At 36.9% G+C, this 144,179-nt stretch overlaps 1 long non-coding RNA gene and 1 pseudogene across 1 annotated transcript; one reads left to right on the forward strand and one right to left on the reverse strand.

Moving 5' to 3' along the window:
- Positions 1 to 17,420: 17,420 nt before the first annotated feature.
- On the forward strand, positions 17,421 to 34,387 carry LOC147918131 (uncharacterized). Its single transcript, XR_015553013.1, has 3 exons — positions 17,421 to 17,537; positions 17,993 to 18,174; positions 33,736 to 34,387. It is a non-coding gene; the product is annotated as an uncharacterized LOC147918131 (long non-coding RNA).
- A 15,460-nt stretch (positions 34,388 to 49,847) lies between these two features.
- On the reverse strand, positions 49,848 to 88,951 carry LOC106803109 (uncharacterized; annotated as a pseudogene).
- Between the last annotated feature and the right edge of the window lie 55,228 nt (positions 88,952 to 144,179).

Below are 144,179 nucleotides of genomic sequence, written 5' to 3' on the forward strand. Positions count from 1 at the left end.
TTCATAAAAGCATATATGGTTCCAGAGGATACTCTAGAAAGGAACACTGCAGTTAGGATCTTTACTACTGAAATTACTGCCAAACTGAAAGTTTTAGTTATTTTGTTACAGAAAGAAGCATTCTTTATTATTACTTTGTGATAAGACTTTGACATGCTCTGGGATCCCCAAATTTGATTTTAGTTATGTGATTCTTTTATGCCATTTTTAAAGTCAAATTTAATTTAAAATCAAATTTAATAATCCTATAATTTATAATCCTATAAATAGAAATTCTGTTGTTTTGTCAAGTGTATATGCGTGTAATATTTACTTACATTTACCTTATCACTTCTAACCCCCTATATCAACATCCATCACTTCTCCCATGAAGTGTACAGTAGCCCCATGATTTTTACTTGTGTTTCCAATCTGTGACAAGTGATCACTTCTGTATATGAGGCCTTTCCTAACCATTCGATTTAAATTACTTCTCCTTGTTTTACTCTTTGTAACACGCTGCACATTTCCTTATAATAACAAAGTATTCCTAATTCTTTCTTTCTGTCCCAGACATCATTACTGTTATTCATTTCACTTATACATAAACTATATCATTGAATACATTTGGTTTGTTATTATTTTGAATAAACCATTATCTGTTAGATCAATTAAGAATAAGAAAAATAAAAGTCCTTATTTTACCTTCACTTTTCTTCTCTAATGCTCTTCCTTCATGTAGATCCAACTTTCTGAACTACATCATTTTCCTTCTCGCTGAAGAACTTCTTTTAACATTTCTTGTAAGTCAGGTCTACTGGCAACAAATTCTCTCAACTTTTATTTTTCTGAGAAAGTCTTTATTTCACCTACACTTCTGAAGGATATTTTTCAGGGTACAGAGTTCTAGGCTGGTGGGTTTTTTCTCTTAACACTTTCAATATTTCACTCTTCTTTTCTTGCTTGCATAGATTCTGAGGAGAAGTTAAATGTAAGTCTTATCTTTATTCACTCCAAGAAAAGAAAGAGCCAGTGTGACTGGAACTTAGTAAGAGAAGAGGAGAGTGGTGGGGCTGGAGAGGGAGGCAGGGGTGAGGTAAAGTAGAGGTGTGTAAGCCATGGGGACCAATTTGAATTAAATTTTACTGTCGTAGATGCTATTAGAGGATTTTTAAAAGAGGAGAAAATAACCTAATGTGTGATTTTAAAAGAATACTTCAGAATCCGACCCTGGGGCCTAGTGTTTTGTTCCGTGCACTCCACTTTGGTGGCATGGGTTTGGTTCCCGGGTGTGGATCTACACCACTTGTCAGCAGCCATGCTGTGGCAGTGACCCACATAGAGGAATTATTGGCACAGAGGAAGATTGGCACAGATGTTAGCTCAGGGCAAATCTTCCTCAGCAAAAAAAAAAGGAATACTTCATGTAGCATGGACTATAGAGGGCAAAAGTAGAAATGGTGAGACCAGCTAGAGCATAAAAGATGAGGACTTAGACTAGCATGGCATTATCAAGAGTGAAGAAAGAAATAAGCCAACAGAGCTGAGATACAGTTTGTGCATTTTGCTTCTAGGTGATGCACACGAATTGGACCTGGGAGGTGAGAGCAAAAGGAAGGCTGAGTCCTAGGAAATTCACGGAGGTTGCATGGTTTAATAAAGTGGGAGAAAGTGGTTTGGTGGGTGTTGGGGAAAAGTTCTTGAAGGACACCCTTGGGGGAAACCAAGGGATCTGTTTTGAACATTTTAAATTTGAAATCTGTAGCAGACTTTGAAGTACAGCTATCAAAGTCAGTTGAACATTTGGCTCTGAACATCGGGGGAGAGGTTAGAACTTAGAGAGATGTCCATATTTTTATAGTTGGCATTTAGATGATATTTAAAGCATGGACTGGAAGAAATCATGTAGGGAGAGAGTGTGTGAGCATCACAAGGAGGAGAGGACCCAAGATGGAGCCCTGAGCCTGGCAATTCTTAGACAGAGTTTGTGTATCGTGAGTGTTCACTTCATTGTGGATATCCTGTTGACCCAGCATTATTTATTGATATAACTGCCCTTTCCCCACTGATCTGTACTGCCACCTTTATCATAAATCACATTTGTACATATATGGGACTCAGTGCCTGGACTTGCTACTTTGTTACTACTATCTGTTTTCTATTATTGTACCCTGTGTTAGTTACTGAGTTTAATAAATCATGGGATCCAATAAACTAAGCTCTCTCATACTTTTCTTCTTCTAAATTCTCTTGGTTATTCCTGCCTGTGATTTTAGAATCAGCCCATCAAGGTCCATAAAACAAAATAAAACAGAAAACAAAAGTTTTCTGGAATTTTATTTGAGATTGAATTGAATCAATGTACCAACTTGGGGGAAAATGATATATTTACAATACTGAGTATTCCAAGCACAAACATGGTATATCTCCCCATTAATTTAAGCCTTTTTAAAATTCTCTCGACATTATTTACAGTTTCATGCTTTCATGCTTAGAGATCTTGTATATCTTTTGTTAAATTATTCCTAGCTATTTGAGTTTGTGATGCTACAGTAAATGACATTATTTTAAATTTAATTTTCAATTTGTTGCAGGGTATACAAATAAGTTATATTTTTTGTATGTTGACCTTTATCTCCACAAGTTTGCTAAATTCATTTATTGTCTCATAATCCATCCAATAATTTTTTTGGATTTCTATTTATACAATCATATCATCTGTGAAAAATGACTTTTGTATTTCTTCCTTTCCAATCTTTGAATGTTTTGTCTCATTACAATGGATAGGAATCTAGAACTATAACATTTATTTTCTGCTTGCTGCAATCCCTTAAATTTTTGGAAAAAACTATGTGCAATTTTATCTTTCGCACTAAATTGACACTGAGAATTTATCATCACAAATTTAAATAGTTACCAAAGGATGTAATTCCTAGCATATGAGAATGTTCCCATTTAAAAATAAAACTGTTTCGACTCTCCTTTAAATGTATCAAATATTATCTAAATGTTATAGCACTTTTTTTTTTTTTAATTTTTTGTTTATTGCAGTAACATTGGTTTATAACATTGTAAAACTTTCAGGTGTACATCATTGTACTTCCATTTCTGCATGGACTACATCATGTTCACCACCAAAATACTAATTACAACCCATCACCACACACATGTACCGAATTATCCCTTTCACCCTCCTCCCTCCCCCTTCCCCTCTGGTAACCACCAATCCAATCTCTGTCCCTATGTGTTTGTTTATTGTTGTTATTATCTACTACTTAATGAAGGAAATCATACGGTATTTGACCTTCTCCCTCAGACTTATTTCACTTTGCATTATACCCTCAATGTCCATCCATGTTGTCACAAAGGGCTGGATTTCGTCGTTTCTTATGGCTGAGTAGTATTCCATTCTTTATCCATTCATCCCTTGATGGGCACTTAGGTTGCTTCCAAGTCTTGGCTATTGTGAATAACGCTGCAATGAACACAGGGGTGCATATACCTTTGCAAATTGGTGTTTTCAAGTTCTTTGGATAAATACCCAGCAGTGGAATAGCTGGATCATATGGTAGTTCTAGCCTTGATTTTTTGAGGAATCTCCATACTGTTTTCCATAGCGGCTGCACCAGTTTGCACTCCCACCAGCAGTGTACGAGAGTTCCCTTCTCTCCACATCCTCTCCAACACATGTTGTTTCCTGTCTTGTTAATTATAGCCATTCTAACGGGCGTGAGGTGATATCTCATTGTAGTTTTGATTTGCATTTCCCTGATAGTTAGTGATTTTGAACATCTTTTCATGTGTCTGTTGGCCATCTGTATATCTTCTTTGGAGAAATGTCTGTTCAGGTCTTTTGCCCATTTTTTAATTGGGTTGTTAGTTTTTTTGTTGTTGAGATGCATGAGTTCTTTATATATTTTGGAGATCAAGCCCTTATCAGATGTATGGTTTGCAAATATCTTCTCCCAATTTTTAGGTTGTCTTTTCGTTTTGTTGATGGTTTCCTTTGCTGTGCAGAAGCTTTTTAGTTTGATGTAGTCCCATTTGTCGATTTTTTCTATTGTTTCTCTTGCCAGGTCAGATGTGGTGTTTGAAAAGATGTTGCTAAGACCGATGTCGAAGAGCATACTGCCTATGTTTTCTTCTAGAAGTTTCATAGTTTCAGGTCTTACATTCAAGTCTTTAATCCATTTGGAGTTAATTTTTGTGTATGGTGTAAGGTAAGGATCTACTTTCATTTTTTTGCATATGGCTATCCAGTTTTCCCAACACCATTTGTTGAAGAGACTTTCTTTTCCCCATTGTATGCTCTTGGCTCCTTTGTCAAAGATTAGCTGTCCATAGATGTGTGGGTTTATTTCTGGGCTTTCGATTCTATTCCATTGATCTGTGTGTCTGTTTTTGTGCCAGTACCATGCTGTTTTGGTTACTATAGCTTTGTAGTATATTTTGAAATCAGGGAGTGTGATACCTCCAGCTTTGTTCTTTCTTCTCAGGATTCCTTTAGCATTCGGGGTCTTTTGTTGTTCCATATAAATTTTAGGATTCTTTGTTCTATTTCTGTGAAAAATGTTGTTGGAACTTTGATAGGGATTGCATTGAATCTATAGATGGCTTTAGGAAGTATGGACATCTTAACTATGTTAATTCTTCCAATCCAAGAGCACGGAATATCTTTCCATTTCTTTGTGTCTTCTTCAATTTCTTTCAGAAATGTTTTATAGTTTTCGGTGTACAGATCTTTCACCTCTTTGGTTAAGTTTATTCCTAGGTATTTTATTCTTTTTGTTGCAATTGTAAGTGGGATGGTATTCTTAATTTCTCTTTCTGCTACTTCGTTGTTAGTGTACAGAAATGCAACTGATTTTTGTATGTTGATTTTGTATCCCGCAACTTTACCATATTCGTTTATTACTTCTAAAAGTTTTCTGGTGGATTCTTTAGGGTTTTCTATATATAAAATCACGTCATCTGCAAATAATGACAGTTTCACTTCTTCCTTTCCAATTTGGATCCCTTTTATTTCTTTCTCTTGCCTGATTGCTCTGGCTAGGACTTCCAATACTATGTTAAATAGGAGTGGTGAGAGTGGGCATCCTTGTCTGGTTCCTGTTCTTAGAGGGTTAGCTTTCAGTTTTTCACCATTAAGGATGATATTAGCTGTGGGTTTCTCATATACGGTCTTTATTATGTTGAGGTACTTTCCTTCTATACCCATTTTATTCAGAGTTTTTATCATAAATGGATGCTGGATCTTGTCAAATGCTTTCTCTGCATCTATTGAGATGATCATGTGATTTTTGTTCTTCGTTTTATTAATGTGGTGTATTACGTTGATTGATTTGCGAATGTTAAACCATCCCTGCATACCTGGAATAAATCCCACTTGATCATGGTGTATAATCTTTTTAACGTATTGTTGTATGCGATTTGCTAGTATTTTGTTGAGGATTTTCACATTGATGTTCATCAGTGATATTGGCCTGTAATTTTCTTTTTTTGTGTTGTCCTTGTCTGGTTTTGGTATCAGGGTAATGTCAGATTCGTAGAATGAGTTAGGGAGCTTCTCCCCCTCCTCAATGTTTTGGAAGAATTTGAGAAGGATAGGTATTAAGTCTTCTTTGAATGTTTGGTAGAATTCACCAGGGAAGCCGTCTGGTCCTGGACTTTTATTTTTGGGGAGGTTTGTGATTACTGTTTCGATCTCCTTACTGGTGATTGGTCTATTCAAATTCTCTACTTCTTCTTGATCCAGTTTTGGAAGGTTGTATGATTCTAAGAATTTATCCATTTCTTCCAGATTGTCGAATTTGTTGGCATATAGCTTTTCATAGTATTCTCTTATAATCTTTTGTATTTCTGAGGTGTCTGTTGTAACCTCTCCTCTTTCATTTCTGATTTTACTTATTTGTGCCTTCTCTCTTTTTTCTTGGTGAGTCTAGCTAAAGGTTTGTCTATTTTGTTGATCTTTTCAAAGAACCAGCTCTTGGTTTTATTAATTTTTCTATTTTTTTGGTCTCTATTTAATTTATTTCTGCTCTGATTTTTATTATTTCCCTTCTTCTACTGATTTTGGGCTTTGTTTGTTCCTCTTTTTCCAGTTCCTTTAGGTGCATTGTTAGATTGTTTATTTGAGATTTTTCTTGGTTGTTGAGAGAGGCCTGTATTGCTATAAACTTCCCTCTTAGAACCGCTTTTGCTGTATCCCATAAATTCTGGCATGTCGTATTTTCATTTTCATTTGTCTCCAGGTATTTTTTGATTTCTTCTTTGATTTCTTCGTTAACCCAGTCATTGTTCAGTAGCATTTTGTTTAATCTCCATGTATTTGTGGCTTTTCTGATTTTCTTCCTATAGTTGATTTCTAGTTTCATACCGTTGTGGTCAGAAAAGATGCTTGGTATTATTTCAATCTTCTTAAATTTATGGAGACTTGTTTTGTGGCCTAATATGTGATCAATCCTGGAGAATGTTTCATGTGCATTTGAAAAGAACGTGTATTCTTCGGTTTTTGGATGGAATGCTCTGTATATATCTACTAGGTCCATCTGTTCTAGTGTGACGTTTAAGGCCAATGTTTTCTTATTGATCTTCTGTTTGGATGATCTATCCATTGGTGTAAGTGGAGTGTTAAAGTCCCCTACTATTATTGTGTTACTGTCTATTTCTGTTTTTATGTCTGTTAATAATTGCTTTATATATTTAGGTGCACCTACATTGGGTGCGTAGATATTTACAAGTGTTATATCCTCTTGTTGGATTGTTCCCTTGATCATTATGTAATGCCCTTCTTTGTCTCTTTTTACAGTTTTTGTTTTAAAGTCTATTTTGTCTGATATGAGTACTGCTACCCCAGCTTTCTTTTCATTGCCATTTGCGTGGAGTATCTTTTTCCATCCCTTCACTTTCAGTTTGTGAGTGTCTTTAGGTCTGAAGTGTGTCTCTTGTATGCAGCATATATATGGGTCTTGTATTTTTATCCAGTCAGCCACCCTATGCTTTTTATTTGGAGCATTTAGTCCATTGACGTTTAAAGTAGCTATTGATAAGTATGTACTTACTGCCATTTTTTAACTTTTTTTTTTTCTCAGTGTTTTAGTAGTCGTTCTCTGTTCCTTACTTCTTCTATACAGAATTGATGGTCACTTTAGTTTGACCTCTGTCTGAAAGCTGTACTCTTTAACTCCCCTCCTCCCTCCTTTTATGTTTTTGATATCATATCTAACCTCTTTTTTGTGCATTTGTATCCATTACGTTCTAATCGTGGAAATAGATAATTTTTCCTATTTGTGGTCTTCTCTTTTCCCCTTAAATCAGTCCCTTTAACATTTCTTGTAGCACTGGTTTCTTGGTGACAAACTCCTTTAATTTTTGCTTATCTGGGAAAATTTTGATCTCTCCTTCCATTTTGAATGATAACCTTGCTGGGTAGAGTATTCTTGGCTGTAAGTTTTTTCCTTTTAGCACTTTAAATATATCGTGCCATTCTCTTCTAGCCTGTAAGGTTTCTGCTGAGAAGTCAGCTGATAGCCTTATGGGGTTTCCTTTGTATGTAACTTGACATTCTCTTGCGGCTTTTAGGATTCTCTCTTTATCTTTAATTCTGGACATTTTGATTATGATGTGTCTTGGTGTGGGCCTCTTTGGGTTTGTCTTGTTTGGGGCTCTCTGTGATTCCTGTACCTGGATGTCTGTTTCCTTCCTTAGGTTAGGGAAGTTTTCATCTATTATTTCTTGAAATAGATTCTCTGCCCCCTTGTCTCGCTCTTCTCCTTCCGGGACACCTATAACATGGATGTTAGTGCGCTTGATGTTGTCCCAGAGGTCCCTTAGACTGTCCTCATTCTTTTTAATTCTTTTCTCTTTTACCTGTTCAGCTTGGGTAATTTCTTCTAGTCTTTCGTCCAGCTCACAGATCCGTTCTTCTATATCCTCTACTCTGCTTTTGAGTCCCTCTAATGAATTTTTCATTTCCAGTATTGTATTCTTCATTTCTGATTGGTTCTTTTTTATATCTTCCATTTCTTTGTTGACATTCTCACTGAGTTCATCTATTCTTCTCCCCAGATCAGTGAGCATCCTTAACACTCTTAGTTTGAACTCTCTGTCAGGTAGGTTGCTCATTTCTGTTTCACTTAGTTCCTTTTCTGGGGTTTTGTCCTGTTCCCTTACTTGGAATGTATTCTTTTGCCTCCTCATTTTGCCTCTTTCCCTGTGCTTGTGTCTACGTATTAGGTAGGTCAGCTACGTCTCCTGCTCTTGGATAGGTGACCTTATGTAAGTGATGCCTTAAGAGGCTTCCAGTGTGCTTCCCTCAGTTCTCAATGTTCCAGGGGTGGCCCCTATGTGGGCTACGTGTGTCCTTCTGTTGTGGCCTGTTAGCTCTTCCTATAGGTGCCCAGGGAGGCTGAGTTATGCTCCTGGCCAGCTGTTGTAATGCTCAGCTGCTTGTAGTTGTTGTGGGCCTTTCAGTCTCTTTATCAGGTGTGTGGAGCCCCAGCACAGTTGGCTGTAAGTTCTAATACCACACTTGTGTTGCAGTATTTCTTTTAAGTGAGTAGGCCCCCAGTGTGGCAAGTTGTTAGGCTCAGGGCCTTACAATTGCTGTAAACCTCTAGCCTATTAGGTCTCTTGTCAGTTCTCTGAGGATTGCAGCTGGGTGGGGCTGGCCTCAGGCACAGGAGCACCCAATTGTTTCAGGCTTTGGAAGGTGGGGCAAACCCCCTATGTGGGTCTTTGAGAAGCACAAGTCTTCTGCAGCTGACAAGCCCTGTTGCTCACAGGTCCACACACACAGTCAACACAGTCCTGTCCCGTGTGAGCGCCCCGACCTCCCCAAGTGGACCCAGACTCTCCACGGCGGGAGCCCCACACACTCCACCACCACCCCACACTCTCCACCCGCTCCGTGTGCACACCCTGCCCTGCTCAAGTCAGCTCATTTGCCAGGCTGCAGAGAATCCAGTCACCAATCTATGCAGGCCCACACGTTGCCTGAGGGCTTGTTGTTGGGTGGGGCCAGTCTCTAGGGTGGGCTGCCTGCCCTAGCTGAGCTGGATTAAATCTGTGCTCTAGTGGGTGGAGCAGACCCTGGGCTAGCAGGTCTCAGGGAGAACTCCAATGGCGTCTGTGTCAGCACGCTCACACCAGGCCACAACAATGGCCGCCGCCAATGTCCCAGTCCCTGGAGAGGTCTCACCCCTCACAGAGATGCACTCAGGGCCTATTAGGTGAGTCTCTTGTCACCGAAGCACTGTGCACCTTTCTTTCTGGTGATTTTAGGATGCTTTCTGGAACGGGTGAGTTTGTGCGCGGGCCCTTTAAGAGCCAGTTTTAGTTTCTTTGTGAACCGGGTTTTCTGGGGGTGCTCCCCAATGCTTTAGTAGCAGGCAAAGTCAGATATTATGCCGCTGGTGTCGATTGTGCTGGGTCCACAAAATGCCCACAGCGGGGGCGCTCCCCGGCTCAGGGCCCCGCGCCTCCAGGGAGGCTGCGCACCTGTGAGCTGCTCCCAGCGGCTGCGAAGCTGGCGGCTTGTGAAGGCGGCGTTTTTCCTCTCCGGAAGGGAGTCTCTGCCTCTTCCACCTCAGTTAGGATTGTCCGTGGTTGCAGGAGTTCCTCTTATCCAGTTTTCAGTTCTGTCTCAGGGGTAATTTTTCCAGGAGTAGTTGTAAATTGGCTGTGTCCACGGGAGGAGGTGAGTTCAGAGTCTGCCTACGCCGCCATCTTGACTCTGCCTCCAATAGCACTTTGATATCTTGCATCTTTTATTAAAAATATACTCTTAGTTATTTCACATCGTTTCGTGTTCTCCTTCAACCCATATTTCGGTTTCATTTCCTTTACAAAATTTTGTTTTCATGAAATGTATTTTTATTCTTGAAAGTCTTTTATCAGTCTTCTTATTATAGTATTCTAAAACAAAATTACACATATTAATTATTATGATCTTTAAATTTTTCTCATGCACGTAAGGCAATAGAAGTTAAAATGCTGTTCTCGATTTTTATTACATTTATTATTAGTACACAATTAATCAAACAAAATAAATATATTACAAAATTTTATGAGAGGGAAATAGTCTTAGGCCATTAGTAAGTGCTGAACCTTCAAAGGTATATTAATGACTTACCTAAAAATGTTAGGACAGAATAAAGAGTTGGAAAGAGTGAGAGAAAAGCTCAAGTATGGGGAAGATAGAAGTGCCAGTGCCAACAGCCTTTTAATAAGAACGCCAGAAAGAGAGAAAAGAATAAATGACACCAGAACAAAAAATAAAAAGCTTCAGAATGGCTAAGAATTTTCCAAAATTAAAAGTGCTACATACAAGACTTTAGATTTCAAGTTTTGTTACTAGCATTATGTGCCAAAGAAGGCACGGGTGGACATCATTAAAGCCATACAGAATAAATGTGAAATAAGGTTACTGGGAAATGTATAGGCAGAGAAGAGACAGTAGAGGACTTAGCTCCATTCTCTTCACCATCCTGGGAAAGCTATGCTTGGTGGTAAGTGGGGCTGGAGAGAGTTGCCTAAGTACACCATGGAAAGGAGTCCAGCAGAAGAACTAGGCCCTGTGATCCCACACAGATGTATAAGCATGAAGGGCTGGCTGGGGTAGCCATGCAACTAAAGCAATGGGAACTTTCTGTTCACTGTGATGGGAAAAGTGAAGCCAATGGTTCTCCAAGCTGGAAACAGCCTGTTCTTCCAATGAGTTAACCCAGACTTGTGAGTCAGTTCTTCTGGGAGCTACAAAGGGAGAAGTAAATAACCTTCCATGTCATCCAGATTCATCTCTCCTCATTATGATTATGAATATCATTGTCACTATTGCTTCCAACTTAAATGCATTTTGGCCAGACAATGTGGTCTCTATTACACCAATTCTTTGAAATTTCTTAATTGATTGGAACACAGTGAGTTTCTGTAAATGTTTTATGAGTGCAAGTTTCTCAAATGTTTTGTTCATATCTTCAACCATTCCCTTTTCCTACAGTGCTCTTCACCTCACTCTCCTCCAGCCAAATCCTATTATCCTCTAGGTCTCAAATTGAATGTGGCTTACTAAGGAGTTGTTGCCTCACTTGCCAATCAAAACTAGTCCCCTGTAGTATTCCTGTTTAGTAACCAGGACTATTATTTTTTGGCTTGGCTAAGACTTGATTAAAACTCTCTTTAAGTCAAATCATTTAACAGAATAGTGATTGGTAATTTAGTTATTTGTGTGCAAATGTGTATAAATTTATAAGCTCCATGAATGCAGTCTGTCTTGGTAAACTTTTATTCCTAATACCTTATTCTGGACTTGACTTGAGTTAGAGTTCAGTATATAAATATAAAGAATGAATGGATTATTGAGATCACAGATGGTATAAATTTGAGAGGAAGGATTAGGGATGATGAGCTCTGTTTCTACATGATAAACATGAAATGGTTCTAGAACATCCATTTGGGGGATGGCTAGTAGAGGTGAGATTTGTGAGTCTGGTCCTCAGAAGAGAGGGCTGGGCTAGAAGTATAGATTTGGAGACTCTCAGTTTCCAGTTGGCAAGTAAGACCACGGGAAACGGTGATCTCACACAAGTCTTTCTCGTAGTCTGTAGAGGGAAAGCAGCCAGGGATAGAATCTTGAGGCACAGGGATATTTGGAGAGTGAATGAGAAGCCCAGAGAAGAAATCAAGAAGTGTGTTCTCATACCCCTACCTTGAACCAAGACAGTCACATTCCTCGCACAGTCATTATTCTGTTTACCTATCTGTCTCTTCAAAGAACCATACTTTAATCATCATTGTATCTCGAGCAACTTGTACCTAACACTCATCGAATTTAATCCATTGTATGAATCAATGTTTCAATGAATATAAGCTTATCGTTTAAGTTTTGCTTTTTTTTTAATTTACATTTTCTCTTTTATTCCTAGTTAGGAAACAGAAAGATAAGATTGTTGTAAAAGAATTTATCTCCAATGTTTTGATCGCTTGAATGTGCTCTAACTTCTAATTTGCTGTGTTTCTTGTCAAATATCCTTTCTTAAGATCGACTTTTTGATAAAGTACTGATCTTAGGTGGTGAGCAACAGGAGTAGAAGAAATTTAATATATCTTTGGCTGACATGAATCAATAGGATTTTCCTGCCTTTTTTTAATGCCCTTAAAACTTTAGTCCTCAAAATTGATAGGAACAAGCCATTTAGTGAGTGAGTCACTAACAAAAATCACTTAGAGCTGCATATATCTGATTCTATAAAATGAATGCAACATTAGAAACTTATTCTTGGTAAAATCCACCTATGCTTTTAAGAAATTACTTTTTGATCCCCAAACCCAACTTTCTAAAAGTATGTGGTCAATATTAGGGTTTTCATTTGATATCAAAAAACATACTTGATTTCAAAGTTGTGGATAAAGGAGTTACCATCTGAATTAGGAAAATCAAATCTCATTTTCAGTGATTTAAAATCAAGGAAAAATAGATCACATTTTAGAAGATTGTATATTGAACTGTTTACATAAAATATATAATATCAAATATCAAATATGAATCATCCTAATGTAGTTAAGACTTCAGCTCTCACGGAACTACTAAAAAACACAGGAGTACGTATACGTAAGTGGACAAATGATACAATGTGTATAATTGTATTATACACACATTTAATAATGTTTCAGAGAAAAATATGCATTTAGATAAACAGCAATTTATAAAGTTTAAGTTTCCTTTTTTTCAGTGACACGTGAAAATGTATGGAACTTGGGGGACTGAGATGGTTGGAAGATTCTTGAAGATGCCATGGTGGTGTGTTTTGGATATGAGTCATCTCCACAAACACATGAGTACAGAAATATTTCATGAAATTTTACTGACAATCTTCTGGCCACACAATGAGAAGGCAGGTATGAGTTCATAGGATGGTAGCAGATGCAAAACTGGTAATTTTAAAAAATCACTGCAAGGCTTTGTATTTAATAATGGAAGATGAATGTTTTCATCTAAATTGTCCATTATTTCACATAGTTTTAAATCTGACTATTGCTTTACTGTGGTCCAAAACCCCCAATCCAATACTGATAATAATGTGAAATATTAACTTAAGTTCTGTAACACATTATATGTTGAGTCAAGGTCAATATCATGTCTCAGTAGAAGCCAGCTGTTAAGAAAGCACATGATGGTATTTCTTGCCGCTTTGAGTATGTAGTCAGACATGAGTAGTTTTGTACTCATCCCTAAAAATGCCATTTCCTCTCCAGACACATGTACCCAGCGATGGATCCAGGTTTAGGGGGACTGAGGTTTACACCGTTCAGGGAACATATCTTAAAACTGGTCGACAGAATTCTGAACCACATCTTAAAATTTGTAGCTATTCCGAAACTAGCTCTGGCTGCACGCATTTCCATCCTCATTCCTCCTCCATTCCCACATACTTCTAGTGCCAGAGCCTGCGGGACACATCCTCTCAGCCATGCCACCTTTGGTTCTTGGCCTGGTTTATACTCACTTACTCATCCTTGGTCCCTGGGTCTCCAACATTGCCTCAAATTTACACAGGCACTTCTGAACTTCTAGGTATTTGGATTTTAGGCTTTTGCATTTTATAATGCAGTTATGCCAGCATACTGCCTTTCATTCACTGTTACTGATTTCATGCTACTTCCTGAGGATCATGCCTGCCAGCCTCCTCCTCTGATGGAAAGAATCTGGCCTCGACCAACTGAGTGGGAATGTCTGCAGACTAGAGTTGCAGAGCATTTAGCCTAGGGAACACCTTCTTCACAATGATATTTGTGGTCTGATTTATTTATTTATTGTTCCATACAAGTACATACAGATCCCTCTTTCTCTAAACCTCATAGCTCTACTTCAGAGTCATGTCTTCACCTGGTTGGCTGCCTCCTCATCACTACATGGTATACTGGTCACAATAACACACTTGGGCCAGGAAAAAGGCAGGGCACTGAGCCATTGCTCCATCTGCTAAATTCTGGGCAAGGCTTTCCCCAGAATCTACTATAGGAGAATTGTAATGCTAAGCCTTCTCTTTTTACGCTTGGAAGCATTCTTTTAACTTCTATTTTTACAACTATTTAATAAAGACCTTTCCCCAAACCAAGAGCAACTCATTTTTTTGTTTGTTTTTTTTCTTGGTGTTTTGTTGTTGTTGTTGTTTTGATAGCAAATGTTTTTATTGTGGTATAAAACACATAACACAAAATTACCGTTTGAACCATTTTAAAGTGTAGAATTCAGTGGCATTTAGTACATTCACAATGTTGTGTAAACATCACCACTATCTAGTTCCAAAATGCTCTCATCACCCCAAAAGGAAACCTCACACCCTTTAGCAGTCACTTCCCGCTACCACTGTCCCCAGCCCCTGTCAATCACCAATCTGTTTTCTGTCTGTATGGGTTTTCTTATACTGGACAATTCTTATAAATGGAATCATATAATATGTGGCCTTTGTGTCTGGCTTCTTTCACTTAGCATAATGTTTTCAAGATTCATCCATGTAATAGCATGTGTCAGTACTTCATTCCTTTTTATGGCTAAATAATATTCCCTAGTATGGATAGACCACAATTTGTTTATCCATCTTTTGGCTATTGTAAATAGTGATGCTATGAACATTTTGGTACAAAGGTTTTGTTTCAACTCTTGTTTTCAATTCTTTTGAGTGGAAATGTTGGGTCAAATTTAAAAGAAATAAGTACATGTCATAGAATACCATAAGAGGCACTAAACTGGTAGACCAGATTAAGCAACACTTCCTCCTAGCATGTGTTTCATGAGCACAGCACTCACTAGTTATCTAAGCTTTCTGGGCCTCTGATGGCTCATTTATAAAATGAGTACATTAGCTTTGCTTCCCATCCTGTGTTGTTGTGAAGTTCAAATAAATAATGATTGTCAAAGCATGTGAAAACTCACAATGTCCTTACAACCCATAAGCATGATTCTAAACTAATAGCAATAATTATGATTATTATTAGAGTGGGTCCTGGGATACCCAACTCTGCATTTCTGTTGAAGTAGGAAATCTCTTATATACATTAAATTAATGATCCCCTGAAGAAATAGACACATGGTAAAAGTGGAACTCCAAACAGTTTCAAGGTTTCTCAACAAGTTAAACACAGAATTATCAAGAGCAACTAATTCTTAACCATCTGCTAGTACCAAAGATTGATGTATCTTTATAATGTCCAAATAGAGCATTATCGTGTTAGGCAATATCCGAAAGTGTATGTCTCAATAAAGTCAAGTATGTTCTTTAAAACGTTTTAGAAAAGCTAGAGGAACACACAAAGAAATGCTGCTTTCAATAATATTGTCATGGAGGGTTGCATAGTTTTATGGTTCCTTTTTTCTAAGAATGAGTCTATCAATAGCCTCCGCATACATCATCTCACATTATCTTCATCTCAACTCTGGGAGTCAGCAAAAGATGGTAAATCTCCCAACACCATCATTTTCTTGATGTTTCAGGAATAATATTTGAAGGCATTATTGGTGCAGTTCAACAGTTTTAGCAAAGATATACCTCTTTCAGCAGATCAGAAATTTAGCTTGAAAAAAAGGGAGGAGGTAGGGAACTGGTGTAGAAAACATTTCCCCCTTGCATTCTTCAGCTTGAAGAAAGTATCACAGAACATGGGGCTGAACGAGTCACATAGTTTTGAATTTTATGTGGTGCCCCAAACACCACAGGCTGTATACCCTTCAATCAAAATGAAAATTACAGCCTTGAGTTGCATTTCTATCAGAGAAAAGCAAATGTTGTGATTTCTGCACTGAAATCAAATTTAACTGGAATGATTCAATAAAATGATGGTATCATTATGAATGTTGCACTTTTCCTAAGGTTGATTAGTCTAGACACCTGAGTTGAGAAATGACTGTTGCTTCAAAGTACACTTGGTAACTTTGATTAAATATTTATGTTAAATGTGGATGACTTTAAATAAAAATGTGTTCCAATCAAGACACCAGCAAGCTGGAGAGACGTCCTTGTCAGCGTTAGAGTAATGGTTCAAGGTACAGCTTGAGGTTCAACCAATGTGAGTGGCGCAGCCCTCACACCTCCACCACTCTGAGGGAGGTCGTGACAGGCCTTTGTTTCATGTGGCAGCATCTAAGCAATTCACTACGTAGCAATTCCCAGGTATTGTCTACAAGAATAAAGAGCGACTGATGTACAGTTTGTTGTTTCTTTCTTCAACCTCTTCCATTTCAGCAGCCCAGGGTTTGTGGGTTCAGATTCTGGGCACAGACCTATGCACTTATCAAGCCATGCTGTGGCAGGTGTCCCACATATTAAGTAGAGGAAGATGGGCACAGATATTAGCCCAGGGCCAATCTTCTTAAGCAAAAAGAGGAGGATTGGCAATGGATGTTAGCTCAGGGCTGATCTTCCTCACCAAAAAAAAAAGAGGGGACAAAAATTCCTAATATCAGAAATGAAAGACAGGGCATCACTCCACATGGTAATACAGAATACTTTGAACAACTCTATACCCACAAATTTGATAATCTAGATGAAATGAACAGGCTTTTTAAAAGAAACAGTTTGCCAAACTCACACAAGAAGTAATAGACAATATGAATAGGCCTGTATCTATCACATAAATTGAACCAATAATAAATTATCTTCCCAAACAGAAAGCACCAGCCACAGATAAGTTCACTGGTTAATTATAACAAAAATTTAAGGAAGAAATTATACCAATTCTCTACAGTCTCTTCCAAAAGCTTGAAGCAGAAGGTATTATTTCCTAACTTATTCTGTGAGAGCCAGCATTAGTCTAACACCAAAACCAGGTAAAGATATTACAAGAAAAGAAAACTACAGACTGATATCTCTCATTGATATAGATGTAGAAATCCTTAGGAAAATATTAGAAAACTGAATCCAACAATGTATAAAATGTGTTATACAGGGCCAGCCCAGTGGCATAGTGGTTAAGTTGGTGCGCTCCACTTTGGCGGCCTGGGGTTCACGAGTTTGGATCCTGGGTGCAGACCTACACACCACTCACCATGCCATGCTGTGGCAGCATCCCACATACAAAATAGAGAAAGACTGGCACAGATCTTAGCTTAGCGACAATCTTCCTCACCAGGAAAAAAAAAAAGGTATTATACACTGCGACCAAATGGGATTTATCCCAGGTATGCAAGGCTGATTTGACATTTGCAAATCAATTAAGGTAATCTATCACCTCAACAGGCTAAAAAAGAAAAACACATGATCAAATCAATAGATACTGGAAAAGCATTTGACAAAATCCAACATATGTTTAATATAAAGCATATAAAATGCAAAGGGAGAGGGAATCTATTAAGGTCTTATCACATGATAATTGAGGTTGATGACCATGAGTTTGGTGCAAGAATGCTAGTTTGGGTTGTCTCTTGTCCTCCAGTCATTCAGCACAGAGGCTCAAGGGAGGAGTGGTCACAGACTGGATCAAGCCAGGCTGTAGTGTTGCCACATGATCATGACAAAGAATGATTATAGTGATCGACTGTGGAATGTAAGCCAAGTGAGAAGGTGAGTGGATCCATCAAAAGAGTAATGGCCAGAGGACGCTGTTGGTAGGATCAGTACCATGGAGGTTCCCATGGGTTGAAAGATTGTTGAATTCAGAGTACTAGAGGGAGTAGCTGGAAAAAATAGGAGGAGTTCATAGAGCAGGATGCACAAAATTAAAGTTAAGAAGGAGTTGCAGTGATGAAAAGAACTCAGTTAAGATCATGGAAATGATGACTGAGGTAGGGAAGAAAGCAAACTCATTTGAGGAGAGGAATATGACAAGGAACTGAGAGGCCTGAGCGTTGGGGATTGAAATCACCAAGAATTAAATAGGATTAGTGATCCAGAGAAATTATGGGGATGCCATTTGTGTTGGTGGAGAAGAGGCACAGTGAAGGGTTTCAAGTGATGTAATATAATAACATTATACTCAGTCCTGTTTCTGTTTTCTTTTGTCTCATTTTTGGAGCAAGAAGAGAAAGACGTCTGAAATGAAAGCAAGCATGAAGAAGGACACCGTCTCCATTTCCAGGCTTAGTGGCATGAAGGTTATAAGAAGGAAGAAAAAAGAGACAGCCAATATTTGAGAAGCAAAGTAGGAACTCGTCAATGTTCTATTGGATCAAGGAGGTGAATGGAACATTCAGAGAATAGGGTGAGGATATAGGAGATTTTGCTGATAATGCACCATAAATTCCATAGGAATCATTGGAACGGTCTCAGGTGCTGGGGAGAGGGGTCAGAAATGGGGACATAAGACAAATGAATGCCTTAAGGGGTTTAGACTTGAACAGATGAGAGGAAAGGAAATATGGTATTTAGTTTGATTTTGGGGGACATTTCTTTGTATAGTCTAAGTAGATGTCTTTTCTATGATTTATGTGAAGATGTTTACATATGTTTACATCATGGATGGTTTTTCCAATCTATTGATTGTCTTTTACTTTATGTATGATATCTTTTTGTTTTAGTAAGTTTAGCTACTTTTATTTTTTAAGTTTAGTTTAGTACTTCCGCCTTTGAAATTATGTTTAAGAAAAAGTTTCCTGTTCAAGTTGATAAGCCCATTGTCCTAACACGTTAACTTTTTTCTCCTTTTGCCTTTAATTCATCAGGATCTCTTATTCTGTTTAGTTGATCCACTTGCCTATATCTGTGCCAATACCACACTGTTTTTATTGCCATAACTCTTTAACATAGTTTGATATATGGTAGACCAACCGTCCTTTCCCAATATTCACACATATTTCTAATTTTTTTCCAAAACTCTTTGTTCTCAACCATTTACTATTCCATTTGAATTCTGAGTCCTAATGTAAAAAAACTAAATTGTAAAGTACTATTTCATGTAAGATATATTTTTTGAAATATAAAGATATTTCAAATGACTTTTAAGATTTTAATTAGCAGCAAAATTTTGAAAATAATTTTCTCAAGGAAAAGGCTAAGACATAAATACATAACAGTTGAAAATCTAGTATGAGCATGCAAGAAACCATAACAGAGAACTATAAATCAAATGCAACATTTATTATAAACCCAAAAGCACTTTGTATTGTATTTTATTGTATTGTATTGTGTTGTTAATGTAGAACTAAACTCACTGAATTTCAACTGTTGGTCCACCTAGCTTTTCTGGAATAAACCCGACTTGGTCATGATATGTTATCCTTTACTCATATTGCTGAATTTGACTTCTGATATTTTATATATATTTGCTTTGCTTCTATGTTCCTAATAGAGATTGAGTTGCAATTTTTCTTTCCTTTTATGTCTTTTTTAAGTTCTGGTATCAAGTTTATTCCAGCCTCATAAAATGCAGAGCTGTCCCTCATTTTCATTTCTATAACATTTTGTTATAGAATTTTTTTTTAAATGCTTGTAAGAAGTTACCAGTGAGGTCATCTGGCCTGTAGATTTCTACATTCAATGGATAGATTTTCAACTCTAGATTTAATACTTTAAAGGAAGTAGGCCTATTCATATTTTCTTTTTCTTCTGATTTCAGTTTTGTTAGATTGTATGACACTTAGATAATTAAATTTTAGCCTTCTTCAGTTTCTAATATTATATTAAAGACTATAAACTTTGTTCAAAGCAAATATTTAGTTACATTCCAAATTTTTATGTCATTGACTCATTATATGTCGTATTTTATATGTTATATGTATGTATGTACGTATATGGGCACTGGTAGAGCAATATAAGCTTTCTTTTGAATAGTTTTGTGTGATAGTTTTTCTTTAGTTTAAACTTACTTTTACTTAAACTTACATCTTTATATTAAAAGAAACAACAACAAACAATCATATAGAGACAGAGATTGGATTGTTGGTTACCAGAGGGGAAGTTGGGAGCGAGGAGGGTGAATGAGGTGATTAGGCACATGTGTGTGGTGATAGCTTGTAATTAGTCTTTGGGTGGTGAACATAATGTAATCTATACAGAAATTGAAATATAACGGTGTATACTTGAAATTTATATAGTGTTATAAACCAATGTTACGGCAATAAAAAAAAAAATGTGTCTCTTGTAAGCAACATATGGTCACTTTTTTATCCAGTATGACAGTCTTAGTCTTTTAATCAAAATATTTAGACATTTTCATTTAATAAATTTACTGATATATACATATATATATACATTTTTTCTTTCTTGCATTTATTTTCTATTCAAACCGCTTCTCTATGTTTCTTTTTTTTCTTTTTTCTTTCTTTGTTTTGGATTAATCAAAAGATTTTTTATGCAACATTTCTCTCCATTAGCTTGTAAGCTATATATTTTTTAATGTATTTTTAAAATATTTTTTCTATTTTTTGAATATACATACATAGCTTTTTAAAATGCTTCTTTGAAAACTCCAATAACTAGACTGCCTCTAAAATTGTTTCTCTGAAATTGTTTTTTGTACTTCTTTTGTATTCATTTGATCCTATGGTAATGGTTTGTAATTTTTTCACTAAATACTATACATTATTTTAGAAAAATTATAGAGATTTATAAGGTGTTTTCTTACAACAGATAGGATGGGGTTAATTACCACAATCCAAATAGAGACTGAGCTAACTCAAGATTTTATAGGACTCTATCTCCCTTAGATTTCTGTAACTTACTTCCAAAGACTAATTATGGGACACTCATCTGCAAACATTTACACACAGTATGCTTCTGGCCCTCATGTTTTAGAAAGTCTATCCCTTAAAACTGCTGTGAGATTAGCCACATTCAGAAACCTCTGGGATCTCTATCTTGCAAATTGTAGGTGGGGGTGGCGGGAGTAAGGCAGGATGAGTCCCTGAGATCTTTGTTCCTCTTTATTTGACTATTAAAATGATCTCAAAACCAAATTGGACCAGTATGTACACATACTGAATTCTTGCAATTAGTTTGATGAATGACTACTAATGAGACCCTGTATATGGCTATCTGCTGCATTTATTTTTATTTATTACTATTTTTGAAGTACAATTAAAATACAGTATCCTATTAGTTTCAGGTGCACATCATAGTGATTGGATATTTATATACACTTTGAAATTATCACCATGATAAGTCTAGTTATCATCTATCACCATACAAGTTTTTACAATATTATTGACTAAATCCCTTATGCCCATGACATTTATTTTAAGACTGGAATTTTGTACTACTTAATCCCTTTCACCTATTTTGCACACCCCCAACAGCTTCCCCCTCTGGTAGCCACCAGTTTGTTTCCTGTATCTATGAATCTGTTTCTGTTTTGTTTTTTTACTTGTTTGTTTTGTTTTTTAGATTTTGCATTTAAGTGAAATCATATAGTATTTGTCTTTCTCTGTCTAACATATTTGAAATAACATAACCCACTAGGTCCACCCATGTTGTTGCAAATGGCAAGACTCCATTCTTTTTTATGGTCAAATAATATTCCATTGTATATATGTATAACACATCTTCTTTATTAATTCATCTATTGATGGACCCTTAGGTTGCTTCCACATCTTGGCTGTTGTACATAATGCTGCAATGAACATGGGAGTGCATATATTTTTTCAAATTACTGTTTTGGGGTTTTTTTGAATAAATATCCAGAAGTAGAATTGCTGGATTGTATGGTAGTTCTATTTTTAATTTTATTATTTATGGAGGATTTAAATTTATTTATTTATGGAGGATCTTCCATACTGTTTTCCATAATGGCTGCTCCAATTTACATTCCCACCAGCAACATACGAAGGTTCCCCTTTCTCCATGTCCTTGTCAAAACTTGTTATTTTTGGTCTTTTTGATAATGGTCATTCTGACAGGTGTGAGGTAATATCACGTTGTGGTTTTGATTTGCATTTTCCTAGTTAGTGATATTGAATGTCTTTTTACGTACCTATTGGCTATCTGTATGTCTTTGGAAAAATGTCTATTCAAGTCCTCTGCCCATTTTTCAATTGGGTTGTTTGTTTTTATTTTATATCAAGTTGTGTAAGTTCTTTATATATTTGGGATATTAACCCCTTATTGGATATATCACTTGGAAATATCTTCTCCCATTTGGTAGGTTGCCTTTTTGTTTTGTTGATGGTTTCCTTCACTGTGCAAAAGCTTTTCAGTTTGATGTAAACTTATTTATTTATTTTTGCTTTTGTTGCCCTTACCTGAAGAGACTGGTCCAAAAACATATTGCTAAGACCAATGTCAAGGGGCTGACTGCCTATTTTTCCTTCTAGAATTTTTATGGTTTCAGATCTTACACTTAAGTCTTCATTCCATTTTGAAATTGTTTTTGTATATAGTGTAAGACAGTAGTCCAATTTCATTTTTTTTTTTGTATGTAGCTGTCCAGCTTTCCCAACACCACCTATTGAAGAAATTGTCTTTTCCTCATTGTATATTCTTGCCTCCTTTGTCAAAGATTAATTGACATATAAGTGTGTTTGTTTTTTCTGGACTGTCTATTTTATTCCATTGATCTATGTGTCTGTTTTTGTGCCAGTACCATACTGTTTTCATTACCATAGCTTTGTAGTATAGTTTGAAAGCAGGGAGCATGATATCTACCACTTTGTTCTTCTTTTTCAAGATTGCTTTGGCTATTCAGGGTCTTTTGTGGTTTCACACAAATTTTAGAATCCTTTGTTCTAGTTCCATGAAAAACGCTATTAGTATTTTGATGGAGATTGCATTGAATCCATAGATTGCTTTGGGTAGTATGGACATTTTAACAATATTAATTTTTCAAATTCATGATCATGGTATATCTTTCTATTTATTTGTGTCATCTTCAATTTCTTTCATCAATGTCTTTCGTTTTCAGAGTACAGGTCTTTCACTGCTTTGGTTAAATTTATTCCTAGGTATTTTATTCTTTTTTGTGTAATTGTAAATTGAATTGTTTTCTTAATTTCTCTTTCTGATAGCTCACTATTAGTATATAGAAATTCCACCCTTTTCTATACATTAATTTTGTATCCTGCAACTTTACCAAATTTATTTATTAGTTCTAATAGTTATTTTTGGTGGGATCTTTAGAGTTTTCTATATATAGTATCATGTCATCTGCAAATAGCGACAGTTTTACTTCTTTCTTTCCAATTTGGATGCCTTTTATTTCTTTTTCTTGTCTGATTGCTGTGGCTAGGACTTCTAATAATATGTTGAAAAATAGTGGAAGGAGTTGGCATCCTTGTCTTGTTTCCTATCTTAGAGGAAAAGCTGAAAGCTTTTCATCATTAAGTGTAAGGTTAGCTGTGGTTTTGTCATATGTGGCTTTTATTATGTTGAGGTACTTTCTCTCTTTACCCATGAGTTTTTACTATAAATGGATGTTAATTTTGTCAAATGCTCTTTCTATATCTTTGGAGATAATCATATGATTTTTATATTTCATTTTGTTAATGTGGTGTATCAGATTGATTGATTTGCAGGTGTTGAACTATCTTTGCATCCCTGGAATAAATCCCACTTAACCGTGGGGTATGATCTTTTGAAGGTATTGTTGAATTTGGTTTGCTAATATTTTGTTGAGGATTTTTGCATCTATGTTTATCATCAATATTGGCCTATAATTTTTGTGTGTGTATAGTGTCTTTGTCTGGTTTTGGTATCAAGGTTATGCTAGCCTCATAAACTGAGTTTGGAAGCATTCCTTCCTCTTCATTTTTTTTTGTAATAACTTGAAAAAGACAGGTAATAACTCCTCTTTAAATATGTGGTAGAATTCAGCTATGAAGCCATCTGATCCTAGACTGTTTTTTGGGAATTTTTAAATTATTGATTCAATTTCATTACTTGTAATCAGTCTATTTGGATTTTCTATTTCTCCGTGATTCAGTTTTGGAAGGTTGTGTGTTTCTAGGAATTTATCCATTTCTTCTAGGTTTTCCAATTTGTTAGCATGTAATTGTTCATAGCAGTCTCTGATGATCTTTTTTATTTCCGTGGTGTCAGTTGTAACTTCCCCTCTTTCATTTCTGATTTTATTTATTTGGGTCCTCTCTTTTTCTTGACGTGTCTGGCTACAGGTTTATCGATTTTGTTTATCTTTTCAAAGAAGCAGCTTTTAATTTCATTGATCTCTATTTTTTTTTTTTAGTCTATATTTTATTTATTTCACCTCTGGTCTTTATTATTTCCTTCCTTCTACTAACTTTGGTCTTTGTTTTTTCTTCTTTTTCTAGTTCCTTTAGGTATAAAGTTACATTGTTTATATGAGATTTTTCTTGATTTTTTAAGTACACCTGTATTGCTCTGAACTTCCCTGTGAGAACTGCTTTTGCTGAATCCAGTAGATTTTGGAAAGTTGTGTCTTCATTTTCATTTGTCTCAAGGTGTTTATTGATTTCCTCATTGATTTCTTCCTATTGGTCATTTAGTAGCATATTTAGTCTCCATGTATTTGCATTTTCCAGTTTTATTTTTGTAATTGATTTCTAGTTTCATACCATTGTGGTCAGAAAAGATGTTTGATGTGATTTCAGTCTTCTTAAATTTATTGAGACTAAAACAAGTCCAAGACCACAAAACAGTGGTCTAACGTGACCTATCCTGGAGAATGTATCGTGCACTTGAATACAATTTGTATTCTGCAGTTTTGGGATGGAATGTTCTGTATTTATCTACTAAGTTCATCTAGTCTACTGTGTCATTTAAGGCTAATGCTTCCTTATTGATTTTCTGTCTAGATGATCTATCCATTGATGTTAATGGGGTATTAAAGTCCCCACTATTATTGCATTCATGTCAATTTCTCCCTTTATGTCTGTTTATATTTGCTTTATATATTTAGGTGCTCCTATATTGAGTGCATACATATTTACAAATGTTATATCATTTTCTTGGATTGACCCCTTCATCATTATGTAATGCCCTTCTTTGTCTTGTTTTTTGCATTTTTTTGTTTTAAAGTCTATTTTGTCTGATATAAGTATTGCTACCCAAGCTTTCTTTTCTTTTCCATTTGCATGAAACATCTTTTTCTGTCTTTTCACTTTTAGTGTGTGTGTTTAGATCTGAAGTAAGTCTCCTGTAGGCAGCATATAGATGGAGCTTGTTTTCTAATCCATTCAGCCATTCTATGTCTTTTGATTGTAGCATTTAATCCATTTATATTCAAAGTAATTATTGATAGGTATGTACTTATTGCCAATTGTTAATTGTTTTCTGGTTGTTTTTGTAGTTCTTCTCTGTTCCTTTCTTCTTCTCTTGGTCTCTTCCCTTGTGGTTTGATGGTTTTCTTTAATGTTATGTTTGAGTTCCTTTCTCTTTATTTTATTTTGTATCTATTGTAGGTTTTGGTTTGTGGTTACCATGAGGTTTGTATATATCTACCTATATAATAGCAGTCTATGTTAAGCTGATAGTCACTTAAGTGGGAATGCATTCTAAAAGACTACAGTTTTATTCCCCCCCTCATGTTTTATGTTTTTGATACTATATTTTACATCTTTTTATTTTGTGTTTCCATTAACTACTTATTGTAGTTATAGTTGATTTTACTGGCTTTTGTCTTTTAATCTTCATACTAGCTTTTTAAGTTGCTGATCCACTGCTTTTACTATATATTTGCCTTTATCAGTGAGATTTTTTCTTTCTTGTATTTTCTTATTTCTAGTTATGGCTTTTTCTTTTCCACTTAAAGAAGACCCTTTCTTGTAAGGCCAATTTAGTGGTGATGAACTCCTTTAGTTTTTGCTTGTCTGAGAAAGTCTTTATCTCTCCTTTAATTCTGAATGACAACCTTGCCAGGTAGAGTAATCTAAGTTGTAAGATTTTTTATTTCAGCACTTTAAATATATCCTTGCCACTCCCTCGTGGCCTGCAAAGTTTTTGCTGAAAAATCAGCTAATTGTCTTATGAGTTTTCCTTGTATGTGACTAGTCGTTTTTCTCTCACTGCCTTTAAAGTCTCTTTTTATCTTTAACTTTTGCCATTTTAATGAGAATATGTCTTGGTGTAGATCTCTTTGTGTTCATCTTGTTTGAGACTCTCTGTCTTCCTGGACCTGGATATCTGTTTCCTTCCCCAGATTAAGGAAGTTTTCAACTGTTATTTCCTCAGATAAGTTTCTTGACCCTTTCTCCTTCTCTTCTCCTTCTGGGACCCTGATAATGTGGATGTTGGTAAGCTTGATGTTGTCCTATGGGTCACTTAAGCTAGTGTCATTTATTTTTATTCTTTTTTTTTTTTTTGCTGTTTCGATTGGGTGATATCCACTATTCTGTCTTCCAGATTGCTGACCTATTCTTCTGTATCATCTAATCTGCTGTGATTCCCTCTACTGTATCTGTTATTTTAGGTATTGTATTCTTCATCTCTGATTGGTTCTTTCTTATATTGTCTAACTCTTTGTTGAAGTTCTCACCATGTTCTTCAACTATTCCTCTGAGTTCAGTGAGCATCTTTATAATCATTACTTTGAACTCCTTATCAGGTAAATTACTTATCTTCATTTCATTAGGGGATTTTTCCTGGAATTTTACTTTGTTATTTCATTTGTAACATATTCCTCTGTCTCTTCATTTTGTTTGACTTTCTGTGTTTGTTTTTATGAATTAGGTATAATGGCTTCCTCTCCCAGTCTTGAAGGAGTGACTTTGTGTAGGAGCATCCCCTGTGTAGACTGCATGTGCTGGGTGGCTTTAGCAGTCCAGCTGGAGCTGGAGTGGGGTGCAGGCCAGGGAGGGTCCAGAGGTGTGCTGCACCAGGGCCTCCTTGGGTGGATGGCTGGAGCTGGTGTGGGCCAGGTGCCCAAGGCATGCTGGGGAGCCATGGCAGGCTGGCTAAAGCCCCTGGATCGTGCTTCCACCTGCACTATCAAGGTGGAGGGTAAATGCAAAAAATGGCACTCACCAGCTCCTCCAACCCCCGGAGAGAGTTCCAGCAGTTCTCTGCCTGTTCGGCAGATGCTTTAGGGTTAGTAAATGAATTTCCTTCACACATAGTCTAGGTGCCCTTAAACTGCTGTCTTTTCACTGTGCCCCGGGGTGGGTGACACTGTGCATATGCCCCCTCAGTGATATCCGTCCCTATTGCAGGTCACTGCACTGAGAGTGGGCTTCCTATCAATACCCTGTCTCCCATCTCTCCTACCAGTCTCTGTGTGGTCCTTCCAATATTTGTTGTGTAGAAGCTGTTCATTCAGCTCTCAGTTCTTCCTCAGGAGGAATTGCTCTATACATCGATATAGAGTCAGTGTGTCTGTGGTAGGAGGTGTGTTCACCATCTTTCTACACGATAATCTTAAACTTTTTCCCTCTATTGCATTTTAAAAACATACCTCAAAAGTTCTACTTATATTCCTGGCATTTGTGCCACTTCATTAGCAATATGTGGCCATTTGAATTAAAAGAAACAGCGAGAGAAGGATTCTCAGTGTTTATATGATCCACTGGGATGCTAGTTCACCATAGCACCTGTCACAGAAACACTAAAATGGGTTCAGCAAGAGGAACCATAGCAAAGTTAAGTAATGAAGTAGATGATAATATTGATGTATGTATTTATTCTTAAATCCTAGCTTGCCAGATTATTTGTGCTAAAAAGTGTGGTAGTATCTATGATAATTTATGTGACTAATGAAAATAGTTGAAGGATATAATGTTATATGCATTCTCTCATTTCACACACATACACACAGGGACTCAAAACAGAATTACCATACATTTATAGTAACTCAATAGTGTGAAAGCAAGGTACCAAATTCAACCATTAGATGAAACAAACAAACAAACAACAGACTTAGTACACTGACAATGTCGAATATTACTTGAGTCCCTTGCTCTTGGAAAGCAGCAAATGTTGAGAAATCTCCCCACCTTTTTGGGTTCTGAGAGATGGCTAACCTCAAAGGACCACCTTATATTCCATGATAAGACCTGCTTCCATCTTTCCTTAAGACTCACTTGTTAACCTGTCTTTATAAAACCCGAGATTCCATTCCTTCTCTCTCAGACATTCTTCATTAATGAACATTTTCCTTATTGCAATATCCTGAATAAAGTCATCTCCTTTCATCTTTAACAACAGAAAAGAGAAGACTTTAATAAAAATATAATTTGTACCTTTAAAGAGTGTTATTCTAGGGGCTGGCCCCATGGCGGAGCAGTTAAGTGCTCGAGCTCCATTGCTGGTGGTCCGGGTTTGGATCCCTGGGCATGGACTGATGCAGTGCTTGTCAGGCACTGCTGTGGCAGTGTCCCACATAAAGTGGAGGAAGATGGGCACAGATGTTAGCCCAGGGCCAGTCTTCCTCGGCAAAAAGAGGAGGATTGGCATGGATGTTAGCTCAGGGCTGATCTTCCTCACACACACACACAAAAAAGTGTTATTCTATATTACAAATGAGCATGATAGTATACAAAGAAGCAAACTAAGTTATTTAGAAAATTACAAGCAAAAGTGCCAAACGAATACAATTCAAAGGCAACATTTAGTAAAGAATTTGTGATTTGGATAACTAAGCTGAAAGACTTTCAAGAACATAGTGTAAAAAGACAGAGAGATGGAAACTGTGTGAAAAGTGAGGTAAGTGACATGGAACATTGATCATGAAGTCTCCACATCTACATAATAAGAGTTCTGTAGGAAGAACCATCAGAATGGAAAAAAGGCAAAAATCAAGGCCGCCCTGTGGCTTAGCGGTTAAGTGCGCGCACTCCGCTACTGGCGGCCTGGGGTTGGGATCCCGGGCGCTCACCGAAGCACCGCTTCTCCAGCCATGCTGAGGCCGCGTCCCACATACAGCAACTAGAAGGATGTGCAGCTATCACATATAACTATCTACTGGGGCTTTGGGGAAAAAAAGGAGGAGGATTGGCAATAGATGTTAGCTCAGAGCCGGTCTTCCTCAGCTAAAAGAGGAGGATTAGCATGGACGTTAGCTCAGAGCTGATCTTCCTCACAAAAAAAAAAAAACAAGAATTGATTGTTGAAACATTTCGAGAACTGAAGAGACATGGACTTTCAGATTGAAAGGATTACCAAGTGCCAAGGTGATATATTTTGGGAGAAAAAAAAAGGATTCTCAAGTTATCCTAGTGAAATTTCTATGCTCCAAGAGGAAATCCTAAAACCTTTCAGAATGGAAAATCTTGAAGTGGTTACTTACAAAGTAACAAGACACAGAATAGCATCAGCTATTCTAATACATAATGTCATCAAATAATAATGATAGTTAACATATTTAGCACTGGCTTTTGTCTAAGTTCTTTCTGCATGTTTCCTCTTTTTTTTTTTTTAATGGTGAATTATATTTATTAGTGTCTTCATCAGTCAGAGTACAGTTGTAGGTAATAGAAACCAATGTCATGACTTCAAGCAGTAGGTATTCAAAACCAGGAATCCAGGTCTAGTTTGGCCCTTCAGATCCTCCCAGAACAGTTGTGCAGAACTGACCCTCCAAAGCAGCTGCTGCCTTAGCCATGCCAGGAGGCAGTAGAATCAGGAAAACTGAGCCTGCTGTTGGCTCCAATATCACACCACCTCAGCAGCGGTCTTGGAATCAGAGAGCTGCCTCCACTCCTGATAACTTGAGGAAATCACTATTTCAGCTGAGATCTGGATAAGACACCATCACGTTCATAATTGTTGGTCTTGTCAGCTAACATCAAAATTATTAGTCATGTCTGTCTCTCTCCCATAGGGAATGTGTAATATGTAGAAGTTTAGCTGTTCAGTCTCTTCAGTACACGTGTGCTCACTCTAAGGAAACTGGCATACATCTTGAATGAAACAACCTACTATGTTTTCTATGTTATTCTAACAGTGAACCACACTTGCACACTCACCATTTGGATTATGATGTATTTTATTTTTGAAATAGACTGAATTATATTTTCTTATATGTAATTTTAAAAGTTTTACCTTAATACTCATAAGTTGATCTATATTTTTCCATTATTGTTGCTCTCTTTGTTTTTGTGTCATAGTTAAAATAATTGTGAAAGTATCATGTAATAGGGATGCCTTAAAGACTCCCCCTACTCTTAGATTGATGTCAATTTCTCTTTATCCTTCACTTATTTTTGCTGCTATGTTATTATAGGCACTTGTCCCTCTTTTTATATTTAACATTTTTGAGTCACATTGTTTTAGATATGTTTCTTGCATGTAATACATATTGGGCATTGCTTTTCAATGCAATCAGAGCCTTTAATGCTTTCAATAAATTAAAGTTGATATCATTTTTCCATTGAACTAACAGAATAGATCTCTCTAGTGTCTTCTTATGTAACTTTCTTCTTTTTAATGGTTTCTGTCTTTTTGCTATGTAGGTATGTATTTTTCAGGATATGCGGGGTATGTGTGTTTGTGTGTGATTTCCTTCTTATAGTTTAGAAGATCTGTGATCTCCTTATGGTTTCTCAAGTGGTTAAGTTTATTTTTTACAGTATGCTTAACTTTCTAAGTCATCTTTTTTTTTTATAATTTTTTGTTTATTGCAGTAACATTGGTTTATAACATTGTAAAAATTTCAGGTGTACATCATTGTACTTCTATTTCTGCATAGATTACATCATGTTCACCACCAAAATACTAATTACAACCCATCACCACACACATGTACCGAATTATCCCTTTCACCCTCCTCCCTCCCCCCTTCCCCTCTGGTAACCACCAATCCAATCTCTGTCCCTATGTGTTTGTTTATTGCTGTTATTATCTACTACTTAATGAAGGAAATCATATGGTATTTGACCTCCTCCCTCTGACTTATTTCACTTTGCATTATACCCTCAATGTCCATCCATGTTGTCACAAATGGCTGGATTTCATCCTTTCTTATGGCTGAGTAGTATTCCATTGTGTATATATACCACATCTTCTTTATCCATTCATCCCTTGATGGGCACTTAGGTTGCTTCCAAGTCTTGGCTATTGTGAATAACGCTGCAATGAACACAGAGGTGCAGGTACCTTTACAAATTGGTGTTTTCAAGTTCTTTGGATAAATACCCAGCAGTGGAATAGCTGGATCATATGGTAGTTCTATCCTTGATTTTTTGAGGAATCTCCATACTGTTTTCCATAGTGGCTGCACCAGTTTGCACTCCCACCAGCAGTGTATGAGACTTTCCTTCTCTCCACATCCTCTCCAACACTTGTTGTTTCCTGTCTTGTTAATTATAGCCATTCTGACGGGCGTGAGGTGATATCTCATTGTAGTTTTGATTTGCATTTCCCTGATAGTTAGTGATTTTGAACATCTTTTCATGTGTCCTCTTTGAATCTTCTTAACAACCTGATGAGGTGGGTACTTATTATTACCCCCATTTTTCAGAAAAGGTAGTTTAGACACAAAAATGTTAAATAACTTGCCTAAGGTCACACAGCTGGTAAGTGGAGGAAGGAGATTCAAATACACACAGCCTAGCTCCAGAGTCCCTGCTCTGTTCTGACGTGGGAAATACATTTATGTAGAGCAAACTATCATCCAAATGTTAGGGAAAAATAAATATTTTTAGGCAGGCCAATACTGAGCCATTTTGCTTGATGAAATCACATAGGAAGAGAATGCACACACTGAGAAGAAGTCCAAGGACTGAGCCCTGGGTGTTCTAATATTTAGAGTTTGAGCCAAGGAGACACTAAGAGAATCAAGAGTGGCGTTCCAGATAGTGAGTGAAGAAAGCGTTCCAAGAACGATGGATGAATGTCAACATCAAATGACGCTATTAGTTTGCATGTGGAGGAAGGAAGTATAAATGTCGGATTTGGTAACGTGGAGATCACTGGAGAAGCTGCTGAAGACAAAAATCTGACCGGGGTTGCTTCATGAAGAAATAGGGGAGAGGCTGTAGAGACAGGAGGGGTCAACCCACTCTGATTACAGGTCCATATGTGACCATTGGTCCGTACACGACATAGAGACTCAAGTCCAACTTGATAAAAGATTTAAACTTAAATTACAAAATTTTAAAATTCTTGATAAAAGTATGTAGAGATATATTTATAACTTATAGTGTGTCTACTTAAGCAAGGCAAGAAATTGAGAAGCTGGACTATAGAAAAAGTGAAATTACTGTAAACAAAGGTTAAAAAGCAACAACAGGCTCGTGAAAGTATTTGCCATCAATAAAACAGGGAAATGGGGCTGGCCCGGTGTCACAAGCAGTTAAGTGCATGCTCCCCTGTGGCGGCCTGGGGTTCTCCAGTTCAGATCCCGGGCACACACCAATGCACCACTTGGCAAGCCATGCTGTGGCGGCGTCCCATATAAAGTGGAGGAAGACGGACATGCATGTTAGCCCAGGGCCAGTCTTCCTCAGCAAAAAGAGGAGGATTGGCAGATGTTAGCTCAGGGCCGATCTTCCTCACACACACAAAAAAAAAAAAATCAGGGAAATGATTTTAATCTCAACAAAAGGTGAGTATAAAAACTTCTAACAATTTGAAAATACAATTTAAATTGAACATTCAATTTAAAAAAGATAAATACAATAAATAATACAAACAGAAAAAGGAAAAATTTCATACACAGGAAAGTATGGGAATGCAAATTAATCAAACTGGATACTATTTCTTGTCCATTAGTTGTGAAAAAATGAAGATAATTTTAAATATGCTAAGTTGGGGATGATGTGGGAAAAAAGACTACTCTTATATGTTGGTGGGAATGTAGATTGATACAAACTTTCTGGAACTAGTTTGGAAGTCTCTGTCAAAATTTAATTTATAATTTAAATTTTACAGTTTAGTCCTGCAAACATGGTAACTTTTGCATAAAATGAAATGTGCACAGGACTATTTGTTGCAATATTATTTGCAAAAGAAAAAAAACATATAGAAACAAATTAAATTATTTTGGTAACATGAAATGACCTCCAAAAATGTTAACTATGAAAAAGCAAGTTGTAGTATAATTTATTAATCAATTTGATAAGAGAAATACATAACTACCCTACTGATGATACATAAAAGAAAGAGTGTCTGGAAATCTACATGAAAAATGTAAACTGTGGTAAGCTCTGAGGTGTGGGTTTAGAGTGTGGAGAGAGAAGCAATAATGGATCACTATCTCATTTTACTCAAAGGCTTACTGAATCGCTTGAACTTTTTAATAAGTAATGCTTTTTTTTTGAATTTTAAAGGAAGAAAGCTTTTTTTTTACTTTAAAAGGGAGAAAAAGAAAAGAAGCATAATTATATTCTCACATTGCAACATATACCAAAACCAATTCTATATGGATAAAAGAGATAGATATAAGAGTGAAATCTAAAGGATCTAAAGGGTTTCTCAAAATTAAAAGGATCACTATAAAGCTAAAACATTGGGAAAAAATCAGTAAATAGCATATTTGCATTTTTGTTTAATATGTATGTTTGCATAAAGTATACACGCATATTTTAATATATGCATAGAAAATTAGACACATGGAAAAATGTGTTGAGTGGCTATTTTTTAAATGACAACATTTGCCACTTTTACAGATTTCTGTAAACTTTCTGGTTTTTTTTTTCTTCCAAGGAGTAGTGATTATGTTTCATAATAAAGTGGAACATTGTATCACATTTATTTTACCTGACTGCTGTATAAGGTCTAGGCGTCCAGCCTTGGACAACAGCCTGTGCGTCGGGAAGCATGTCTCGGTCAGCCTGACCAGCAGCAGAACAAAGGGGGCAGCAGAACAGAAAGAACAGATTGGCCTTGAGTCTTGCATACAAGTTTGCTTTGGCATTGTTAGATGCAATAATGAGAACTTGAACTAGGGGACTGAATATTGATTATTTGTATTCTTTGTTTTTAGCTGCTCGAGAAGGTGAACTGAGGAGTGAACTGCTTCTTGGTTATCAACTTCACACGATCATTAAGTGGATTTTTAGATTCTGAACAGTTTCCTTTGAATCCTTTGACTCTTCTGCCTTGGAACTGCATCTGTCCCATGGACTGAACCCCAGTCATGGGGAGAGGCCAGGTCATGGTGAAGCCACGTGGATCACAGACATTTTGTTTGGTGAGTCTGTGTCTGGGGACCTCCAGTCAAGCAAAAGGAAAGCTGGCTCTGAGTTTGTTGTATCCCTCTTTCCTGACCGTGACCCTGGCGTTCCATAGGAAACAAGCTAACCTTGACCCTCCTGTGGGGCAGACACTGGAGGGTGCTTCAGATTCAGCACTGAGCACCACAGCAGGGGAGGAAGTTAAAAATAACCTAACTACAGTTCTAAGAAGAGCTGCAATGCAGAAGTTTGCTCTGTTGAAGCCCTAATATCCAGAACCTCAGAATATGACTGTATTTGGACACAGGGCCTTTAAAAAGATGATTAAGTTAAAATGAGGTGGGTTTTTTTTTTAGAGTGGGCCCTAGTCCAATCTGCCTGGTGTTTTTTATAAAAGGAGGTCAATACACACAGAGAGACACCAAGGATGTGCTCGCAAAGAGAAAATGCCATGTGAGGACACAGTGAGACAGTGAGAAGGTGGCCCTCTGCGAGCCAAGAGGAAGGCCTCAGAAGAAACCAATCCTGCCAATAACCTTGAGCTTGGACTCCCAGCCTCCAGAACTGGGAGAAGATAGATTTCTATTGTCTAAGATGTCCAGTCTGTGGCATTTTGTCATAGCAGCCCTAGTAAACGAATACAAACTTTAAGGCACTCTTAGAAAGTGTAATTGGCAAGGACTGCTTTCCACAGGGAAAGTCTTTAAGCCTCAATGTGAACAATAACTAGTAAGTAATACAATCCAGGTAGAAGAAACCCTAAGAGAAGTGGGAAGAAATTTAAGGAATTTGAACAGGGCATTCATATGATCTCATTGGAATTTTTAGGAGATAAACCTAGCTACAATGTAGAAACCACTGAGCTACTCGGATCAACAAAGGAGACCAAAAATAAGTAAATGCACTGGTGTCCCAGAGCAAAACAAGAAAGATGAGCTGTTACCAAAAGCCAGAGCGTAAAGTGGTCAACAAGGTACCTTGAGGTTGAGAGGTCTGCTTAGATGTTTGAGGGGCTTGGCAACCCCAGCTGGCAGTTTCTGAAGCAAGACTGAAGTAGACATCAAATTGAAGTGGGCTGAGGAGGGCATGGGAGGTCAGGAGACAGATTCAGTATCTTCAGAGAGCTTCTTTGAGAAGTTTGGGCTGTGGAAGCCTGGAGGGAGTTTGAACGGGACCCTCTGGCCATCTGGAGAGATGCATTTGTAGATTTCTCTAACTGTGTGCAGCGGTTCTCAGTGTAAGGAAACAGCAGCACCAGCATCAGCTGGGAATTTGGAAAATGCAAATTCTCAGTCCCCCTCCCTCCAACCTACTGAGTCTGAAACTCTGGGGGCTGGGCCCAGAGAAGCACTGCTTTGGGAATGTTAGTTAACAGTTTGTGGAGACGGATTATAGGCATAGAAAGCGCTCATAATTGATGGAGTTTCTGTCTAAATTTTTAATTCTTTTAGTTCATTTATTGTTGTCCAATGAGGGGAGATATGCATGTGTACACACACACTGCTGTCCATACCAGAAATAGTAATGCGTGAACCTAAGACATATGAAATGCCTTGTCAGAATATCATGGCCAAGTTTTGTGAGGTTGCTGTCTTAACTTATATGTTCAAAGACATTTGATTGTTTGGTGTGTTTCTTCTTCTCCATCCACTCCCAATCCTTCGTGCATTGACTTAACATAACATTTACTATGTGCACTCAGTTTATTTATGGAAATTTTTTTAGTTTTGATAACCTCTCTCTCCTTTTTATATATAGTAATTTCCCTAAGTTATTGTTCAAGACTTCTCTCAAACTTTAAACTCTGAAATATTTATCTCCTTTAGATTAACATTCTTATACCCATCATCCTTTTCAAGCTCTTTATTAATTCAAACTTTTGAAAATTTTGGCATAATCATGATTTAACCATTTATAGATTTTATAACTTGTTTCTCACTTACTGGTGTTTCTCACTTACTGGTGTTTCTCCTATCTCTGAATTCAGCAGTGATGTCTTCTGTACCTTGTCATCAGTAGGGAATGTGAATGACAGTGAAGGATAAAGAGATCCTGCATGCCCCCATGTATTATGTATAGGGCTTAGCACTTAATTGGGGTCAATAAATTTTAGCTGCTATTATCATTATCAGAATAACTACAATCGCTACAAGTGCTAACACTAACACCAGCCCTATGTTCTGCACTAGGTCTTCATTATTTGATTGACACATTCACTCTTTCAAACCCTAGTCAGCTTTGTGACTGTGTGAACTTGATCTTGTTTAGCTTTATAGGTCTCATGTGCAAAAAAACTCTTTTGTTATTTTCTTTCTTAGTAAGAACTGTAAAATAACCATAATCTTTTCCTTGTGTATTCAAAATAGTCTGCCTGAAAACATACTTCAATTCTAGAAAGCTTATACTAATTTAAATTACAATGGCACCATCTTTTGTGCTTGTCATTATCTTTCCTAGGCTTTGTTACTTCCATGGCAACACATACTGTATTTTACTTTGTGTTTAAAAATTATTTATGCTGAGCAATAAACTAGTTTTCATGAATATTCAACAATGCCTTCCAAGTGCTGAAATGTTCTGAGTCTTCTCTTAAATCCTTCCTACACACAACTTCTAAATTAATCCTTTAAAGTACAGCCCTGATCATGTCTCTCCCCTGCTCAAAAACCACCAATGACCCTCACCGTTTACCAAGTAAAGCCCACACTCTTTGATCTGGCTTCTGCTTCCTTGATAATCTTATCTTGACCTGCCTTTACAGCCTTACCACCTTACCTCCAACCTCCTAACATATGTCTAAGAATGCTTTGCCTACAAACAACAGAATGATATTTTAAATGGCATAAACAACAAAGACGTTATTATATCATAAAAAAGGAAATATGAAGGTAAGGGGCAATGGTTGTTTAATTAAAAGTCTCAGTATCATCATGGAACCAGTTCACTTCTACAGTTCTAGGGTATTCCCCTAATGGTGCTGGGATGGCTGCTTCCATTCAAACTGTCACCTGCACAAAGAGACAGGAGAGAGAAAATCCCTATCTTATGTCTGTATCACGAATAAGAAAAACCTTCCCAGGGCCTTCCAGCAAACTTTTCTTTCTTTCCTTCTTTCTTCCTTCCTTCCTTCCTTCTTTTTTTGTAACATCTGCTGGGCAGAGTTTATTTCACACTTGTGTTGAAACCACACGTCTAGTCAGAGGAGGCAAACCATCAAAACTGGCCTGGGCTGATGAATGCAGCTCCTGCCTCTGGGAGGATTCCAGCTTCCAATGAAAGGCAAGACTACTCGGAGGAAGATGAAGAAAATCTGGATTCAGAAGCTGAAGAAAGGAGGAAATCGTTGTTGTATAAATGACAAGCTATGTCTTCCACATCAACTAAGCTATTCATTTTAAAATTAAGACTAACAATCAAGCATTTTTTACCATGACAATTACATTGCATGGTATGCAGTGGCACTTACCCCTGGAAAAGCCTTTATAATATATGCTGTATCCATTTCTTTCGTAAATCAGGTTCATATACTAGGCCTTGTGATATCTGAGTCCACTTATCTCCACTTGGGACTTTTGGGCCTCCCTTTGGCCAACATCAAAGGCTCTTTCATAGACTCTACCTTCTGTACCACTTTTCCAAGGTAAAAGCTTATTTATGAGCTTATTTATGACTGATGAGTCCTAGAAATGATCCTCACCTGGGTGCCTTCCAATGAGCAAAAAGCACTCATGCAGTCATGCGAGGGAACCAGGCTGGGCCATTCCTGTACTACTGGAGGCTTTGGAGTCGATGCATAACCCAAGACTCTGTAATACTTATTACTTAAGCATTCCTGGGTACACCCACCTGTGTCACTCTCCTACATTGTTGTTTATAAAATTCCCTCTCCCTGAATTGCAGCTGTTTCCATTCCCTCCCCCCTAAATCCAAGTGTGTATTTGATTTATATAGTTTGTCAAAGAATAGTTTCTTTTATCAAGTATTAATATGAAAAAAAATAACATGTAGAAGAGTTGATTTTGGGGGATCCATGTGGTTGGATTATTTAGGTCACAAATTAAATAAAAACATAGATATACAAACTTTTAGAGAATTATTTATGGTTTTCTTTGAAAAAAATTAATTACAAGTATCTTCGTAAAGGCAAGCATTTGTCTTTAGATTTCATCATTTATGTACATATGAGAGAGAGAGGTATTAATTTTATTAATGCATTAATGAGGGAAAATATACAAGTTTATACATATTGCACAAAATAACTCTTGAATTATTTTTACTGACTACATCTCTGACAGTGTTTTCTGGTTTTAATATGTAAGATCATTGGTTATGCAGCCAACATAAAGAATCAGTCACATAGAGGAAATGTGTTACTAACCAAATAAACTCCTTGCATTATTTACAGGAAGCATGAATTATTCATCCACTTGTTTAATTGATTTGAACTATTCAAAGGAATAAAACATAAGGGTCTTTTGCAATAGGTTTAGGGAATGAAGAATTTAATCTCATGGGTATTGTAACAAATGATTTTTTTCCCCCTAGTACTCTACCTCTGGTAAGCATCGCTTGGGAGACACCTGTATATTAACTCTGCCAATGTTTGTATTATTTGAAATGTCTTAAAAAAAACACATAATTAAAGCTTTTATTTTAATATATCACTGAATTATTGAAAACTAAAATGTCTATTCACAAGTCTGAGTAAGACTGAATAGAACACCTAGTTATTCTCTTTTACTGGTGCCCTTTATTTTCCAAGGTAATTATGATGTATTTTTTGTTATTTTACTTTTATTCTTTAGGTTGTGCTTAATAAGTGGTGTATTTCCTACAAACATCTTTAACTTTGAGAAAATAGGTACAATACATAACATTTTTAATGCTCTCTTTGAAAACTAATGATACTTCCAGGTAAGAAACAAAGTTTATGCATCTTATCTTGGTAAATTGTCTGTTTTAATTTGTTTCAAATATCATATTATTTGCAAATTTTGTTTTATTGAATACTCAATAATTAATATCAAGTAGTATGATTGTTTTGCAAACTTCATTTTAGTAATACAGATCTTCCTTGACTTACAATGGGGTTACGCCCTGATAAACCCATTGGTAAGTTGAAAATATCATAAGTTAAAAATGCATTTAATACACCTAACCTAACTGAACATCATAGCTTAGCCTAGCCTACCTTAAACATGCCCAGAACACTTACATTAGCTTACAGTTGGGCAAAATCATCTAACACAAAACCTATTTTGTAATACAGTCTTGAATATCTCGTGTACTTTATTGAATACTTTACTGAAAGTGAAAAACAGATGTTTGTATGGGTACAGAATGGTTGTAAGTGTATTGGTTGTTTACCCTTAGGATCATGGGGTTGACTGGATGCTGCAGCTCGCTGCCACTGCCCAGCATCGTAAGAAAAGATTGTACCACATACCACTAGCCCAGGAAAAGATCAAAATTCAAAATTCGAAGTGCAGTTTCTACTGAATCTGTATCACTTTCGCACCATTGTAAAGTTGAAAAATCATAAGTTGAACCCTCGTAAGCCAAGGATAAAATATACTTTCATCTTCCTCCCTTAGCTTGTTTTCCTAATTAATATGTCACCCATAAACACAAATGATCCAATGATCATTTCTAATGGTTTATGTTAAATTCACATATTTGAATTGGCCCAGAGAATTTATGGTCTTTGATGACTTTAATACAGGGGAACTTCTGAGAATGGATTGATTCACAAACTCCCTGCCTTTCTAGGAAGGCCCTTGCCTTAGTTTGTACTACAGGAGGGCCCCTTTAACCTCCAACTGATAGATTCCATGAACTTGCCTTGCCCTGCTTATATAATGTGACGCAGGAGTCTTCTGGGGCAAGAAACTAATTTGCTCCTCTGTGAATCTGCACAATGTTTGGAAATCACCTGTGTTGAGAGTAAAACTGCTTGACTGACAGGGTGTGCTGACTACACACATACACACGCACATGCATGCTGTATGGTAAATGAAAAAAATATCCAGTAAACAAACTAATGATCTAACTTAGTAGGAGAGGAAATCAACAACTGATAAAACTTTTAGCAGGAGCTTTTTACTTGTTAGCTTTCATTAGCTAAATTGTTTTTCAGAATGTAACCTATGACAAGGTCCACCTCCAGTGAATGTCTTCTACAAAGAGAAATGGTTGTGGCATGGTGTCCCCAAACAGCATTTTCTGTTGAGGAAGCTGGATAAGGAGGATACTCAAGTAGAATTTAAGTGAGTGTCATCGTGTGCCATTAAGGACCACTGGTCCAGACTCTATTTTAAAATTACCTTGTCGGCCATTTTTCTCTTGTCTTTTTCTTGCGGGAGGGCCTGCATAACCGACGGTGTATCTATCCCCCGGAGACACTGTAAAAGTCTTCTTCTGTTATAAATTATTTTATGGTATCATAGAGTTTTATAGTCTCAGCTGAGATTCTTCAAATTTGTGTACTTGTGGCATTTGGGGTTAGAGATATTTAGATCTATGTCATATTTAGGATCCCTCTGGAGTCTTGCCCAATATTAATGGACAAATGCTACACCTCATAAGATACCAAGAGCCCAGAAGACCATGGCAAGATCTGTGGCTGGAAATTCCAGTTACAGCTACCTCTCATTTGCCAGCCAAGTTCCAGGCTTCTTCCAGATAGTGCTGCAATGAATGTGGGATGTAGATACCTCTTCAAGACAGTGATTTCATTTCCTTTGGATATATACTCAGAAGTGGGATTGCTGCATCATATGGCAGTTATATTTTTAGTTTTTTGAGGAGCTTCCATGCTGTTTTTCATAAGGGCTCTACCAAGTTATATTCCTACCAACAGTGATGAAAGCTTCCTTTTTCTCCACATTATCGTCACACTTATCGCTTGTCTTTTTGATAATAGTCATTCTAACAGGTGTAAGGTGATGTCTTGTGCTTTTGATTTGCATTTCCCTGATTATTTGGACCTCTATCTTACGCAAAAATTAGCTCAAAATGGATTAAATACTTAAGACATGAAAGTGTAAAACTGTTAGAAGAAAACAGGGAAAAAGGTCCTTGACATTAGTCTTGGAGATAATTTTTTAAATATGACACCAAAAGCACAAGCAGCAAAATCAAAAATAAACAAGTGGGATTACATCAAACTGAAAAGCTTCTGCACAGCAAAGGAAGCCATCAACCAAATGAAAAGGCAATCTACGGAATGGGAGAAAATGTTTGCAAACCATGTGTCTGATAAGGGGTTAATACCCAAAATATGTAAAGTACTCATACAACTCAATTGAAAAAAATCAAACAATTCAATTGAAAAATGGGCAGAGGATCTGAATAGACATTTTTCCAAAGAAGACATACAAATGGCCAATAAGTACATGAAAAAGTGCTCAAGATCACTAGTCATCACGTATATATTTTTAAAAAGCCAAAACTTCCTACTATGCACTGAGCTCCCGCTCACCATCCCTGACCTGACATAGAGGCAAGTCCCTGGTGGCTGCCATTTTTCATCCTTTTAGCTGTTGTGTTTCTTCTGCTGTTTACCTCCATATTTCTAAATGACAAGCTCATCATGCTGTTTTTGATTTTTATAATTAAGACTTTCACTAAATTTTGACTACATGTATTGACTTCCTGCTGTGGAAAATGAATAGTTAGCTTTTTTGCATGCTATGTAACACCACTTCATTGGCACACATACCCACTGCACCACCTCATCTTTCCATATAGTGATGCTAATTTTTGGCTAAATTGGTTTGAATTTACCTGTGTTTACATCATTATAAATATGTGACTATGGTTGACTGGTAAGCTTACATTTCCTTCCCTTTCTAATTTTTTCCCTTGAATTAATAATTGCCCTCTTTTATCATTTGCTTAGTTTTCTCTAAAATCTCGCATAACACTGAAAATTTCCTTTCAGTGGAAAGGAAATTCAACAAATAAGGTAATCCATCTTTCTTAATTCTTTTTTCCTTAGAGGTATTCCTCCCTACTAGAACCCTCCACAATTGTGGTTCAGATCTAAACTGTTGCTCTCTAGGACTCTGGTTCAGCTGTTATCCTGGGATTTTCCTTATGGTTCTGAGAATCTCCTTTCCTTTTATGATGATTATATCCCGTGCTCCCTGGCTCTGTGTATTTCTATTTCTTGTTTATTTCCCCTTTTTAGTAGCACATCCTCTGCATTAGTTTGCCAAAAAGTAGTTCAAGGGAGGCAAATTATTTGATAACTTGCATGTCTAAACATTTCTTTATTTCTCCTTCGAAATTAAATGATACCAGATTTATAGATTCTGGATGGCAACAACATTCCCTCTGAAACGTTACATTCAATCATCTTTTAGCTTCCAGTATCGTAATAAATATGATAATATTCTTACTCTAAAAAGCTGTGACTAGGACCTTCTTTTTATTTCTGGTCTGAAATTTTACTATATTGAGTTAATATCTTATTTCTTTTTTCTTTATTGTTAATTGTACTGTGCCATTAGTAAGCCCTCTTAATTTGATAACTCAGGTCTTTCAATCCTGAGAAACTTTTCTGTAATATTTATTCAATGTGCTTTTTCCCAGGATTTTCTCAATTCCTCTTTTCCAGTACTCTGGCTATTCTGATTTGAAATATGGATTTATAAACTATATTTCTTGTATTTTTTATTTCTTTGCCTTTTCTGCTTTTGGGGGAAATTCTTCAACTGTATTTCCCCAAATTTTATTTATTTATTTATTTAAACAATCTGCTCATATTTTAAACATTGATAAGCTCAAAAGCTCTCAAAATGTTCCCTTTCCACTTTCCCTTCTCTTCCCTCTCGTCTTCCTCCTCCTCCTCCTCCTCCCCTTCTTCTTCTTCTTCTTCTTCTTCTTTTCCTCCTTTCCTACTTTTTTCTTCATATAGCACTCAATGTTTGCGGATGCAGAACCTTTTCTATTTTTTCTAAGCAGGTAATTATTGATGTTCTTGGGGTTCTGTTCTGCTTTCTGCATCCAGTTTTCAATATAAGCTATAACCCAACAGGTAGAATTATTTTAAAAAACAAACATATTATTTTTTAAAACATATTCTTTCTCAACACATTTTACTCTTCACTTATCACCATGTATCCCTGAAATTATTTCTTCATGGCCCTTACTTTTTATAAAATTATCTTGTTTGTTTTTTATTAACTTCTACTGATAGTCTCTACTCTACTTCCCCCTCAGAATAAATCCCTTGAGGGAAAAGATCTTCTCTGTCTTATTACCACTAATGTCCCAGCTTCAACAGGGCTCAACAAATATGTGTCAGCGGATCAATAGAAGACTACTAGCAAAAAATATGCTGATTTTCTCTGAGAAACCATGAAGAGAGAAATTTCCCTGGAAAGATTGCTAGACCTCTGCTATTGTCCTCTCCACTCAGTCTACTGGACCATTAACCCAGCAATTCAAAACTAATAAATGAGTCTAGCAACGCTGTTGACCTTAAACAGACAGCCAGTTATTTCTTCAGCAGAGAAATAGGTTTATTCAGGATGAGCAAAGAATTGTGATTCAGGGTGTGCAACCATGGCGAGCCACATGGAAGCCCCTCAGCAGTAAAGGAGGAGCAAATCTTTTATAGAGGGGAAGAGGAAGTTGAGAGAGCTATTATAAATCGCTTGAGGTGTGAAAGCTCTTCATTGGCTGAGTTCTGACAGTCTCTCATTGGCTGAGCTTCTTGCCAGTCAAGAAGAGGAAGTCTTTCTTCTTCCCGTTGCCCTCTCTATGGATGTAGGGCACAGGAGCTTCCCCATTTGGCCTCTGAATTCCAATTTAATGAGGTCTCTGTTTATTAATTTGACAACACTCAAGAGGAAAATGAGGAGAAATATTGGTAAGAAGAATAAAAGCAGAAGTTTTGGTTCAATCACAAGGAGCACATAGAATTCAAGTAATTCTAGTATAAAATAAAAACAAAAAACAATATAAGCCTATGAAAAGATCTTGGAGTACAATGGCAGAAGATTAGCGTAGTCAAGGGCAGAGCAGAGGCTTCTACAAGGTGGTAAGAACACAATGATCAAACCGTGGTCTCCAGCCAGGGCAAAGTCCTCGAACATAGGCACCAGGAAGGGTGGCATCCATGCACTGAAACTTTGGTCAATTTATGGGCAAAATAGAGGAACAGATTAGGAAAGAACCTAGTAAATGTGAATTCACTTCTTGAAAGGGAGAATCCTGTCGGCCGTGTAATTAAAATGAACGTGCAGCAAAACTGTACCAACTCCTCCTGGCTCAGCACAGAAGAGAGGTGCGAGAAGAATACAGACAGCTGGAAAGCAAATAAGAGAAGTATCACATTCCTTCTAGTGATCCCAAGTCATTTACTGGGAGAAGAATGCTTGAAGAGCAGGTAAAGTGGCACAGTGGGGATCATTAATGAAGAAAATGGCAGCACGTCTGCTAAAGCCATCTACCACAACAAGCACAGAAAACGCAATGTGCTGCCAAATATAATGCTCCCGGTGGCAATTTCTGTTGGTTTTAACTCTCTCCATTCTGACTGTCTGATCCAGTACACAGAGCCACGTAGGAGTGTAAACTTGCCCTTTCTCTCTTCATCTGTGAATAACTTGAACAGGCGTTTACTTCTGAGAGCACCACTCTTGATTTAGATCAGAAAATATTCCTGAAAATACTACATGAAGAAGTGATACAGCTTATTGAGAATGAAATTAAAATTAAATAATGAATTTAAAATGAGGAAAGATATGTGCTTTTTAAATTGTGACACGTAAACATATCTTTACTATTCTGATTAGCACTAAATAAATTATGTGCCACATACACTGCAGACAAATGATTAGTCTCCACAATTTTAAAAACTTGTCAGAGGTTAGTAACAAATTACCTGCCCCCTCCCAAATGAAATGGCATGCAGAATATTTGTGCTCAGTAGCAATTAAAGACATTTTAATTGAAAAGTGAAAGAGGAGCTCTACTCCCCTGACTGCTCACTTTCCCCTGCAAAACCAGCTGCCACTTGAAAGTTGGGGGCACAGCCCTGGCTAGACTGTGAGGTTACTGAGGGGATCGAATGTTGTAGAGACATTCTATAGAGATGTTTGAGAATATATATGAAAAAAACCTTAAAATTTAGCATAGGCTTGGGTGAGACAGTTCCTTTCCCGGTAATTTTCCATAATTTTGTGCACAGAATATATGTTTCAGCATTATTTACAATAGTAAAAAGAGGCTAATAATTTTATATATACAGTATATAAATAACTATATAAACAACATATATATAGAGAGAGAGACAGAGTGAAGAACATACCATTTTAAGTGTTTATCATCTCCTTTTTTTCTGTATTTCCATGAATTTTCAGTTCCAGTACAAAACAAGGTGCTCCTCCAAGGATGAGATGACGTTTAAACAGATTCAAGCCCAGGCCCTACTGTCACGTCCCATCCTGTATGCTCGCTTCATCTGGAACCCAGAACATCACACAGTGAAGTCATGAAAGTGTACATCATAGAGTAATATTTACTGATGGAGAAAATGTTCATAGCATATTGGTCATTTTAAAAACAGACACAAAACAGATTTATGTCATAATATTGTTTTTCAAAGGAATGTGCAGGTACATAGAGGGTGTACTATTTGTACATATGCAAATATGCTAACTGTGATGAGATTTAAAAATTAATCTGAAGAGACTAAAATTTAGAAATTAATTTTTTGAGTTTTTCTTATTTATGCATTGAACATACAGTGTTATGTAATATAAAAACTAAGCAAAATTCTGATCCATTTTGGTTTTATTCAAATGAAAAAAAAATGTACTTTCAGCTCGACGTTTTGTGTTTTGGCAATTGGGAGACCAAGCGTGCCACCACACCCTCCTTTCCACACTTGTTCTCTCCCAGAATTAACACTCATGAAGAAGAGAAGGGGAATACTGTAAGTCAAACTAGTCCTTTATACCTTACTTCTCATCGCTGCAGGTTTAGCACTATTTCTTTTGGAAACAATACAGTCAGGAAGGAATCAGTAATTTTCCCCATAAAGGGGATCAGGGAAGTAGTCCAGGGAAGTGACATTTCAACTGTTCTTTAAAGCTAAGCATCTTTCTGACAAGTGAAAACATAAACAAAAACACATCTTAAGCGCTAACAGCTGCATGGCAAAAAGCAAGGAGGCATAAATGTTTTTGGCATCTCTAAGGTCACAAAGTAATGATAATAGTAACAATTTGGAGAAATTACTAGGTGCCAGGCACGTGATAACTGATTTACTTTGGGTCACATTTAGTCCTCCCATCATCTCACAAGGCATGGATCTTTTTCTTCTCTCTCTTCTCTCTTTCTCTCGCCTCCTCTGTGTTGCTTCTGGAAAAAGTGAATATGCAAATTTGACAAATTCTGCAGAAAGTTTAGATGAGATGAAAACTGAGGAGAGAGTTTTGGCAGTGGCAGTCAGTTGACTGTTTTCCTTTCAGATTCTGGGAGATGTGGAATTGTGGTGAAGAACGCACAGCAGGAGAGAGGGGAAGTTGAGGAAGCTCACGTCTGCGGTCCTAATAATTTTTTTCATATTTAAATTTAAGACACATTTATTAAGTGCCATATAAGGCAAAAAGCATTTATCGAGTGTCTGCTGAGTCCAGGGAGTACAAAGAAAAACATGATCCCTACTCTTAGAGATCTCCCTATGGGGCGATTTATTGTACTTTGTTTTGTCTGCTTACATGTCTAGTTGACTGAATGAATGGATAAGTGAATACGAGGATGGGTAGTTAATAGGTTTGGCTAAAAGAAGAATGCAGACTTACTCAGTGTGCATCAAGCACCAGGGTCAAGATCAATTAGAATCTCTATTTGCTATGAAATAAGCAGATAAAATTGTTATATATTTGGCCGAAAAAATGATAAAACAATGTCTCTTCAGGTTACAAATATATTTTTAATCCTAGTTTTAGCACTGCAAGTTCCCTTTGCCTGTATCACAAATGAGTAACTGTGAGCATCTGTGCTCATGGGGAGCTCAGCAGGAGCAAGGATAAGACACTGGAGGGAATCAGGGCAGGACCGAGTGGCACTCAGTGTGTATTTGGGCCACCTAGACGCAAGAGGAAGGGACCACTGACAGAGGAAACAAGACAATAGCAAAAATGCTTGCTTTGACCTGTCAACTGAGGTGGAAACTGGCTGTATTTTAGTTTCCATTATACAAACATTTGAGGGAGAAAAATTCCTGACAAGTCATATTAAGAATTGAATGTATTTTATTAAATATTAGTATTTCATTAAAGAAAGAAATGGTAATGTCAAACATTACATGGGAAAGAAAAAAGAAAAATTGCTCATTGTAAATGAAAATATGGTCAAATGCATACAGATCAGAAACATTTTAAAATATGTTAATTAAAATTACAGGCTTCACTCCCATTTCATGATTTACTATACTGGAGTGTTGTTGACATGTAATGAAGGATATAGTATTAAGTGAAAGTGTTGAACAATAACCTCGAGTTGCATCATCAGTAGTGGTCAGGATTGAATGAGGTAGTTCTGTAGTCCTATTTTTAGTACTATTATTGAGCTCCTCCTGCCCTCCTCTTAATCAGTCCTATCAGCTCTGTCCTCCTTTTCATTGTTTTCTGAACTCTAACCAGTTCACTTCATCATGCTTCCATCTGAGTCATCAGCACAGAACAGAGTATTCCAGGTGCCGGTCAGCAGAAGATTTTAGTGTCCTAAAATGGAGCACGGTGTTCCTGTTCCATGATAGAATATCTGTATCTCACGCTGTATCTCAACATTATATTAGCTTTTCTTGTTTTAACTACAAACTACTTGTTTTAGCAGAAAAACTATATAATTTTGCCTCCAAAACATCATGAAGTTTTTTTAAAAAGTTAGAAATATACTTTAATATATTAAAATGTATAGGTCATTATTTATTGCTCCAGGCATTTAAAACCATATTGCTTAGTAAAGGAATTTATATGTATGTAAAAGCAAAAGTCTTATTGTTGCTATAGTCAAAATACTGTATGTGGTTGGCGCAATAGTGTGAGTGCACATGGATCATTTTCTTTCTCTTACACATTATAGACCTGCTTCTGAGGTGTGGCAACCCAGCAAGGGACTCCAATTCCAGGTTCTCTTGAAAATGTGTGAGAACTCGTTATTTGTTCTTATCAATGCAATGTGAGTGGAACTGATGTGTGTCCCTTCTGGACCAAGGAGCCTAACAGAAGAGGGTAACTGCTCCACTTTATTTCTTTACCCACCATCTGGATGGAAGGGCACTGAGGCTTTCAGGAAGGCAAAGGCATGTGATAGGAGAGGCCTGAGTGCCTTTCACTGTGTGAAACCAGCTGTTCACCAGGAACACACGCTATGTGAGCAAGACGCGAATTTCTATTCTCAGTGCAGATGTCTCAGAGCTTATTTGTAATGGCAATTAACATTACCCTAATAATACAGCATAGCCCTGTCAAAGAAGTACTTTATGGTGTCAACTATCATCTTCTTGAAATGGAGATTACTCTGTATCAGTCGTGGTTCTCCAGAGAAACAGAACCAATAGGACAGATATGACTTTCATATAGATGACAGATAGATAAATAGATGGATTTATTTTAAGAAATTGGATTGGCTCATGCAATTGTGGGGGCTGGTAAGTCTGAAATCAGTAAGGCAGCCTGCAGGCTGGAAACTCAGGCAGGAGCTCTATGTTACAGTCATGAGGCAGGATTCCTTTTTCTCAAAGAAATCTCAGTTTTTGCTCTCAAGGCCTTCAACTGATTGGATGAGTCCTACCCACATTATCCAGGGCAATCCCCTTTACTTAAAGTTGATTGTAAATGTTAATTACATCTACAAAATACCTTTATAGTAACATATAGAGTAGTGTTTGACCAAACAACTGGGCACCACGGCCCAGCCAAGTTGACACACATAGTTAATCAGCACAGCCCACCCCTTGTCAACTTGGCACCCATACACATTTCCTTATACCACACTTAATCTCCAAATAAAGACAATAATAAAGTAATACTTTCATTTAACATGATACACCTATCCTGCATACAACAGAAAATACACTAACCTTTTCCCCAGAATAGGATGCAAATTCCTTGGGTGACATTTACTCTTCTTCTTTATATCCTGTAACTTAAATATTATGATGTAAAGTTAACAATACTTAAATACTATGATTTAAGGTCAATATATCTTATGTTACAATGATAAGGGAATAGAGAGGGAAGAAAGCAAGGATATTATACACACACACACATATACACACACACAAGCACAAACATTTATAACAATAAGGAAGAATTATTCACAGTAATTTTAGTCTTCATTTCTGCAACTGGTCACATGGTTGTAGCCAATTTTTATAACTACCTTTTTATGTTACCCATTCTATATTCATGTTGCCTTCAGCAAGCACTTCAGCTGGTCATGGTTCTTTACCAGGTGAAATGACCCAAAGATTCATTCCTGAAGGATCTCGGCCATTAATAGTCCTGCCTGGATTGGGTTGTTGTCTTTTTCCATTGCCTTTATTCACAGGACATGGTAATACTAAAAGACACCCTAAGGGATCTCCTGTATTCCAGACATGCTCTTCCTTACCTCCACTGTGGAGTAGCAGTCCAATTTCCCCTTGGTAGTCAAGGTTAATCACTTCAGCAATAACTTGCCTGTTCGTTCAGAGATATGAGGAGCCCATTGTGGCCAGGTGGCAGTCTTCACTTACAATTCAATGGAATCCTTTTGTGTCTCCTGGTGGAAGCATTCTTCCCTTTGCAACTAAGACCTCTAGACCAGTAGACAATAAGGTCAATGGAGCAGGAATTAAAAGTTTTGCTAATGAGTAAGCAGGAATAATAGTGATTGGTGTTACTCCCACTTCTACCCCTTAAATCCTGGATGCATGAAACCTGGCTAGGGGAGAAACAGCACCACATATTGGAGGCCAATTCAGGGCATATCCAGCCTTCTGGGGAAGCTTGGCCCAGTCCTGCAACATAGTGCCATCTAGCTGGTGCTGTAACTGAGTCTTCAAAAGTTTGTTCCGGCCATTGTATCAAGCCAGCTGCTTCAGCATGGTGGGGAACATAGTAAAATCACTGACTTCCATAAGCATGGGACCATTGCTGTACTTAATTTGCTGTGAAGTGGGTTTTTGATCAGAGGTAATGCTGTGTGGAATATCATGACAGTGGATAAGCCATTCTGTAGGTCCACAGATGATAGTTTTAGCAAAAGTATTGTGCACAGAGAAGGCAAATTCATATCTAGACTGTGTCTAGTCCAGTGAGAACAAAACATTGCCCCATTGTGATGAAAGAGGTCCAATGTAGTCAAATTGCCATCAGGTGCCTCGGTGAATATCCTGGGGGATGATGTCATATGGAAAACTCAGTGTTGCTGCTGACACATTGGGCACTCAATGGTAGCTTTAGCTAGGTTGGCTTTGGTCAGTGGAAGTTTGTATTGCTGAGTCCCTCTATTCCTTCCACCGTGGCCACTTTGTTCATGAGCCCATTGGACAGTGACAGGAGAGGTTGGGGAAACATGTTGACTGGTATCCACAGAATGAGTCATCTTATCCACTTGATTATTAAATCCTGGACTGCTGAGGCCACCCTTTGGTGTGCATTCTAATGAGACACAAATATGTTCATGTTTTTCTTGCCCATGCAGAGACATTTGCCCACATACCTCTTCCTCAGAACTTCTTTTTTTTTTCTGTGAGGAAGATCAGCCCTGAGCTAACATCCATGCTAATCCTCCTCTTTTTGCTGAGGAAGACCGGCTCTGAGCTAACATCCATTGCCAATCCTCCTCCTTTTTTCCCCAAAACCCCAGGAGATAGTTGTATGTCATAGTTGCACATCCTTCTAGTTGCTGTATGTGGGACACGGCCTCATCATGGCCGGAGAAGCGGTGCGTCGGTGCATGCCCGGGATCCGAACCCGGGCCGCCAGTAGCGGAGCGCGCGCACTTAACCGCTAAGCCACCGGGCCGGCCCCCCTTAGACCTTCTTGTCTTCAATTTTCCAATCATATTGTTTCCAAGTCCCTGACCACCCAGCCAAATCATTGGCCATAGCCCATAAATCAGTATACAATCACATGTCTGACCTTTTCTCCTACCAAGCACAATGAACAGCTAGGTACATTGCTCAAAGTTCTGTCCCCCTGGAGGATTTCCCTTCACTTCTGTCCTACAGGAATGTCCCAGAAAGGAGCTGCAGTGCTGACGCTGTCCGCTTTCAGGTGGTGCCTGCATATAGTGCAGAACAATTTATAAACCAAGTCTGAATTTTCTTTTCCTCAGTCAACTAATCATAGAGAATTTCCCATGAGGGCATAGCTAAGAATTGGGAGAGAGAGGAAAAAGTAACAAGAACCTGGGCCATGTGCATTTGGATCATCTCCTCATATAACTTACCTGTGCCTTCAGGGCTTACTGAGCCCAATTTCAAAAACACCACTTCCATTTTATGAGGGAGTGTTGCTATGCATGCCCAATTTTATGGCTTGGTGGGGCAGACAACATCTAGTCCATGAAGGACTGGTCAGTTTGCATGGTAACTTGGTGGGCCATGGTTAAGTGTTCTATCTCTACTAAAGCCCAGTAGCAAGCCAAAAGCTAGTTTTTAAAGGTAGTTGTCTTCAGAGTATGGTAGGACTTTGCTCCAAAATTCTAAGGGTCTGCACTGTGATTTACCTATGGGGGCGTGCCCAGGGCTCCGAACAGCATCTCTATCTGCCCTGGACACTTCAAGCACCATTTGATATGCTGGATCATATGGTCCAATTGTCAGAGCAGTTGGCACAGAAGCAGAACTCCTAGCAGCCTGAAAGTGTTGCAGAGCCATGTCTTGTTTTGAGTCTTACCCCAAGCTAGCAGCTTTCTAGGTCACTTGGTAAGTGGGCTGGAGTAGCACACTCAAATACGAAATATGTTGCCTCCAAAATCCTAAGAGGCCCACTAGGTATTATGCCTCTTTTTTGGTTGTAGGAGGGGCCAGATGCAACAACTTATCCTTCACCTTAGAAGGGATATCTTGACATGCCCCCACACTACTTGGACCCCAAGAAATTTCACTGAGGTGAAAGGCCTCTGAATTTTTGTTGGATTTGTTTCCCACCCTCTGACACACAAATGTCTTACCAATAAGTCTAGAGTAATTTCTATATCTTGCTCGCTGGTCCAATCAGCACAATGCCATCAATATAATGGAGCAGTGTGATATCCTGTGGAAAGGGAAAGTGATCGAGATCCCTAAGTACTAAATTATGACATAGGGGTGGAGAGTTATTCCTCCTGAGATAGGACAGTGAGGGTGTATTGCTGGCTTTGCCAGCTGAAAGCAAACTGCTTCTGGTGGTCTTCACTAACAGGCATCAAGAAGAAAGCATTTGCCAGGTCAATCATTGCATACCAGGTACAAGGGGAAATGTTAATTTTCTCAAGCAATGAAACCACATCTGGAATAGTAGCTGTAATTGCAGTTACCACTTGGTTAAGTTTACAATAATCCACTGTCATTCTCAAAGACCCGTTTATTTTCTGCACAGGTCAAATAGGTGAGTTGAATGGAGATGTGGGAATCACCACTTCTGAAACCTTCAAATCCTTAATGGTGACACTAATTTCTGAAATTCCTCCAGAAATACAGTATTGCTCTTGGCTTACTGTGTTCTTAAGTAGAGGCAGTTCTATTGACTTCCACTTGGCCTTTCCTACCATCATAGCCCTCATGCACTATTGGGAACCAATGTGAGGATTCTACCAGTTGCCGGGTATGTCTATTCTAATTATGCATTCCAGAACCAGGGAAATAACCACAGAATGGGTTTAGGGATCCACTGGGCCCACTGTGAGATGGACCTAAACTAAACCTCCATTGATCACCTGACCACAATTAGCCCCTACTCTGACTGGAGGATCACAGTGACATTTTCAGTGTTCTTGAATTAATGTGAGTTCAGAGCCAGTGTGTAGTAATCCCCCAAAAGTCTAATTATTTCCTTTCCACACAGTCCAGTCATCCTGGCAAAAGGCCATAGATCCCTTTGAGAAAGGCTGGGAGAAATATTAACAGTATACATTTTGACAGTATACCTAGGTCCTTCCTCAAGGGAACCTAAGCTCCTTTTCATTCAAGGTGTTCTGGATCTGCAAACTAGCTCATGTGTGGGAATTGAATGAGGGAATGTGACTCTCTAGAATTGACCTAGAAGTCTTCCTCTTGTATAGATCAGGTAAGAATTTAGTAGACTGCCCAACTAGTTCTCTTCTAGGAACATCATAATTAACTAGCCAAGACCATAGGCCTCTACAAGTCATACTCTTCTGATCACTGCTTTGATTCCACTGTACATTTGGTAACTATGTCCACCTTGTCTTTGACAATTGTTTACCACCACTTGGCCTCTCTCACCCTGGATCGAATTATCCCTATTGCATTTAAGGGTCCCAGTTCACTGGTAGCAGTTCTCACTGTAATTTCTCGCCTACAGAGAAGAGCAACTACAGAGTTCTTTAAGAATGCTGGGGTTTCTCTCACCAATTTATTCCTCAAAGTTTTAGTGAAAAATATGTCCTCTGGACCCTCCTAGTGTAGGTGACCAGGTTGCACATGATAAATCCATTCTAACATTCCAATCTCCCTAAGCATTTTGATCCTTCCAAGACAGTTCTGGCACTTCAACTTCATTTAATGTAGGACACCTTCTGGTCCATGTTTTAGCTAACCAACCAGACAAACTGTTAGAGACCTTTCTAACCAATCTAGCTATATGTTAAATCCAGAATCTCTGCTTAGTTGGGCTCCTATTCTGTAAGTTTGGCCTGATCCAACTTTATGTTCCTTCCACCACTATCCCACATCCTTCATATCCATCCCCATGCCTATTCCCTGGAATTCTGTCTGTGTAAATTGGAAAAATCATGCAGTTCTTTTGGAGTGTAGGACATCTACTCATGGGTCACACTTTGTAACTCAACTTTTGGGTCCTGTCAGGATGTAAGTCTGGTTATAAGTCTAAAAGCAAAGAGGCATGGTGTGTGTGGATCTTGAAGAGAATCAGCACTGCCTTGCAAGGTAAGTACCTCAGGGGAGACCAACCACCTCAGGAAAAGCAGGATTAACCTCCTCAGGCAGGGATGGGTGTACTGCCTCTACTGTCAAAGATGATTCAGCAGTGTTTAGTTCAGTGTCCCCAAATTCATTAGGATCTGCCCATATGTTCCCAATCCAATTTCCAGGATCCTATTTCTTCCCAATCAGTGCTCTCACTTTAACAGTAAACACTCTGCACTTTGTGTTGTAATTCAGCAACTCACAGGGTGAGACTCTGGGCTTCATTTTTAGCAATCTCAGTTCTGTCTATACAGGAAATAAAGGTCTCCTTCAGGGAAGACATAGAAAATTTCAAGTCATTTATGTAGAATTTGAGCTGGGAATTTGAAACCCTGAGCTCCTCCTTTTCTCTCTCTATTCTGTCCAACACAATTGGAAGCAAACTACCCATCTCATTATGTTCCTTAGCTTGACAAAAACGTTCAAAAGTATTAAATATGTGGTCACCCAGAATCTTGCCTCCTATAAGTATTAGATTAAGAGTATCCAATGGTGATATTTTGCACATATCTATTACTATATCATGTCATGGGCGATCAGTGCTCTCTTTACTAGTGGAAATAAAATCTTTAATATGTTTAAATATAATAAAAATATAGAATCAATTCCAGAAACCAAGAACCAATTCAGAAAATTCATCCTTAAGATCTGTTCCTCTAGAAACACTCTTGGTAATCTGTATCATCAGCGTTCTCCAGAAAAGCAGAAGCAATAGGATATATAATATGTAGGTATAAATATAGATATAGATATAGAGGATGTATCTTTGAGGACTTATTTTAAAGAATTGGCTCACATGATTGTGAAGGCTAGAAGACCAAAATTTCTAGGGCAGGCTGACAGGCTGGAAACTCAGGTAAGAGTTGATATTATAGTAATGAGTTTGAAATCTGTAGGGAAGGCCTTTAGGCCAGAAACTCAGGCAGAATTTCTATGTTACAGTCTTGAGGTGGAATTTCTTCTTCTTTGGGAAATCTGTTTTAGGTCTTAAAGCCTTCAGCTGATTGAATGATGCCTACCCACATTGAGGGTAATCTCCTTTACTTAAAGTCACCTGGTTTGTAAATGTTAATCACATCTAAAAAATACCTTCACAGCTGGGGCTGGCCTGGTGGCGCAAGTGGTTAAATACATGCACTCGCTGCGGTGGCCCCGGGTTCGCGGTTCGGATTCTGGGCGCGCACCAACACACTGCTTGTAGATCCATGCTGTGGCAGTGTCCCATATAAAGTAGAGGAAGATGGGCATGGATGTTAGCTCAGGGCCAATCTTCCTCAGCAAAAAGAGGAGCGTTGGCATCAGATGTTAGCTCAGTGCTGATCTTCCTCATGAAAAGAAAAAAAACAAATACCTTCACAGCAACTTCTAGACTAGTGTTTGACCAAACAACTGTATACCAAGCCAAGTCAACACATACAATTAATCATCATATTCCCCACGGACATGCTGAAGGTTAATTTCCATCTTTAGTAACCTGTGACCTCTTGTCTCTAGGTGGGATGGGCATCTGACCTGGGAGAATCCAGGGAGGGCCTGGAAAGCAATTTATGTCTTGTGACCCAGATGGAAAAAGTACATTGTACCAAAAATATTTTTATTCTAGGAATTTACAATTGGAAAATATAAAAGTGGGAGAAACAACCAGAGAGGCAAAAGGTGAAAGTTTGTGTAACTTTAAGTATGGCCAACACAATCAAAATTGCTTGTAAATTGGGGTCAGCCCAGTGGCATAGTGGTTAAATTCTCAAGCTCCACTTCTGCAGCCCGGAGTTTGTGGGTTCGGATCCCAGGCGCAGACCTACAAACCGCTCATAAAGCCACACTGTGGTGGGGCCCCATACATAAAATAGAGAGAGATTGGCACAGATGTTAGCTCAGGGACAATCTTCCTCACCAAAAAAAAAAATTGCTTGTAAATTAAAATCATATAGAAATAGTAAATAAAAGTGTTCAATTCAATTATTGAGAAGAATGTCTTGGATTCAGAGAACATTAGAAATGACATAGATAAACATGGAGACAAGATGAAAGGCAGTAATGATGACACCTCTGTTCTAATTCCAGTTTCTATGAAATCTATCATAATTGAAGGTCTTTTGTTATTTCCTGAGGAAGATTCATCCTGAGCTAACATCTGTGTCAATCTTCCTCTGTTTTGTTTGTAGGTTGTCCCCACAGCATGGCCACTGATGAGTAGTGTAGATCCATGGCTGGGAATCGAACCTGGGCCACAGAAGTGGAGAGTGGTGAACTTAACCACTAAGCCATGGGGCCAGCACCTGAAGCTCTTATTTTAAAATAACCTGATGCATCCTAAAAAGCTTCTGCTATTTCCCATCTTCAGTTGGCTTGAGCAGCTGTTTTTTAAAAATAAAAAGCCCCAACTAGAAGAGAAGTCAATAAGAAAACATTGCTAAGAGAAGAGTTGCTTAACCTGAAGTTTGAGAGATGAATGAGTGCAGCAAAACAGGGGCACCTGTTCAAAGACATTCTGCATTTTTCTCCCATCGCAGTCTCTGCTCCAATAGGCGAGGAACAAGAGAGGGAAGGTCCAAAAAAGGAACTCTAAGGAGACAGTAATTTATTCTGTCAGCAATGACAAGCCAAGGAAGACATTTAAAGTCCTAGGAAGCACACAATGCACTGCTAACATCGATTATGCTTAAGTGAGTGAACACAGCAGACTTTCATTGTCACACCTAAAAATATGTATTGTTGGGCTAGCGATACTTATGTCAGACAAAATAGACTTTGAAACAAAAACTGTAACAAGAGACAAAGAAGGGCACTACATAATGATAAAACGAACAATCCAACAAGAGGATATAACACTTGTAAATATCTATGCACACAATGTAAGAGCATCTAAATATATAAAGCAATTATTAACAGACGTAAAAGGAGAAATAGACAGTAACACAATAATAGTAGGGGACTTTAACACTCCACTTAGATCAATGGATAGATCATCCAAACAGAAGATCAATAAGGAAACATTGGCCTTAAACGACACATTAGACCAGATGGACTTAGTAGATATATACAGAACATTCCATCCAAAAACCGCAGAATACACATTCTTTTCAAATGCACATGGAACATTCTCTGGGATAGATCACATATTAGTCCACAAAACAAGTCTGAATACATCTAAGAAGATTTAAATAATACCAAAAATCTTTTCTGACCACAGTGGTATGAAACTAGAGATCAACTCCAGGAAGAAAACCAGAAAAGCCACAAATATGTGGCGATTAAACAAAATACTACTGAACAATGATTCAGTCAATGAAGAAATCAAAGGAAAAATCAAAAATACCTGAAACAAATCAAAGTGAAAATACAACATGCTAAAGTTAATGGGATACAGCAAAAGTAGTTCTAGGAGGGAAGCAATACAGGCCTACCTCAACAAACAAGAAAAATCTCAAATGAGCAATCTAACAGTGCACCTAAAGGAACTAGAAAAAGAAGAACAAATAAAGCCCAAAATCAGTAGAAGGAAGGAAATAATAAAAATCAGAGCAGAAATAAATGAAATAGAGACTAAAAAACATTAGAAAAATCAATGAAACTAAGAGCTGGTTCTTTGAGAAGATAAACAAAATTGACAAACCTTTAGCTAGACTCACCAAGAAAAAAAGAGAGAAGGTTCAAATAAATAATCAGAAATGAAAGAGGAGAAATTACAATGGACACCTCAGAAATACAAAAGATTATAAAAATTCTATGAAAAGCTATATGCCAACAAATTGGATAATCTAGAAGTAATGGATAAATTCTTAGAATCATACAACCTTCCAAAAGTGAATCAAGAAGAAATAGAGAATTTGAAGAGACCAATCACCAGTAAGGAGATTGAAACAGTAATCAAAAACCTCCCCCAAAATAAAAGACCAGACGGCTTCCCTAGTGAATTTTACGAAACATTCAAAGAAGATATAATACCTATCCTTCTCAAACTTTTCGAAATAATTGAAGAGGAGGGAATGCTTCTTAATGCATTCTATGAAGCCGACATTACCGTGATACCAAAACTAGACAAGGGTAACACAAAAAAAGAAAATTACAGGCCAATGTCACTGATGAACATGGATGCAAAAATCCTCAACAAAATACTAGCCAATTGAAAACAACAATACATTAAATAGATCATCCACCATGCACAAGTCAGATTTATTCTGGTGATGCAGGGATGGTTCAACATCCACAAATCAATCAATGTGATACACCACATTAACAAAATGAAGAATAAAAATCACATGACCATCTCAATCAATACAGAGAAAGGATTTGATAAGATACAGCTTCCACTAATGATAAAAAGTGAAAAAAATGGGTATAGAAGGAAAGAACCTCAACATAATAAAGCCACATATGACAAAACCACAGCTAATATCATTCTTAATGGAGAAAAACTATAAGCTATCCCTCTAAGAACAGGAACCAGACAAGAATACACATTTTTCACCACTCTTATTTGACATAGCATTGGAAGTCCTAGCCAGAGCAATGATGCAAGAAAAAGAAATGAAAGGGATCCAAATTGGAAAGGAAGAAGTGAAACTCTCACTATTTGCAGATGACATGATTTTATATATAGAAAACCCTAAGGAATCCACCAAAAAACTTTCATAAATAATAAATGAATACAGTAAAGTTGCAGGATGCAAAATCAGCACACAAAAATCACCTGTGTTTCTATACAATAACAACAAAATAGCAGAAAGAAAAATTAAGAAGACAATCCCGTTTACAGTTGCAACAAAAGGAACAAAATATCTAGGAGGAATAAACTTAGCCAAAGAGGTGAAAGATCTGTACCCTGAAAACTATAAAACATTGTTGAAAGAGATAGAAGACACAAAGAAATGGAAAGAAATTCCATGCTCTTGGATTGGAAGAATTAACATAGTTAAAATGTCCATACTTCCTAAAGCAATCTACAGATTCAATGCAATCCCTATCAAACTTCCAATAACATTTTTCAAATTTTAGGAACAAAGATTCCTAAAATTTATATGGAACAAAAGACCCCGAATAGCCACAGAAATTCCAAGAAAAAAAAAAAAAAGCTGGCGGTATCACACTCCCTCATTTCAAACTATACTGCAAAGGCATAGTAACCAAAACAGCATGGTACTGGCACAGGAACAGACTCACAGATCAATGGAACAGAATGAGAGACCAGAAATAAACCCACATATCTACGGACAGCTAATTTTTGAGAAAGGAGCCAAGAACATACAATGGAGAAAGGAAAATCTCTTCAATAAATGGTGTTGGGAAAACTGGACAGCAACATGCAAAAGAAAGAAAGTAGACCATTATATTACACCACACACAAAAATTAACTCAAACTGGGTTAAAGACTTGAATGTAAGACCTGAAACCATGAAACTTCTAGAAGAAAACATGAGCAGTATGCTCTTCAACATCGGTCTTAACAGCATATTTTCAAGTACCGTGTCTGACTGGGCAAGAGAAACAATAGAAAAAATAAATAAATGGACTACATCAAATTAAAAAGCTTCTGCACAGCAAATGAAACCATCAACAAAACGAAAAGACAGGGGCCGACCCCGTGGCTTAGAGGTTAAGTGCACACACTCCGCTACTGGCGGCCTGGGTTTGGATCCCCAGTGCACACCGACGCACTGCCTCTCCGGCCATGCAGAGGCCACATCCCACATACAGCAACTAGAAAGATGTGCAACTATGACACACAACTGTCTACTGGAGCTTTGGGGGAAAAAAAAGGAGGAGGATTCGCAATAGATGTTAGCTCAGAGCCGGTCTTCCTCAGCAAAAAGAGGAGGATTAACATGGATGTTAGCTCAGGGCTGATCTTCCTCACAAAAAAAAAAAAAAATGAAAAAACAACCTAACAGTTAGGAGAAAGTATTTGCAAGCCATATATCTAATAAGGGGTTAATATCCAAAATATGTAAGGAACTCATACATCTCAACAACAAAAATCAAACAACACAATTAAAAAATGGGCAAAAGATCTGAACAGATATTTCTCCAAGGAAGATATACAGATGACCAATAGCACATGAAAATATGTTCGACATCATTAACTATCAGGGAAATGCAAATCAAAACTACAATAAGATATCACCTCACTCCCGTCAGAATGCCTATAATTAACAAGACAGGAAACAAGTGTTAGAGAGGATGTGGAGAGAAGGAAACTCTCTTACACCTACTTGTGGGAGTGCAAACTGGTGCAACCACTATGGAAAACAATATGGAGATTCCTCAAAAAATTAAGAATAGAACTACCATATGATCCAGCTATTCCACTGCTGGGTATTTATCCAAAGAACATGAAAACATGAATGCGTAAAAATACATGCACCCCTGTGTTCATTGCAGCGTTATTCACAATATCCAAGACTTGGAAGCAACCTAGGTGCCCATCAAGGGACAAATGGATGAAGAAGATGTGGTGTATATACACAATGGAATACTACTCAGCCATAAAAAAACTATGAAATCTGGCCATTTGTGACAATGTAAATGGACCTTGAGGGTATTATTCTAAATGGAACTTGAGGGTATTATTCTAAATGGACCTTGAGGGTATTATTCTAAATGAAATAAGTCAGAGGGAGAAAATCAAATACTGTATGATCTCACTCATAAATGGAAGATAAAAACAACAACAAACAAACACATAGAAACAGAGATTGGATTGGTAGTTACCAGAGGGGAAGGGGGAGGGAGGAGGGAAAAAGGGGTGATTAGGCACATGTGTGTGGTGATGGATTGTAATTAGTTTTTGGGTGGTGAACATGAGGTAATCTACATAGAATTTGAAATATAATGATGTACACCTGAAAGTTACATAACGTTGTAAACCAATGTTACCACATGAAAAAGAAAAGAACTCCCCAGATTATTGTACAGAAAAAAAAAAATGTATTGTTTGAACTTTTTAAAGCAAGCATGTATTTTTTTTCAGTAAATAAAATGAAAATAAAAATCCTTTATGGGGCTGGCCTGGTGGCATAGTGTTTGTGTTCGCACGCTCCACTTCTGCAGCCCGAGGTTCACAGGTTCGCATCCCGTGTGCAGACCTACACACTCCTTGTTGGGCCATGCTGTGGCAGCATCCTACATAAAACACAGAGGAAGATGGGCACAGATGCTAGGTCAGGGCTAATCTCCCTCAGCAAAAAGAGGAGAATTGGCAATGGATGTTAGCTCAGAGCCAGTCTTCCCCACAAAAAAAGAATCCTTTACATGTCTCTATAGCACATGACATAAAATTTAAAAGCCAAAGCATAGTAGAACTTTAAATATGTAAGAACTACGTTTAGAATCATAAAGGTCTGAATTTGAGTCCAAAGCAACTCAAAACTTCAGATTTGATCTCTTTAAGATGTCTCTGGAATCATGTGGCTAGAATGTGACAGACCACACATTCGGCACAGGGCATGAGCACTAGTTCGACTCAGTGGCAATAGTCTAGGCTGGGGGCTGGGGGCTGGCGTGAGGCAGGGGCCATAGGGAGCAGGTCTGGGTGAGACGGGTGCAGGAAGACCATAGGTACAAAACGTGGTGGGGAGATTTGACGATACGTAGTACTTGACAGAGTGTGGAGGAATGAAAAGGGAAGACTAAAGATGACTTCCAAATTCCTGCATTAAAAATTAGGTAGATATCAATGTTTTCTTGGAAAATGTATACGCAATACACTATGGATTTAGCATAGTTCAAAGGAAAATGCAAAAGGAATATTTTGAATTGAGGATATGCATATTAATTCTCAAATAATTGGGAATAAGAACTAAGAACATTTTTGGAAATATTTTGAAATATTTGGAAATATTCCCTCCTGTTTAATTTTTTGGAATGGTTTGAGAAGGATTGGCATCAATTTTTCTTTACATGTTTCTTGGAATTAACCTGTGAAGCCATCTGATCCTAGCCTTTTCCTTAGCGGGAGCTTTTTAATTATTTATTCAATGTCTTTATTTGCTATTTGTTTTTTTCAGACTTTCTATTTCTTCTTGATTTATTCTTAGCAGGTTGTATATTTATAGGAATTTATCCATTTCTTCTGGGCTATCCAATATTCAATTTGTTGGTGTATAATTGTTCGTAATATTTCCTTATGATCCTTTTTATTTCCGAGACATCCATTATAGTGTCTCCTCTTTGATTTCTGATTTTATTTATTTGAATGATATCTTTTTTTTTAGTCTTGCTAAGAGTTTATCAATTTTGTTTACCTTTCTGAAAAAACAATTCTAAATTGTGTTCATTTTCCTATTGTTTTTCTATTCTCTGTTTCATTTATTTTTGTTCCAATCTTTATTATTTCCTTCCTTCTTCTAATGTTGGGCTGAGTTTGTTCTTGTTTTTCTAGTTCACTAATGTGGAAAGTTAGGTAGTTGATTTGAGATTTTTCTTCTTTCCTAATGTGGAAATATATTGCTATAAACTTCCCTCTTGCTGCTGCTTTTGCTACATCCCATAAATGTTGTTATGTGATGTTTTCATTTTCATTTGTTTCAAGATATTTTTTAAATTGGCTTTTGATTTCCTCTTTGACTCAATGGGTGTTCAAGATTGTCTTGCTTAGTTTTCACATATTTGTGAATTTTCCCATTTTTTTCATTGATATTTATTTCTAGTTTCAATCCATTGTGATCAGAAAAGATATTTGGTATGATTTTGATCTTTGTAAATTTGTTAAGACTTGTTTTGTGACCTAACAATTGATCTATCCTGAAGGATGTTCCACGTGCACTTGAGAAGAATGTGTATTCTGCTGCTGCTGGGTGAAATGTTTTTTATATGTCTGTTAGCACCATTTGGTCTACAGTGCAGTTCAAGTCTGCTGTTTTCTTTCAATTTTCTTTCTTGATGATTTGTCCATTATTGTAAGAGGGGTATTAAAGTCTCCTACTATTATCATATTGCTACCAATTTCTTCCTTCAAACCTGTCGATGTTTGCTTTATATATTTAGGTTCTTTGATGTAGAATGCATATCTCTTTGCAACTGTTATATTTTCTTACTGAATTGAAACTTTTATCATTATATAATGATCTTCTTTGTCTTTAGAGAAAGTTTTTGACTTAAATTCTACTTTGTCTGGTATAAATATAGTCACCTGTGCTTTCATTTAATTACCATTTGCAGGGAATATCTTTTTCCATCTCTTCACTTTTAGCCTATGTGTGACCTTATATCTAAAATGAGTTTCTTATAGACAGCATACAGTTGGACCTTGATTTTTTTTCCATTCAGTCACTCTATGCTTTTTGATTGGAGAGTATAATCCATTTACATTTAAAGTAATTACCGATAGATAAGGATTTACTATTGCCATTTTATTTTATTTATTTATTTATTTATTTTGTGAGGAGGACTAGCCCTGAGCTAACATCTGATGCCAATTCTCTCCTTTTTTCTTGAGGAAGACTGGCCCTGAGCTAACACATGTGGCCATCTTCCTCTACTTTATATGGGACGCCACCACAGTATGGCTTAACAAGCGGTGCATTGATGCACACCCAGGATCCGAACCTTTGAACCCAGGGCCGCTGCAGTAGAGTGCATGCACTTAACCGCTTGTGCCACCGGGCCGGCCCCTACTGTTGCCATTTTATTAACCATTTTCTGCTAGTCATAGTTCTTTTGCCTTCATTTATTCTCTTGCTGTCTTCCTATGTGTTTCATTGTTTATTGCAATAATAAACTTTGATTATTTTATGTTTTTCTTCTGTGAAACTTCTATAGGTATGTTCTTTGTGGTTACCCTAGAGCTTATATAAAACATCTTATAGTTATAATAGTCTATTTTAAGTTGATAACAAGTTAGCTTTCATATAAAAACTCTACACTTTTATTACCTTTCCTGCTCCGTATTATATGTTATTGATGTCACAATTTACATCTAATTTATACTGTGTATCCATTAACATAATTTTAGTTATAGTTATTTTGAAAACTTTTGTCTTTTAACTTTTATCCTAGAATTAAAGGTGATTTACACACCACGATTATGGTAACAATATTCTGTATTTGTCTATATATTTACCTTTACCAGTGAGTTTCATACTTTCTTATACTATTATGTTGCTGCTTAGCTTCCTTTTGCTTCAACTTAAGGAACTTCCTTGAGCGTTTCTGGTAAGGGTGGTCTAGTGGTAAATGAACTCCTTCAGTTTTTATTTGTTTGAGAAAGTCTTTATCTCTCCTTCATTTTTGAAGGATGTTTTTGCCAGGTATAGTATTCTTGGTTGGCAGTATTTTTCTTTCAACATTTTGAATATATCATCCCACTCCCTTCTGGCCTGCAAAGCTTCCACCGAAATTCTACTGATAGTCTTAAAGGGGTTCCCTTGTACATGACAAGTTGCTTTTCTCTTGCTGTTTCCAAAATTCTCTTTCTCTTTGAATTTTGACAATTTCTTTATAATGTGTCTCACACTGTGGGTCTCTCCAGAGTCATTTTTTTTGTGTGTTCTTTGAGCTTCCTGGATCTGGATGTCTATTTCTTTGCCCAGATTTGTGGAGTTTTCAGTCATTATCTCTTTGAATAAGCTTTCTGCTCCTTTCTTTCTCACTTCTCCTTCTGGGACTCCCATAATGCATATGTTGGTCTACTTGATGGTGTCCTATAAGTCTCTTAAACTATCGTCACTCTTTTTCTTTTCTTTTTTTTTTAATCCTCCTTTGACTGGATGATTTCCAGTTACTTGACTTTGAGTTTGCTGATCCTTTTTTATACTTGATCTGGTCTACTGTTAAACTCTTCTATTGAATTTTTCAGTTCAGTCATTGTATTCTTCAGCTCTATAAATTCTGTTTGACACTTTTTTCTATCTCTTTGTTGAAGTGTTCACTTTATTCATGCATTGTTCTCCTAATCTCGAATAGCATGTTTATGACCATTGTTTTGAAATCTCCATTGGGTAAATCACATTTTTCCATTTCATTAGGGTTGATTTCTGGAGATTTATCTTGTTTTTTTATTTGGGACACATTTACTTGTTTCTTCATTTTTCTTAATTCTCTGTGTTGGTGTCTGTGCATTAGATAAGGGAGTCTTTTATCCCAGTCTTCACAGCCTGGCCTCATACATGAGAAGACCCTCACCAATCATCCCTGTCAGAGATTCTGGGTGTCTCTCAAATCTTAGTGCTAATCCAAACTGCTGTGCCTTGAGTAGAAACCAGTCCCTTGAGTAACAACTGGAAAAATAGAGGCACTAGCCATGTGACTCAATCCTTCTCTCCTCAGCAAGAAACTGAGAGCCAGAGTTTATCACCCACTGTTTCTGCACGTGTCTAAGAAGAGGAGTTGTAGAAAATGTCTTCATGCTTTTTCTAACCTCATGCTGCTTCCAACCATTGTTTTGCTCTCTGTAGCCTCCAGGAGCCTAATGAATGCCAGGTAGCATAAGGTCTTATACACAAGTCCAATGTCAGAACCTCAGGTAGCAGCTGGAAAAGTTGGGGAGCTAGACATGCAGATCAATTCCTTCCAGAGAGAACCTGGAGGCTTGGTTCATTGCTGGAACAAGCCTATAGAGAAGCCACGGAAAGTGCCAACACACCCTTTCAAAATCACTGCTTTATTCTCTATAACCCCCAGGGGACTAGTGAATGCTGGCATTGCCACCTCCCAGAGACAAGGGAGTTAGAATTCAGACCATCAGGAAGCAGCCAAAGAAGTCAGGGTGCTAGACGTGCAGTCTAACTCTTTCCATGGAAAATCTAGGAGCTGGCCTGTATCATCTGATCATTCTATCCTAAGCCAGGGGAATGAGCCATGGGAAGCGCCCACATCTCTGTTCAAAACTGCCACATTGTTTTCTGTAGTCCCCAAGGGACTAGCATGCCAGGCCCACCAGCTTCCAGAGAAAGGTGAGTTAGGAGCAAGTCCCTAGGAAAGCAGCTGGAAAAATTGGGGTGCTAGATGTGTGATCCAAACTCTCTGTTATTCAGGAGAAGCTGAGAGTTGGGAGCTCCCTCCCAATTTTATGGTGCTGTGCAGGGAGTGGGGTTTATGGCAAAAGTGTGTCTCAGCTATTCCTACATGTTTCAATGGGGGTAGTTTCTCACTTGCCTGGTGTGCAGGAGTTTTTCAGCCAATTTTTGGATTTCTCACAAAGGAAATTGATCTGTGTGTAGCTGTTGAATTCGTGTGTTGTGCAGGGAGGGAGAGTCCAGAGCCTCCTATTCTGCCATCTTGCTGATGTCGTTCTTCTCAATTATGATTCTTCTTTTACTTTTTTAGTAGTTGCAGTTTACATTTACAACAAAACCAAGCTCACTTTCAAATAACACTGTACCACTTCACTGGAAGTGCAAGTACATTATAATAATAAAACAATCCTAATTCCTCCCTCTCGTCCCTTGTATTATTGCTGTCATTCATTCTACTTATACATAAGCATATATATATAATATATACAATACATAAGTAATATATACACATATGTTTGTGTATATATACACACATATGTAGCTAAAAACACTGTTGATGTTATTTTCAACAAACTATAATCTGTTAGATAAAGTAAAAATAAGGAAAATAAATGCCAGCACTGCCACCTCCCAGAGACAGAAGAGTTAGAATCCAGACCCTTAGATTTTTATTTTACATTCACTTATTCCTTCCCTGGTGATCTTTCTTTCTTTATATAGATCTAAGTTTGTGACTTCCTTCTCTTTGAAGAAATTCTTTTAACATTTCTTTTAAGACAGGTCTACTGGTAGCAGGTTCCCTCAAATTTGTTTGTCTGATAAAGTTTTTATTTCTCCTTTACTTTTGAAGGATAATTTCACAAGGTACCTAATTCTAGGTTGGTGGATTTTTTTCTCTCAACACTTAAAATATTTCACTCCACTCTCCTCTGGCTCATATGATTTTTGATGATAAGTCAGAGGTAATTCTTATCTTTGCTTTTCTATGGGTAAGGTTTTTTAAAAAAAAAAAACTGAGTTCTTTCAAGATTTTTTCTTTATCTTTGATTTTGCGTAGTTGGAAGACAGTATGACTAGGTGTAGTATTTTTGTCATTTTTCCTATTGAATGTTCTCTGAGACTCACAGATCTGTGGTTTTGTGTCTGACATTAATTTGGGAGAGATTCTCAGTCATTATTGTTTCAAATATTTTTTCTGTTTTTTTCTCTCTTTCTTTTCTAGCTAGCACTCCCATTACGTGTATGTTATATCTTTTTTAGCTGTCTCATAGTTCTTGGATATTCTGTTCTATTTTTACTTTTTTACTCTTTTTTTCTTTTTAGTTTTGGAGTTCCTATTGAGATATCCTCAAGCTCAGAGATTCTTTCCTCAGCCATGACCAGTCTACTAATAAGCCCACTAAAGGCTTTCTTCATTTCTGTTACAGTATTTTTCATCTCTAGCATTTCTTTTTGGTTCTTTCTTAAAGATTTCCATCTCTCTGCTTACATTGTCCATCTGTGCTTGCATGCTGTCTACTTTACTCATTAGTTAGCATATTAATCATAGTTGTTTTCAATTTTCATTCTGAGAATTCCAAAATCCCTGCCATATCTGAGTCTGGTTTTGATGCTTGCTCTGTCTCTTCAAACTGTCTTTTTTGCCTTTTAGTGTGTCTTGTAATTTTTTCTTGATGATTAGACATAATGTAATAGGCAAAAGGATTGCTATACAAAAGACTTTAGTAATGTGATGATAAGGTGTGAGGGGAGGAGAAGCTTTCTATATTCTATAATTAGGTCTCATCTTTTGGTGAGCCTGTGCCTCTTGACTGCAAACTTCACAAGTGTTTCTTAGATTTTCCCCGCTTAGGTGGGGCAGGGTGGCTAAAGTGGGCTAGAGTTAGCTATTTCCCTTCCCCCAAGTCAGTTAGGCTCTGATAAAACCCCAGCAGGTTAGGCTCTTATTAAATAGATCCTCCTGATGGCAGACTTTGTTAAGAAGAACAGAATGCTCTGGCGTATTTCAAAGTGACTCCTTATGCTATGCCCTGCCAGAAGCACTATAGAATCTTTCTTTGATATTTCTTGTGAAAACCTGGTCCAGCTCCTGGAGGTAAAACTAGCAAAAGAATGGGTTCTCCTGGAGTCATTAATGCTCAGACTTTTCCACACTGAGCCTCCAGCAATTAGTCAATAATGATTTCAGTTTTTCTACCTAGTACTGGTTCCTGTGGAAGTATCTGCTTGTGAGTTTCTGCTCTGGTAAGTTGTTGTTCTGTGTATATGCCCATCTACCTCTCCAATTTAAGGGGCAGTGATTTGCCCTGTGACCTCACTTCTCTTGTGGATCCAAGAAGAACACTTGATTTTTGCATTCATACAGCTTCTCACTTATTAGGACTGAATGGTGACTTCCAGATGCCTTACATGCTAGACAGGAAACTGGCAATTCTATACCTTTTATTTTTAAGGTTACTCTACTTTACAGAGAAAGAAGAAAAATACATGTTGAATTCCATGCTTACTCTTTTCTTAGGGTATTATCATTTCTAATGCAGATCAAAACTAAAAGGAGATTTTATTCCCCTTAATTTTTTCTCGAGCCGTAGTTCATTCTTAGACTTTGTTTTCCTGGAACTATTATTATATGTCAGCCCCACTCTTTTGAAAATAGGAAAGGATGACTGCACTATTCTGTGTAGTTAATTACATTATATCCTTATTTTGCTTAAAAATTTTACCAAGAAGACTAAATCAAGGGTTCATGGGTACTCTATAATTATATCCAGACAGCAATTGTTTGTTCATCAGATAAATGCGCTTCTAATTAGATATGGAGAAGAGAAATCTGAAAATTCACACCAATCTTTTAGCATTTCCTAAAATTTTCTTATATCTATTCAGAACACATTGTTCTGCAAATGAGCATCCATCTGTTATAGTAGGAAGAAAATGTGATCCTTTGCTTTGTAGTCCCTGTTTTCCCATCAGGCTTTATGAGGAAAGGAAATGAGTTCTAGGCTATACTTTTGATTTATTGCATAACTGAACACATTTACACAGAGAAAAGTGCTATTTTAATTTTACATACTTCAATAAACACACATACATATGTTCAACCTCTTGAACACATGTTCAATGAATTCTGGAAATAGAGTGAAAACATACATAAAAGTTCCACTTTTAATAATATTGTTTAGAATCCTATTATCTAAAATTAAGGATAGGTTTCTGGTATTTTTTTAAAGTGCACATTCTTTAATTCAGCCTTCTTAAACTATTTACTTATTAGATTGTTATTATGTTTTCTCCACTACAATATATTCATGCTCATCATCCTGGAACAATATGTAATGAATTTTAAAATCCTGTCAGTAGCCCTGCAATGTTGAATGAATGCCTACAACACCTTTCCTTGTAGTCAAGTTTTTGATGTTGGTATCACTAAGATTTCAAAATAGATCAAACAATTTTTTCATGAATGCTTTTCTTCAGGAAATTCTGATTCTTACAATCAAAGGTTTTTTAAGTACATTATCACATAATTTATCTCTCATGTTTATTATTTACTTATTATTTCAGCTAAGGCATACATTTTGAGAGATAATTTCCTTATCAGTTTCCTGGCTCAGCTCTCACTAAGGTACAAAGATGTATAGAAGGTCTGTGTCTCTTTAAATGTATTAAGTGCCCATTGGTGAAGTTTTTTAGAATTATGGAGTCTTAACTCTTTCTTCTTTCTTTGATTTAGTGCTGTTTTCTTCTATTTCCTAAACTTCTGATTATCTTCCACCTAATATCATCTTTCTAACCCTGGAAAATCTATCATGGCTATTGTGAAGCTCTTGGTCATTTTTCCAATGACTTGTCTATTTGTTCATCATATTTATTTCTTTATTTTTATATATGAGTTTTTCAATCTAATATCTATTATATTTGTTTTCCATTGTACCCAGCATGTTTTTAAATGCCTCCATTATACTTGCTATTTATTTATTTGAAAAGAATATTTTCTAATCTCAGGTTGCTCTCTCTAAGCTAACAAAAAGCCTGCTTTGATGTGATATTTGGGGAATTTTCTGTACATTGAAAACTCTGCTTATTTGCATTGGAGTCTCAAAAACAGTTAATGGAAATAACTTCTGAAATAGTATATATTAAACCAATATAGATGTCACCTTTTATTTATACTCATTAACTTGTAAAATGATCACTCTACTGCTGGGTAGAGAATGAACTGGAGGTGGGAGGCAACTGAGTCCATTGTTAAAGTCATTAAATTAGAAGAAGATGCAGATTTGGATTGTAGATGTGGGAGTAAAAATATGAATGACCTCATTAAAACAATGTAAATAGAACTGGCAGGACCTAGTGATGGAGTGAACTAGGCCTGAAGAAAAAAAATATTGTGAAGAATCTCTCTTTTGGATTTTAACACTGGCTGACTTTTACTAAACGGTGGAAAAGTGAAAGGGGAGTAGGTGGGTGAGAGATCAGAGGTTCAATTCTGAACACCTTATGCTTGAGGTGCATGTTACAGAACCAATTGGACATGTCAAATTGGGAGTGAGATAGAATATTCAAGGTTTCAAATGATAAATTCAGGTGGGAGTTATAAATCTGGAAGTTATTGGTATATAGATGACACAGAATAATAAAAATAATTACTAAAATTTAATAAGTACTAAGGCACTGTGCTGAGTGCTTGACATGTGTTACCTCAATTAATGCTGAAAACACCCTTTAACCTAAATATTATTATGAATTCCATTTTACAGGTGATGAATCTGAGACACAAGGAAGTTAAGCAACTTGCCAAACAAAAATCATAAAACCTGTGACTGTCAGAATTCAAAATATTCCTTTCTGCCTAAAAGCTTTCCACTCATAGCCACAATATTTTACTCAAGATAGACCATGAGAGGGAAGAAAATATAGCACAAGACTTAATGCTAAGTATCTTGGCATTTAGAAGATAGGTAAAGAAAATTAATGGGTAAAGGCAACTAAGAATTCCTGACCAGAAATGTAAGCAAAAAACTAGAACAATATATCAGGTAAACCAAGAAAATGAAACTTCAGGAAGTTTCTTACTTGAAACAGTTTAGCTGTTTCAAGTAGTGCTGAGGTGTGTGGTAAGATGAGAACTGAAAATGTGCATGAGACCCCACTGTTAGGAGAGCCATAATGTTCTTAGCAAGAAGAGCTTTGATGTGCATAAAAAAGTCAAAATGAAATGGACAAGAGTGAATATGGTTGAGTGTGTTCACACAGTGGACATATCCTGTACTTCAAACAATAACAACAACAATAAAAATAGAACCAAAAGATGTACTCATGCTCAGTAACAAGAATAGAACAGATATACACACATCAGGGCTAAAGCTGTGAGCCTTCTTGTTTCTGAGCCCAGGGGAACAAAACTATCTACCTGGGATGGAGAAAATAACTAGAAGCAAGATATGAAACCAAGCGTTAGGATGTGCCACTCCACTGCCTATTTGCCTGCTTTCAAAAAGAGAGGGAAAAAATCCTGTGTCCAATATAAACTAGGAGCTAAAGGTTTCAGAAAGTGAGCCTAGGGAAGAAGGCGTCTCCTCACCAGGAATTCAACGTAGCCACCAGCTGGCTCTGTGACTGGATCTGCACAGGGCAAAACCTCTCACCTGCCTTTTAAAAACATAGTTAGACTGGGACCTGGTGCTCCAAGTGGAAGAGGCTGGGAAAACACAATTAGGAAGACATAAGCATGGAGTGGGGTGAACCAAAAGAGAAGAAATTCAAGACATTTTAAAACCAGACACTCAAAATAGGTCTGTAAGCCACAAAAACAAAATGTTTGATGCAATCTAATGATAAGAAAGGTGACCAACAGAATGAATCAATGAAACATGAATGCATTTCAAATGAAATTAATTTTATGGAATCTTATGACTTTAGAATAAGTATATTTTGGGTGAGATAAAGGAAGACATAATGCCCATTAAAATAGAACACAAGTTTGTAATATAAAAATGGACATAAGTAAAACTACATCAAGTTAAAAAAAAAGGCCTATTGTGCTCTCTATGGTATATATATATAGCATATTGTAGTATATGTATATGTATATAAAGTATATTGCATACTTACTATTTTCCAAAGAACATTACATTTATTAATTCATTTCATCTTCAAAACAACTCATAAGGCAGCTACTTTTTATCATTATCATTTAAAAGACCAGGAAACCAAGGCATAAACATGATCAATGACGCCCAAGGTCACACAGCTAGTCAGTGATGAGGTAACATTTGTACCCATGCAGTCTAATTGCATAATCCATGTCTTAACAGTTTCTCTTTTTCTCTTTTCTCATTTCTCTATGCTTTCCCTTCTCATTTTCCCTACCCACTTCATCCTCCTACTTATTAATTATATTATTCACTCAAGTTTGCTTGTTTATTATTGCCTAAATAATTTGTCAAGAAATGAAAGTAGTGTTAAAGAATTCCATATCTATTATTTTTCCCTGAGGTTCTCTGTATATTGTTAGTTTTTCATTTATGTATTTTATAGTGTTACACAAGAAAATTATTATTAATGATTTTTTAGAAGCTTAAAAACACCACCTCTTTGATCCAACCAAAAGACCAAGAGGAGTTATAGCAGCTTTTAAGGCCTACTACCTGAGGAGGCCTTTTGCCCAGGCTATTGCTGCTACTGAGGAAGACACTGAGAAGACATTGATGCAATTCTGGAAGAATTACAACATCTATGACTACATCAAGAACCTTGCTTGGGCTTAGGGTAGCATCACCAAGGAGTTTATGAATGACCTCTGGAAGAAGACACTCAAGAAATTTGTTCCGTGACTTCAAGAGATTTGCCAAGGATGAGGAGGTTGCAAAAATCAAAAAGGCTGTGGTTGAGATGGCAAACAACTTGAATATTAGTGTGGATGAGCATGACGTTGAGGAGCTCCCAGAGGGGGTTGCTGAGGAACTGACTAATGAGGAGTTGCTGGAACTGGAACAGAACACACAGCTAAAGAAGAAGAAAGAGAAAAGGGAAGTGTAATAGAAAAAAAAGAAGAACCCTCAAGAAAATTCACAGTGAAGAGTTTAGCAGAAGCTTTTACAAACCTCAACAAGCTCCTTAAAAACTTTGAAAATATGGACCCCAACACCAAAAGGTTTTTATTAATGGAGAGAAGCATTCATGATGCATTATCAGCTTACAAGCAAATCTATGATGAAAAAAAGGAACAAACCAAGCAAATCACTGTGGACATATTTCTGAAAAGAGTGACACCTCCTCAAAAAGAGCATCAGGCTGGTCCTTCAAAAGATATTATAGAGGAAAGCTTTACCATCATAGGAGAGGACCACTCCATGCATATTACTGTCCCTGAAGACTTTCCAGTGAGACAACATGTGGTGGCGGAAGACAGTGATATTGATGATCCTGACCCTGTCTAGGCCTAGGCTAATGTGTGTGTTTGTGTTTTAGTTTCCAACAATAAAGTTTAAAAAGTAAAAAAAAAAAAAAAAAAATTTAATAGAAAAAAGCTTATAGAATAAGAATATAAAGAAAGAAAATATTTTTGCACAGCTGTAAATGTGTTTATGTTTTAAGCTGTTATTATAAAAGAGAAAAAATTAATAAAAATTAAAAAGTTTATAAAGTAAAAAAGTTACAGTAAGCTAATGTTAATTTATTATTGAAAATTTTTTTTAATAAATTTAGGGTAGCCTCAGTGTACAGTGTTTATAAAGTTTTCAGTAGTTACAGTAATGTCCGAGGCTTTCATATTCACTCACCTCTCACTCACTGACTCACCCAGAGCAACTTCCAGTCCTGCAAGCTCCATACCTGGTAAGTGCCCTATACAGATATACCATTTTCTTATCTTTTATAGCATATTTTTACTGTACCTTTTTATGTTTAGATATGTTTAGATACACAAATTCTTACCATTGCCTTACAGCTGCCTACAGTATTCAGTACAGTAATATGCTGTACATGTTTGTAGCCTAAGAGCAATAGGCTGTACCATAGAGTGCAGGTGTGTAATAGGATACACCATTTCAGTTGTGTAATTACACTCTGTGATGCTTACATAACAATAAAATCACTTAATGATACATTTCTCAAAATGTACCCCCATCATTAAGCAATGCATGACTGTGTTAAATATGTGTGTGGAATCAATAAGAAATGTCTTAACATTATTAGGAAGAAAGACTTTTAGTGGCAAGAGAAAAGAGACAAAAAATATAAACCAAGGCAATTAAGTAAATTTCCTATAATCTTAAATTTGCATCAAAATATTGATACAAACTCAAATTTATTTTTTCTTTCAAAATAATATACTTATCTAGCTCTACGACCTGAAAGGGCCTAGAAGAAATAACAACTTCATAGCAATAAACACCTTTAATACCCTGAGTATGGTTTTCAGTATCAACCCCAATAAAAAGAGATCTTGCAGTGACATCAGCGTCATGGAAGTGTGAGTCATTTCTTTTTTCTCTCCCCTTCAATGAACAACTAATTAGACATCCATGACCAAAAACAAAATGCCTCTGCACAGCACTTCATTCAAGAGATCCATACATCTATGCACCCAAAAATGGGTGGATTGGCATGGAAGAGGCAGTGGAGTGAAAGGACTGACAGTAGGGTTGGAGGCAACAGACATGGTGGCAGAGAAGGTGGCAGTAGAGAAGGCAGCAGCAGGTTGACAGGAGGACAGAACAATATTTCTAGCGGAGGAGGTAAAGAGTGAAGGCAGTGAGTGGGAGTTTGCCCACTGTGCGTTCTGCAGTTGGAGGGAACCATTGCTCTCTCTGAGGAAAGACCACAGTGACTGCGGAGAGGGAAAGGAAAGGGAAGTAGGCAGACAAAGAGAGCTGAAGTAAAGTTTCTCCTGTTGTCTGCACTGGGATTCTGGTCCACACATTTCTGGGATTCCCCCACTCGAGGGTCCCTCTACTGGGTAGTGGGCCCAAAGCCCCAAGGGCTATGTACACATCTCCCTCCACTCTGCCACCACCCTTTTTTATGCCATATTTTTCTTTTTAATATGTGTTCCCATTCCCAAACTTAGCGGTGAGTTAGCTCTGGTCAAAGAAACCAAAAATTTGTGCTATACCACCACCTTCTGAAAAACAAAAAGAAGACCCCTAATTACCAACTTGTTGAACTGTTAGAATCAAAGTAAACAAAGCCTTGCCTAAATAAGAAAGGTGTTCACTACTTCAAATGCAAAATCACTTTTCATCAAACGCCACGGAAAATCACTGTAATACAGTATCACAGAAAAGATAATTTTCCAGCAACTGAACCCAAAGACAGAATATTGTAATCCAACTGATAAAGAATTCAAAATAGCTGTTATGAAGTTAATTCAATGAGCTCCAATGAACTTAGGAATGCAGTACAATGACCTCAGGGATAAAATTAATGAAAAGGAATACTTTACCAAAGAGATGAAAATTCTAAAAAAAGAACCAAACAGAAATTCTGGAGCTGAAGAATTCAATAAATGAGATGAAGAATGCATTGGAAATAGAGTAGGTCGGATGGAAGAGAGAATTAGTGAGCTGAAAGATAGGAATCTAGAAATAATTCAGGTGGAATAGGAGAAAGTACTAAGATTTTTAAAAAGTGAAGAAACCCTATGAGAGCTATCAGATTTCATTGGAAAAGTCAACATAAGAATAATAGGTATTCCAAAGGGAGAAGAGAGGGAGAAACGGAAAGAGCTTATTTGAAGAAAAAATAGCTGAGAACTTCTGAAACCTGGGGAAGGAACTAGAAATACAAGTCCATGGAGCTAATAGAATACCTTATTATCTCAATGCAAAAAGACCTTCTTCAAGACGCATTATATTAAAATTGTCAAAAGTCATTGATAAAGAAAAAATTTTAAAGACAGCCAGGGGAAAAAAGACAGTAACCTACAAAGGACCCCCCATTAGGTGGTCAGCAGATTTCTCAGCAGAAACTCTACAGACCCGGAGGGAGTAGAATGATATAGTCAAAATATTGAGGATAAAAACTGTCAGTTAAGAGTATTCTATCCAGCAAGTTATGCATCTGATACAAAGGAGAAATAAAGGCTTTCCAAGACAAACAAAAGCCGAGGGAGTTCACCACCACTAGACTTGTCCTACAAGAAATGCTGAAAGAAGCTCTTCAACTGAAACAAAAAGACAAAAGTACACAAAACTCTGATTAAGGTGATAAATAGTCAGAGTTAGATAACTGTAACTCTTTTTAGAATAGTATATTAAACTCTAAATTATAACATAAAGGTTAAAGAAAAAGAGCATTAAAAATAACTATAGCTACCACAATGTGGTAACAAAATCAAAGCATAAAAAGAGATAATTTGTGATAGAAAAGGGGGGGCTGGCCCCGTGGCATAGTGATTAAGTTTGCATGCTCTGCTTTGGCAGCCCCGGGTTTGCAGGTGTGGATCCCAGGCACAGACCTACACACCACTCATCAGGACATGCTGTGGCAGCATCCCACATAAAAAATAGAGGAAGAATGGCACAGATGTTAGCTCAGAGGTGATCTTCCTCAGCAAAAACATATATATATATATTTTTAAAGGGGAAGAGTAAAAGGAGGGAAGCCTTATAGGCAAATGAAGATAAATTATTATCGGCAGAAAAAAGACTATTTTATCTATGAAACGTCTTTTGTAAACCTTGTGGTAACCACAGCAAAAGTCTCAAGTAGAGACATGAAACATAAAGAAAGGAGAGACAGAGCAAATCATTATGGAAAACCACTGACTTACAAAGGAAGACAGAAACAGAAGAAACAAGAAACAATGGAAAGACAAAATAACCAGAAGGCAAAAGATAAAATAGAAGTAGTAAATCCTTACATATCAGTAATCACCCTAAATGTAAATGGATTGAACTCGCCAATCAAAAAGCACAGAGTGGATGGATAGATTAAAAAACAAGACCCAACTATATGCATACTGGAGCCTCATCTCAGCTCCAAAGACACACATAAGCTCAAAGTGAAAGGATGGGTGAGACTCCAAATAAACGGAATCCAAAAGAACACAGGCATAGTCATACTTAGATCAGGCAAAATAGATTTCAAGCCAAAAAGGGTAACAAGAGACAAAGAAGGTCATTATATAATAATAAAGGGGTCAGTACATCAAGAAGATATAACAATTGTAAATGTATATGCTCCCAGCACTTGAGCACCAAAATATATTAAGCAAATAATAACAGATCTTAAAGGAGAAATAGACAAGACAATAATAGTACAGGACTTCAATACCCCATTATAATTAATGGGTAGATCATGCAGACAGAAAATCAAAAAGAAAACATTGGGATTGAACCACACTTTAAAACAAATGGACTTAATAGACATATAAAGAACATTTCACCCAATAGCAGCAGAATATGCATTCTTCTCAAATGCACATGGAAAGTTCTCTAGGATAGATCATATGATAGGACACAAAACAAATTTTACCAAATTTAAGAAGATTGAAATCATACCAATTATCTTCTCTGACCACAGTGGTATGAAACTAGAAATCAACAAGAGGAAAGTGAGATCTTGTAGAATGTGGAAATTAATATGTGGAAACTAAATAACACACTTTTAAACAACAGTTGGGTCAAAGAAGTCAAAAAGGAAATGAAAAATTACCTCTAAGCAAATGAAAATGGAAATACAACATACCAAATATTGTGGGACACAGCAAAAGCAATTCTGAGAGGAAAGTCTATAGCAATAAATGCATATATTAAGAAATTAGAAAGATCTCAAACAACCTATCTCTATACTTCAAGGAACTAGATAAAGAAGAATAAATTCAGCTCAAATTAAGCATCTTCCTTCTGCTTAATCTGGAAGGAAGAAAATGATAAATATTGGAGTAGAAATCAGTGAAACAGAGACCAGAAAAACAATAGAAAGGATCAAAGAGACTAACAGCTATTTCTTCAAAAAAATAAACAAAATTGACAAACCTTTAGCTAGACTAAGAAAAAAAGAGAGAAGATTCAAATAAATAAAATTAGAAAAGAAAGAGGAAACATTACAACTGCTACTACAGAAATACAGAGATTCATAAGAGACTATTATGAACAATTATATGCCAACAAATTACATAACTTAGAATAAATAAATATATTACTATAAACACACAACCTAACAATACTGAATCTTGAAGAAATAGAAAATCTGAAGAGACCAATAATGAATAAAGAGATTGAATCAGTACTCAAGAAACTCCCAACACAGAAAACTCCAGAACCAGACAGCTTCACTGGAGAATTCTATCAAACATGTAAAGAAGAATAACACTAATTCTCCTTAAACATTTCCAAAATAACAACGAGGACGGAACACTTCCAAATTCATTCTACAAAGCCAGCATTACTTTGTTACCAAAACCAGATAGGATACCACAAGAAAAGAAAACTATAAACCAATATCCCTGATGAAGATATATGCAAAAATCCTCAATAAAATATTAGCAAACTGAATTCAAAAGCTCATGAAAACCCCAAATCATAACCAAGTGGGATTTATCCCTGGGATGCAAGGATGCAACATATGCAAATCAATAAATGTAATATATCACATCAATAAAATAAAAGGTAAAAATCACGTGATCATCTCAACAGACACAGAAAAGGCATTTGTCAAAATATAATATCCTTTCACGACAAAAACCCTTAACAGATTGGTATAGATGAAACATACCTCAACATAATAAAGGCCATATACAATAAAACCACAGCTAACATTATACTCATTGGAGAAAAATTAAAAGTGTTTTCTCTAAGATCAGGAACAAGACAAGGATGCCCACTCTCACCACTTCTATTAAGTATAATACTGGAAGTCCTAGATAGGGCAGTTAAGCAAGAAAAAGAAATAAAAGGCATCAGAATCTGAAAGGAAGAAATAAAATTGTTGCTATTTGCTGATGATATGATCCTATATAAAGAAAATCCCACAAGGTCAGTCAAAAAACTGTTGGAATTAATCAAGGATTTTAGTAGAGTGGCAGGACACAACATCAACATAGAAAAATCAATTGTATTCCTTTACACTAATGATAAAGCATCTGTAAAAGAAATAAAGAAAACTATACAATTCACAATAGCGTCAAAAACAATAAAATACTTGGGAATAAATTTAACCAAGGAAGTGAAACATCTATACAATGAAAACAATAAAACTTTGATGAAAGAAATTGAAGAAAACACAAACAAATGGAAAGATATCCTGGGTTCATGGGTCAGAAGAATTAATATAGTTAAAATGGCCTTACTACCCAAAGCCATCTGCAGATTCAGTGCAATCTTCATCAAAATACCAAAGTCATTCTTCCTAGAAATAGAAGAAACAATCTTAAAATTTATATGGAATCACAAAAGGCCCTGAATAGCCAAAGCAATTCTGAGAAAAAGAACAAAGCTGGAGGTATCATATTTCCAGATTTCAGACTATACTACAAAGCCACAGTAATAAAAACAGTATAGTACTGGCAAAAAAAATAGATACATTGACTAATGGAACAGAATAGAAAGCCCAGAATTAAGTCCCAGTCACCTCATATTTGACAAGGGAGCCACGAATACCCAATGGGGAAAGAATAGTCTCTTCAACAAATGGTGCTGGGAAAACTTGAGAAACACATGCAGAATAATAAAATGGGACCCATATCTCACATCACTCACAAAAATTAACTCAAAATGGAGCAAAGACTTAAACATAAGACCTGATGCCATAAAACATCTAGAAGAAAATGTAGGGAAGAAGCTCATCAATATTGATCTTTGCAAGATTTTGAACATGATACCAAAAGCACAAACGACAAAAGTAAAAATCAACAAATAGGACTACATCAAACAGGAAAGCTTCTGCACAGCAAAAGAAACAGTTAACAAAATGAAAAGACAACCTATAGAATGGGGGAAAATTTTGCAAACCTTATATCGGATAAAAGGTTAATATGAAAAATATATAAAGAATTCAGTCAACTTAGTAAGAAAAATAAAACAAACAATATAAGTAAAAAATGGGCAAAAGAACTCAACAGATACTTTGCCAAAGAGGATATCAAAATGGCCAACAGAAACATGAAAAGATGTTCAACATCACTAGTCATCAGGGAAATGCAAATGAAAACCAAAATGACCTCACACCTGCTAGAATGGCTATTATCAAAAAGACAAGAGATAAGAGGTTCTGGTGAGGATATGGTGAAAAGGGAACACTTATACACTGTTGGTGGGAATGTAAATCAGTCCAACTGTTACTGAACCAAGTGGGCTCACCTCCTGGTGAGTTAAATAAGACTCCACACCAGTGGAAGTTGTCTCACAAAGTAAAATGTATTTGCAGCAAATAGGAGACAATGAGGAATCATTTTCGAAATCATGGCATCCTCAAACAAAGGGAAGCAGGACCTTTTATTTTAGATGGGGAATGAATATTCAAAAGGGAGAGGCAGATATTCACTCGCACAGGCTCAGATGGAAAACATGCTTCCACATACACTGCAGGTTACGGTAATGAGGCCTAAGCTCCTCCTGGAGAGATCTTAGCATTAAAAATAAGGCAAAGGTCATGGGCGTAGCTCTTGTGGTGAGGCTTGGTCAGTTTCAGGGTGGTTGGTGGTTGCATCTCCCTAACATACAAGAGGAAAAAAACAACTTGGAAAAACAGTTAAATGCTTCAAACCCACACTTGAGTTTCTCAGGGCACCTAGTTGGTGACACAACCACTATGAAAAACAATGTGGATATTCCTCAAAAAATTAAAAATAGATCTACCATACCATCCAGCAATTCCAATTCTGGGTACCTAATGGAAATGAAAACAGGATTTCAACGAGATATATGTACTCCCATGTTTATTGTAGCATTATTCACAACAACCAAGATATGAAAACAACCCAACTGCCTATCAATGGATGAATGGATAAAAATGATGTGGTTCATAAACACAATGGAATATTATTCAGCCATGAGAAAGGAGCCATGAGATTTGGGACAACATGGATGGATCTTGAGGACATTATGCTAAGTAAGATAAGTCAGAGAAAATAAAGTATAGTCATGCACCACATAATGCCATTTTGGTCAATGACGGACTGTGTATATGACAGTGGTCCCATAAAATTGGTACCCTCTAGCATGGGTGTGTGGTAGGCTATACCATCTAGGTTTGTATAACAGTCTATGAACATCATAACAGTCTATGATGTTCACACATAGAGGAAATCGCCTAATGATGCATTTCTCAGAACCTATCCCTATCGTTAAGCAACTCATAACTATACAGCAGGATATCACTTATATGTGGAATCTAAAAAGGCTAAACCTGTAAAATAAATAGACTAAAGTGGTGATGATCAGAGAATGGGCATGGGAGGAAGGATAAGAGTGATGGTGTTTAAAGGTACAAACTTGTAGCAAGTAATAAATAAGCCATAGAGATCTAATGCACAATATACTGAATATAGACAATGATATTGTACTATAATTATGAAATCTGATAAATATTGCTAAATCAGCAATCATATTACAAAATATAAATGTATCAAAGTAACATGCTGTACACCTAAAACTTACACAATGTTATATGTCAAATTTATGCAATAATAAAAAAAATTTCATAGATCTTATAGGGAGAGAAACACTGAGTAAATACCTTTTATGACATTATTTTTTACCACCTAGCCCAACTACTATACATTTGCTTGTAATTATTTTGAAAGGAACAAAAATAAAAGAACCCCAAGGCAGAAGCTTTTCAAAAAAATAAAGAGATCTTAGATAATGTTTGATGCTTAGACTGAGCAAGACACATAGAAGATGATGGTAAAGCAAGGAGATGATCAAATAGAGTCATGTCAAAAAGATACAGCAGACTTCCATTTTCTGGTCCAACATGAAAAGAGCTTGACAGTCATCATTCCTGTCCTCACAACAAGGAAAAAATGGAACAAACTAAAAATCAACAACTCTTCTTAGATCCCTCAGAGAATTGAGGTCACAGGACAAATCTCCGCTCTAAAAACTGGAGAGTCAGACGATACTAAGAATCACAGCTCACTGGGACCAGAAGCCTGCTGATGGAGCCAGGACTGGTGGGAACCTCCAGTATGACTGAGGAATTGCTGGAGGCTCGGTGCAAACTAGCTTGAAAGTCAAAAACACCAGGAGGGCCCAGCCTTCAGGACCTTCACACTTTTGAGAGCTTTAATACCAGGAGCCCTACCAGTTTCTCAGGGTGAAGATTGCAGAAAAATCCTCTTGTGCTTGTGCTTCCAGCAGGAAAAGGATAAAAATAATCATTTTGAAAAGTTCCCAGAGCGCTCAATTCTCCTAAACAAAGGGCTGCCCTCAAAAGAAACTATTTACCAGAACCTAATTGACATGGAAGAAGCGAATATCTAAATCAAACTCCCCGCAGCCTTTAACATGGGGAAGGAAAATACTCACCTCCTGCCCCCTGGGCTTACTGTCTTACCTAAGAGGGAGACTGAAAGCATTGGTAAAGGGCACAGCCCACAGGCACAGCCTCACTAAAACACTGAAACCTGTTAAAGATAAACGGAGGCATATTAAAAATTGTAAGAGTTTGAGCAAAAATTAAATCAAATTGGACAGAGCCAAACCAGAAATGGTTAAGAGTTTGGGGAGAGATGTTTGTAGAGAAGAGGTGGAAGCAAAATAAGGAAAGTATTGATTGGCTATAGCTTAAAGCCTAGTTGGCTGTTTGTGATTGGTTGTCCTTAGGTTTCAATTTTGTCATTTACGGGCTTAGATTTTGGTTTGCTTACTATGCCCCCAGGGCATCAGAGCTGCTTCAGTCTAATCATTTTAATTGTGCATGAATGCATACAAACACATACATGCTCATAGTTGGTAAGAAAAATCATTAAACTATTATCAGTTATCTCAAGATGCTCATTTTTTTAATTGTGTCATTTCTTAATTATTTCATTTCTATGTTTAGAATTAAGTGGCAGTTTGAAATAATGGCACTAGATTAGACTGTAGAGGAGGAAAGATCAGCATTTCAGCCCCAACTCTGACCCAAGTGTAACTTGGATCAAATAGCCTGGCCTATTTAGGAGTTAGTTTTCTCATATGTAATGAGAATATAATGTCAACTTCATAATGGTATTTTTACTAGTTTCCTCTGGCTGCTATAACAAATTACCACAAACTTGGAGTGTTAAAACAACACAGATGTATTGTCTTATAGTTCTGGAGGTCAGAAATCCAAAATGGGTTTCACTGGGCTAAAAAACAAGGTATCAGCAGGGCTGTGTCCCTCTTGGAGGCTGTAGCAGAGAATCCATCTCCTTGTCTTTTCTAGCTCCTAGATTCTGCCTGCATTCCTTGGTTCATGGACCCTTCCTCCATCTTCAAAGCCAGTATTGGGTGGTCAAGTCTTTCTCATGCTGCCATCACTCTGACGTTGACACTCGTGCCTCCCTCTTTCACTTTTAAAGACCCTTGTGATTCCACTGGATTCACCCAGATAATCCAGCATAATCTCCCCAAGATCCTTAATTCATTCATATCTGCAAATTCCCTTTTGCCATGCAACCTAACATATTCACACTTTCCAGGAATTCAAATGTGGACATCTTGGGGGCCACTAAATGTGTTCAAAGTGTTTAAAATAATGTTGTGACAAAATGATTCCATTTTTCTCTTATACTCTCCTCTTCTTCCTCCTCCTCCTCCTCTTTCTTCTCCCCCATTTTATGACACTATATATTTTTAAATTGATTTTTTGCATCTTTCATTTGAGAATCTAATCTGAATTTTTTTACTACATTTTTCATCCCTCTCATATTACTTTCTACCCTCTCCCTTTCAATATTTATTTTAGCATCCTTTTTTTTTTTTTTTTTTTTTTTTTTAAGATTTTATTTATTTTATTTTTCCCCCCAAAGCCCCAGCAGATAGTTGTATGTCATAGCTGCACATCCTTCTAGTTGCGGCATGTGGGACTCGGCCTCAGGATGGACGGAGAAGTGGTGCCTCGATGCACACCCGGGATCCGAACCCGGGCCGCCAGCATTGCAGCGCGCGCACTTAACCACCAAGCCACAGGGCCGGCCCAAGCATCCTTGAGTCTTAAAAAAAGTAATCCTGTTTGACAGTCAATTTCTGCCTGCTATTCCCTCATGATTGACTATTGATATCTCCTTGCTATATTCTCACATCATCCTCATGCTCTCTATTTGCCTTCGCTCTGTCACCTCTAAGGATGCGTCATTTATGAACCATTTTCTCAAATGTTTTGACTATTATGTTACCTCTAGATGAGCAGTTTTTCTCTTGAGATACTAAATACATTGACACCTCACACTTGTGCAAAACTCAGGATACCTCCTTGTTGCTCTGTTTTAAGGGAAATGTTTCTTGGTGGGTTTTCATATTCTAAAATTTGCCCCACATGTTTGAAGAACTGTTAATGGAGAAAGAATTTCATCACTCTGTATCTGAGCATTACAGCAAAGCAGAACTTTATCAAGTATCTAGTGAGAAGGATCAACACAGACAACTAATAGAAATAACCCAGTACACAAAATGACATTAATGCAAAATTGAATTTTAGAAGTGCATGCAATGTACAGTGAAATAAAGTGGAAATGGGCAATTTCTTAAGGCATTTAATCCATCTAGAATGCCAGAGTGGATTGTTTAAAGTTGGAAACAAATATTTTTGAGGCAAGAATTGTCCTGATGAATACTCTTTTTTATTCAGTTCATTAAACCATACACCTTGAATGACTTTAGTTAATATTGCTTTCATGGGTGAAAAGGAAGAGAGTTTTGTGCGTATAATTGACTGTGTCCCCTCTTATTAATTAACTGTTAATAGTAATAATAGAGGTATGCTAGAGCTAAATATTTTCTAGAGATGTATTAATTACTAACAATATTTAAAATGACCAATAATATAATAATATATTAATTAATATATTATATTAGATAAAGAATATGTCTAAATAATGCCAGGTATCCAGAAGAAACCACAAGATATCCAACAAATATTCAACAATTGATTGAATAAGTATTTGGAAATATCCAGTTAATATATTGAATTTTTTTCCATTTTATCTCAATATTTGTTGTTATAGAAACACACTTTCCAGAAAATTAATTGCTTTTGTCATTTTGCATTTTCCATTTGCTGCCTGGACAATATTTCACCAAGATAGAATACTATAGTTACCTTATGATGATGTGTATTTTCTTGGTAAAGACAAGGGTCATCAACCCTCCATTAGCAGTGCAGAGATATCAATGAAAGTCAAAATTACATATATGCTTTGCATAATATTATAAATGAATAAAATTAGGATAAAACTGATCTTGCTTGACCAGACCCAAAAGCATCACTGTCATTCATTTTGTAAGGTCCTGTATTAAACTGCAGCACCCTGGACCAAAAATGGTTTTAGTAATGTAGTATTAAAGTTCAGATGTTATACTTGTAATTTTATTCTCATTAATTGGTGTTCCTTTCACTTGGACCAAGTCAAGCTAGCCAAGACTGGGTTGTACAAAATATATGTACAACAGCAGTCTATCATTTTAATATCTAGTTCACTGTAAAATATAATGAAATAGAAATTTCAAATATAAGGCTTGACTTAGGTTAACACATCCAGTTGAACTTTAGCACATATGGTTCACCAAAATATGAGAAAATATTGACTTGTGAGATGCTGAGGTCCAATAGGAGGAGCCAGAAAATATGAAGAAAACTAGGGTACTCTGAAGTCACAGAAGAGGAGAGGCAGGAAGAATGAACTGACTCCCTTAGCTGGCGTGAGGTTTGTGGAAGGAATGGACATGAAAACACCTGGATATTGCTTTGTCTGCTGCCTGGACCAAATAGTTGACATCTGGAAGGGGTTTTGTCAATATGAGGAAACAGTGGGGAGGAAATGTCCGGACTTAGATGATGTCATCCAAGCAACAAGCTACAGACGCTTTGGAGGAATGTGGTAATGACGTCAACACCATCTGGGTTCAAAGCTGTAACAGTGACTCATGAATAGACAATAGATCAAGGCTCAACAGGAGCTGACGAGGGGGCAGGTTATACGTCAGTGTCCTATGAGACCAAAAAATCAAATAGAAAATATAGACAAAAATGGCTTTCAGTGAGATGCATTAGAAATCTCTTGAAGAGACAACAGGCACAGACAACAGTTTCAATGAATCTTGCTGTGAGCCTGGTTATGGGCTAATATAGTTTTTTGTTATCTGGAATCATGAGAGAACTATTGGCTAGTTATGATCTAGAGAATTGCAATTGCAAATGTAGCAAGCACTATTCAAAACATGTTATATCTTTTACATTGTTCAAAATGACTTGACATTATTTAATTTAATACAACAATCATACAAAAAGAATACTCTTTTAACTCTACAGATAAGAAAACTGAAGCATGGAGATATCAAGTCTTTTGTACAAACTTACTCACTAAACCAATAGCTAAGCAAGCATTCAAGCCAAATATGTCTGATGTATCACTTTTCTATTAAACATACCAATTCAAAAAACACTTAGATTAAGCTGAGAAAGAAATACACAGCAACACTTCTTTAAAATTTCTCCAGCCTTTGAGAATACGTATCACTGATAAATAAACGTATAATAACTCTTAGTTTCAATTTAACCACATAAAAGTAATAGACTATCATTTCCATTTCTAATGAAGGTTAATATTTTCTATTGCTCACTTATAATTAAAGAAATTATAATATGTTCAGTTTTTTTAATCTGATCTTAGCAAAACCTAATCCCCAATAAGATGCAAGATGACATGTTACATAGGTATGAATTTTCATATGAATTCTATTACACATGTAAAGTTATGCAAAAGTAGACTTGAGTCATAAAGAGTTTATATATATATATATGTATATATATATATATATATACACACACACAATACTAGTATCTGTATATACATGCCAAAAGTTGGGGGTTGAAGAGAGAGCTAGGACTATAGGATAGAGGAGTATTCTATCCTTTTCTCTTTTTGTGGGCGAATTTATCCTTCTAATTGGATACGAATTGTAGAGTTCGTTCCATCTTGTCTCTCTCTCCTCTTTTTTCTCTAATTTCCTTAAATTTAACTTATCTTTCTTCACTGTCCTGTTTCTTTTCCCTTCCTTTCCCAAGAGTGGAAGGACATAGGGTTAGCAGAGCTGGAGGAGAATGTATATATTGCAATTCTTTATTTTTCCTCTTCAAGTCTTGATAGAAACAAATAGTCATTCATTTGAATTGTTAATTACCATCTACAGTATAACATGACACTCTAAAATGTTGAGAATTACTACTGTAACTTTTTTACTTCATTATTTCATATATTTTTGGATGAAATACCTACTAAAATATGTAAAAATTCTAGTGTTTGTTAATTTGTTATTTATATAAATAATTCTTTATTTTCACAAATTTGACTTAATTGGTTTAATTTCATTAAAGTAACAGTGCCAAGACATCCAAATAAATGTATTGACATAAAAAGACTTTTATAAATTGAAGGACAATTGTCAATTGACACAAAATTGAGTAATTGGATAATTTGTGGAAATTAACTGTTTAAGTTAGTAAATTGTGAAACTGTATTAGAGTTGTCTTGGTCATCATAAATGAATTCTTCTGGTATCTGATAAAGCTTAGGAAGAAAGTAATTATCGAATTCTTTCGAATTCTGTTTAGTAAACGAAGGATTGCTTTTCCTTTCTAGCCCACTTAATTTGTATGTTTAAGAAAACTATTTATAGAGAGGCTGAGTGCATTGGAAAGATCACTACTCTACTTAAGTTGGTATTTTTCAGCATTTTCTCTAGCCGATGATTTACAAGGTGCCAGAAGCCCTAATGGAATCTTTAATTTTTTGTCAGCTCTCTATGTTCTCTAATTATCTAAGTTTTAATTATGGACAAATCTTACACAAATTTAATAATGCTTCAGGAAATTTTATAGAAGTATTCTAAACTGAATTATGGTGTCAGGGAGTTCATTCTAGTCAGTCTAGAATAGAGCAGAGATTGTGAAAAAATGATCACTAAATTTAATGGCTATTCACATTTAAATCATTATAAACATAATATCTCACAAAACTTATTGACAATATAAAATTAAATTTGAAATTTAAAAATCTACTAAGCAATGTTTAAGAATTCAAACACAATACTGAATTTAAATTGTCTTATAATTAATAAGAAAAATGCTGAAACAAGAGAAAACCATCATTCTTCTCATCTGAACAAATACAAGTGCTAATAATGTCAATATTTAAATTAAGTAGTAAGATACATTATTCAAAAAACCATAGCAGCAACATAAAAGTGGGCATAATAGTATACTAAATTGCACAATTAAACAAATTGTGACATCATTCTTACATGTTTTCTAATTATTAGAATAAATTCGTAGTCAAAAAAATTCTCTAGGAAAAGAAATGGATCTGAAATCCTGAACTCTCTCAGTTCAATTAAACACTAAGTAAAATAGTATTTTGAACAATAAAAATACCCTTAGTCATCAAAGTTTAATATTGTAAGTGAGCATAAGTGAGGCCATCTTGTTACACTAAATGGCCCCAGCCCCTCCTCTGTGTGACTACTCACTGCTCTGCACGTACTCAAAAAAATTCACATGCTCTCCTGATTTACGGCCTCTGCTTACGTAGGTAATCTTCAACAGCTTGACAAATTAAAAACTTTGCTCTATGAGTTTCTCTCCAGGAATAGACTGACCACAGGTGGGAAACATACCTATGAGGTATCCATCACAGCTGACAGAAGAATAGAACAATGTGATGCCTGTAGCCATCACTCCTGGAGACCAGCATCCCAGGACCCCCTCCTTACTGCCCATTTTCCCTATATAACTGCCTCAAGATTCTGTAATCTTGGAAGATGGGTCTTTGAGAGACTAGTCACCTGTCTTCTGATTTGCCAACTAATCTAATTAAACTTCATTTCTCGATCTCTAACTCATTGTGATTAACTGGCTCAGATCGTGGTGAGTAGAGGGAGCTCATTGCTTGGTATCAATATTTCATTATAATTAATTCTTGTGACATAATTAGTTTAGATACAAAAGAAGGTGATGATTAAAATACAGTACTGACAATCCAATGTAGTCCTATCTGTTTTCAGAAATTGAGTGGGTAGTTACATCCATGAGAGAAAAAAATGAGAGTTATACCAAAGAAAGAGAAAGACATCCACAGGGATACCCATCCTGACTCTTACTCTTGGCCTCAGTGTGAACATCTGTGTTCTGTAAGGAAAAAGGACCACTTTGTGGGCAGGAAGAGGTATGACATCCTTACGCATGTCCTTTACATAACTTGCATTCTATTCTTTTATTTTTGCCATTGACCGAAGAGTTTCAGATTGGTATTAAGAAAATATGGATGATAATGGTGATTATGATAATGATAATATTAAATTCCCTAAACATTATCTTGCAAAGTAAAGGGTACTTAGCTTTAAAAATATTCTTTCTAACATGCGATTGCAAGATTTGTATGTCTTCATTTACCTATAAGTCACATATAGGCTCAATAAGGTTAAATAATTTGTCCAAAGGCACAGTGCCAGGAGGTGGCAAGGCCTGGTAATATTCAACCATCAGATACCAATCCCAGTACACATTTCAAGATCTCATAGCCGCTGATAGTTCTAGAGCTGTTTCTACCACTAAGTAGCTTTCTGACCATCAGCTGGCCAGCAAGCTGGTGGTGGCCACTGCACTGCCCTGGGCTCCTGTTCCCGCATCTATGTGACATCTTTGTAATCAGTGGGATCTTAATCTTGTCTTCCATCAGAATCACACAAGCTTTTTAGAATTAAAATCCCTGTGTCTCACATCCAGAGACTATGAGGCAGTAGATTTAGTGGATTTTCTTTTAACTCTTACAAATTCTAATGACACTCAGATTTTTTTTACGTCTGGAATAAATGATTAGGTCTTTTCCAAACTAAAAATTCCATGATTTCATAGCACCTCCAAAGCACTCCTCTTTCCATCTTTTTCTTTCCCTTACTCTTTTCTCTTGTGCTTTTCTTGAATCATGGGGGAAAAATATCTGCCCTGCCAGAAGAAGATGGCACTCACTTTATGTCAATAGTTACAGAAATGTAAAAAAATCAACAAAATGACAGATCTTTATTGCTTCACTGGATAAACAAGCATGTGTCATCAGCACCCCTTTCAACTATTTTGTGTAAAGGTTACCTACTAATGACTACATGTTCCATCTTCCTCTTTTTTCCTCCTTCCTCTCATTACCTCACAGTAGCCTTTTGTTCTAGTTCTCATTTTACCACTAAGCAACTATCTGATCAATAATTGGCCAGCAAGCTCACAGTAGCCACTTCACTGTCCTGCGTGCTAGGTCATGTAGTAAGCATATATTTAACTTGATAAGAAACTATCAAACTCTTTTCCATGGTGTCTGTACCATTTTGATTTCCTACAAGCAATGACTAGAGTATTTCCAATTGCTCAGCATCAGCAGTTGATAATTATTATTACTTTTCAAAATTTTAACCATCCTAGTATATTTGTAGTGTATCACATTGTGGTATAATTTGCATTTCCCTGATGAATAATGATGCTGAGCATATTTTAATAGACTAAATTTCCATTTGTATATCCTCGGGGTAGTGTCTGTTTAGTGTCTGTTTTTGACCGAAGATTGGGAGCCAGCCCTGATGGCCTAGTGGTTAAAGTTCAGCATGCTCTACTTTGGCAGCCTGGGTTCAGTTCCCGGGCCTGGAACCACACCACTTGTCTATCAGTAGCCATGCTCTGGTGGTGGCTCACATAAAAGAACCAGAATAATTCACAACTATACACAACTATGTACTGGGGATTTGGGGTGGGTGGGAGGAAGAAAAAACAAAAATGGAAGAAAAAGGAGGAAGATTGGCAACAGATGTTAGCATAAGGCAAATCTTTCCCCACAAAAAAAAACACTCCACTGGAGAATTAAAAAAAAAACATTGGGTTAAGTTTTCTTTTCTTTTCTGGGGGAGAGGGGGGATTTAAGTGTTTTGTATATATTCTGGATGTAAGTTCTTTGCCAGAAATTTGATTTGCAAATGTTTGCTTCTAGCTTGAGACTTGTCTTTTCATTTTCTTAACCATCATTGGCAAAGAAAATTTTAAAATTTTGATAAAGTCCAAATTAACACCTTTCCTTTTATGGGCTGTGCCTTTGGTGTAGTATCTAAAATCTCTTTGCATAACGCAAGGTCACAAAGATTTTCTCTTATGATTTCTTCAAAAAGTTCTACAGTTTTACACTTTACATTTAGGTGTATGATTTATTTTTATTTTTTTTATTATTTATTTATTTATTTTTTTGTGAGGGAGGTCAGCCCTGAGCTAACATCCATGCTAATTCTCCTCTTTTTGCTGAGGAAGACCGGCTCTGAGCTAACATCTATTGCCAATCCTCCTCCTTTTTTTTCTTCCCCAAAGCCCCAGTAGATAGTTGTATGTCATAGTTGCACTATTTTTATTTTTTACAAGGTGTGAGGTTTAACTTATGCTTCATTTTTTTTTTTGCATAAGGACGTAAAATTGTTCTAACATCAAAACTATCCTTTTCCACTGCATTGTCTTTGTAACTTTAATCAAAAATCAGTTGACTATATTTGCGTTGGTCTATCTCTAGATTTCTTATTCTGTTCCATTGACTGTCTATTCTTTTTCAAAACCACACTTTTTTGATTAGTGTAGCTTTATAGTAAGTCTTGATTCAGGGCGTATATTTCCTCCAATTTTGTTCTTTTTCAAAATTGTTCCATCTATTCTTGTCTTTCCATATATCCTCCTTCCTTTTTGAATACATTATGGTCTCTCTTCCCCACCAGGCCCCTCCTCCCCTTCTAAGCACAAGTGTATTCTTGGAGAGGTTTAGGTTGTACTTGTGTAAAAGATGACTGTCGTCATTGTGAAGTGTTAAGGAAGGGAGATGTGGTCATCCACAGCCTCTGACTGGTGAGCATGCCCCTTCTTCCTTCTCCTAGTGCCGTTCTTTTAAACAACAAAGTCTTATTTTAGACTATGAATTTTCGTTGTTATTTTCCATAGCAACTTCCTCCAAACAAAATCCAAGGTGGTGATCACTGAGGAAGGACACAAAGAGGGCAAGTCCTTGTTCTTCATTTCCTGGTCAGTTTTCCTAATATGTAAATAGCGTGACTGACATATGCTCTGGGTCAGGCTCTCAAGAATCCCCTCACCACACTCCAGCAAATAGTCTACTTTTTTAGAAGTTATTGAGGATTTTTTAGATTCTTTTTTAAGGCAGCTTAGAAAATGATAGAGTAGCCACTGTTTCAAAGAAAAGATCTAGAAGAATGGCTAGGTCTTCAATGTCAGGGAATGAGTTAACTCTTAAAAACGGGTTATTTATTGTCCACATTACATTAAAGAATAGATGAAACAGACAATAATACAAAGAATATTTGGTGGAAAACTGTAATTGTCCTGTGTATTACTACCCCGAATATTTGGAGATTCCTATTCCCCCAAAATTTAATGGCTTCATAAAATGACTTTATGAAAACATTTCTAAAAATTTTCCTGACAAAGAAGAATCTCAGAAACTTCACATACAAATATGAGATGACAAATAAATTACATATGCATAATTCTGAAGAAGGATTGCAAACAAATAACGCCCAAGCCAGCCACTATCATTCAGGTATTAAATAGCAAAAAAAAAAAAAAATCCTCATATTTTTAACAACTCAGGGTAACAATGTATCCTTCCCGCCAAAAGAAAACAATTTACTTGACAGGCCACTTCAGTTAAATGCCATATAACAGAAAATATGAACCTATCACCTCCACAGCGGCAGGCAGTCATGGAAGAGAAGGGTCAGGCAATAAGCATTCCAAGTATTATATTGTTTCAAAATGTATTAGTTTCAATAGAAACTAAACATTATTAATTAATCTTTTTTTTTTTTTTTGGTGAGGAAGATTGGCCATGAGCTAACATCTGTTGCCAATCTTCCTCTTTTTGCATGAGAAAGAGTGGCCCTGTGCCAACATCTGTGCCCATCTTTCTCTATTTTGTATGTGCGATGCCGCCACAGCATGGCTTGATGAGTGGTGTAGATCCGCACCTGGGATCTGAACCTGCGAACCCGGGGCCCCCAAAGCAGAGCACACGAACTTAACCACTGGCCACCGGGCTAGCCCCCCAAATCTGGAAAGAGAAGAAGTGGGTTATGAAATAGTAACCTAATATAGAAACAGAATCTAAAAAACTATACTGTGCTATCAAAATCAGGTAAGTCAAAAAATGGCAAAGAGAAAGTAAAAGTGTGCTAATTCCTTCATCTTAACTTGAAAAGGTAGTTGATAGGTATTATTTCACATTGAAAAAAATAAATTTAAAGGCAACCACTGGAACAATTTAAAAATGGAGTAAATAACCCAAATAACTAGATTTTGTAAATTAAAAAATAATTTGCCTTCATAGGAAAAAATGGGAAGCCAATAAAACAGCAATTTTTTTTAATCAAGAAGGAAAGAAATGAGCTAAGCATTTCACTCAACAACTTGGAAAGATAACTTTGGACATGTAGAAGGAAAAAAGAGTAGAGATAGAAGAAATTAGCTAGAAAACAGATGTTAAAGATAGTTTAAAAAAAAAAAACCTCAGGGCTCAATTTCCAAAACAAAATAAAATAATAAAAAGTAAAATACCAAATCTCTGGCTAGTTTGATAAAGTATAAAGAAGACAGAAATCAGATGAGAAAAGAGAGATGACTACAATTAGAAGTTAAACTTAAAAAGATCAATATATACATATGTAGGGATATATAGAAAAAATATATAATAAATTATAAATTAAATTATTAAATAAATTTAAAAATATCTATAAATTTCTGGTTTTCTTAGGAAATATAAAGCACCAAAATTGAGTCAATTAGAAGTAATTCTGTGCAGACCAGTAACCATGAGAAAGATAAGGCTGTGAAGAACAGTATCCTAGAAAGAAACTGATTACATGAGAAACTGGTTACATGCTCTCTCAAACAATCAAGAAAAAGATAGTTTTTGTTTCATAGAAACCATTCCAAAGTATGAAAATCGGAAATATTTCTAGTTTGTTTCATGAAACAGTCTCATTTCTAAAACCTGGCAAATATTGAAGGAAAAGAATATCAATCTCAGGAATTGAGCAGGGGAAAAACATCTGAAACAAATATTTGCTAACTAATACAAATTAATAAAAGCTCACGTATAGAATGTAACCTAGCAACGTATTATTAGGAAATCTGCTCAGATGAAGCATCACATCACAGAGAATAACCAGGTGACCACCTTACTAGCTGTCAAAGATGTGTGATAGGATTCAAATCCATTCTTGATCAAGAAAAGGGAAAATAATCTAGGTAACATGACCAAATAACTATGTCATAAAAACAGTCACAACCATATTTAAAACAGAAACCATAATTTAACATTAAAATGCTAACATTCATTGGGAAGCCTTTGCCATTACAATAGACCTCCTCAGAACTATGCATAATATTTAGAAGTGAGATGATAAACATTGTTGCAAGAGAAAACTCAAGAGAATAAAATGAACAATTACTAATAGTCTAATAAAACAGAGATCAGTTTGGTGTATTTTTAACAAGACACATATAGATAGAGGTGCTAGCTAACACTGCAATGGTAATTATACTGCAATATATAAATGTATGCAATTCATATGTTGTACACCTTAAACTTGCACAATTTTGTATGTCAAATATATTTCTATTAAAACAATATATTTTGGAGAAGAAAAACGAAGCAACATATTTTCTCTATACCAAAAATAAGCATAGAAATACAATTTAAAAATAGACAATAATAACAAAAGTCTAAAATACCTAGGACTAAAAGTAATAAGAAGCACATGATACATATAAGAAAGTATTAAAATTCTTTACTGTCAAACCTAAAAAAATTTCAACACAAGTAAGTACATCACACTACCCAATGAGAAGATTCAATATTCTGAACATGTCATCTCTTCCGAAATTAATTTATATATTTTATATGAAGCAATTAACATCCCCAAAATATTTTTAAGATCTTTTAAGATAATTCTGAAGTATATCTAGAAGAATATACGTGTGGGAATAGTCATGAAAATATTGAAAGAGAAAATAGGGAGGATTTGTATTTTCAAATATAAAATTAGTCAAGAAAATACAGCAATCGAAAGAGTACAGAAAATGTGACAAAAGATTAAACAGAAGAGTGAATCTAGAGAGACTAAAATTTTGCAAAACTTTTGTATAGGAAAATGGAAATATTCTATATCAGTGAACAGAGAGTACATTATTCAGCGGGGGAGGTTTACAAATTTTCAAGAGAAGAAGGGCAGGAACTGGAGGAGAGAGGGGGAGGGGAGGAAAGAAGCCCAGGTAAGGGGGAGGGATGGAGGAGAGAGGAGAGGATAAAGTGGACATGGAGAAAGGGAGAGGCAGAGTTAGGCACAGTGCTAGGGGCCCACAATACTGTTAAGACCCACAAAAATATTTTAATTTCTTTTAAAAATGAGAAAAACATTAACGTTTAGGTCAAAGATAATGTTCTAAAACATATAAGTTGAATACATTCCCCTTTATACTAATGTAGTCGTTATCTATATAGTATATGTTTATAGTATATAAACTATATGTTTATAGTATATATGTATTTTATTTTTTACTTATTTACATTTAACTCATAATATAAGTGATATTTATTTTGATATTTAAGATGTAAACAAAACTTTTTCTCTGTTTATTTCAATGTTATCAATCATTTTGTTCTTTAATGTCTCCTTATGAAAATATCAGTATATCCTATAATGGGGTAACTAGTATTATCTTTCAAGAAATATTTTGACACATAGTAAATTAAATTCTCCCAAATGTTAAAATAATTTTTATAATAATGTCAAATTTATAATTTGTTTTATCCTAAGGTAGTATGTCTTTACTCTTTTTTTCTTATCTTTTCTATAAAATGTGCATATTGAATTTTGATTTTAGATATAATACCTATATTATGTAGAGGAAATACCCTTTTTTTACTATTTAAGTAGGCTTTATATTAAAATATATACTAAATGTTATTACCACGTCAGAAGAAAACTCTTTATATTTGTGGTATAATATTTACAATTGCCCTTATATTACCATTCTTGCATTGATAGGTTGAATGTTTTACCCATTATTATTATTGGTATTATTATTATTTAGTTATTTTTTCTTTAGCTATTATTATTTGAATGTATTGATGAATTCTGTTTATTATGAGATTAAGATATTTGGTGGTGTGATTACTAAAGACAAAAATTCTATAAATTTGTTTTCACCAAAAAGCTTTATGATTTTATTGCACATACATGTCAAATCTGGGAAACCTGCCACCACCCTCTGCAAAGAAATTGTCTGTCCTCTAATAAAAAAATGGACTTCTGGTTTCTGGTTCCACATGTAAGGAGCTTGGAAATCACCAGTACATTCTTCCAATAAGTAAAAAGCTGAACAAACTGAACAATCAACAATTCTTCTTAGATCCATAAGAGAAATGAGGTCACAGGGCAAATCAATGCTCCCAAGATTGGAGAGACTGGCAGGTGAAGAGAGAGACAAAAATCACCAGAGCAGAACTTCGTAAACTGAAGCCTCCACAGGAACCAGGGCTAGGGTAGGAAAACCAGACCTTTAATCAACTACTAGTAGCTCAGAGTAGACAAGTCTAAGAGTTAAAAACTCCAGGAGGACCCAGTCATAGGGGGACCCCCACACTTTTGTAAGTTTTACCTCCAGGAGCTGAATCAGGTTCCTAGAGTGAAGATCACAGAAAAGTCCCCTCATGCTTCCAGCAGTGTGCAAGGAAAAGGCCATTTTGAAATAAGCCAGAGGACTCTGTTCTTCTTAAAAAGGGTGCCCTCAGGAGAACCTGTTTAACCTGCTGGGGTTTTATCAGAGCGTAACTGACCTGGGGGAAGAGAAAGACCCAACTCCAGTCCACTTTAGCCTTCCACGTGGGCAAAGGGAAATAGCAAACTCTAGCCCACCCCAGCCATCCTGTCCCACCTAAGGGGGGAGAAAAAACTGAGAAACACTGCTGAAGTTCACAACCCAGGGGCACAGGCTCACTAAAAGCCTGAGGACTAAAAGAAACAACCATAGAAGCTTCACTTCCTCCAACACCTCACTACTGCATTACTACAGGCTACTACACCACTTCATTTGACATAGTACAGCATGTCTGGCAATCAACTAAAAATCACAAGGCATAGTAAAAGGCAAAAAGCACAGTTTGAAGAGACAGAGCAAGCATCAGAACCAGACGTGGCAGGAATGTTGGAATTATTAGACTGAGAATTTAAGACGACTATGATTATATGCTAAGGGCTCTGAAGGATAAAGTAGACAGCATACAAGAACAGATGGGCAATGTAAACAGAGAGATGGAAATCCTAAGAAAGAACTAAAAGAAATGCTAGAGATCAAAAATACTGTAACAGAAGTAAAAACTGCCTTTGATGGGCTTATTAGTAGATTGTACACAACTGAGGTAAGAATCTCTGAGCTTGAAGATATCTCAATCAAAATTTCCAAAACAGAAAAGGAAAGAAAATGAAGATTGAAAAAAGGAAAAGGTAACAGACTATCCAAGAACTATGGGACAACTACAAAAGGTATAACATACTCTTAATGGGAATACCAGAAGAAGAAAGAGAAAAGAGAACAGAAGAAATATTTGAAACAATAATGACTGAGAATTTCCCCAAATTAACATCAGACACCAGACCACAGATCCACAAAGCTCAGAAAATACCAAGAATGATAAATGCCCAAAAAACTACACCTATGCATATCATCTTCAAACTACAGAAAATCCAAGATAAAGAAAAAAATCCCGAAGGAAACCAGAGGAAAAAAAAACACCTTACCTATAGAGAAGCAAAGATAAGAATTACATCTGACTTTTCCTCAGAACCATGCAAGCAAGAAGAGAGTAAAGTGAAATATTTAAAATGCTGAGAGAAAAAAAAACACCAACCAAGAATTCTGCACTCTGTGAAATAATCCTTCAAAAGTGAAGGAGAGGGGCAAGCCTGTTGGCATAGTGGTTAAGTTCGTGCACTCCACTTCAGCAGCCTGGGGTTCGCAGGTTCGGATCCCGGGCACGGACCTAGTCACTGCTTACCAAGCCACACTGTGGCAGGCATCTCACTTATAAAATAGAGGAGATGGGCACAGATGTTAGCTCAGGGCCAATCTTCCTCACCAAAAAAAAAAAAAAAAGTGAAGGAGAAATAAAGACTTTCTCAGACAAACAAAATTTGTTGCCAGAAGTTCTTTAGAGAGAAGGAAAATTATATAGGTCAGAAACCCAGATCTACATAAAGAAAGGAAAAGCAAAGAAGGATAAGTGAAGATAAAATAAAAATATTTTTTTGATATTCTTAATTGATCTAACAGATAACAGTTTGTTCAAAATAGTAACATCAAGGATATACTTGATTATGTATGTTTATGTATATATCTTATGTACATATATATGACTGAAATGAATAAAAACAATGATACAAGGGACAGGAGGGAGGAGTTAGGAATATTTGTTATTATAACAAATGGGTTATATGGGTACTCATACTACCCATGAAGTAATATAGTGCTATTTGAAAATGAACTTGGATTAGTTGTAAATATATATTGCAAAATCTGGGGTAACCAGTAAAAAAAAAGTAGTATAACTGATATGTTAAGAAAGGAGAAACCATGGAATCATATAAAATACTCAATCAAAACAGCAAAAGACAGAAAAAGCGTGGAAGACAAAAATAGGAGCACTGAACAAGGGCAACAAATAGAAGACGGTAAAAAGTACGGGAAATGTTATTCCAACTAGAACAATAATCACTTTGAATGTCAATGGTCTAAAAGCACCATTCAAAAGACAGAGATTGTCAGAACGGATCAAAAAACAAGACTTAACTGTATGTTGTCTATAAGAAATCTACTTTAAATATAAAGACACATATAGATTAAGAGTAAATAAATGGAGAAAGATATGCCATGGTAATGTTAATCAAAAGAAAACCAGAGTAACTATATTAACTTCAGGCAGAACAGACTTCAAAACAAAGAAAGTTTCAGGGATAAAGAGGGGCGTTACATAATGATAAAAGTGGTCAATTCTCCAAGAAGACGTACAATCCTTAACGTGTGTGTGGCTAACAACAGAGCATCAAAAGATGTGAGGTAAAATCTGATAGAACTGCAAGGAGACATAGATGAATCCACTATTATAGTTGGAGTCTTCAACACCCCTCCGTCAGAAATGGACAGATCCAGCAGGCAGAAAATCAGTAAGGACACAGCTGGACTCAACAGCTCTGTCAGTCAACTGGATCTAATAGACACCTACAGACTACTTCATCCGACAACAGCAGAATACACATTGTTCTCAAGCTCACATGGAATATTCACCAAGATAGACCACATTCTGAGCTATAAACATGCCTTAACAAATTTACAGAACTATAAATTTACAGAAGAAACTATACAGAACTTGTTACACATCATTTGAGCAAAAGACACTGAAATTGATGCATTGTCAGAAATGTCAGACTTATTGACAATTTTGCAAAAACACCCAACAAATTTAAAAGAAAAAAAAGTACCTCCTCTCAAACCTACACATTCTCCAAACTATTATATGTAAATGTGTACATATACGTATATTTCCTTTTTTTTTTTTTCCTGAATCTGTTGAGAAACAGATTCAGCACATGGTTCCAGCACATGGCTCCAGCACATGGTTCTGCTTCCCATTTTTTTGGACTCTTCTCATAGACATTTTCTTCCTAGTGTCAGTGTGGTGAGAGAAAAACCAGAGCGATAGTATTTTGAAAGCCACGTGAAAAGAGTTTCAGGAAAGAAAGTGTGTCCAACTACGTCAGTTGCTGACAAATGAAACCTGACCTTTGGATTTGGCATTGGAGGAGGCTCTCCTGACTGCAACCAGAACAGTGCCCATGGCAACAAAGCCTGGTTCAAGAGAGGGAGTATAAGAGTCTACCAGAAGCAAGTACATGCAACTCTTTCTAGAAGCTCTTTGCAGGAGGAGAAGAGTAATGGGGCTGCACCTGCAGTGGGATGTAGGTGGATGTTTCTCTACTAAATGGGGGATTCTATCTAGATAAGCACTAGCCACTCATTGTCACGAGATAACACTCTAGGAGTTATCCTTGATTTCTCTTTTCCCCTCATAATCCACTTGATCAACGAGTTCTTTTGACCCTCAAAACACATCACCCATTCTCACTATCCTCCATGACTGTGAGGAATCTGCATACGACTTGAAGTCTGAATGACAAATCCTGGAACATCTCACCTAGGGGCTGTGTACCTGATCTCCTCAACTGAAAGCAAGCCCTGTTTGTAGCTCATCCTAGGATGGTAGTTCCTGGTGTAGCACTTATCTGATGGTTTTCCGGTTTGTTTTTTTACTGTTGGTGTTTTGTTGTCTTATCTCAGAAGAACACACACCTATGAAAGCAAGAACTTTGAGTAACTTTGTCTCGTTAATCACAGTGTCCTCTGCACTCAAAGAAGTGACTGGCACATAGAATGTGCTCAATAAATATTTTTTGGATGAACTGGTAAATAAAAGCAATGTAAGTGTGCAAGCATAAGCAATAAATAATATTAGAATTCGAATTTCCATTGGACTAGCATTAAATTTAAATATTTATCTGTGTAAAATTGACTTTTCATTATAGTTTTTCTGTATAGAAAAATAGCTCATCTCTCCATTTTTTCCAGGTATTCTTATGTGTCCTTCATGTATATGAATACATTTTTTGCCAATTTTTAATTATTCCTAGTTTCCTTATAATTTTACTTTATTATTGAGCATTTTAATCTACCACTTATTGGTAATGACACATACATTAATAGAAACATGTTTTTTTATGTTGATGTGTTATCCACCAAAACTACTAAAACACTATGATTAGTCTTAATACACTTTGCTTATACTCTTTTAAGTTTTCCTTATGGAAAATTATATTATTTTGTAAATAGTTACCTTATTTCTTCCTTTATTATTCTTTTTTGTGTGTGTGTGAGGAAGATCAGCCCTGTGCTAACATCTGCCTATCCTCCACTTTTTTTTTTTTTTTTTTTTTTTTGCTGAGGAAGACTGGCCCTGGGCTGACATCCATGCCCATCTTCCTCCACAGTGTCCATGCTGTGGACACTGCCACAGCATGGCTTGCCAAGTGGTGCGTCTGTGTGCGCCTAGGATCCAAACCGGCGAACCCCAGGCTGCCGCAGCAGAGCACATACACTTAACCGCTTGCGCCACAAGGCCGGCCCCCACCCTTTATTATTCTTAATTTGCTTCATTTTTTTTTTACTGGTATTTTTTCATTGCCTAGAATTTTCAATGACTCGTGTATTTTCATATAGTGAGTTGATTACATAAAGGACATAGATGAAATTTAAAAATTCTTAACAATAGCTTAAAAAACTGAGTAGGACCATGCAAGCCTCAACCCTTAACTCCCTGTTAGCTTGCTCCAGCATCTCCCATTCAGATAAGTAAATATAGCTGAGATAGATTTTTGTAACCTAAATAGATTAGCTAATAATTTTGATTGATTTTGGTTTCCACATGATGACATATAACTGTAAATTTACATTTATTGTAAATAAATGCAATTTAGTTTTCACATTTTACCTGATTGTTTTTGGTCTTATGTTGTTGTATTTGGCATTAGGTCTAATGTCAGACTCTATAATCCAATTCATATAGCAGACTGATTTGCATACTCATTTGGATGAGCAGGTGTGTGGTCTCTCTACATGAAGAGAAGAATAAATTCTAGAATATTAAAAAGAAGAGCCTTTCTATTACATATAGATGGCATAATGAACTATGCAATAAAGTACAGCAGAGCAGAGGATCTAATAGATCTTCAGTAATGTACAGATAAAAACTTTCTAAATTAACTCAGCAAATTGATGTTGTTAATGTGACTAAAAATTCCTTCCCTTAGAATAGTAACGGGGCTGTCTCCATTAGATAGTCCCTATAAAATCTTGTTTATACTTAACTTACTTGTGAAAATTGTTTTCCATAAATTGCATAAATAGCACTCTTGCTTTCCAAATTATCTCAAATACTGTATTAATAGACTCTAAATTAATAAGACTCTGCTGTATTTCAGCTATTCCATAATTAAATTAGCAATTTTTATCAGCTTAAAATTAAAGTCTTTCACTCTTGAAAGAAAAATTAAAAATAGAAAAAATTAATACAATTTAAACTATATTAGGGCATCACTTTCCTGATTTTTTTAGGCACTATGATAGAAACTGATCTAAAAAAGATTTATATCTTTTTGTTATATGTGTAAAATTTTCCATTTTAACTTGTTTCTTAACAGGAAAACATTTTCAAATGATGTGCAAGGAAATGGAAGAAACAAATGCTTAAAATCATTTTTTTAAACTTAACTTTTCCCATGTTCTATAAATATGGACACTAATCATATAAAGTTGTATGAAGTAGTGGTGATATAAGATCATTCAAAAAGAAAACTAAAACCTTAGGAATAGACTTAGGAATTAATAAAAATATTTTTAATAAATTATATTATCTTAGTTTTGAATGTGTGTGTGGTTTTAAAAATATTTATTACTAATCATAATCTTATAATAAAAATAGATACTCTTAGGCATTTGTTTTGCCCATATATATGCCTCTTTTTGCTTTTTTTAATAAAGGTAAGTTTCTGAATTGCTGGTTTCAGATCATTTGGCTGGATTTACAGCAGCAAGGTGAAAGAAATTTAAGCAATGCTTCTCAGTATATGAATATGTAGGACATGGACGTACACGTTCACAGTTGTATGCTCCCAATTAAGCAAATGGAAATATTTGAAGAATTTGGATGAAAAAGGAATTCTTCCCAGACTATTCAAACTAGGTCAGGAATTTTTAACCTGTTGTCCATGAATAGGCCTTATCTTCTGAATCTCCAAAACTACACTGCTATTTTAGGTTGTATATGTCTCTTTTTTTTTTTTTAAGAAAGAGTTCAGAGCTTTCATCAGAATCTGAATGGCATCTATGACAAGGAAAAAGCACTCCTTAGCTAGGTGAAGGCAATAATATGTATCTGAGCAATGAGCTCTGAGTTATCTGAGATGGTCCACTTTCTTTAGACTCTGGGAAAATAGAGGGAAGTTTTATTCAAACAGAAAAGAGAAGCATCTTTCCACATCTCCTCCAACTCTATGCCATCTTACAAAATGTGAATATTCAAGAGTGTTTTGCTTCTTTGTTCTGTATTTTTGGCAGATCTCAGGAACTGCCCAATAGAAAAAATTAAATCATAGCTTTTTATTTATTGACAAGTTTAACCATGAGGATGATGTTCATCCTTCATTATGCAAATGTCCAGAATGAAAATTCCCTATCATAAAGCTATGCATATTTTGAATGTCTAAATAAAACATTTTTACATAATCACATCTTAACTTTCAGATTACTTTTGCATTAAAGGTGACAGCAAAAAGTTTTCTTTCAAAATGAAATGGAGGGAGATCTGCTACCAGTATTAGCAGACCAGGGAATTTGAACTGGCCTCCTCCAAAGAATAACTGGAAAAGCTAAAGAAAATGTTTAAAACACATGTATTAAAGCAAAGTAGAGTTAAAGAGATGATGAGGAATTACATAGTTGAGACGCCCAAGAAGAAGAAAATCCAGAGGGAAACCTTGGCTCTTAGGGCTTTTCTAGGGGAATCTGCTTGTGATAGCAGAGGCTACAGAGAGGCTGAGAAGATGAACAGTATGTTGTAAAGGCTCTTGGGGCTGGGAAGAAAAACAATTAAGATTCAGAGCCCATTAAGAAGGGAGAGCTGGTTGGGATTTTCAACGGTAGCACCATAGGAGAGCAATTTTCAAAGTGTGGTCCATGCACCCTGGATAATTTCTCCTCACTTAAGTTCCAGAATGAAGCACAGAGAAATAAATGATGAAAAATACATAAAAGATTGAATACACATAATTTGGAGTCTTAGAATCAGAGGAGTGAGCTTAGAGAAGAAGCAATACTTGAAAAGATAGCAAAGGATGTCATACCACAGATTTAACAACATGCAGGATAAATAAAAAGAAAAGCATACTTAGTGCTGAAAAACAAAGTTGAAAGGAAAACTGTGAAAACAGGTGGAGAAAAACACAGGTTACTTCAAAGGGGCAACTAAGACTGACAGCACAACTACTAAGTTAGTCAAGGAAGGAAATGTAATGATAGAAAAATACTTAAAATGCAAATGAAGACAAGAAAGGAAAGAAATGTGAAGATAGAACAGGTAATATAAATAGCAAACCAATAATAAGATGGTAAATTGAAACCCAAATATATGAGTAAATATATCGACTATAAATGATTTCTACACTCCAATTAAAAGCCAAAGATTGTCAGAAGGAAAGCAAAGCTTAGCTTCATAGAAACACATCTAAAATAAAAGAATGGAGAAATTAAAAGGATAAAAGAAGTTATATCAGAAGGGCTTGGGTAGGGGAAGCACAAGATAGAGAGAGGAGAAGGGGGGCATCATCATGATCACGTTTCAGTTTACCAGAAGACAGGGCTGGAACTAGGTGGGCAAGTGAGGCACCAAGGCACAACCTTTAAGGGGGATTCACTCTCAGGTGCCAGCCCTGCAGTCGTATGACTCAGACTGTGAGGACCTCCTTAAATTCTGCACCCTAGGTGCCTCAATTGACTCATCCCTGTCCCAGCCCTGTCAGAAGATGAGCCAATTCTAAATTTCTATGCATCTAATAACTTAGCTTTAAAATAGTAAAGCAAAACTTGATAGAATTAAAGGAGAAAATGACATATTTACAATCATAGTTGAAAACATTATCTGTCTTTCTATAATCAAATGAACAAGCAAACCTAATCAATAAGAAAATAAAATATTTGAAAAATATCATCAAGCTTAACCCAACTGGTATATATAGAAACTGTACTAATTTATACATATTCATTCAAATATATACAGAGCATTTAAAAATCACCGTATGCTGAGCCAAAAAGCAATTCTCAACAACTTTAAAGCATGCGAAGTATGTTCTCTGACTACGGTCTAATTAAGCTAAGAATCAATACCTAAAAATTAACTAAAAATCTTTACATGTTTGGAAATAAAGAATCGTGCTTCGAATAGCCCATGAGTAGAATAAGAAATCAAAAGGAAATGAGAGAATATTCTGACCTGAATGATAATAAAAATAGTTGATATTTAAACATGAGGGGGGCCGGCCCAGTGGCTTAGCGGTTAAGTGCTCGAGCTCTGCTACTGGTGGCCCTGGTTCGGATCCCGGGCGCGCACTGACGCACTGCTTTTCTGGCCATGCTGAGGCCGCGTCCCACATACAGCAACTAGAAGGATGTGCAACTGTGACATACAACTATCTACTGGGGCTTTGGGGGAAAAAAAAGGAGGAGGATCGGCAATAGATGTTAGCTCAGAGCCGGTCTTCCTCAGCAAAAAAAGAGGAGGATTAGCAAGGATGTTAGCTCAGGGCTGATCTTCCTCACAAAAAATAAATAAATAAAGACGTGGGATGCATTAAAATAGTAATTAGAGAAAAATTTTTAAGCACGTTGCAAGTGTCAAAAATTTATTAGAAATTGTTGTAGAATTGTTTTGAGGAATCTACCCTGAGGAAGTAAATAGTCAAAGATTAGGGTAATACATTATAATAATAGTTTCCTGAGGTAGGGGAATAGTTAAAATATTATATTGAATCCATCATTTGCAATAATATGCAGTCAACAAAAATGTTAATTTTTTTATTATATTGGAGTGCATGCACGATATAAAATTAATAGAAAAAACAGACTACAAAATTGTGTAAGATAGTGTAAGCTCAACTACTTGTGTATGTCACCAAAATGTTAATCATGTTTTTTCTCAAATGAACTAAAGTTAAAGGTTTTATGATTATTGTTATTATGTTTTCTGTATTTTGCTAGTTCTTTTAAACAGAAAAACAAAAAGCTATTTCTAAATACTTCCGTGTTTCCAGTGCTATCTAGTGGAAGATCACATGTCATAGGTCAGCTTTGGTGCTTACTGAGTCATGTCCTTGGGACAACAGCAGTTGTCCCTTGGGGCTGGGGTCACAGCCAGAGCGACTGACAGGGGCCCGGGACCTTTCTGCTCGCACTCAATTCGCTAAAATGGAAATAACGCCTACCTTGATTTCCTCCCACAGGTTACTGGGAGAAAAAGCGCAACAGACAGGATGATACAGAGGAACGCATGTTAGGAAGCGTAATCACAGAAGGGTTTAATCCCGCCTGTAATCACCCGGCTAGTTCATGGCAGAACTGAAGCAGAACCTCTGTCGGGACAGGATTGTGCGGGCGCTCTGGACAGAGCCATGAGCTCGCAGGAAAGAGGGTTCTCCCTTCCGGCTGGAGAGGCTCGCCCCCCAAGTAACTCTCCGGGAGAGGACCCCAAGGGAAGGCCTGGCGGACAGGGTGGGCTTTGCTCAGCCCAGGCATCCTCGGGTACCCGGCACCGCAGCCTCCATCACTCGCGGGTCGTGCCTTCCCTGGAGCAGGAATTGAGCCAAAGGTCACTTAGGATTCCTTTTCTGCCCCAAACCGACTGCTCTGGTCTTTCCCAGTGACTGTCCAGCTTTCGGAATTGGGCAGCCTGAGTACTAAATTCACATTAAAACGCTGGGCTTCGCTGGTTTGTGGCCATAGAACTGCCCACCCGCTCGACCACCATTTGTTGAGAACCCACGGGCACTGACTGGGGCACTGGGACAAAAGACGGAAACCCCGGCCCTAGGGAGTTTACAATCTAGCTTACAAACACGGTCATAGGAACCAGGAGGGAAGTGAAAAACGCCAACAGTGCCACCCAAGGAGTTGTGCCCTCACGTGTGCCGCCCTTGAAGAATGTCAAGTCATTTGCAGAGTTCCTGTGCAGCTTAGAAATGAAGGTGGTGAAAGGAAGATAGAGGGAATATCAGCACCCAAAGGCTTTTGTTATGACATTCATCAAAGGAAAAAGAAGTATGTTGCAAGGGTAGTCTTTCTCAACCATAGTACATTAAATCAGAAGATTATTGAATTTCTTACCTGAATATGAGTATTGTTATTTCCTGTAAAAAATTATTGTAGTCACATAGGGCAGATTTTTTAGAAGTTTTAGTTTACTCAAAAATTTAAGGGAAATTCCACAGGGATATTCTTTAGAATGAACTCATTCCTTCAATATGGGTAAAAGTTCCATTTGCCTTATGAATCTGTTATGATACTCTCAGACCTGCAGCACGTAAGCATTTGCAAACTCTTTATGTATCACTCACTAGAGATAACTTCTTTCTGCGTACTTCAAACTTATTTCAGTCCCAGTTATAATTTCTCTCTGTATTTCACTATTCCTTCCACAGTTCTGGTACTAAAATGTAAAGTAGTTAAATAACATATAGCAATGTTAAAAATTGCTTGAACATTTAATTAGAAACGTTAATTTCTTTGCAAAATGTGGCTATCAATTACATCACACACAAAGATTTCATTTGAGAACAAGTGGGACCATTTTTTTTCTTTTACAAATTTAAATCAGAGTTCTCAGAGAAAGACATGAGGCTAGCGTAACAGTAACATTTAGTGTGTGGTCACGCTGATATAAGGCTATAGAAAAATATATGGCTATCTCATACAAAAATTAAAGAAAGAGAAGTGAGGGAATTCAATGGGCAGTAAATAGAGGATATGCAAAAAAATATTTACTGTGCATTATAATAATATATTGAAATGATATGTTCAGAATTCAGTGGGGACATAGAAAAAGAAGCACCTAATTTGTCTCAGAGAATCAGGACAAACTCCAGAGGAGAGGTGTTATTTGAGTTAAGACTTGAAAGATGATCAAGAGTTCATACATTCAAAAGTAGGGACAGGGGCCAGCCAGTGGTGTAGTGGTTAAGTTTGCATGATCTGCTTTGGTGGCCCAGGGTTCACAGGTTGCGATCCCGGGCGCAGACCTACACACCACTCATCAAGCTATGCTGTGGGGGCATCCCACATACAATCTTCCTCAAGCAAAAAGAGGAAGATTGGTAATAGATGTTATCTCAGGGCCAATCTTCCTCACCAAAAAGAAATTAGGGACGGATCATTCCAAGTCAGCATCATGGATAAATTTGCACAGTTAAGGAAGTGAGGAACATGGAGTATAGTCAAGAACTGCTAATAGTTCAGGACCACTTGGGATGGGAAATGGGAGGGGAAGCAAAGGAAGGAAGGAAGGAAGGCTGTTGGTAGGGCAGGGGCCGATGTGTGAAGCACTTCGATGCAAGAGATTTTAGATTTTATCCAGTGAGCAACAGCGACATATTGAAGACTTTTAGGTAGGTGAGTGGCATTTTCAGATTTTTCAATGGAAAGACAATAGAGCAACAAAAGGATGATGAATTGGAGAGAGGCCTGAATAGAAGCATCAAGAAAACGACTCAAATAGCTCAGGCAACAGGTGCTGTGACCCTGAGCCAAGAGAGTGAGGATAAGGATAGGGGAGAAATGGCAGATTTATAAGATTTTCCATAGATCAAATTGACATAATTTAGGAATTGATAGGATTGGAGGCTAAGATGATTCATTCATTTCTGAAATATTGAGTCCTTTTTTTGGTGAAATGTTCTTAGATAATTTCAGGCTATATATTGTTGGTTCTTTATTTTGACATTCTAGTGACAGAGTTGTTTTTTCCTACCAATATTGGCTATTTAGTTTACATTGTTTCATTCTTATATACAACATATCATCAGTGGGGCTACGGTATGTTGTTTTATTTTTCACAAATATTCATTCTCACCTCCCACAATAGGAGGAGTATACTTTCCAACCAATCCATATTGGACTTGGCCATGCGATACACTTTAGAAAGTGGGATGTGAATGGATATGACATATGCCACATCTGCGTAGGAGCTTTCAATGCCATCGTGGGGTTCGGCTGAGCATTTCTGTGCGTTTACCCTCTACTAGGAAAACAACATATTCCAGGTAGGGCAGCTCCTTCAGCCTGGGTGCTGGAACGAGGAGAAAATATGGTTGACCTCTCAGACCAACCCACTGCTTTCAGGTAACATGAGCAAGAAATTCATGTTTGTGCAAAGGGCTGAGATTTGAGGATTGTTTGTTACTGCAGCAAAAGCTGCCTAAGTCGTGGACTATATGATCTTTTGAAGCAGAAAATATTTTTCTGCACTAGACATCTTTCTTGTGGTGGCATCTTAAAGGGGAAATTTCAAAAATGGGGTACACTAAATGAAAAGTTAGTTTGAAAGGAAGAGGATTTTTAAAAGAGTATCCTCTTTGGAATACAAATCAAAAATCTTGCATTTTTTCCAGAAGACTAGCTTTGAATGACTATCTATTTGCATAATGGTTTTTCTTGTTTACACTTTATATTCCCAGCTAATTACTTTAGAATACCTTCCTCACATTCTGTATCACTATGGTCCTCTTCTTAGGGATCTGGGCACTCTTGGTCCACTATTTACAATTTTGAGGGAGTACATTTGGGAATAAAACATTGTAAGACGTGAGGAGTCTGACATGATAAATTATCAATGCTGCAGGCCATATACATTAGAAAAAGAAACACAACCACAGTCTTTCCCTTCTTCCTCTTTTTTTCCTTCATTATGCAATATGGGCTTTGGTGGTGGTAAGAAGATTGAAGACCATATTTTAATATTTTCAAAGTAAAAAAATCTCTGTGTGGAAACTCTGATGTCTTGAATTAGACCGGTCCCTGCTGCCACGATGTGGCAGATCTCTAAGACTTAACTTGGACCTCCAAAAGAGGAAATTCTGGCTTCAATAACAAGAATATGTTAGACCCATAATAATCATCTCTTACATACTTCCTGAAATAAAATTATTATATTTATTTCAATAGTAGTATTAGTTTTACTACTGCATATACTGACTCACTCAAGCCTCACAGCATTTCTAATAATAGGCACTAATATCCCCATTTTATGAAGAAAGAAACTGAGGTTGAAAGGGACTCAGCAACTGCCTTATTAGTGCTGTAACCAGGCTTTGAACCTAAGTCTGCCCATGCTCTTATGCACAATTACTTCCAATACATGCTGCAGGGCATGTACAAGTCTATACAATAATTCTAGAAAAAAATTACTTTTTGTGGTCTACCATTATTCCATCCTCCAAGTTTTTTTTCTAATTCCTAATTTTTTTCTCTTTGAATTCACATCTGTAATTAAAAAAAAAATCACAACTTATGAGGCACACATCTTCTGTGGTGACAGATGTTAGTGACATTTCTAGACTGAAAGTTACCACTGCATTGGATTTCCAGATTCATTATGCGTGGACTTAGTTATTAGGTATTATTCTTTTCCAAATGAGGTTTTTCTTGTAATTGAGAACATTTTGTGTACATAAGAATTAAATCATTTTCATTATTTAACTTGCAGGACACTTCTTTATTGAAAGAAGAGAGTCAATATGACCACTAAAGCCTAAATTCACTGATGATAAAAAGAGATCGACCATGTCACAGAACAGAAGATGGAGCCATTGTCGTCTTGCATGGCCACATAAACTAATAAATATTCAGCTATTGAAATGCACAGACATACATGTACATAAAAACAACTGAAATTTATTTTGCATTTTATATGCTTTTATCACACATGTGAAATAACAAGCATGGTATCTATTTTAAAGAACTTTTATTTCCAATATTCAAATTTCAATTTGTGTATTGAATGTTTAAAAAGTCAAATTAGGGCTGGCCCCGTGGCTTAGTGGTTAAGTGTGCGCGCTCCGCTGCTGGCGGCCCGGGTTTGGATCCCGGGCGCGCACCGCTTCTCCGGCCATGCTGAGGCTGCGTCCCACATACAGCAACTAGAAGGATGTGCAGCTATGACATACAACTATCTACTGGGGCTTTGGGGGAAAAAATAAATAAATAAAATTATAAAAAGTCAAATTAGAAACCTTACTTTAATCATTGTCCAACCTATAATTGCTATAGGTTTTGTAATTCCTAAGATACCAATATTTCTTTTTTTAACACAACAATCCAAATTACATATTAACTCAAATTTTAAGCTCCTTTTCTTGTATTTGTTTTTATCACAATTCCATTTGCATATGCAGAAAAGTTACTAGGACAGGGACTTTTGTATACCCAGAGGATATGGAGCTGGGACTTTGCAATAAGGAAATAAGAAACTCTTTCTGCTTTCTTGTATTGCTAAAATTTTAAAATCCTCTAGTTTCTCACTATGTCAAACTGCATACGCATAAACAATTTCTCAAGTTTTTTTCAATAATGTGCCCACTATGTGCTACTTCCTACAATGGTAAAAATGAAGAGATAGACTCAGGTACCGTCTATCTGGGGGCATGGCTATTTAGATAATATTTCTGACTCCTGTCATGCATTCATTGTCCCTAAATAATATAATTTACAAGTGCTCCAAAAGACTTCCAAGTGCAGCAATATTCTCCTGGGACGGGAGGCTTGCTGTGTTTTCTATATTATTGAATTCTCAAAGCTACCATTCTATAAAAATGCAAAGCAAATTTAAAAATTCTGTGCCTATTTTCCCTTCAAACTACTTCTGTGTTATTCTCATTGAGCTGGTTTTCATGCTGAGTTAAGGTGAGAGGTGGAAAAGATTTAGAATGAAATAATAAACAAAAAAAGAAAAAGGAAGGAAGGGAGGGAAAGAGGGAAAAAGGAAGGAAAAGAGAGAAGGAAAGGAGAGAGAAAGATGCTGCATAAGAGATTCAGTTTTTGAATATTTTTGCATCTCTGAAATCAGTATGTGCCTTGCAATCGACAGGTCTTACAATGATGGGGCATGCACAGAGGTTGCTCTTTTTCCGGCTGACATACATGACAAGGCGTCTGCAGTGCTTCAGTCAGCAAAACTTTTAAGAACCATTTGAGGAAGCAATATATGTCCCGGTTGTTATTTGTTAGATCCAAGAAGGTGAGAGTATCAAAACTTGCAGAAGGGTGTCAGTGGCTTGAAAAATATTCCCAGAGATAATAATGAAGCACTTTTATGAAATGCTGCATATCAAGTGCTCTGGATGGCGCAAAGGACAATATTGTGTGGAAATAAGAGAATATCAGAAAGGATTATGTAGAAAATTATCCAGAAGAATTAACATCTGAAGATGAAGAATTTTAGGAATATACTAATCGATCCATTTTGCTTATGTTTTTCTTATGTATGTACAAGTGTGATTTATGATAAAAAAATTTATCTAAAAGAAGTATTTCATAAATATAAAACAAAAATTATGAATTAGGAAGCACTGTGTCATCATTTAATTGGCAGTTTTCTCTTTCTCAATTTATACATAAATTAATGTTACATTTTATTTTTAAAATAATAATACACACTTAATTTTAACTGGAATTTAATTTTTTTTTTTTTAATTTTTTGTTTATTGCAGTAACATTGGTTTATAACATTGTAAAAATTTCAGGTGTACATCATTGTACTTCTATTTCTGCATAGATTACATCATGTTCACCACCAAAATACTAATTACAACCCATCACCACACACATGTACCCAATTATCCCTTTCACCCTCCTCCGTCCCCCTTCCCCTCTGGTAACCACCAATCCAATCTCTGTCCCTATGTGTTTGTTTATTGTTGTTATTATCTACTACTTAATGAAGGAAATCATACGGTATTTGACCTTCTCCCTCTGACTTATTTCACTTTGCATCATGCCCTCAATGTCCATCCATGTTGTCACAAATGGCTGGAATTCATCAAGTTTCTTATGGCTGAGTAGTATTCCATTGTGTATATATACCACAGCTTTTTATCCATTCGTCCCTTGATGGGCACTTAGGTTGCTTCCAAGTCTTGGCTATTGTGAATAAGGCTGCAATGAACACAGGGGTGCATGTACCTTTGCAAATTGGTGTTTTCAAGTTCTTTGGATAAATACCCAACAGTGGAATAGCTGGATCATATGGTAGGTCTATCCTTGATTTTTGAGGAATCTCCATACTGTTTTCCATAGTGGCTGCACCAGTTTGCACTCCCACCAGCAGTGTATGAGAGTTCCCTTCTCTCCACAACCTCTCCAACACATGTTGTTTCCTGTCTTGTTAATTATAGCCATTCTGACGGGCGTGAGGTGATATCTCATTGTAGTTTTGATTTGCATTTCCCTGATAGTTAGTGATTTTGAACATCTTTTCATGTGTCTGTTGGCCATCTGTATATCTTCTTTGGAGAAATGTCTGTTCAGGTCTTTTGCCCATTTTTTAATTGGGTTGGTAGTTTTTGTTGTTGAGATGCATGAGTTCTTTATATATTTTGGAGATTAAGCCCTTATCAGATGTATGGTTTGCAAATATCTTCTCCCAATTGTTAGGTTGTCTTTTTGTTTTGTTGATGGTTTCCTTTGCTGTGCAGAAGCTTTTTAGTTTGATGTAGTCCCATTTGTTTATTTTTCTATTGTTTCTCTTGCCCGGTCAGATGTGGTGTTTGAAAAGATGTTGCTAAGACTGATGTCGAAGAGCGTACTGCCTATGTTTTCTTCTAGAACTTTCACAGTTTCAGGTCTTACATTCAAGTCTTTAATCCATTTGGAGTTAATTTTTGTGTATGGTGTAAGGTAAGAGTCTACTTTCATTTTTGCATATGGCTATCCAGTTTTCCCAACACCATTTGTTGAAGAGACTTTCTTTTCCCCATTGTATGTTCTTGGCTCCTTTGTCAAAGATTAGCTGTCCATAGATGTGTGGGTTTATTTCTGGGCTTTCGATTCTATTCCATTGATCTGTGTGTCTGTTTTTGTGCCAGTACCATGCTGTTTTGGTTACTATAGCTTTGTAGTATATTTTGAAATCAGGGAGTGTGATACCTCCAGCTTTGTTCTTTTTCTCAGGATTCCTTTAGCTATTCGGGGTCTTTTGTTGTTCCATATAAATTTTAGGATTCTTTGTTCTATTTCTGTGAAAAATGTTGTTGGAACTTTGATAGGGATTGCATTGAATCTATAGATGGCTTTAGGAAGTATGGACATCTTAACTATGTTAATTCTTCCAATCCAAGAGCACGGAATATCTTTCCATTTCTTTGTGTCTTCTTCAATTTCTTTCAGAAATGTTTTATAGTTTTCAGTGTACAGATCTTTCACCTCTTTGGTTAAGTTTATTCCTAGGTAATTTATTCTTTTTGTTGCAATTGTAAATGGGATGGTTTTCTTAATTTCTCTATCTGCTACTTCGTTGTTAGTGTACAGAAATGCAACTGATTTTTGTATGTTGATTTTGTATCCTGCAACTTTAAGAAAAAAGGAAAGAGAAAAGGCAAGAGATTTATATGATCTGAAAAGAAACCAGAGTATATGAAAGGATGTTCAACATCACTAATCATCAGGGACATGTAAATCAAAAGCACAGAGCTATCACCTCACACCTGTTAGATGGCTATTATCAAGATAAGAGAGAACAAGTGTTGGCAAGAATGGAGAGAAAAGGGAACCCTTGTGTACTTTTAGTGCGAATGTAAATTGATACAGCCATTATAGAAAACACTATGGTAATTCCTCAAAAAATTAAAAATTGAAAAATTAAGAATTGAACTATCATATGATCCAGCAATCCTATTCCTGGGTATATATCCAAAGAAATTAAAATCAGTATCTCAAAGAGATATCTACACACCATATTCATCACAGTACTATTCACAGTCGCCAAGCTATGGAAACCACCCAAAGGTCCTTTGACAGATGAATGGATAAAAAATAATGATATATATATGTATATATATATCATACTTACACACATACATACACACACACAATGGAATATTATTATTATTATTATTATTATTCAGCCATAAATATAAGGAAATTCTGCCATTTGCAACAACACGAATGAACCTGGAGGGCATTATGCTGAGAGGAACAGGCCGGACAGAGAAAGACAAATACTGTATGGTATCATTTATATGTAGAATCTGAAAAAAGAGAAAAACAAAAGCTGACTTGGTAGAAACAGAGAATAGAATGGTGGTTGTCAGAGGCTGGGGAGAGGGGGAAATCGAGTAATGTAGGCCAAATGGGTCCAAACTTTCAGTTCTAAGAAGAAAAAGTTCTGAGGATTTAATGTACAGCATGGTGACCGTAGTTAATAATATGGCATTGCATACATGACAGCTGCTGCGAGTAGACCTTCAGCATTCTCACAAAAAGAGTTCACTAGGTGAGGGGATGTATGTGTTCATTACCTTGATGTTGGGAATCATTCCACAATGCATATGTATATCAAATCATCACCTTCTACACTTTTAATATATACAATTATATTTGTCAATTATTCTTCAGTAGAGTTTTTAAATAAGAAACTAAAGTGAAACTAAAGGAATTTCTAAATTTCAAACAAAAGCTCCTTCATCAGTAGAGATCTCAGTATCCAAAAAGATACAGAGAGCGGGGGAAAAGTTCTTAAAAATGAGTTTGGTATAATTAACATTTTTAAATATAATTCTATTTTTGGATATAGAGGTTTAAGATGTTTGCCCAATGACTTTTTGTTTTTGTAATTTATGGAGGTTGTTAGCATAAATCCCAGGTAAAATGGAAAGAACACTGAACTATAAGTTACATATCCCGAATTCCAGTCCTGGAAACCAATTAACTTCAAGAACTTTGTGCATTATTTCTGACCCGGTTTTCTTTCTCCTAGTGAGCCTTGTGATTTCTGTGCCATTTCCCGATTTTACGACTCTGTATTTCTCAGTAGCTCCTCGTCTGTGCTCCTGTTGCCGACCCGCGGACCATGCCTGGAGTATCAAGACCTTCGGCAGAGGTCCATATCCACACACCGTCGGCACACTCCTCGTCTGGGGCTTTGACTCCCATTTTTACTGTTTTGTTTCCTGTATATTGTAATGATCTACACCTTGGTATTCCAAATTGGCGACAAAATCTTTAGTCTTTTTGAAAGTACAACAGGGAAACCAGATTATACCTGTTTCAGGGTGTTTGTTCAATGCTTGTCTGGTCAGATCTAGGCAAATACTAAATATATAAAATTGATTTCACTTCATGTCTTGAACATTTTTCCAGTGGCTACTCTTATGGATTGAATGTTTGTGTCCCCTCAAAACTCAAAAGTGAAACCCTAACCCCAAATGTGGCTGTAATTGGAGATAAGGCCTTTTTGGAAGTAATTTCAGATAAATGAGGGCATAAGGGTGGAGCCCTGATCCAGTAGGATTAGTGACCTTATAAGAAGAGGTAGAAAAACCAGAACTCTCTCTCTCTCGAACTCTCTCTCTGCTTGCCTGCCCTGAGGAAAGGCCACGTGAGCTGCTGTCCTACAAGCCAGGAGGAGAGCTCTCGCAGAATCCAACCGTGCTGGCACCCCATCTGGGACTCCAGTCTCCAGGACTGTGAGAAAATACGTTTCTCCAAGTCTTCGGTACTTGTTACAGCAGCCCAAGCAGACTGAGACAGTGACTCTCGGTGACTCCCCAAGAGCTCAATACCCTTGTAATGTCCCTTTTCCTCCCCACCAAAACTTTGTCCCAATGAACTCTTCTTAACTTCAAGTAAATTTAAATGAATTTATTACCTCTTTCAAGGATATCTCCTTAGCCTTTTATTCTCTTTTCTTTAATTGCAGATTAAAATGTGTTTGTTTTCTTTGGTAAAAGAGATTATATTTTGTCAAATATGCAATATTAATTGCCAATACTTATTAATTTTTCTTTTTTTTTTTTGGTGAAGAAGATTAGCCCTGAGCTAACATCTGTTGCCAATCTTCTTCTTCTTGCTGAGGAAGATTGGCCCTGAGGTAACATCCATGCCCATCTTCCTCTATTTTATGTGGGACACCTGCTACAGCATGGCTTGATAAGCAGGATGTAGGTCCTCACCCAGGATCCGAACCTGTGAACCCCGGGCCACCAAAGTGGAGTGCACAAACTTAACCACTACACCATCAGCTGGCCCCACTTATTAAATTTTTTTATCTGCAAGACATTCTGTTTACAATACCTCAAGTATCTCATTTAACCCTTCAACAATAGTTTGAGGTAGACATTATTATTATTTCTGTTAGAGAAGAAGAGATTTAAATCTCAAGTTTAGGGATTTAAATAGCTTACTAAGCCACACAATTAGCAAAGAGCCAGATCCAGATATACACCTAGAATGACCTCTGACCCAGAATCCCCGTTCTTGACTACCACACTTCACTGCCTCCATATAGGCAAGTCATCTGTTCTACTTCCGGGACGTGGGTTTCTTGAGAATGTCTTGAGGTCTCGAGACATAACTGTGGAGAAATGTCAGTCTTATTCTAAACACAGTGACTCTATTCTACAAGGAAGCGAATGCTTTATCTGTTTAGAAGAATGTCCTTCTACCCAGCATTACTCCTAGAAAGGACCAAAACCATCCACTAAAAGAAAGGAGGAAAATAGGCAGGAAACGTAAAATTTTAGTAGAATTGGTATTAGAGGGACATATTATTGATCTATTAATTCAACTGATAGTTATTATTTATTATTATATTTGCTAAATATTTATTAGGAAGGTTATCTATATATAACGTGACTATATAATTTATTGTCTAAAATGGAACCCTTTGAGTGAGAAAGGGATACTAAAAGAATTAAAATTACATAATTTTTAGCATATTTATTGAGTAATAAATAGTTTTATTATATTGCTGAATTTATAAAATAATTTTTTATAATTCCACAAAAATAACATATATCCCTGCATATTTAAGCAAAATAATAATTGTCTCCATATTGATTAGTTGAACATTCAAAATAACATTTCCAGAATGTTTGTTATTGATATATATTCACATACTTTAGTTTCTTAGCCATATTTGTCTAATATCATGTTACTTGCATTTTTCTGAAGTATATAATTTTTCTATACTTATATGTCTATAGTGTCTTATTTTTAATTTTTTTGTAAGTTGATTGAAATCGTCAAGGTTGCATTTTATGGTGAATAAATTTAAAATCATCTAAAAGTATATACTCAATGCACCACATTTCTGCCATTTACCAGGAAGAATTGCTGTCTTACATTTGCGTCACTGAATATTTGTGTCAAGAGATTAGCTTGAAAGTAGCCAAAATGCTGGGAACCATCCAGCTGCTTTGAGGTTAGAGAAGATGTTCCATACTGGACAGCTTTCCCTGGAGAACACCTACCCTCTTTCCCTAGTAAACAACCCAACAATTCAGACAACCGCATATCACACTCAACCCGGTCACACTCGGAAAACCTCCGCTGGAGAAGTAAGGGTCTTAATGCTCTGACTCGCCAACAAGAGGGGTTAGTGCATAGAAGTTACTGCTGGTGGACCAGTCCCTTCACACAGCTAGCTACCTCAGTGTCAGAAGGAAGGAAGGCTGGCTAGTCCTGTCTCAGAAATAAAGCATTTCTAAAGACATATTTTAATAAGTGTTACAGTTTAGGGATTTATGTCAGATTCTTTTGTTTCCACTGAAGAGCTTAAAAATTTAATATAGTTGAATATAGGAGAAAAATGTCTTAATTGGATATGTGTATTTATGATATTTATTTTTAAAATAATTTCCTTTTAATTTAAGAAATTAAACCTTTTCCTCTTCCCCTCTCCCTTTCTCTTTGGATGGGGTACTAACCAAAGCACACAGGAAAGATTTAGTGGCATCCGTCTAGTGGGGAGGTAGGGGGAGAGCTGCCTGCCAAAGTGAGGAGTCAAAGGTGACCTTTCCGGGCCGGCCCCGTGGCTTAGCGGTTAAGTGAGCGCGCTCTGATGCTGGCGGCCCGGGTTCGGATCCCGGGAGCGCCCCGAGGCACCACTTCTCCGTCCAACGCGAGGCCGAGTCCCACGTACAGCAACTAGAAGGATGTGAACCTATGACGTACAACTATCTACTGGGGCTTTGGGGGGAAAAAACTGAATAAATAAAATCTTTAAAAAAAAAAAAAAAAAGGTGACCTTTCCTTCCTACAGGTGAGGTCAGCACACCAGTGACCAGGAGCAGCAGTTGGCGTGATGGTCATCTCAGCAAGCTATAGGACTTCTGAAACCTGGGCTCTTTCTCCCTTGTCAGAGAAGGTCTGGCCTTGTCTCAGGGACTTCTTGAGTGTTCGGTATCTTTCAGTCTTCCTTGGAGAGATCCCTCCCTGTCCCTGTTCCCACGCTGGGGCAGCTGGCAGTGGGCTGACAGTACTGGGAGTAGTCATGGGTTTGAAAGCCCAGTAGCCACCCTTCCGACGGGCATATGGTGGCTTGGTGCAAATTGGAAGACACCCTACTGCCATCTACAGTGAGAATTTCTTTACAACTATGGTAACGTTGAGGAGAATGGGCTCCCAGATCACACCCACTGCCATTTTACACTTCATTTCTCTTCCCGCTGACCCAGACGTGGGTTCACTGACCTGGGCACCTCTTTCTGAGATCCGTGTTAAAGGCCTTCCGTCTCACAATCTTCCCACGCTCTGCTCGACCTTTCCTGCATCCGGCAGCACATCCTCATGTTTGTGGATCGGCATTGTTAAAGACATAGCATGTATCAGTAAAAGTAAAGTCTGATTTCTGTTTTTCATTCTCTTTTTTTTGTCCACTGGAAATTTCTAAGAAAAAAGGGGCAATACCAGCTCTTTCTCTACTTAAAAACCCGAGGTCCTATAACTCACCTTTATTTATACTTTTCTGAATAAATGTCCATTCATTTCCAAAGTACTTGCATTATAGTCCACAACTTCCCCCACTGATTTAGAATACCATTTTTATAATTATGAAATTTTCATATTTATTCTTCTTATGTTGTTTACCTTTGTTTTCTTCAGTGCTTTCTTATTATGCCAGCAGCACTTTTAATTATTGAAGCTACAGAATATATTTAACTATCAGAAATGGCAGAGTTTCTTTTATAGTGTTCTTTTTTTCCCAAACCTTACACTTTTACAGAGTCTTCTCTTTGTAACTTTAGCTGTATGGATATAAACACACATATAGACATGATTTCATAACATTTATGGATGAATTTGGGAAGAAATGCATGTTTATAATTTTGAAATTTTAACTATAAATATATAAAATAAATCCAGTTATTCAAAATTTACATATTCTTTTATGTTCCACAGTGAAGTTTTGTAATTTTTGGTAATAGATGAGTCTAGTTAACTTTATTACTTGATTTTTAAAAGCTTTTTACCTGCTGCTGGGAAGTAAGTTTGTTCCTCTACTGCATTCCAGCAGATTATTTTTGGTTTATGAGAAAACATTTTCTTGCTGGTGTTCCTATTTTTTGTTGTTGTTGCCTTTCTCAATTTTTCTAACTTTTCTAAAAAGATCAAACATTATATATTCTTTAAAGTGCAAAAAGAAGCACAGGAAAAAATTCTCCTTGAGGGAATTTTTAAATTTATAGAAACATATCAATATAGAAACATAATTACCCACCATCCCACCATTGTTTATGCATTATTTCCCTCTGACCTTTATCTATGTATATATATGCGTAAATACTAAAAGTGAAGTTATATTGAATATAAATTTTTGTGTTTTAATTTTCCAATTAATAAGACTATTTTCTCACATTAATAATTATTTTTCACAAATATAATTTCCAAAGGCTAAAATATATTCTAGACTCTGGCTATAACAAAGTTATTTTCATTTATTGGGACACTTTATTTCTTTCCAAGTTTGCTATTATCATTTTAATTTTTATTAGTCATTGTGCATAAACTTTTTTTTTTTTGTGAGGAAGATCAGCCCTGAGCTAACATCCATGCTAATCCTCCTCTTTTTGCTGAGGAAGACCAGCTCTGAGCTAACATCTATTGCCAATCCTCCTCCTTTTTTTTCCCCCCCAAAGCCCCAGTAGATAGTTGTATGTCATAGTTGCACATCCTTCTAGTTGCTGTATGTGGGATGTGGCCTCAGCATGGCCAGAGAAGCGGTGCATCAGTTTGCACCCGGATCTGAACCCGGGCCACCAGTAGCAGAGCGCACACACTTAACCGCTAAGCAATGGGGCCGGCCCCATAAACTTTTATTTGAAACCCACACTTTTCTTTAGTTTCACTTCATAGAAATGAAATTACTAGAGCAGATAATTTCAGATGAATTTTGTGTTATAGGGAGGAATTGAGCCTGAGAGAAGTAAAATACCTGGTTTTTGTAAAAGAAGGGCAGAATCTTTCCATATATCCTGGGAAGAGTCATACAAATCATCCCAGAGGGTAAGTAAGTTATCCAGAGCCCATGCTAGTGTAGAACCAGGAGAAAGAGAATGAAACAAAGTTTATTTACATGAAAGTGGGGAAATAAACATCTGAGCCTCCACCAGACCTGAGAGTCAGGGGTGGAAGAGAGGAGGGTGTGGTCAGATCCCAGTGTAATGAACGTAGGTAACAATAACTAGAGTTCATCTGCAGTAGGAAGGGGTCTTTCCCTGAGTGGGGAAACACCGAAAGCCCATGTGAGACCCAGCGCTCCAGAGCACTGGCCTCTGAGGAATTGAAAGGTCATGGCACAGCACTGGGAAGGCACATTGCTCTGGAAAAGGAAGATATCTTGGAAGTAGGAGAAAATACTTTTGAAGGTTTGGTCATAAAGGGAAAGAAGGAAACAGGACCTACTGAATCAAATTAGTTTCAAAAAATGAGAAAAAAGCAGGTCAAATTAATAACAGCAGCAACATCAGGCTACATTTATGAAAGAAGTTATACTTACCATAGCAACAGAAGAGGGCACTCTTGAACTAAGACACATGGAAGTTGGGGCAGGCCTGGTGGCGCAGCAGTTAAGTGTGCGTGCTCCTCTTCGGTGGCCCCGGGTTCGCAGGTTCAGATCCCAGGCACACACTGACACACCACTTGTCAACCCATGCTGTGGCCATGTCCCATATAAAGTAGAGGAAGATGGGCACGGATGTTAGCCCAAAGCCAATCTTCCTCAGCAAAAAGAGGAGGATTGGCATCGGGTGTTAGCTCAGGGCTAATCTTCCTCACACACACAAAAGAAACCATGGAAGCCACATAGCTACCACTCCTACCCCAAGAGTGCTTGCTATTGTTTGTCAAGGAATATCTAATTTGGGAATCGTGAAAGATCAACACAACATCCACACAAAGTAACTAAAAAGTTCAATAACTGAAAAGATTTTAAAAAGGGAAGAACCATCCAATAGAGAAAAAGTGTAACACAAGATAACAAAATGAATCAAATTTAATTAAATAAAGCATATGCAAATCAAAAAGAATACCATGTGTCTATAATTCTAAAACTCAGAACAGAAATCGACAACTAGGAAAAAGCGAATGGTGAGCCAACCAAATTCTTACCGTAAATTGAAAAATAAGACAGAGAAAATAAGTTCAGAAATAATAACTCAATTGCAAAGACCCCAAGGTAGAACAAAAGTACCACAAGGAGCATGAGGGATAGGAATTAAAAGAACCAAGAAAATCAAAGTACAATTTTTAACAAAAGTAAATAACATCTCATAGAAATTTCATGACAGACATAGGATACTGATGATTTAAAATATATTATTAGTCTATTATTTCCAAAACAATTATATAAAAATCATTTACCACATATAGAAGGACTCAATGACATCACTAAAGAACAAGCTTTAATTGACATTTATAGAATACTCCACCAACAACTGCATAATACACATTCTTTTCAAGTACCCATAGAACATATCCCAACATAGACCATATCCTGGACCATTGAGGGAAAAACACCTTAATAATTTAAAAGATTAGAAATAATACAAAGTATGTTCTCTGACCATATGGAACTCCAACTAGACATCAGTAATAGAAAGATAACAGGAAAATCTCCAAATACCTGAAAACTAAACAATATGCTACTAAATAATCCATTGGTCAGAGAGTAAGTGTCAAGAGAAACAAAAAAAATGCATTGAACTGAATAAAAATGAAAATACAACATACCTAAATTTGTGGGATTCGGGTAAAGCAGTCTGGGAAACTTATGGAACTGGGAGTGAAACTTATGAAACTAAAAGTTTACATTAGAAAATATAAAAAGTCATAAATCAATAATCTAAGCTCTCACCTCAAGATATGAGAAAAAAGAAGAGCAAAATAAACCCAAATGCAAACAGAGGAAGGAAATACTAAAGATAAGAGCAGAAATCAATAAAATTGAAAATAGAAAAAGCCAAGAAACAAAGAGCTCTTTTTTGGGAAAAAAAAATCAATAAAATTCACAAATCTCTAGCAAGACTGACAAAGAAAAAAAAGAATGAAGAAACTAATTATCAATATGAGGAATGAAACAGGGATATCACTACAGACCTTGCAAAAATCAAAAAGATAATAAAGGTTTACTAGGAGCATCTCTAAACACGTAAATTTGATAGGACTTAGAATAAATGGACTACTTCTTTTAAAAGCACAAACTACCACAACATGTTCGTTATGAAAAAGATAATTTGAATAGCCCTATACCTATTAAAGGAATTCAATTTTCAATTTAAAAGATCTCACAAAGAAATTTCCAAGCTTCGATGGTTTTACTGGAGAATTCTACCAAATATTTAAAGATGAATTAACACGATCAATTGTACACAATGTTTTTCAGAAAATAGAAAAGGAGGAAACATATCCAAATTCAGATAATATAAAATATTCTCTGGTATAGAAACTAGAAAAAGGCAGTACAAAAGAAGAAAACCACAGACCAATATTCCTCATGTATATAGAAGGAGAAATGCTTAACAGATAGAATTAAGCAATATATAGAAAGAATTATACATCATGATAAAATATATAGGATTAGTTCAATAGTCAAATGTAAATCAATGTAATCCACTGTATCTACAGATTGAAGAAGAAAAATCACACATTCATATCAATTGATGCAGAAAAATCCTTTGACACAATCCAACAACAACTCATGATAAAAACTCTCATAAGACTAGACTTCCTTAACTTAATGAATAGCATCTACTAAAAACCTATAGCTAACATGATACTTAATAGTGAAAGACTGAATGCTTTTCTTCTAAGATGGGGAACAAATCAGGGATGTCTACTTTTACCACTTTTATTCAACATTGTGCTAGAAATTCTAGCCAATGCAATAAAGAAAAAAAAAAAAGAAAGAAAAATATATAAATTTAAAAGGAAAAAATAAAACAGTACATTTATGCAGATGAAATGGCTATTTACAGAAAAATCTCCAAGGAATATACCAAAAAAAAAAAAAAATCCAACTTCTAGGTCTAAGCAGTAAATTCATCAAGATCATAGATTAAAAGAAAAAAATACAAAAATCAGTTGTATATCTACATATATATTAGGCAATGAACATATGGAAACCAAAATCAAAAATACAATACCATTACAATCACTCAAGAAGCGAAACACTTATTATAAATCTAAGAATATGCTTACCAGACTTGTATCCTGAAAACTACTAAACGTTGATGAAAGAACTCAAAAAAGATCTAAATAAATGGAGAGACATACCATATTCATAGATTAGAAGACTCAGCATAGTAGAAATGTTAATTCTCCCCAAATTGATATACAGATTTAATGAAATACCTATCAAAATTCTATCAAGAATTCTTTTGGTAGACATAAACAAGATTATTCAAAAATTTATATAGAAAGACAAAAGAACTAACATAGCTAAAGCAATTTTGAAAAAGAATAAAGTGGGAAGAATCAAAATTTATAAAATACCTACAGTAATCAAGACTGTGTGGTATTGGCAGAGGAATAGACACATACATTGATAGAACAGAATTAGAGAACCCCAAAATAGACACACACAAGTACAGTCAAATGATTTTGTGTGTGTGTGTGTGAGGAAGATCAGCCCTGAGCTGACATCCTTGCTAATCCTCCTCTTTTTCCTGAGGAAGACCGGCTCTGAGCTGACATCTATTGCCAATCCTCCTCCTTTTTTTTTCCCCAAAGCCCCAGTAGACAGTTGTATGTCATAGTTGTACATCCTTCTAGTTGCTGCATGTGGGACACGGCCTCAGCATGGCCCGAGAAGCGGTGCATCGGTGCGTGCCCGGGATCCAAACCCGGGCCGCCAGTAGCAGAGCACGTGCACTTAACCGCTAAGCCATGGGGCTGGCCCGTGCCAAATGATTTTTGACAAAGGTGCAGAAATAATTTAATGGAGGAAAGATAGTCTTTTTACCAAAATGGTGTAGGAGCAACTGGATATGTATATGTAAGATAATCAACTTAGAACTAAACCTCACACCTTATACAAAAATTAATTCAAAAGGGATCATATATTTAAATATAAAACAAAACTACACAACTTTTAGAAGAAAACGTATGTGAAAATGTTTGGGACCTGGGACTTGGTGAAGAATCCTTAGACATAACAAAAAGCACGATCCACAAAAAGGGAAATCAATAAATTGGACTTCATCAAAACTAAAAATTTTGCTCTGTGAAAAATCTTGTTAAGGGGATAAAAAGACAAGCTATAGACCAGGAGAAGATATTTGCAAATCATATCTCTTACAAAGGACTCATAACTAGGATATAGAAAGAAATCTCAAAACTTAGGTATAAAAAAAAAATCCGATTAGAAAATGAGAAAAAGACATGAAGAGACATTTTACTGAAGACCAAATATGAATAGCAAATAAGCACATGAGAAGGTAGTCAACATCTTTTGTCATCAGAGAAATGCAGATTAAGACTACAATGAGATATCACTTCACACCTATCAGAGTAGCTAAAATAGAATAGAGTGATAGTGCCAGATACTGGTGAGGACTTGAAGAAATGAGATCTCTCATATATTGCTGATGTGAATGTAAAATCGTCCAACCACTATGGGAATAGTTTAGCAATTTTAGCTACTGCACTCCTGGGCATTTATCCCAGAGAAATGAAGACTTACATGTAATCAAAAACCTTTATATGATTGTTCACAGCAGCTTTATTTGTAATAGCCAAAAACTAGAAAGCAAACCAGATGTCCTACAACTCGTGAATAGTTAAACCAATTGGGATACATTAATACCAAGGAATACTACTCAGGAATAAAAAGGAACAAACTATTGATATATGCAATAACTTGGGTGGATCTCAAGGGCATCATTCTGAGTGATAAAAGCCAAACAACTGTAGATTCCGTTGCCATAGTGTTCTATATTTTTTTATTTTTGTGTGAGGAAGATTGGCCCTGAGCTAACATCTGTGCCCATCTTCCTCTATTTTGTATGTGGGACGCTGCCACAGCATGGCCTGATGAGCGGTATGTAGGTCCGCGCCCAGGATCTGAGTCTGTGAACCCTGGGCCACCAAAGCAGAGAGCAGAAACTTAACCACCACACCACCAGGCCAGCCCCTCTACAGCATTCTTGAAATGACAAACTCATAGATATGGAAAACAAATTAGCGGTTGCTAGGGGTTAGGGATGGGTTGGGATGATGTGAGGATGTGACTATAAAGGGGTAGCACAAGGGATCTCTTAGTGGTAATGGAATAGTTCAATATCTTTATTGAGGTGGTGCTTTTACAAATCTACACAAGCAATTAAATGACTTAAAACCATACGCACATACAATAGTAATGTTAATTTGCTGATTTTGATATTGTACTATAGTTATGTTAGATGTATCCATTGAGGAAACTGGGGGAAGGATACACAGCACCTCTCAGTACCATCTTTAAAATTTCTTGTGAACTTACAATTATTTCAAAATAAAAAATCTAAAAAATCATTTTCTGCTTTTGTGAATAAAGGCATTATCTATTATAGAAAAATATGGTTAAATGTATAATAAATAGTAATTAGAAATGGTAACTATGAAGTGGCAATTCACGTATTTTAAACAGTTACTCTATGCACAGTCAACGATCTCTGAATTTCCTCCTTCAGGGCACCATTTTGGCCTGGCCAGGCTTTGCTGTTTTAAGACCTTACTGATTTCTAGCCCACAGAAATGTGTCACATTTTAGGTAATGTCAGAAGCATGGTGGGCAGTAGCCATGAATGCAATTTGTCCTGAATTACCCAGTGTCCAATCACCTCGTACAGGCCTCTTTAGTTGCTGCTGATTGGGTTTTGATATCTTGCGTTTCTCACCTGCTCTAGCATTTCCAGATTGTGTTTACAATTATCAGGTTTCTCTGCTGCTGCTTCTTTCTTGTTTTAGTCTTTTTTTTTTTTTCTGTGCATTTCATTTTGGATAGTTTCTATTGCTTTGTCTTCAAGTAGATGAATCTTTTCTTGTGGATTGTCAAATCTGCTGTTAATCCTATCCAGTATATTTTTCATCTCAGACATATTTTTTATTCCTAAAAGTTTACATTGGATCTCTTTTTATATCTTCAAAATCTCTGGTTAACAAGCATTTCTCCACTTTCCTGAATTTTTGGATTATGTTTATAGTAACTTTTTTTTTTTTTTGGTGAGGAAGATTGGCCCTGAGCTAGCATCTGTGCCCCTCTTCCTCCATTTTGTATGTAGGACACTGCCACAGCATGGCTTGATGAACAGTGTGCATGTCTGCACCCAGGATCTGAACCTGCAAACCCTGGACCACCAAAGCAGAGCACGCGAACTTAACCACTACATCACTGGGCGGACCCCTACAGTAACTTTTCAATGTCTTTGTCTACTAATTCTATTATCTGTGTCATATTGAGGTCTATTTTTATTGATTAATTTTTTCCTCAATATGGGTCACGCTTTTCTGCTTCTCTGCATGTCTGGCTATTTCAGCTGGATGCCAGACATTGTGTCTTTACCATGTGGGTGCTGGATATTTTTGCATCCCATAAATATTCTTGAGTTTAGCTTTGGGATGCAGTCAGGTGACTTGGAAGTAGTTTGGTCCTCCTGAGAGTAAGCTTAACAACAGTAATGGGCCAGAGCAGCTCTTCGTCTAGAGCTACTTTTGTCCACAACCCAACAAGAGCCTTCTGAGGGCTCCATCCAGTGTCCTGTGTCCTCTCTAGCCAGTGGGAACATAACCCAGTCCTGTCACTGTGTGAGCTCCCGGGATGCTCCTCTCTGCTCCTTTCTGGTGATTCTTTCCCCAGCCTCAGTTGTTTCCTTATATACATGTGCTGATCAGTCCTCAGTTTAAGACCAGGAGGAGACTCTTTGGAGCTCTCTCTGGATAACTCTCTCCTCCCAGTTACCATTTACTTGCCTTGGTTTCCCTGTATTTCCAGCGGCATCTCCTCTACTCGGGGAGACTGCCAGGCTCTGCCTAGGTTGCCCTTCACCCTGCGATGGCCTTGGCTTTCTCCAGGCAGTGAGGTGGGGCAGTCACAGGACTCTGCTCATTCCTTTCCCCTCTTCAGAGACCACTGTCCTGGGCTGTCTGATGTACACTGTTGTTCTCATGTCACGCCTAGTTAGTTGTGTTCAGTGGGAAAGTGAATTCAGTTCCTGCTTATCCACTTAGGCTTCTGTGAAGTGACTTCTCTATTTTTGGCCATTTCCTCATGCCTCTCCTCCCACATTTAGCCTCTGTTCTCTTATAAAGGGGCTCAGTCTCAGAGTGAACGACTTTGTAATACCATTCTCTAGATTGCCTATTACTTAACAAGTGGAAAATTGTGGCCCGAAGCCTGGACAGTCCTTCAGGGTGTCCCGGGCCCACATGGTGCCTGTGGAGGGCTGAACTCCAGAAAGCCTGGTCCACAAACTAGGCTCTAGCAGCTTTCTGCTGAGCACAGCTCTCCCACATTATCCTGTCAGTACCTGAACCAATCACCATCCTACAAAACAAGCCACCACAAGATTTAGTGGCATCCAACAATGATTTTATTGTGCTCCCAGACTCTGCGGGTCAGCAAATTAAGCAAGGCACAAGAGGGCTGCCCATCTCAAGCTCACAATTGCTGGTGCTTTGGCAGGAATACTCAATGCCTGGGGTAACTCAACAGCTGGAGGCTGGACTTTTATCCAAGGTATCTTCATGCATAAGTCCGGAGGTTGTTGCTTGCTGTCCTCTGGAGCACCTACCCATGGCCTTTCTTTATTTCCTAGGCTTCCTTACAATGTATCTTCTTACACTGTGGCTCAGAGCTCCAAAAACAATGTCCCGTTCAGACAGGAGTTCTCAGGTGGAAGATGCATCGCTTTTTAAAAAAAACACATAGACTTTATTTTTTAGAGCAGCTTTAGGTTCACAGTAAAATTAAGCAGGAAGTACAGAGAGTTGTCATATATTCTCTGTCCTCACACACTCATAGCCCTCCCCCCACCACTATCAACATCCCCCACTAGAGCGGTACATTGGTGACCATTGATGAACCTACATTGACACTCAAAGTACATGCTTCACATTAGGGCTCACTCATGGTGTTGTACCTTCCATGGGCTTTGGCAAATGTATAATGACAAGTATCCACCATTGTAGTATCATTGGAATAGTTTCACTGCCCTAAAAATCCTCTGTGCTCCACCTATTCATCTCTTCCTCCCTCTCTCCAAACTTCCAGCAACCATTGATCTTTTTACTGTCTCCAAAGTTTTGCCCTTTTCAAGAATGTCACAGAGTTGAAATTATACAGTATGTAGCCTTTTCAGATTGGCTTCTTTCACTTAGTGATATGCATTTGAGTTTCTTCCATATCTTTCCATGGCTTGATAACTCATTTATTTTTAGCACTAAATAATATTCCATTGTCTGAATGTACCACAGTGTCTTTATCCATTCACCTACTAAAGGACATCGTGGTTGCTTCCAAGTTTTGGCAATTATGAATAAAGGTGTTATAAACATCTATGTGGAAGTTTTCTTTTGTGGACATAAATTTTCAACTTGGATAAATACCAAAGAGAGTGATGGCTGGCTTGCATGGTTAGATGTGTCGTGGTAGATCATTGTTGTTTTAATTTGCATTTCCCTGATGACATAATGATGTGGAGCATCTTTTCATATGCTTATTTGCCATCTGTATATCTTCTTTGGTGAGGCTGCATTGCTGTCTATGATCCGACTTTGGAAGTCACACAGTCTCACATCTGTAATGAAGCCATCAAAAGCCTGCCCAAACTGAAGGGGAAGGAACATAGCCTCCCTCATGGGTTAGAAGGTGGAAGGTCACATATTGTAGAAGATCATGTAGGATGGGAGGTACGGATGCAGACATCTTTGAGAAATACAATCTGCCTGGTGTCTCAAGTGAGATAGAACAGAGAGTATGAAGAATGCTTACAGAAACTAGGCAAAGCATAGAGAGGACAAAACATATTTGGAAGAATATCTTCTGAAGAAGTGATTAAGGTGGTCTGGGTTATTTTTAAAATAAACCCACTCACCCCGCCACCCGCCTCCAGGATCTGGTTAAGTTTTAAGTCCATGACACTAAAAGTAATGTTGAGAAAGTCATAGAATCTATGTAGGCCCTATTATGTCATCCTTAAAAATTGGACACTGAACTAGACTCTTTATAAGATTTCTTCAAACTGTGGAAGTTAATAGACAGAAACCTCATTAAACTAAACTCAAAGGCTGAAAGGGGGAGTTCTCATGCCCTAGTCCCCCATAGCAGAGCCCAACAACAAGAAGAAAGACTTCCTCTTCTTGACCAGCCAGAAGCTCAGCCAATGAGAGGCTGTCACAACTCAGCCAAGGAAAAGCCACCACACCTGGAAGTCTTTGATGACAATAGCTCTCCCAACTTCCTCTTCGCCTCTATAAAAGAATTCCTCCTCCGCTTGCTGTGGGAGACTTGCACGCAGCTCGCCATGATTGCAGACCCTGAAGTGCAGTTCTTTGCTGATCTCAAATAAACTCACTTTTGCTGGAGAAATAATTGGCTGTCTACTTGTTTAAGGCCAACACAACTCTAAAGCTTTATGTTTTTATAGCTAATTTGCCAGGAGACAAATTTCTTCTTTATGTAAAGATGCGAAATACCCAAAGATTAGGGTCATTTTGAAGGTGATAGTGGGGGGTACTTGCCACTTTTACTCATTTTGAGGGAAACCATCGGGAAATGAAACAAATACACCGAACTGCTAAGTGTTGGCTTTCTGTTTTGTCCTCCTGCCCTATCCTCTGTAATGGCCTCCTTCCACAGAGCACAGACCTAGGCAGACAAAGAGAAGGAATGATTCTCCCAGTTGTGGTTTGTTCAAAGCATTGCAAGGATGAACAACTCCAAAGATGAACATTTCCTATAAGTTCTTCACCCACAGAAAATTGTATTAAAAAACTCGGAGAAGTCTTCTTATAACCTTAAGGTCAAAGTTTAAAAAGAAGTTGAAAATAAATAGGAAAAATGTTAGTGACATCATTTCCCTATGAGGCTCTCGTTTCTTACATTGCTTTACTTTTCTGTCATTTTCACTGACTTTTCAGGTCCAAATGTCAGGTATCAGAATTCAAAGTGAAACACTTTCCCTTGCTTATGTGTGTTTCTGTTCCCCAGAGTCCTAAGCCTAAATTTCAGATTCTATTTTTATAGTCCTCACAGTGGAGAGTGATGTGGATTATATTGATTGTAGCCAGGTAGGTGTCGAGAAATTTCTTTGACTAAAAGCTTTGCATGTCTTGAAAGAGGAGAGAGCAGGATAAGCAGTAAGCCTCAGTATTCAGGAAAAGAAGTTTCCAGTAAGAGCCTGCAACTGTTTTCAGAGCCTAGTGTTCCACCTGCATGCAACAGTTGTCACAGGAGCAGCAGACACTCTTGAGTCAGCGCCTCTAGTCCTTCCTGATGCCAATCTGAACTTGATGGGTGATTCATTAGTGCTGTAGGCTGATTGCTTTTTTTTTCTTGCAAAAAAATAGGCATTTTTATTGAGCACTATACCTAATGGCAGGTAATAGGCTATTCTACAGGCTTTCTTCTGGCTCACAATCTCAGCTCAAACATTTCTTCAGAGAAAAACTTTCCTGCTCCTCATCCCACAGCCTCAAGCCCAGTCTAGGCCAGGTTCCTCTTTTCTATGACTCTCATGGAATTTTTTGAGCTTCTTTAGAGCATTTATATGCTTATCAATATTATTATTTGATTAATATGTCTTCTTCATGGCTGTAGAAAGCTTCAGAGAATTCCCTTGCTGATTTTTCTCTCTCAGTGCATGCCACAGTAGATACTTAAAATACAATTGTCAAATAAATGAATAAATGGAGAATTTCCATTCCATTCTTTTTCTAATCTCTATTTCTTAAATCAGAAAACAAAAACTTAAAAATGTCAGTAACCTCTTTGTGATCTTGTGGTTAATGCATGGTAAAGCTAGCGACTGAATTGGGGTCTACCTGCCAGCCCCTAACCCTGTTATGTGCTGGGTATATTCTGTTTCAACTACCTTTAAATCTACATGTCTGATTTAATTTTGCTTAAAAACAAACACCAAAAATGTTGCTGCTTGTAACATATTAGTCAAAGTAGAACAAACTGAGAAGTATTTTTGGTTCAGAGGTCCTTTTGAGTACAGATGTCTCACAGGTAAACTGGTTGCAGGGTAGTGCAGCAATTTTGTTTTTCTGAACAGCCTATAGTGAAATCATTAGGACCCGTTCAATCTCTTAACAGTAACACAACCAATGTTCCTTGAAGTTACACTGCAAATGCATTTTAGGTTTTCTTCACTAAAAATTTCTAGATGTCTTTGCACAGGGAAAAGATAAAAACATTAAAGCTGTTGTAAACCCTAAAGAATTAGTATATAAAGATATTACTGAAATAGTACAAAATATTCAAGTATTTTGATATACCATTGACTGTGTGTGCATGTGTTTCTCAATATAGTTACTTTTAGAATTTTTCTTGTAATTGTTATAATTTCTTTTTTTTTTAATTTCTGTTGTTTTATGCTTCACATTTTGACATTTTCTGGCTATTGAATATTTAGATTATTACTAAATTTTACTGGAAATAAAGTAAATGATTTTAAACCCCTTCCACATGCATTTTTGTTCACATCTCTGATATTATTAGGATAATTTGATTTTCTTTAGTATTTATTTTTTTCTGTTTGCAATAAAGACATATTTACATAGAATAAAATTCGGCTTTTTTAATGCACCATTCTGAGAGTTTTGACGAACATATAACCATCTGTAACCACCACAATAATGACGATTTAGAAAAGCTCCGTCACTCAGTAAACTCTTTGTAGGCAACATCAACCCCCGACTCCCGCTCCTAGCCCTGATAGCCACTAATTTACTATTTGCACTATAGTTTTGCTCTTAAAAGAATGGCATATGAATGGAATAATGCAGTGTGTACCTTTTGAATCTAGCTCCTTTGTCTTAGCATAATCCATTTGAGTGATCTGTGCTGCTGCACGTGTCAGTGGTTCATTCCTTGTTATTGCTGAGTTGCATTCTGCTGCATATTTGTACTCCAGTTTTTAGTTGAGGTGTATAGCAGTATCGCATTATAGATTTAATTTGCATTTTCCTAATGACTAATGATGTTGAGCAACTTTTCGTATGTTTTTATTTACTATTCATATATATTCTGTGTGAATTGTCAGTTCATATATTTTGCCCAATGTTAAAAAATGGTTGTTTTCTTATTCCTGAGTTTTGAGAGTCTTTAGATATTTTGATTACACATGCTTTATCAGATATATGATTTGCAAATGTTTTTTCCCTGTCTGAGTCTTGTCTTGTCTTCTCATTCTGTTAACAGTGTCCTCCAAAGAACAGGAATTCTTAATTTTGATGATGTTCAATTTATCATTTTTTTTCTTTGTGGATTCTACTTTTGTTATTGTATCCAAAAAATCTTTGCCTAACTCAAGAACACAAATTGCAATTGTGTTGAATATGTGGGACAGTTTCAGGTGACCTGACATTTTAACGATATTAACTTCTCTAAGGCCATGCCGATGGTACAACTCTCCACGTATTTCTTTCATCAAAGTTTCGCTTCTCAGCACCTCGACACTACACATACTTTGTAATACTCATAATTAAGTATTTCATGGGGTTTTTTGGTATTGTAAATGGTACTTTTTAAAATTATGATTTCCAACTTTTCACTCAGAGAATGTAGAAATACAATTGATTTTTATCCTGTACCCTATTAAACGCACAAATTAGTTCTAGGAGCTTTTTTTGTTGTTGTTGTTTGTGAGGAAGATTAGCTCTGAGATAACATCTGATGCCAATCCTCCTCCTTTTTGCTGAGGAAGATTGGCCCTGGGCTAACATCCATGCCCATCTCCCTCTACTCTTATGTGGGACGCTGCCACAGCATGGCTTGATAAGCGATGCATAGGTCTGCACCTAGGATGGAACCCGGGAACCCTGGGCCGCCGAAGCAGAGTTCGCGATTAACCACTACGCCACGGGGACGGCCCCTCTAGCAGCTTTTTTAACTGTACTAATTTGTTTCATTCTATCCCATCATGTCTTGGAAAAGAGACAGTTTTAATTTTAGTTTTTTCTTGCCAGTCTGTATATAGCTTTTACTTTTATGTTTGCTTGTTACACTGTCTTGGACCTCCAGTACTATGCTGAATAGGATGATTTGAGCAGATACCTTGCCTAATTCCTGATCTTAGGAGGAAAGCATTGGCTCTCTCACCAATTGTATGATGTTACTGTAAGATTTTCATAGATGTCCCTTATCAAATAAGGATGTTCCTTTCTTCTCCCAGTTTTTTATGATGAATAGATATTGATTTTTTCCTAAGGCTCTTTCTGCATCTATTGACTTCATCATGTGAGTGTGTGTTTGGTATCTATCCTATTTAGTGTTCTATGAGTTGGATCTGTGGTTTGAGGTCTATTAATTTTGCAAAGTTCTCAGATATTATTTGTTCAAATATTTTTTTTGCAGTGTTCTCCTGGGATCCTGGGGTTGAAATTGCACACACTTGTTAGCACTTTATATTTCCCTACAACTCTGTTTTATCACCTTTTTTTTTCTGTTTGTGTTTATTTCAGGTGATTTCTATTCATTTATCTTTAGGTTCATTGATTCTTCCCTCCATTGTGTTCCTAGGTCTTTGAGTGGGGCTTTCTTAGTCCTCCTGCCCTACTCCTAGCTGTTGACGGGAACCCTACATATATTCTTTCCTGTCTCCCAGAGGCAGTGAGTTCTCCCCCCAGCTCACCTCATCTGCAGGAGGTTTTCCCCAGTGCCCCAAGGGCAAGAGCATTTCTTGCCCTTTATCCAGCATTCTAAGATGTTTTTTTCCACAGGAGTGAGGGGATAAGGGTCTGGGTTGCAATTTTGTGCCTTTGCAGCAGTGCCTGCTGTCTGTCTCCTCCCTTGCCGCCCCCTCCTTCTCCCCTGGCTTACACTGGGAGGGACACTTTCTCAGGACTCCTGCCAGCCTTTTATGTGTGTGAGCACGCACTTAGGTACATGGAGAAGACCCTGCAGGTGGTATTGAATCTCCCTTGTGTCTGTAGTTCCCAGGGGGTCTGTATTGCCTTACTATCCCATAGTCAGTCTTTGGCAATTCACCACAAATTGCAGATGAATTCTCTTTACCAGTGCCCACCAGCATCTAACCCAGATAAACAAGGGCTTATATCTTATCTCTACCTGGAAAAGCCTGTCTTTCCTTAGATTTCAGGTTAATTGGTTACCCAGTGACCTCAGCTTTCTGATATGTTCAAGAAAAGTTGAGAATTTGTAGATTTTCTAGCATTATTTTATTGTTGCTGTGAGGGTGGGAGTGATCCTCTCACCATCTATCTAAATCCTAAACAGAAACTTGCATGCAGTGCTCAAATCTACATGTATTGAATATCCACTATATAAAAAACAAAACACAGAACCAAAATGAGAAATACAAATAAAAGCAAACTCTAATGACAGTACTCAGATATAATGATCATTATTATTATGTTATATTCCTAGAACACATTTTTAGAATGAGAGTTAAAGTCATGATAAATGCTTATTTTTAATATGTTTGTAATTTCTGGTTTCTCATGTCTAAGTTTCTGGTTTCTTTACCAACTTCTTCCTTCTACAGGTCTTACATTTTGCATTTGTTATTTTTCAGTCTTCATTGTTGACACTGTATTAATTTGTTTCATTCTTTCCTATTTAGTCATAGAATTTTAAATCTTTTTATTTTAGTGCAGCTATCGCAAAATTCAGTAAAGTTTGATATTTACTGTTGTGATCTTTTCAAGTAAAGGGTTATTGCTTTATTATATGAATACCACAGTGGTTAAGGTCTATATATGAAAATAAATAGTCCTTTGACGTGTAAGTTGAATTTCTCTGTACATGTTTTCTGGGAAGCTATCCACATGTTCTCAAAGGGTCCTGAGGGTGCCACAAAGGTGCTATCATAAAGTCACCTTTATTTCAAATAGTATTGTTGAGTGTCATTTTTGTTCTTCTTTTCTGATGCAAATTAAATCATAGGCCCTATGTGCTTTTTTTTTTTTTTTTTTTAACTCATCTATGGAAGAGAAGAAATCTACCGCTGCTTGTAAAGTTGTCCTAAATAAATGTAGGTAAATCATAGCTGGGTACCACTATTGTACATCTGGAGAGTGTCAGAGTCCGTTTCACAGCTTTGAGCACGGTTGTGATAAGGGTAAGTTTCTGTTACCGGTTTGTTCATCCCGTTGCCCCAGGAAGCTGAGGAGGCACATGGATCAATGCCTCTCAAGTAAGGAATTCTCGGCCCTGGGCATTCTCTTAACTGAATTTACTGTGGTCACCTTGACACTGGCTAGCTTTCTTTACTTGGCCATGCCTCTTACCCTAGCCCTCACTCATAGTGCACCGTTTCCATTTCAGTTTGAATCTCACTCTCTTTTGAAGAAGAGCCTCTCTACCCACAGAGAACCATTGCTGTGGAGAAGACTGATTGTCTGCATGTGTGGTCATTGATGCCTTTGTGTCTGTTCAGGAAGCTAACTGCGGTGGACAGTGGTGGACAGAGTGAGGGGGGAATGCAACCCTCTCTGGCAGCTCACAATCCCTTCCTTCTTTTCTCTTTCCATATCACAATGTTCAAGTGGAGTTCTAATTAAAGCGGCCCTATTTACTCCCTGCAACAACAAACTACTATCTTTATTGTTCTTAGTGGCTCTTAGGCCTCCCTGGTAGCTAGTAAGCTGCTGCCTACCTCTTAAAATGCAAATTAGATCTCTGCATTTCCCTGTCCCCATAGCCTTAGAATAAAATCCAGAGGCTTGACCTACATGATCAGACCCTAGACCGCATTTCTAGCCTCATTACCTTCCAAATGTCCCCTTGCTTTCTCCTCTACAGCCACACTGGCTCCCTACTGTCTTTAGAACATGCCAAGGAGTGCTTTTGCTTCTTGCTCTTCTCTCGGCCTACCCCCTAAATATCCATTCGGATAACACTTTTTCTCTCTTTTAGGTTCCTGCTCAAATGTCTCTGTTCCCTTCTGCCCCTCGCTATTACCTCATCCTGCATTATTTTCCTTTATAGAACTTAGTGCTACTTGATCCTATTACAATTTATTTGTTTTCTGTTGTCTTTATCTCCCAACTAGAATGTGAGTTTTATGAGAAGAGAGACTATGTTTTATTCCCTGCAGTATCACAAGAACGTCTAATAGGCATGGAGGCACTCATTAAATATTTGTTGAATGAGTCTATGAATGAATAGACGAATGAATAGCAGAAAAAGATTTCTTCCAATGCATTAGGTTGATTACAAATTAGGGAGAAGCTTTCAGTTTGGTGGGACTGTTTCCCTCAAGCAGCCTAGCACACCTGGCTACACACTGAACTACAGCAGGAAGTGAGATTCCAGGTTGGTTAGTTCCTTCCTCTCCCAAGGTAAACTCTTTCTTGCCATCTCTGCTCTTCTAATTCAGACTGTACTAGGGCTGTTCTGCCTAGATCTTTCTACTGACTCCTTCAAATAAATCTGTGCTTTATCTAGAAGGTGAAATGCACATATATTATTCAAAAAAAAAAAAAAAGAAAGAAAAGAAAAAAGAAAAGATCACAGTAGGATTCTGCAATGCAATGTTTAGTTTTGTTTGTGTGTGTTTTTAATCCAGCTACTTAGTAGTAATTTATGGCCCTATTACTTCCACATTTTGCTCAATTCAGAAAGTCTATACTTGTCATGTTTACAGCTAAAGATACTCATAATCCTTTTTCTGTACTGAAACCTTAAGAATGCTATAAACCAAGCTAGACATCAATTAAAAGCTGTTGATTGTAAATTTAGAAGATATTAAATGAAAATTTAAAAAAACTGTTCTCTAAGGTTCCATACAGTCTGACATCATACATTTAGTAAATCCTTCAACTAGCGCTTGTCTACGTTGCATGGCCTCCTGCTCTAGGCTGAGGAGTGTCCGAAAGAATGGACACAGAGCTTCTTGTAAAAATGCTTTTTCTCACAACCTCCCACAAATATTTTTCAACACAAAACCAGATTAAAGGGAAGTTCAGGAAGACCTGCAGTTTGCATTGAAATATTTTTTTTTTTTAGAGATTTTATTTATTTTATTTTTCCCCCCAAAGCCCCAGTGGATAGTTGTATGTTGTAGCTGCACATCCTTCTAGTTGCTGTATGTGGGACTCCGCTTCAGGATGAACGGAGAAGTGGTGCCTCGATGCGCACCCGGGATCCGAACCCGGGCCACCAGCATCGCAGCGCGCGCACTTAACCACCAAGCCACAGGGCCGGCCCTGCATTGAAATATTTGAGTGTATGACAGAATGTATAAAATGAAATTCCTTCTTACTTGTATGTACAAAAGTAAATTTCAATTTTTTTACAAACCTCAATAATTAGAAACAATTTCGCTTTCAAAATTTTAAATTCACCTTCTCCTTTACATTAATTTAATAAAAAATTCAATTAAATTTGAAGTGAAAATTATACCAATTCAAAAGCCATTTATGCTTTTGCTTTGAATTTTATCACAAAATTGAGGCTGAACCAAACCCTTCATCCCAGATGAAGGAATTAGGTGCAAAGACTTTAGTAAATTCAATAGGAGTTATTTGGTGAGACAGGTGAGATGAGAGGTTAGGTGAGGCAAACGAGATAGCAGCCTCCAAGGGTTCAGCTCCTCTCCTCTTGGTTTCAGTGAGCAGCGGAAGAGTGGAGAGATGACAGTTAACTCAGGGGAAGCTGAAAGAGAATTCTTGATTTCTTCCAAAAGCAGTGTTTTGGGGGGCACTGCTGGAGGTTTACTTCAGAAGAAGTAAACCCACAGTTTTACATGTCCAAGGAGAGAGAAAGGAAAAACACATTCTGATTGCTGGTGAAATTAATAGAATTTGTATGTAAATGTCATTTAGAAATCATTGACTTGGGGCCGGCCAGGTGGCACAAGCGGTTAAGTGCTCGCGCTTCGCTGCGGCGGCCCAGGCTTCGCCAGTTCGGATCCAGGGTGCGCACTGACGCGCCACTTGTCAAGCCATGCGTGGTGGCGTCCCATATAAAGTGGAGGAAGATGGGCACGGATGTTAGCCACCGCCAGTCTTCCTCAGCAAAAAAAGAGGAGGATTGGCAGATGTTAGCATAGGGCTGATCTCCTCACACACAAAAAAATAGAAATCATTGACTTACGCATTCGTTGTTTGATATGTGTGGTTAAGTACTCGTTGGTGCCAAGTGATTTTAAATTGGTAGTTAAAGGATCAGTTCTGTATTAAAGGTGTGACCAGCAGGGATTACAAAGGGAATTTGCTACCAATGAGTATCCCCTGAAAATAATTTATGTAGGAATTAATGAAAATTTCATAAATAAATTTCCCCTAAAATCTAAAATCTTTTTTCCAGAGGCTTGCGGTTTTTCACTTACAGCTTTTAAAACCACACTGCATACTGGCAATCCTTGATCATGCTGCCATGTGGAAGAATTCCTTGAGCCTGCTAGCAATATAAATCAAGTTTAGGCATTAACAAAAAAAAAAAGTCTCTTTCAAATTCATATGAGATTCTTTCATATTTGAGAAGAATGTCAGAGGTATAAATGCTAGATATTTTACTTTCTCTCCCATTCCAGTTTGCTTCCTTTGATTTGGGTATATCAACGATTTTGAAGAAAAAAATAGACTGAACCTCAAGAACAAAGCACTATGTAAGTATTAGTGACATTGTAATGGTGCAGAAAGACATATCAAAATTATTAAAAGATACACCTCGTTGAGATCTTTTATATGATAAACTAGACTTAGTTACCTTTAAAAAATTAATATATTTGACTTCAGACCTTTCTATTTGGTTATGTGGGAGATCAAAATTGGCCACCCTGAAATATATCTCTTTACCTTGATTATTTTCTCTGACGGACATTTGACCTTCCCCAAACTGCCTAAAAGAATTTAAGTCTGGGTGTAGACAGACTGGCAGGGTCCTCCCTAAGACCATTCTTAACAAAGTTCTGTTTACCAAATATTTACATTTGTAAAGGTATCTCCCTCTGTGTAGTGGGAAGGAGGGGGATGACCTTATCTGTGAAAACTCTTATCAGGACTGAAGAAGAAGACTTAAATGTGCATACTGTTGATTACTATAATTCCTGTCTCTCTCGCCACATTCTCTATAGGTGGCCTTGCAAAGCATTGTCTGACAAACATTTACATTTCCCTCTTCCTGTAAATTGTCTTCTTCCCCTCTGAAATACCAAAACACTGCCCACCCCCTACATCCTCCTTTGTCTTTAGCTGAAGATAGTATTTAAGAGGAGAATCTCTGCTATTGTGTTGAGAAACTCAGTGTCCCTTGTTTCTCCCATGTATACACATTATTAAACTTGGTATTATTTTCTCCTGCTAACCTGTCTTGTTAATTATTTGGCCAGCCATAAGAAACTTAAGAGAAAGAGTAGAGGGGGATTCTCCCTCTTCCCCCACAATTATCATAAGATGTCCCAACTCAGGGTCCAAGTAGCAAACATCTACACGACTTCCCCTGAGGCATGACCAGTGGAAGGTGCCCTTCGATCGGCTGCCACAGATTGTGTGTTGAGTGTCAGAAGGAAATTGCAACATGAGTATACATAAATCATTAAAAATACAACCTGTCTTTTCAAGCTGTGTATGAAATGGAATGAGAGAAACTATATGGCCATATTTCAAGACTAGAAGGAAACCTGGAGTAATTTCCATGGATGGAGAACAGTGACGAGCTATTATGATAAAAATTTCCCCAAACTACCATTAGTGTCTAGAGAAAAGAGAGCAATTATTATTATTAGACTAAATAACAGAAACAAAAAAATGACTGAGTGTGTGGTAGAGAAAGGGTAGATTAAATATAAGGAAATACATTTTAATTATAAGGCAAGTTAAGCAATGGAATAGTTGGCAAGGGAAATTTACTTTCATCACTATCAAAGCTGGCTGCAGATCTAGTAAGACATTCATTTAGAAAGACATTTTTTATGACATTGTTCACTAATTTGCCAGTTTTCCTGTAAAAAAACAGCCTTTGAGGGCTCCTTGTACTACAACAAAAGATATAATCTAATTAAATATGATTCGATATTAAAATTAGCTAACCTCAAGATTTGTTCAACTTAGTTCCAAATGTTTAACATGGTCTAAAAACCAAGAGTTTAATGAAAAAAAAAAAACTGTTTGAAATAACACTTTTGGTATTGGTACAGAGAAAACCTGGTAAGATATGTAAGATATTGTGCATAAGAGCATGGTAAGAAAACATATGTAAGCTATTACAGCAGAAGGCATAAAAGTCCTTTTCCACTAATCCAGAGTAATTACGTAATGACAAAATTTCCTACACAGGGAGAATTGATAGATGTGCTCATTTCAATTCATAGCTGAAATATAAAGGATTACTTATATGTAGAATAGTCTTATTTGGAGAAACAGGTGTGTTTATTCATTATGTAAATATAGAGAAGAAAATAATTACTAGTGGAGAAAAGAATGACTTAAGTGTATTTTAAACCTGTTTGATCTAGGTCATTCCCTGTGAAGCTTTCCAAGATTTTTTGCCTCTATTTCAACTTTCTTCTGTCATTTCAAATTATAATTATACAAAGAGAACATTGCTTAGTGGTTAGCATAATGGGATATCATGATGTGAATAATTAACAGAGGAATTTGAGTCTTTGAGATGAAAAGAAATTTAAGGCACAATCTTTTAGTAATAAATGTTGTAACTTAGATTGGGCCCACACCAATTTAAAGTTTCAGTGACAAAGGACACAAAAAGGGTATGTGACCTGCATTTTATTGAATGCTTCTAGGTGGCAGGTACTCTGCTAACTTCTGCAAATTAAAGACCAAAGCAGACACAGTGCCTGTTCTTATCAAATGGAGGAGAAAAGCAGTAAAATCAAATAATTGGTTAATAATCATTGGGATCAACGCCTCAAAGGAAAAGTGTGAGGTGCACAAAAGAACATAACCAGAGGGTCTAATATTGAATACTGATGAATGGCTTTCCTCAACATATTGAAGTGTAAAGGAGCAAACCAAGAAAAATGATGGAAGGGAAGATATTCCAGTCAGAGAAAACTGCATGTGCAAAGGCCCTGCGTTGAGTGGTCTTAGCACATAAGGAGGAAAGAAGGAGGGTCACTGTGGTTGGTGCATTAAAAGCCACAGAGAATGTGGAGCCTGATGAGGTTGAAGAGCCAGACAGGACCTAGATGGTGCAAGCTTTTAATGCTCCATTAAGAATTTTGCAGTGTCTCCTAGAACAATGCAAAATGATTCAAAAGTGTGAAGTAGGAAAGTGATATGAGGATTTTCTGTTAACTCAATGACCTGTTCACCACCAAAACCAGATGTCTGAATTCTTGTGACAAGAGAAGTCAGACAAATCCAGGCTCAATTTAATTAAAAGCTGCTGATCAGGGTTGTCTTAATCCCAGAGATGAAATATGGTAACAGGAATATTTACATGTTTTGCTAATATTCAAATTGAGTCTGTGACGAGCATAGGGATCTTGGGTCTTGTTCACTGTGAATCAAGACTCAGGTTAGTGAAGGGAACATGAAAAGCATGGTCTGTCAAGTTCTGGGATGAGGGTTTGCAAAGGGCGGCCCAGATTGCAAGAACCTTAGTCAACGGGTGGGCGTTTGGACTCAGGATTGTGCAGTGCTCTTGGCCTGGCCGATAACAAGGGACAAACTGGGAAGGTGGGCTGTGGGTGGGCAAAGCACTGTCACACATGTGTGAGATATTGCCCTTCCTTTCCTGAAAGAACAGTTGAAAGTTTGTTCTTCTTAATCTTCTGGCATTATTTACAAGAGTCTAGAAGACTGTATTAGGTTTATATTGCTGCTGTAACAAATCGCTGCAAATTTTGCTTAAAATAACACAAATGTATTCTCTTACAATTCTGGAGGTCAGAGGTCTGAAATGGGTTCCACTGAGCTAAAATCAAGGTGTTGGCGGGATTGCATTCCCTCTGGATGCTCTAGGAGAAAATACTTATTTTTGCTTTCTCAGCTTCTAGAGGCTACCCACACTGCTAGGCTCATGGCCCCTTCTTCACATCACTGCAACTTCTACTTTTTTGACTCCCACTCTCCTACCCTCCTCTTTCCCTTATAAGGACCCTTATGATTACATTGGGCCCAACAAGATAGTCCGGAATAATTTCTCCTTCTGAAGAGCCTTAACTTGATCATGTCCATAAAATCTCTTTGTCATGTTGTGATAATAAAAAAATAAGTATTTAGTTTTTGTCCTCAGTTCTTAGCATACAGCTCCTAAAATGCTTGGAATCTCTAGAGTGATGAATGTCTTTTGTATGCTAATGAGATGACTGGTGGCTGGGGACCCCTACAGAGCTTCAAAATGGGGCAGTAGTCACCAGAAGGAGCTAGGCATGTGTACTAGTCAGAGTTCACCAGAAAAACAAAAACGATAGGAATATATATAGATATGTATAGGGGAAATTTATTATAAGAATTGGTTCACAGTTATGGAGGCTGAGAAGTACCACAACTTGCCATCTGCCAGCTCAGAACCAGAAAAGCTGGTGGTATAATTTATTTTTTTTTTTTTAATTTTTATTTATTTATTTTTCCCCCAAAGCCCCAG

Source organism: Ceratotherium simum, chromosome 1 (genome assembly GCF_057802395.1).
Source record: "Ceratotherium simum simum isolate JZ-2026a chromosome 1, ASM5780239v1, whole genome shotgun sequence".
Taxonomy (NCBI): Eukaryota; Metazoa; Chordata; class Mammalia; order Perissodactyla; family Rhinocerotidae; genus Ceratotherium; species Ceratotherium simum.